The 121,896-nt window shown below is 37.1% G+C and overlaps 4 protein-coding genes across 15 annotated transcripts; 3 read left to right on the forward strand and 1 right to left on the reverse strand.

Moving 5' to 3' along the window:
• Positions 1-8,426: 8,426 nt before the first annotated feature.
• Positions 8,427-89,697, forward strand: LOC124408835 (rap guanine nucleotide exchange factor 2-like). 12 transcript variants are annotated; one of them, XM_046886118.1, is made up of 21 exons: positions 8,429-8,638; positions 10,523-10,650; positions 11,619-11,702; positions 63,844-63,919; positions 75,483-75,581; positions 79,174-79,380; positions 79,576-79,928; positions 80,017-80,478; positions 80,565-80,857; positions 80,967-81,261; positions 81,336-81,558; positions 81,660-81,964; positions 82,051-82,235; positions 82,313-82,524; positions 82,609-82,840; positions 83,019-83,315; positions 83,441-83,758; positions 85,055-85,171; positions 86,894-87,001; positions 87,995-88,168; positions 89,591-89,697. In XM_046886118.1, the coding sequence occupies exons 1-21, from the start codon at positions 8,570-8,572 to the stop codon at positions 89,620-89,622; spliced, it is 4,269 nt and encodes a 1,422-aa protein (XP_046742074.1). In that variant the 5' UTR covers positions 8,429-8,569; the 3' UTR covers positions 89,623-89,697. The 12 variants fall into 12 exon arrangements, with proteins under 12 accessions (XP_046742407.1, XP_046742074.1, XP_046742482.1 ...); XM_046886206.1 differs by having other exon boundaries at positions 8,430-8,638; positions 88,004-88,168; XM_046886451.1 differs by lacking the exon at positions 85,055-85,171 and having other exon boundaries at positions 8,427-8,638.
• A 12,881-nt stretch (positions 89,698-102,578) lies between these two features.
• Positions 102,579-108,546, forward strand: LOC124404428 (zinc transporter ZIP1-like). Its single transcript, XM_046878538.1, has 8 exons — positions 102,579-102,901; positions 105,544-105,761; positions 105,841-106,008; positions 106,108-106,278; positions 106,407-106,565; positions 106,662-106,869; positions 106,956-107,082; positions 108,092-108,546. Exons 1-8 carry the CDS (start codon positions 102,896-102,898, stop codon positions 108,118-108,120), a joined length of 1,086 nt encoding a protein of 361 aa, XP_046734494.1. The 5' UTR covers positions 102,579-102,895; the 3' UTR covers positions 108,121-108,546.
• A 3,793-nt stretch (positions 108,547-112,339) lies between these two features.
• Positions 112,340-118,024, forward strand: LOC124404418. The gene is made up of 4 exons (XM_046878527.1): positions 112,340-112,847; positions 113,628-114,792; positions 117,527-117,739; positions 117,827-118,024. The coding sequence occupies exons 1-3, from the start codon at positions 112,659-112,661 to the stop codon at positions 117,733-117,735; spliced, it is 1,563 nt and encodes a 520-aa protein (XP_046734483.1). The 5' UTR covers positions 112,340-112,658; the 3' UTR covers positions 117,736-117,739; positions 117,827-118,024.
• Positions 118,025-119,757: 1,733 nt separating this feature from the next.
• Positions 119,758-121,062, reverse strand: LOC124406444. Its single transcript, XM_046881856.1, has 3 exons — positions 120,782-121,062; positions 120,243-120,365; positions 119,758-120,182 (listed from the first exon to the last, which is right to left on the reverse strand). Exons 1-3 carry the CDS (start codon positions 120,937-120,939, stop codon positions 120,002-120,004), a joined length of 462 nt encoding a protein of 153 aa, XP_046737812.1. The 5' UTR covers positions 120,940-121,062; the 3' UTR covers positions 119,758-120,001.
• Positions 121,063-121,896: the final 834 nt, after the last annotated feature.

A 121,896-nucleotide genomic window follows, 5' to 3' on the forward strand; every position in this document is an offset into this window, starting at 1 on the left:
ATTCTCATCCGTTTATTATATAACAATGAAGCGTAAATTTTTTTTTTTTTTTTTTACTATGAATTATTCGCTTCCTTCGTCCTAGATTTTTTAGTTACGTGTACAGCATTGTAAAGGAATGTAAACCTCAGTTTTGTATATTGTAAACGAGTATTTAACTATATGGTATTGAACTAGAAATTTTTCTTGTAGTTGGAATTTTTTTTACACTCGCTACAGAAATGATTTATTTCAAAATTTGCTCACTGTAATAGATCCCGGGATTCTAAATAATTTACAAAAATTTAACGATGATGTAGACTATTTTTTAGAACAATTTTTTTGAAATTTAGTGCCAATTAGTGTGTAGCAAAAATCCTTGAAAGTATTGAATTAACCGCGGATAGTGTCAGATTCATATCAAATTATCGTCTGTAGAAATACGTACCGAAAATTTTTTTTTGACTTTGTTGAAGTCGATAAAATTCAGGGTTAAAAAATTTTCAATTTTTATATCACGGCGGAATTTTTTGTTGCATCAATGTAACTAGATGCGCTTCTCAGTGAAATATTCGAGGGATTATTATCACTTGTTGAAATCGATTCCTGATAGATCGGTAAAAAAAATATCTCGAAATCGTTAATAATTGTTTAAAATCCAAGCAAAAATCGCTTAGAATTCAACTGGAAATAATTTGAAATTGCTTAAAATCGTTCGAAATCACTGTTCAGTGATGGTCTAATTGAAAATTGAAATCTGTTAAAATATTATCAAAATCTTCCAATCCGCGCTTTCGAATATGTCTTGTGATTTTTCGTAACCTTAATTTTCGTCGCGTTTTTTTTTCTCTTTTCTTCTTCCCACACTATTTTCACTTATGGCTATTATAATCATACGTCGAATGCTTTCTCAAAACCTAGCAGCATAAAAGGGATGAAAAGTCGGAAGTAAAAGTGCCGAGCAAGCATTCGTTGCGTCCCGCAAGAGAGAGAGAGAAAAAGAGAGAGAGAGAGGAGAAAGTTCCACACTCGCAACATCCGAGTCTTCTCGGTCTCCGCGGGGGTGGAAAATAAGGCCCTCTTCTTCTCACCCCTTCGCCAAGTCGTTAGTGGCTCGCTGTAAGGAGGACCCTCCACCTCTCAGGAACTCTAGGGACGAGATTCTCTCGCCCTCGGCACTCGTCTTTCCTTTTCTCCCTCCTATCTTTCTCTCTTTCTCTCTCTGTACTCCATCACCCTCCTTTTCTTGCTTCCAAATTTTTCCTTTTCACGCAACGGGTGGCGACGTCATGCCTTGGATCAAAAATCGAGCCCTTTCTCTGTCTCTCTCTCACTCTTTCTCTATTCCTTTCTCTTTTTCTCTTCCCGACTCGACTCGGACGTGGATCATGTGCAGCAGAAAGAAAAAGGGGATAAGGAGGGAGGGATTATACGACCGGAAACAAAGGGTTAAATTAATACTCACGGGTGTTCGCGCCAATGCCGCCGCCGCCGCCTCTGGATCATCCGGCTAGACTATCGATGCACGTGTGTTACAAGCGTGATGTATGGAGCCGTTTTGTCCTATTCACTATTGTGTTATATAGGTAGCTAGTCGTTTTATTGTCACAAGGTTTAATAATCAATAGTCGAAAGCAGCTGATAGTACAGACTTTAATTTATTACTCCTCTTTCAAAATATACATGAAAAAATTATCTTATACTTCTGGATCGATTACGTCGACTTTATTTTTCAATTTTTTTTAATCCCCCATGCTACAGTATCGGAGTAGTTTAATATTATTGCAAAACAAAAAAAAAAAAAAAAAAAAAAAAATCACGATAAGTGTTAATCATTTGATATTATAATTAACATAATATTCGAACGGATACTTGAGGTTATTTCTATGGAATTTAATATTATTGCAAGAAAATTTCACGACAAACATTCATTGTTTATCTATTTATAAACATTAATATTCCAACGACTGATTATCACATTTTCCGCGATACTTGGAACCGTATAAAAACGATGAAATAGTTGACTTTACTTTTATCGTGATATTCTTTACTACAATCTTCCTGATCCCTAATTTTTTTTTTCTTTCATTTTTTTTCCCATTTGTTTGTTTGATTCTAACAATAAGTCTGATTCTACTGTCATTTTCTGCTGTCTTTTAGCTTATACCGTATAGATCATATATATTATACTATAATATTTGTATAACGTTCTCGTTTGCAGAACGGAATTCATTTCGTATACCCTGAGGGGATTTGGGCTTGGACTGAATTTTTCAATGACCAAATGAAGGAGTGAATGAATGAATGAAGTAGCGATTTGTACGTGGGCATATGTAATGGTGAATAAAAGGCGTGCTGCTTGTGCCTGTACCTGATCCAGTATTACGTCGCCTCATCTCACAGATCGCATCGCATCTCTACGTATCTCGCTGCATCAGCCAATTCGAAAGTGTGAGAGAAAGAGAGGGAACGAACGAATGAATGAATGGTGATTTTTTATTTCTAAGTCAAACTACACGTTATAGGCTAAAAAGTGTTTTGTTCAGCAATTTTATCACGATTTTTAATAATTTACAGTGTTAGTCGTAACCCTGTCTGCATTATTAATGATGAAAGATGTAAATAAAGAGATAGATAGATAGATAGATAGATAGGTTTATTTATCCATAATAATGCTGGATAAGGATGTCCTTCTATGCTTTACAACAAAAAAAGTAACTAACATACAATGCAAAAAGAGAAATTTACGAAAGTAGTGCTTGGCCGAAAAGCGAGTACAGAAAAGTTGATAAATAAATTAAATTAAATTAACAATGAGTAATACAATACAAAAATATTGCTAAAAATGAAGAATTCATTGAATCGACCAAGTGTACAAATTATTCTAAAAACACGTTCATCGTGCTGATCACAAGGAAATATTTCATCGGATTTGTTTAATATGACACGCAGTTTTGTCACCGCAGTGATGATGAAAATTTTTTTTATCGCATTCTATTTTTGTATACGGGAATTATTAAAGAAGAAACTCTTATTTGTTTTTCCTATGTTTCTTCGGTTCTTCCTAGAAATGTTTTCATACGTTTCAATTATAGAGTATACATACATATATATAATATGGACTTATTTGAAAATCATTTTTAGAAATTATAGTATAAAAATGATCGTTTGTTTTTTTCTTTTTCCCAATACTTGGCACCCAAAATAATGTTCGCAAAAACAAAAAAGCTGCTCTATCTTTCAGCGTTTATATATGTATATACACACACACACACACACACAGTCATTCGTAGTACCTATACTTAAAAATTATATGCACATATATATATATATACTGGGTAGTATAAATATGATAATACATGAATTACACTTGCCTATAATGCTTATACATATATTACGAATTACCTTTTTACATATATGCATTAGTAAAGCGAATCCACACTAACTATTACGTACCTACGGTGTTTCGTATTGTGGGCAAAAACTTGTTATCGAATTGACTTGAGCGTGTATAAAAATCGTCAAATTTGTACGTACCTATTCGTATAAAAAAAGAAATAATAAAAATAAAAAATAAACAGCCACACACACACACACACACACGTACACGTACACGTACACACGGTGTACTCAGAGATACGTAATAGTCCTATGTTTTCAATATTAATAATACCTACACGTGTTATTAATATGTTTATATGTAACATAGGTATGTGTGCGTGTGTGTGTGTGCATTATTAGCCCGCGGCAGCTCTCTCTCTCTTTCTCTCTCTTTCTTGTTTTCTCTCTACCTTTATCCTCACAGAGAGAGAGAGATGCTGGATGAGGAGACAGCCGATGGATCTCGGCCGAGCTTCCGTGACTCGCGCTCTTTGTACCTGCAGGTAGATGGACAGGTATATGTGCATGCATGAGTGAATATAACAGCCGCGGCGTCGCCTCCGAGTAACTCGCGCATAAAGTGATTTTTCCGATCAATCGAGGACACCGTCATTCGATAGTAACAGGTATGGACTATCGGGAATAAAGAGAAAGAGAAGGAGAGAAGGAGAGAAGGAGAAAAGGAGGCGAATGCAGGGGGAATTAAACTCACGGCGTTGCGTCTCGCGTTGACTGACCGTAAACCAGTTTCACGTCGAGTAACCCATCTTATAATGATATGTGTATGTATGGTATACCATACACTTTACCTTACCTCACCTTACCTTACCTTACCTTACCTTGCCTTACCTTGCCTTACCTACACTACACATACCCTGCAGCTCACCATCATCCAGTCTGCAGTGGGTACATACATATTTCAACTTATCGTTTAATGGACGCGCGTATCGTTCCCTGATGAATCGATGAATCTTCGTTACACTTTGTTACACTTGGCAATACTCGATGGAAGATGATTGGAGGGGGGTTTGTTATAGTAGCGGATGAATGAGGTGAGATGAGATGAATCGGGTTTCAGATCGATTACAAACGCGAAGGAAGGCTGAGACGTGAACGTATTTTCATAATTAGAGAAATCCTTTGTGTGTGATCAATTTCTCGGATAATTTTATCGTTGTGTCAATTTTTTTTTTTTTTTTTTTTTTTTGTTTTGTTTTTTTTCTTATTTCTTCTTGCTTTACTTTTCCTTGTAACCTTGCGATTTCAATTATTACCGTGTTAATTGTTTACAAAGTTTTTGAGAAACTAAATTCTTCGCATAAAAATGAATAATGAATTTTAAACAAAATATAGGGGAGGAATTAAAAAATTCTACTTTGATGATAAAAAAAATAAGTAAAAGAATTTTATATAGTTACTTTATTTTTTAGTCAATAACTATGGAATTGCAATGTAACGCGTTATTGTTTTTTTTTTTTTTTTTTTTACTTATAAGCGTGAAATCGATTTATTATTAAATAAATATTATGTATATCAATTATCAAATTCGATCAATTCAATGAGGTCGAGTGGCAATCGCGGTTTTGCAATTTATCATCGCGAATCGCGCGATTATAGAACGCGGAACTTGACGCAGATTTCCGTATCATCATTATCATCATCATCTTCATCGGGGTGGGGTTGAAGTTCGAGATTTAAAAAATTCCGAAAGCCCCTAATTCTGATTTATTTCGCGTAGAAACTTGAAGCAAAATAATCAAACTTCTACAAAACGACAAAGTTCCGAAAATTCAAGTTACGATAAATATTTCGATAAAAAAAAAAAAAAAAAATGTTCCAGATTTAAAAATTTTCTCAGTTTCGGACTTTCGCAACTTTTGAGCTTTCAAGTTTCGCCACCAAAAAAATCGGATCTCGGCACTTTCGAAACTTTTCAAATTCGGAATTTCAACCCCGCCTCATCGTCGTCGTCATCGGTCGTCTCGACGTCAACTTCGTCTCTATATCTCGCATCCAACGAACGCATCGGTGCAGGAACAGCATTCACAAGGCAACCGAACGACGACGAGCCTGCCTCAGGTATGCGGCTACGGTATCGCCTCTGACGTCACTCACTTACCCAAGGTCGGCTGACGAACCGAACGTCCTCCTCCTCCTCCTCGAAGGCGGCTTTAAGATCTAATTGTCCAGATGAAACCCTTTTCGATCACTGCTCAAAATTATTACCCATGAAAGAGAGAATTTATGCTTAATCGGGTTTTATACCGACGAAGAATTGGGTTAATTATGCTTTTGAAAAAGCCGAAAGCCGAGAGCTCTTTACCGAATTTTGAGAAGAATTTTTTTCTCGTATAAATCATGCATTCGTCAAATAACTAATTTCGTATTTTTTTACTATTTCGCGTTACTGCCTTTTTCACTTCAAAAACTGACAAAATGTTAGTTTTTGATGTTTTAAGAGCCCACTCCAAAGGACAGTTCAAAAAAAAAAATTTAAGAGGTCGTTCCACATTTTTTAAAACGTTAGAAATCGTCAAAAATCGTTTTTTGTTTTTTAATTTTTTTTTCTCGGTACGGTATAATTTTATAGATAAAAAAAAATAAGTTTCCGAAAGTTCCAGTTCAAAATTTGAATTTTACAAGGTCGCTCATAATTTTTTTCCAATTTTTTGGTGCATTTCTTTAGATCTTTTCGAGCGACCTTTTAATATTCATATTAAAATTTCATAATTTTTTTTTTCTTCAATTTAGTAAGAAAGAATCGATAACAATACACCACGACATGAATTAAAAATCAAACAAAATACTGAAAATATAATTTTTCTAATTCAACTTTTTGACGAATTTGACATTTTTTAAAATTTGAAACGACCTGTTAAAATTTTTTTTTTAGCTGTCCTTCGGAGAGGGCTCTTAAAACATCAAAAACTAACATTTTGTCACACGAGACTCAAAAAAAAAAAAAAAAAAAAAAAAAAAAACAGTCGGTTTTTTTGCACCACCCTAATATATGTAACACAAAAGTATAAAATAATTTGATAAATTTAAATAATTCCACGTAACGTAAAACGCTCATCTTTTCGTTAAATCTTCCATCGGTCAAGAACTAAACAAACTTATCAGGGGGTGTCACGGTGAGAAAGTTACAAATTATTTTTTCTGAAACACCCTAGTATACACGTATTTAGATTTGGGATATTTTCACGTCGAGAATATCGAGCTCCTTCCATCCGTCGACTCATATTATCCGCGAATAGCTTCCTATCCTACGTATACATGCCCTGAACCAACCCCGGTCTCGCGTTTGATCGATACTTCCAGAGAATCGATCCATTTTCTCTATGACCCCGCGTATTCTATTGTATATACGAGCTGAGTTCGCTGATAGGTATAACGAATACTTTTCCACTCCAATTGGCGACCCACGGAATTTTTTTTTTTACCGGAATTTTCAAAGTTCTTGTGTAAATTGCGGCAAAAAGAAAAAAAAAAACCTCACCGTGTGATCACATTAAAATCTTTCATCATATTTAACCCCGATTTCGAAATATTCTTTCTTACATGCAATTTGTTCGTTAAAATTTGATTTTACAGCAGTATGAAAGAAAAAAAAAAAAGAAGAAAAAAAATAATAATAATCTGATCAAACAGAATGTCGAGATTTTGAAACGGTATTTAAAATAGAAAAAGTTAAAATTATTCGTAGTTTCTTGGTTTCGGTCACAAAGTAAACTATAAACTGTGTAAAGTTTGAAAGAAAACCGAACGTACAACAATAAGAATTTATTCTGTCGACCGACAAAGAAAAATTTCTAATTTGAGCATTCGCGTTTTTTTTTTGTGGGGGGGAAGGGGGGTTAAAATTCAATCAGAAATTGTATGAAACAATAAACCAATTTAGAAATAGAAAAATGAAGAGGATTTTTTATATTTTCAAAAAAAAAAAAAAAAAAAAAAAAAAAAATTTCAACCAATTCTTTGTACTCGAGCGAAATGTTGTTTTATTATTGTCGTATGCAGGTACATGTATGTATAATATGAAACGCATTAAGAAAGTCCCTCCGGACACGTGCCTCGTATAACGCATCACATTAAGAGGGTAACCTGAAACAGCTGTCGTCTTTTCTCTCTTACACATACTCACGATGTGTGTAAGTAGGTTCATGTATGCACACAAGCATACCTTATATACCTGTAATAATAGGTCGTGGTTTCCTCATTTCTGTCTTTCTTTCTTTCTTTCCTTATTTTTCACATTTACCTACTTTTCTTACCTTATTACATTTATTTATGTATATAGCATGTAACACGAAACGTAATATTTATACGACGTCTAACCTACGTACCTTCTGTTTCCTTGTGTTCCAGATGCGGCGACTCCATCTGTCACGTGGATAATCAGCGACGAATTCGGTTTACGGAGTTTCAGCTGGATTCGAGAGGACACGACTGTCTGTGTCTCTCACTTGGTCCGTTTCGTCGTCGTCGTCGTCGTCGTCGACGTATCGCGATTACGCGAATAATAATAATATCGGCCAATCGCGTTGACCGAACGAACGTGAAATTGAAACGTCTGGGTCGAGATCAAACAGAAAATAATCGGTAGATTCTTTAGTTGAATTTATATTCCAATTTATTTATTTAATTTAATTAATTTATTTATTTATTTATTTATTTATTCATTTACTCGTTCATTTATTTTCTACGTCTTTTATTTTCGGAATTTCAAAAGTGCATAATATCGCGGATGAGATAATTTAAATGCGAATAATCGTTCGATCTCGATCATTAATCGAGATGATGGCAAGTTTTTGCAGTGTTTCCGCTTCCTCTACTTGCGTGCCGCGTAACGTTCGCTATAAACTTTCTGTGTGATAATTTTCCCGCGCTTTTTTAATCGTAATATCGCACTGACGAACTTCTTCATCGCGTAAATTAAGAGAAAAACAGAGAAAAACAAACAAAAAGAAAACAGAGTGAACGTTTTCGACTAATAAACACTGAGTGAATTTCGTTCGGCGCAAAGAAAGAAAGAAAAAAAAAAGAAAAAAAACGACAACTGTAACACGCGAATCCGATCGAGAGATCTCAATCGATTATCATTAGTCGGCGTGATTCTTGCCGCGGTTTGAGAAAAATGCCGTTCGATCAATTATAAGGATCGAATGAATGTGATGCAGAAATTGGACGACCGTCGTAGGTGCCTATTATGACTGAGTACCTGGACACCCACTTTGTTCGGGCTCTTTGCCGCGATCCAGACAGACGAACTCTTCAGGTTAGTAAGGAGAAATTAATTTTTCCCTTATACAAGTTGCGTAATAATTAAAGCTGTAAGAAAATCGTAGAAGAATTTTGTTTTAACCGTGCATGGATTAATTGATTAATTAATTAATTAATCAATTACTTATTCATAAGTTAATTATTGCACAATGCAGCGATTATGTTCATAATTGAGGATTGATAAATTTCGAGATAAACATTGTATATAGGTGAATTATATCGAAAGATTTCAGAAACAATTTGTTTATTTCATTATATTGAAGTTGAATAACGTTATCGTAACGATTTATGTCGAGGATAAACCAGTTATTTTGCTTTTTAAATTTTTATTTGATGGAAATTTAGTAAAACGTAATAAAACGGATTCATATTTCTCAATCTTAGTTTCCTAAAAATTATTTTAACGTTATGAAAGTAGTGACTTCCCCCCCCCCCCCCTCCCCCCCCCTCCCAAATGTTTCGTTGCGATAACGTTATTGCTAACGTTATCGCTAACGTCAACCTCGTTTCATTTCTGATTATCGAAAATATATAGATCTGCGTAAAGATTTTTCTCCAATAAGAAGGTTCAGCAGAGCAGCTCTTTTATTGAAATATTCCTTATCTATGTGGAACTAGACCGCGGTTCGTGGCTCAGTGGCCCGAGGAAATTACAAAAGATAACCTCGTCTTCTGCAGGCGAAGTTAGCAGCCGATCCGTGTTTTTAATTTAATTTAATTTTATTTATTTTTTTCTTTTAATTTTTTTATTCTAAATCTCGTTCGAATCCACGCTGCGCTTAGATCGTAGATCGAAATCTCTGTGTAAATTACTTTTACGCAACTGTTATCTAGTTCAATATATACAATACAATTTTATCGACATTTGATTGTTTTAAACCTATTTCTCTTTTACGAAACAAAAATTACACTTCCATTATTACGATCTGATGAAACTGCGTAATGTTTCTTTGTTTTCATCAGTTTTGTTCCTTACTTGAAATATCAATTAGAGAATGTAAGGAATATCGATAGTGGAAAATAGAAAAAAAATAAATAAAAGATTTGATAAGAATATTTGAAATCGAAATTTGACATTTTTTTTTAATTGACAAAACATTGTGTCAAACAGTTTTCAAAGTATGCAGAAAAATGTCGAGGATTGGATAGGAATATTGGACAAGCACTCTTCTTAACACGATGTTCGACTTGACTATATTATATGTATATATATATATATACGTATGTATACATTTGGGGCGACAAACAATCTTGAATCATTGCTGGGAAAGACGTGAAACGCGGTTGTGGGTTGAAATATATCATTTTGCTACACGTGCAAGCTGCTCATCCAGCATCGTGTCCCACTTTTATTACACCAGAATAAAAACATATCGCCACCAGTTTAGGATATATATATATATATATATATATATATGTATTACACGCACACACACAACGCACATCTACAATACACAGACTTCTTTTCATTCCATCGAGAAGATTGCGAATTTACGACGTCGATGTAGTTTTCTCTGCTATCTCCCTTCTTTTCTCCCTGTCGAGGGATCCTTGATCCCCAAAAAATTTCAACCTTGTAACTCCGGCGATCCTGCAGCTTCTTTCATCTGCAAACTGAACGCCGCTGCGACTATATATATATGATATAGTATAAGCTTGAATTTAGTACGTTATTTCATTTTTGAGCATAAAAACGATATTAATTTAGGTCAAGCTCTGAAATTTTCATTTCATCTTTCTGTGCGCATGTTGAAATAATTTCCATTCAAGATCGATTCCTGTGTTTTAATATTGCTGGATTTATTCAAAGCATCAGATTAAAATTGTAAATGAAATCTGTTTTAATATCATTATTTTTCTTTTCCGTCGCGTGTTTCAGGATCTGCAGATTATTTATTACGGATTATTGGGTCTCGAAGCACTTCGACCCTGCAGGGATTCCATACTTCGGGGATTGTGCAAAATTGTTCGCTACGAGAGACACCATGCGAATCACGTGCTTTACTAGTGAGTATAATATTTCACACGTGTGTTATAAATATTCCAAATTCTAGAGTCGATTCGTTTTATTCGTGTGCGAAAATCACTCGGCGAGAATTTTTTAAACCTGCGATTAACGGTTCCAAAACGTACGTTTTGAAAAATTCCCGCCTCGGTAAAAAAAATGAATAAAAAAACTACGCGAAAAGGAGCGGCAAGGAGGGGGGGGGGGGGGGAGCGAAGAAACGTCGACGGGAAACACGTGGTCGTAAATGATCGCGGCAGTCTCACTGCCTCCACCTACAAATTCACCGAGTTAAACAGATCAGCTGATGTCAAGTAGGAATCTGAATTATCGGCTAAAAAGTGAGGTTTTTTTTATCACTGAAACTGTTTTACCGACGGTCGATAATCCTTCTCTCGTCGTGCCCGTTTGGCGCTAAGTTTAAAATTCGCGAGACAGATTCCGCCACTGTAAACGAATTTATTGGAAATCTTATAAATCATCAAAAGGATTTAGTCTTCGCGTCGTTAATCCTTGATTGATTTTCTATTTTTTCTTTTACCTTAATTTTCTCATCTTTGTGACAAAATTAATTATCCGATGAATATAATGCGGCGAACTTGTGCTATTTTTGGAATTTTCAGACCACAGATACCGACTCGTAATATATATATATTACACAAATATCTCGTAAGGCGTGTAAATCCCATTTCCCGAACTGTTATGCAATTAACAATCCTCGCTTTATGCCGGGGCTTCGCTCGCTCGCTTTCTTACGTCAAACAGCGATACGATTCTACGGTATACGTAATAATATACGGTCATATCATTTTCATTTTTTCTTAACCGAAGAAAACAGGGACGGGATAGAAGATAAAAGTTAAAAATAGAAAGATGAATCGTTATAGGTGACACAGTTTATTTATCCTCCTGTATAATATCATAACACGTTATCGTGTATACGCGAATGAATAAATGTCGTTCATTTCAGCACCGGCGAACTTGCCACCAGCTGGTACATCTTGCTCTCCGGTTCCGTCTTCATCGATGGATCTATGTTTCTGCCCCGTTCCAGGTGAGTTCCATGATGATTTTTTTATTTATTTTTATTTTATTTATTGATTTTCACACAAAAACCACGTGGCACGAATCACAATTGAATTGCTTTATACCGTGTACAAAACGAGAGTATATAGTACAGACTGAATGGAAACCAGTTATGTATGTACCCTACGTCAAAAATAATACACAAGTCCGAATGAAATTGGATCCTGCAGTATAAAACAACCTTCGATATAAAAGTCAGAAAACCTTTTCATATTCTAATACCTTTCAACGCTCTGCGTTTGCGTGTAAAAATGATATACCAGCGTGTCTATCGTGTTACACGATTCAAGTTCTATATTACGAGTTCCTACGAAGGTTGAGTATAAATATATGTGACATGGTGAGAGCAGAGAAAAAAAAAAAACGAAAAAAAAAAAGGTTTGAAACGTTATATCGATAAAAATCGCCGACGGATCTGTCGAATGGATTTTTTTTTTTTTTCTTTTTTTCATAATAATTGGAAAACATCTGATGGATTTTATAAAGTTTTTCGTTTATACGTGCGTCTGCTGATTCTTTTTTTCACGCATCTTCTAATCGATTGTATCAAGTTTTTAACCCTATTAAAAAAATTTTACAATATAAAAAGAAAAACATATTCAAACGATGGACGAGCTGTTGTATTTTTAACGTGAAATGTATCTACAAATAAATTCTTCTCGACGGTCTTCACACGCATACATTATAGGTATATTACTGCAATAATCAATATTTGCTAAATACGTTATACGCCTTGCGTTTATATACGTGCTCTATAGTGTGGTGGAGTTAATATTTCCATCCTCTCCTCTTCTCTTCTCTTCTCTTCTCTCCTCTCCTCTCCTCACCTTTCGCCCCGTGGCGCATATAACGCTTGACCGATCTGCAAAGGACGAGAAGAGGGTCCATCGCAGCCTCACTCGTCCGCGTATATGAGCAGCATCCCTCCCTTTCTCTGTTGCCTGATTGCCTGAATGATACAACTGAAAAACGCTATTGGTATATTTATTATACGCGTTTCTACAAAGAATTACCAAAAATAATCGATTATTTAACCGCATAATTGGTTTTTATTTTTTAATCCCATGAACGACGCGATACAATATCAATTTAAATATGAGATTAAAGTATGAATATTATCATCATTGTCTTAATCGCTAAGTAACTAATTGATGTAATAACTTATAGATAAATGAATATTTTCACCTTATATTGAAAAATATTTTTTTATGAAACTATATATATATATAGATTATCAAAAAACTTTTCCCTTGTTAAGACTATACGTACTGAAATTTGAGAAAATTTGGTTTCATATACGCAACGTTTTAAAAAAAATATGAAACAATCGATTAATCGATTCATTTTTACCGATTCAATCGACTCGTGTTCCATCATTTTTTTTCGACTCGATTAATCGATAAATCCATTATTTTTTAGCCCACTCGTTAGTGTGTCCATCACTAGTCTCTACATCCTGGACACTCACATCCTTGCAAAATATTCTCAGCACGCAGTTGTTGGAAGGGTGTGCGGCGATTTCCTCCCTCCTTCCTTCCTTCCTTCCTTCCTTCCTTTCTTAGCCTCCCCCAGGGTCGTATCACTGCAGTTGTAACTCCTGCAAGATATGTATATATCTACGTATATATATATAGCTATATTATAGGCCTGTGCAACCACAATCGCCAATAACGATTATATTTTGACCGAGGTTAATCCAGGCGGAAATTGAACGAACGATCCTCGCTCCCCTGCGGTCGGTGTCTATACCTATACGTATTATACCATGTGTAAAAAAACGACGACTTGGTTTGCGTACGTATACGGCAACCACGTAAGGAGCTCAGCTCTGACGAGAGGTAAAGGGAGGGAGGGAGGGAGGGTCTACGTAAACGTAAATTTTTTAGTTTTTGTCGTTTTTGTTTTATTTTAAGTTTATCTTTTTTTTTTTTTTTTTTTTTTTTTTTTTTTTTTTTTTTTTTTTTATCTATTCTAATCTGCATCAACTTTTTATCCGATATTCAAACACTTTTCCAAAGCTTATTTCAACTCGTCACCGCACAGTCTCATGCTATTTTCTGTAAAATGTAACGAATACAAAATTAGCGGAATTTTGAGAGAGGAAAAATTGACAAAATTTCAGTAAATCTGAAATCGTTTTTTTAGTCATTTATTCTTCTCAAATAATTTTTTTTTTTCTTTTTTCTTTTTTCTTAAAAAGAAAGAAAAAGAATTTCTCGATAGAAAATATTCGCGCGATCTATTATTTTTACGAGTAATTTTGGAAATGAAATATTCCGCAACGATGCGAGTGCATTCCACTCGAATTTCTCTACATTCTATATATTGAAACTTCTTGTCACAGACACGATTACGGTGAAAATACAGCGGCTGGTTTAGAGGGGTGAAATAAAAAGGACGCGGGCAGGATAGACAGGATAATCCGGGTGGGCTGACCTCTCCTTTTCTATTCTCTTCTTCTTCTTTTCTCTTCTCATCTCATCTCATCTCATCTCATCTCATCTCATCTCATCTCCGTTCAGAGGAGCTAAACTTACCGAGGATCTTTTTTTCTACATCAGTTTAACACCTACGCGAAACACGAAGGGCTGAAAAATAATCCATCTGACAAGGCAATCGCTCTCGTGTTGAACGCGTTCAACATAAATCCTACTATATGCTTGTATAAATCTTTTCATTCGATCAGTCCGATCCGTTTTATCATACCTACTTTATTCCTGTATATTTTATTTGATTTTTATTCCCTAATATAGGTAGAATTCTCTTCTTTAATTTTCTTTCGATAATTTTTTTTTTACACCGCTTTAGTACATGCGCATACTTTTTTCCAAATCGTTCTTACGAACAAGAGGATGGAAAGAAAAACAATGAGTCTGCGGGTGAAAAAATTTCTTCTAACTATCGCGGAGGAGTCGGAAAAGTTTATTGTTTTTTCTTTTTCTTTTCTTACACATTTTCTTTTCATTTATTGCTTCTGATATATATATCAACTTTCAAACTTTTTTTTTTTTTTTTTTTTTTTTTTGTTTGGTTTCTTTTGTTTTTGATTACCGCGCGAATATTTCTTCGTTGCATTGATATTCCAGAAGTTATGCGATTCGCGATTTGGATAAATCAATTCGTAATCGCAACGTTTACTTCGACTCTCACTTCGTAATTTCTTCTTCGTCTCGACGTGTAGTACGTATACGTATAATTACTTTACTGACAAATTAATCTCTCGCGAGTGCAACGAGTTTGTGCAATTTTATCTACACGGAAGACGACGCTGCCTTATGCCCCGACGACAACGACGACGACGACGACGACCACGTCGTCGCGTGATTCAACGAATGTGTCACTCGACGATCATATATTCCGTTACAATCCGGACTGCTCTTACTGTTGCTGCTGCTGCTGCTGCTGCTGCTGCCTCATGAATAACAATAATATTAACAACAACAACAACAACAACAACAACAACAGCAACGATATGCGTATGAAAATTAAGATACCGTACAAAAATTTAAATCTTGAATTAGGCAATTTTTTTTTCAAAGAATATCTCAGAAAATCTTTACGATACCGAAATTCGAATGTTCCTTTTTATTTTTAGTTTTTACGTTAGTCTTTTTAATATTCATCAAACAAATGAGAATACTTTATTTTCTATACTTAGATTTTTTTTTTTTTTTTAGAGAGAGAAAAAGACATGTGAATGATAAAAATTCACCTTCACCTTACACCGTAGGTACCTACTCTACCTGAATCATTGTAATAAAGCAACAATTTTTCTTCTTCTTCTTCTTCTTCTTCTTCTTGCGGCTGAACTTGTCGAGGAGATAAGAAAGCGGAAATAAAAATATTACTTATATGTATATACTTAATTGTCAAGTTGCTCTTCTTTATTCATCAATGAAAAGTCACAAGCCATACATATATATATATATATATATATTATATATAAGTGGATTAATATTATTCATGTATATACATATATATATATATATATATATATATATATATATGTGTGAGGGGCGTGGTCAGGTTTCTCGGGTCCCGTTTCTCCCTCTCTCTCTCTCTCTCCCTCTCTCTCCCCCTCAAGTTGAATTTCTCTCTAGATTTAACTCTCTCTCCTCTAATCCGATGGCAGCCGAGTTTAAACGAAGTCGTCGAACAGAGCTCGTCGCCCGCCAGTCAGATACTTACTCCGTAGACACCTCATTCGCTCGTCTCTCTGATCGTGAACGGAACGGAACAGAACAGAACGGAACGACGACGACGTCAAAACGCGTCGCGGCGACACAGTCAACGATTCTATATATATATAGCATATTTACAATCAGTCACAGCATCAATTTTCATCCTTTTAAAACGTCACGTGCGGCAAGAGATTCGCGCGTTTGTTTGTCGATTTTTACGATCATTCGCACGATACGTTGTTAATAATTTTACAATACTTATATATCTACTATGTAACATCGTTTTATTGAGAATCTGACGGATGGATTGAAAAATTCTTTAAAAACGTATTCGTACTTTGATTATATTTTGTTCGATAAACGCGGTTCGTTACTTACTTTTTTTAAAACGTTAAAAGTGAATATCCGGTTCCTGCTTGTGACACAGTGAATATATCCGTTAAACCAGTGCTCAAAAGTGTTTCTTCCTTTTTCTCCAATCGTACAACAAGAAAGTGTGTGCAATACGCAGTTCGTTTGTTTCTTTGTTGATTGTTTTTTAATACCATTTTTCGAATACACACACACACGCATTATACGTAGAGGTATAATTCTTCATATTATAGGCACAGATCTTAAGCTATATAATTATCGTCATCGCTCTTTATTTTACAATATTATTCACGTACGTGTATAATTTATTTGCAAATTTCTGCACAAGTGTAGATACAATAAATGCGATTAGAAACTACGTCTTCGAAAATCGGGGCGCAAAGACTCAGTTTTTTCAATTATCGACGGTTCTAAAACGTCTCGTAAGCGTTACAACAGGATGTTACAAACCTACCGTCGTTTCCACTGATTCACCGGTTGTATCGCATTCCGCTACCTCGATTGCCCCTTGTACCTTTGTCGCAATTAATTTATATATATATATATATGTATATCGAAGTTTTTTATATTAAATAAACCGTAATAAAACGGAATTTAATCGTATCTTGGAAGTTTTTAGACAATTTTTCGGAAATTTAATGTATATATTACTCGTAAACTTGATTAAAAATAATCGTATATAACCGGTATAATACCAATGTACAAGTGAAAAATGTGAGAATTTTTTTTACCCCATTTTGAAAAATTATTCATTCTTTTTCTCAATGAAGAAAATTAGACGATGATAAATTATTTTTTTAATTGATATAAATTAGCTGGCGTTAGCTTTCATTTTCTGTTTTTTTTTTTTTTTTTCTTTCTTCTTTTTTCTCCACATCTTATCCACAAAGGCAAATAAATTATTGCTAACGAAAGTTGATATAGTAGGACAGAAAGGAGAGACAATATGTTGAACATTTCCGGAAGATTGATTACGTATCATGTTATACACGGATGTATATGTATATATATATATATATATATACATTTATGCATGCATATGTAGAGACTTTGCTCGCTGATATTTGCTCGTATATATAAATAAACTCGTTGCAGTATAAGTACGACCTTTTGATATTTGAGCAATGCAGCTATTCTGCAGCTTCTACATTGTACCTACATATAAGTGTAAACGTGTGAATTCATTACGAACACTTTTAGAAAAATTTAAGTTAAATTTAATGTCTCAGCAGGTATACTTCATATTTTGTGTTATTTTTTTTACATTCCTCTTAGTGAATATATGATAGAAATTTTTGTGATTCTGACATTTAAATCGTCGTATCAGTATTTAATTTGTAATTTTTTTATTCAAAAAATTGTTAAAACAATTCAAAATATTTAGTGAACCTGATGGGAGATTTTTTTTTTTTATAATCGTGTACGTATTCACGGCACGTTTTTACTGCAAATATCCACGCGATATGAAATATTTTGGTAAAAAATAACGCTAAAATGCCAATATCAGCAGCATCGGTACGTCAACGTCTCGATATATCAGGATGAAATTAATTATTTTTCAGTTTTACGATTAGAATGAATTTGCAAATGCTTGGCTTTTGAAAAATATAATTATTCTTTAATTAGCTATAATTTTCAAAATTTCAAACAATCATAATCTAAATCATTCGAAGTAAAGTTTTTTCATCGATCGTTGCAGTAACGTTGCTAACTTCAATCGTATCACCACCACCACCACCACCACCACCAGCAGCAGATTTGCTCTTATCAAACTGTACATTAACTTCATTGCTTATATCGATCGATCCGTCATCTAATAAGCAGATTTTTACAATTGCAAAATCCAACATCGCGGAAAGAGAATAAAATTTTCCCATATTCACACGGCGTAAATCTCTCTGTTCGTATTGAGGACGTACGCGAGTATAAAGAGGAATGTCCTGTATACAGAGATAAAATACTTGCTCCTCTTCGTGTTTACCGCCATCTCCAGACGTCTGATATAACATTATTATTGTTATTATTCTTGTTGTTGTTGTTGTTGTTGTTATTTATACGTATAAGGTAAAAACAAACCTCGCATCCACCCATCCTTACGATATATATGCACTTGTATATACCATTCGCTCATGCAGCTTATACCCCACACTGCACACAATTATATGTCATATATATATACTTTACACCACTTGCACAGAGGACCGCTTTGTTAACGTTCCCCCGGGTATAATTCGTGGAGGTATATCTTTATGCCTGACAAGATTACATAGTAACGCGAACGGCTAGCAGCTGTAACGAGAAATTACAAATGAAACGTACGAAACGAAATGATTTCTATATGATTTTTCACTGAAACTGAAACATTTCCTACAATTTTGTGCAAAAAAAAAAAAAAAAAAAAATGCAAAGAAAAATGAAAAGATCGTTTTCGTACGAAATTGTAAAACACTTGTAATTTTTCACAAAAAAAATCAGAAAATCTTGCCGATTTTCGTGAATTTTTTTTTTTTTTTTTTTTTTTTTTCATCTTCTTCATTTGTTTTACGAAGTAATACGAAATGTTGAAAATTTTTGTTAAAAAAAATTCGTCGTCGTAGAGGTTTTTACCAGGGTGTAGGTAGTATTTAATGGTTGCAAAGGGAATTCGAATACTTGTAGTTTCGAATATTTTTAACATCTCGATTGTCGATGTGATCGATATTTAATTGTTGTTGCGTTCACGAGTCACACGGTTTGAATATTCTCGTAACTAGAGAATTTATTTATTGATTTCAATTAAGCCGAGAGATGAACAAAAATCCTTTCTGAAACCACACATACTGTAAATATTTTTCTCGATCTGACTTACTCACTTTTGCATATCGCACGTGGTTCGAAAATCAAAAAACGTTTGCATTTGATGAACCGATGCATAACTCTGTGTAAACGAATTGATTTATTTATATTTTACTTGCGCGTTGTACGGTTTGGTTTTTTAAATAAACAAACCTCGGTTATAAATTGAGAGACACTCTCTCGTCGTTAGTGAGAAAGTCACGTCCTATCGAAGACGTAAATTATTTATTATATACTATTAGGACGAATGATTCGAAGAAGTAAACTTTGCAGAGAATTTAAAAGAAAGTAATGAAACAAAGCAAAGAGTCGATGACTTAATTATAAAAATATATCTATAATTATATATTTTGCATGTAAAATTACGTCTGAAATTTATATCCAACAGATTGTTATACCTGTAAAAGAAAAGTGTTTCGTTTGACTTTGTTTTGTTTATTATACACGCAACGTTTAATACAAAAAAGGGGAAATTTTCAAAGGGAAATTTTGGTGTCAAAAAAATTGTCAAGGAAATCGTAAACCTGCAAGGTTTTAAGAAGGTGATAAATAAAAGTAAAAAAATTTCTTCGGAAAAATGGATCGTTTTTACAACGAGTGCAATTATTATTCACGTCCGTGAATTGTGAGTGACGCAGTGCTGATTATTTCACGGAATAAGTGCGTGCAGCAGAACTGTGTGACTTTGTTTTGTTCTCGCTGTTGTTGTTGTACACATATTATATACCGCAGTGCCGTCGAGAGGGTATTGATCTAACATAAAAATTACCTCACCCTTCTTCTTCTCTCGTCGTCGTCATCGTCGTCGACGTCGTTGTTGTATCTGGAGGAGTTACGCGGAAGGGTGGTAACAGCGGTGTATCTCAAAATATAAAACACCGTAACAACAACAAAAAAAAAACCGGCAAACTGGATGCTACGGACGGTGCCCCGCCACCCCCGCCACCCCCCGACATTACCATCACCCAAGATGAACGGTGAGCACTATCATCGATATGTAACCCATATTCACCCCATTTTCTTTCTACTTATATATATATATATATACCTTTTACCTTTTTCTTTCACCCTTTTTCCTCAGAACTTTTACTGCATAATTAAATGAATAATAATAATAATAATAACATTAATAATTGCATACAAGTCAATGTTTTATAATAAAATAGAGATAAATTTGTGAAATTTGTATTTTGAGAAAAATTCAAATCAATTGAACACGATTTTAAATCAGTTAATTGTGTTTTCATTTAACAACAAGGAAGTATATAAGTAACGTGTATTAGAATTAATGGCGAAAAAACCGTTTGCAGATTATTGTTGTTATTACTATTATTATATAATCGTTTTTACAACATACGCGAATAAGTTTGTCATTTCATTGATTTAACCGAATGTTTGTTATAACACCAGAGATAAATTGTCCGGTGTATACATTAACCTGCCGATCATTATATTGTATATATATATACGTGACTCACGAGTGTCATAGTATACAATATACACATCGTCATCATCGTTGTCATCATCATCACTATATATAATATATATACCGTAATGGACGTAATGATGCCTGACTTAATTGCGTTATGGTGCGTGAGGTTTAAATGGCATTCGAGGGAAAGTCAGTTAGTTCGGCGGACTAAGACTTTGAGGATGAGACGAGATGAATAAGAAAATAAAGAAAAGTTAACAGAAAAAGGAATGTCACGAAAACTATACTGACTACCATTGAAAAGGATGTTGAATCGTAAATTGAACTGATATGAATAAATTTACACATGCATACAGTCGCGTACTTAATACCTATACATATAGTTACGTACAAACACACACGCATAATATTAAAAACCTGACGTAGACGGGTTATTAAATTTGCATGCCGGTGTGTTGTATAAATGCCCAGGGGGTTGCAGATACACGATATGCTTAATCGTCTACGCAGAGCAGAGCAGAGAGAAAGGGAGAGAAAGAGAGAGATAACAACTCGTTATTACAAAACTAGTTGGAGAATCGTCGTAATACTGTAATACATATATATTTTGCCATATACGTAATACATATAGGTACTTATGTATGTATGTATGTATGTATGTACAGTTTTTTTTTTTTTTCTTCCCACTCCTTTCTGGGCAATTTATTTTTACTTGAGATTATTATGATTATTATTATTATTATTATTGTTTTTATTTATTTTTTTAGTCGGTTTCTCCCCGCCAATGAAATATTTTTTTCCCTTCTCTTTTTTTCTTCTCTCTGTTTTAGTTAAAATGGGATTCATCGCAGCGAAGCCGTTGCTTTCGTAATTATACAAGTTATATGAGCTGCCTCGCTATACTTGTACTTTATAGTTATGTTATACGTTTATCCATCCTCGCGAGGTGAAGGGTTATGACGAAAACGAGAGAGAACCGAGACGATATCAGATTAGATGCATCTCTCTTGTGTGCACTGACAATTATATATGTTATATATGGTGTATATTATGTACAAGTATAATATAAAAAAGTGTCGTTGCCCGACAAGAATAACGATGATGATGATGATGATGATGATGATGATGATGATGATGATGATGATGATAAAACTTGGAAAAACGTACAACAAGGCACAGAAGAATCTTTTATGACGTTGAAATTGGCTATACGTTACTCTAACGATGCATGTTTCCGAAGAATCGTTACCTCAAACCTTTGGAATTGTTCGAAATTTAGCCAAGCATGATGAACAAAAGATATCTTTTTTTTTTTTTTTTTTTTTCTTCTTAAATCCAACCCCTGTAGAAAGTCGTTTCAAAAATTTCTCAACTATGATTGATTTTTTCTCCCGATATTCCGTTACACTAACGTACGTTAGTGACTTCAACTTCGTTCATTTCATGACAAAATTTCTTTTCTCTACTCCAGTTTGTAGTTTCGTGTTACTATTTGTCATAACTAATTCTTATTAAGAGAACCAGTCTAATTTACGAATGATTGAAAAGAGTAGACGGGGCGGTGGGGGGGGGGGGGGGGGCATACTTATACCCTCATAAAATACTACCCTTCGCGCAAGGAATACCTTAAACGAACCCTTGAGAACCAATTTGGCGAACGATGCAAGGCACGTTTTCACCGCGAATGGGAAATTGCAGCAGCAGCAGCAAAGGACGATGTTGACCGTGCAGCTTCGGGCTGTGATGCAATTTCAGAATATTCCTTCCCGTTTCTCTCTACTTCAGCCCCTCAATTTAACCGCTCATTTTGGACCCCATTGCAACGACCAAGGCGTGTCATGATGCATCTTGGCTTTAACGCGAGGCGATGTATAATAGCGGGACTGCAGGATGCTCTGCAACGCAGGAATGACTGTACCTACACCACACCTACCACCACCACGTAGATGCTTATACTTGCAGCTCGCCGTCCTCGTCGGAATGCACTCGATAACCTTGGCCGCTGAGCTCGCGCTCCCGTTTCAAAGCTTTTTCTCTCCGTCTTTTATCTCCTTTGCTTTTTTGTTTCGTTTTTATGTTTTTATGTTTTTTGTTTTTCATTCGTACTTTTTCACCGGGTCCAAGGATCGCGAGAAAACACCCGAGTATCTATCTGGATTTAATGTGTTTTGTATCGGTATCGGTCCAATTACGACACGTGTGACGTATTACGCAAGCTAGTAATCGGGGCGGGGCTGAAATTACGAATTCAAAATTTTGCGAGAGTGCCAATTTTACAGTTTTTTGGTGACGTAACTTACAGTGAAGAAATGAAAACTTTGTAGAAACAGCAAAGTTTAGAATGGTCCGAAATCCGATTCATCCGATCCGATTTCATTTAAGTCACTCAAAATTGATTCTCCTAATTATTTGTACTTTATACAAATTATTTATCAACGCATTCGTTACAACCAATCGTAATCTTTTTTTTTTCTTTTCTCTTTTTACATACTTGCATCCGGTTTCTTCTTTATTATCTTACCGGACACAACTTACTTCTTAAAAAAACAAAAAACAAAAAAAAGCTTCCATATGCATTTGTAACGTACAAATCAGGAAAAAACGCATTCTGGTTTCATTCTGGTTTCAAATACATCTGGGAATATCTAATTACGATCACCGAGCGAGCTTTTCCGGGAATGAAATGGCAATCCTACCGTCTTCGTTACTCTTCGAATAGGATATACGAGATTGATCGAACGTTCGGCGCATGACCGCATGACTCGACTACAAAGTGTGAAATCGTACGTGCGTGATATGTTATTCTGATAATGATAATACACGTGGACCGTATAACATATCTTATATAAATAATCGTTGCGCTTTTTCAGAGCTTGCAGTCCTAGTGCATTGTATAAAACGTGCAGTATGTATCATACGAACAGTCAAGTTTTGCAAATCTGATACGCAGCTGGTTATAATAATACTCAATACGTTCTATATCGTATATATATATATTGTATATGTAATATTCTTGAAACGTTTTCAGAAAATTACAGAAAATTGCGGAATCCTCGCGGACAGCAGTTAAATAGTTACAAATACTACAATTGCATCGGGAATTTTTCATTTCACATTTATGTGTCAAAATCACGATATATTACCGGGATGTTAACGATCGTGCAGCGTTACGGAGAGTTTGTTAGGAAAAAAATATATATATAGAAGTTAATATGTGCAGAATTGCGAACGGAACAAGGAAATAATATATTTCATAATATTACGCACGTACTATCGTATCTTAAAGTGACCTCAACACGGTTTTATTGTACAATTTTTTACTGAGGTATTTAAATAAACGATTCAAACAAAATATAAGTGCACGATATTCTTTGAAATTTTTTTTCTTTTTTTTTTTTTCTTCTTCCATCTGCACTACAGATTTTCAAGCTTGAGTAAAATTGAACTGTACTTTAAATGACTCGATGAGACAGAATTGTTGTTTTGTTTGTTTGATTGTTTTTTTTTTTTTGTTTTTTTTTCCTTCTTCTTAATATGTTATTTCTTTTTTTTTTTTTTTTTTGGAAAGAAAGCAACATATTGTATATGGGAATAATTGCAAATCTAAAGAAGATTCCACCTGCAGCAAGAGCCTGGGAAGAAAATAGAAAAGCTGAAAATAAGGAAACGGATATGACATACCTATACCTTCTATAGGCGTGCAACGTAGGGTCATATTATCTATAGATATACTTAATACAAGTCGACGGGGAATCCCATCACGCAACCTGTACTATAATTCTTGTGGTTACCAGCCATGCTATGTCAACCATAGAGTTTATGTTTGAGGTATATATAATAGCATCAAAGGTTGCGCTCTCATCTACGATCATATTCTCCTAACGTTTTCTGTTCGTGTATGTATGTACATACATATATGGAGAAAATATACGCCCTCGATTTGCAAGATGACTAATTATTGATTACGTTTTGATTCAGACAGAGAAAAAAAATAAAAATAAAACAGAAACAAAAAAGAACAATAAAACGTTTCAATTTTAAGTATTCGAAATTTTTATACGTTATAATTTTATTCTACTCAACTTTTATTTACTCTGAATTACGATTAAAGTGCAAATTGAGCTAATAAAATTTTAACCATTATTAAAAACGTTCCTATGATTGTTAATTGTCTTTTTCTTATTTGAAATTAATTTTTATTTTTGTTGTTCTACTTGGAACAGATTCATCGAAATTCCATCAAAAGTCTAGTAAAAAAAAAAAAAATATCTGGTACACGACAGCCTCCTTCTAAAAAATTGTTCTTAAAAAAACAAAAAACAGTTTTTTGGCCAAATTTTCAGGCGGGCCGTTGTGCCCCGACATCCCCTATTTAAAATTAGGTTTCAACCTTCTTTTTTCCCATAACATTGTCGAAGTGCAAGTCATGCATCGTTTCCTCCAGCAGTGATAGCTGACCGTAGATGTCAGCCGCAATTTCCTCGTCCGTCTTTTACGGTTTTTACTACTTCGCCGATCACCCTTTGTCAGAGCATGCGAGTTGAGTAGTAACGTCCGTGTCTGATCAGACTCGCTGCTCGCGACGTACAATTTATGTTATAATTTATAGAAGGATTATAGACACGCTGATTGTCAGAATTAACCGATCACTGACGCACGGAGAGGCTTCGTTTTGATAATGCAACAGCGAATCGAGTCAATTATTCAGGGTAATCGATCCTCTTCGGGCTTGAATTCGCGAGGGCGTTTATTCTGATCCTCCTGCGTCTCCTTATTCCTTTGTTTTAATACTTTTGATAGGTTTGAGGTTTTTAGCTGATGAGCAAGTATTTTTTGTCGTATTTTTTAGTAACGATATATTACAACGCAACGAGATATTAAATGATTTATATATATTTATATATGCGTATCGTATCTATGAAATACTAAATTACGCGATATTCAATGTTTGTATAAATTCACACGATAAATAAAAGGAGTTGAAAAGAGTTTTGCAGGAAAAAAATAATTCGCAATTTACTACCATGGTAATCCATGATAAATTTGTTTAGGTCAAAAGAAAGGTTCTGTGGAAAAATGAGGGTTTTACGTTACGTGTAAGATGTGAGCTCAGTTGATTTTTTTACTTTTATACTTTTTTTTTTTTTTTTTTTTTTTTAATTCATGACGTATCGCGAATAAAATTTTTTTATTATTGCTTACATCAATCGTGATATCAATTTACGTCACTAAGAAGACCGTCACTTGTAATATCGAGCCTCCAGTTGCTGTTTGAAAAGCGTATCCAACTACTTATATTTATTATGAAATTCAAACTCATAAAATAGTTACAATTTAATACGAACTTTTAATTCAAGAGAATAAGATTCCCGGATGATATATCGTTGTTTAAGAATCGTGATCTTTGAGTTGAATATAAATTTAAGTAAAAAAATAATAACCAAAGTGCTACAACGTGATTTTTCACGAATTCGAAAAAGTGTGAAAATAAAGTGAAAAATCAAACGAGCCCGATATTCAACAGGAAAAAAACCTAATACATATATCTATTGGAATAACTATGAAGTGTATAAAAAATTGATGAAACGATTCCTCAGCAAACAATATTATTCATACAAGAGCATTATACACAAGTACCTACAATAGACGAGATGATTGAACTGCTGCTGCACTGCGGCAAAACAATATGCCTAAACAATATCATATACGTATAATAAATAGTCAGAGAGGCGAACACAGTAGGGATTGCAAGAGGGCCTTAAACGCGGTTGCATTGCTTCGTGCGGTTATTGGTCCAGCAAAAAAGGGTGAGAAGGGAAGAAGGAAGGAAGGAAGGAAGGGCGGGAGGGAGGGAGGGAGGGAGGCTGCACGCATATGCCAGCGGACCCTTAATACTTTCATTGTGCGTCGCGTCGCAGCAGGCCCATTGTGCCCTCGCCATAAGTGCCTGCGGCACTCTTGTGGGATTGACACATATACTCCTCGTGTGTACGAGCCTTCATTCGGATTATTGTTCCTCGGCTCTGCACAATCAGCCACCCGTACGATAGTCTTCCTCTTGAATTATATCCCGTTGCCGGAAGTCTCTCTCTCTCTCTCTCTCTCTCTCTCTCTCTCTCTCTCTCACACTCACTCACTCATTCTCTTTCGAACTGAGAGAGAGAGAGAAAATCGTGCAGCCGTTCGATCGCCCGCGCGCGTGCTATTTTATATATATATATATATATTATATTATATTGTTATACCTGTCGGAGTGTTTTCTGTGGTTTCGTATTGTAGGCAAGGTACTTATAACCCTTCGAGTCCGATATCAACTATTTCAGTTCGGAAAGGGAAGAAGAATTTCTTGTCGATTGCGAAACGTTTTAATACCGCTTGGGTTGAAATATCGATGGTTGTTTTTATTTTCTTTGTTTTGATTTATTTACTTATTTATTTATTTGAATTTTTATCTTCTTATTTACTCGTAGCTGAGGAAATCAATGTCCTCGCGAAATTCCGCCTTTGAGAGTTACTTTTTTATTTTTATTTTTTTTTTTTTTTACCGACGAAATACCTTCTCAACTTGTGCAGCCTATAAACTTATCTACAATCTTAACTCAGGAATCTGATGGATTCGAAGCTCTTCGTTTTGTGGATTCGTAATTTTCGGATTTATTATTTTCGGATTATCATTTTACTTTCTTTCCCTGCTTTTTTTTTTTTTATAGTTGTTGTTCTTTTTTACACTTTTTTTTGTTTCTATTTCTCACTTAGATCAAATCCTCTCGCCAAGAATCCCTGCTTTCACGGTGTGTACAAATAAATATATAACAAACACGCAAGACTCGTCGAAATCGTGAGAAGAAAAGAAAAGAGTAGATCGTGACAAAAGTTAGTTGTATACTTTGCGTCACTCGCTGTCTCTCTCTCTCTCTCTCTCTCTCTCTCTCTCTCTCTCTCTCTCTCTCTCTCTCTCTCTCTCTCTCCTCTCTCGCTCTTTCTCTCTCTGTATCGTTTGCCCCGAGGCCTAGAAAGTGTAACACAGTGAATGGGAGGAAAAACGCCGGGGTATCGGGATCAGAAGTAGTAGTAGCAGCAACAGCTACAGCAACAGCAACAGCAGCCAGTGATTCGATGAGAATCGAAACCGCGGGAGTAACGAGAGAACGAGGGTAATATACACAACACGTGAAATGTATAGTAAGGTAAGAGGCTGTGGAAATTATTGCGAGAGAGAGAAGGAGAGAGAAAGACAAAGACAAAAAGAGAAAGAAAAAGAAAAGGAGAGACTGCGCACTTATCCTCTACATTATACGTACGTATACAGAGTAGGTATAGTGTCAGAAGTCTAATGCAACGGAGCTGTTGGCATACAGTGGCTACAATTATACTTTTATACTCACGGAAAAGGAAGATTGTAATTTATGCACGGAGGTTTGAATTGTGATTTTTAATGAATGAATATATATACATATATAATAGATCGAATGGATGAAATCGAATTGAAAAAAAAATCAAATTCCAATGGAGTATCAATAATTAGAAACGTTTGATTCAATGAACCATAAAAATTTTATACGACAAGTAAGTTAGTGTTCGACATCCGAAGAAATATTGATCTGAGCATTTAGGTCTGGAGGATCTTTTTTGTGGGAAATTAAATTTTTAACAAAATTTTACTTAACATTTTTTTCGGTAAAGTTAATCATTTTTGAGAAAGACAGAGAAAACTGTGAAAAAAGTATTTTGGGTAAAAATCAACTTTACTGACGCGTATCATCTCACCAGTGTAAGTTGCACTTATACCGTTCCAGACACTTTTGAAGATCGTACAATTCTGCGTAAATTTATATCAAGAATAATGCGATAGCATAAAATACCGCGGAGTTATAGAATTTTTAGAAAAAAAAATATATATTTTAATTCACATACGTGTATTTTGTATGGAAAATATTTTCACACCGAGGGAAAGTAGGCCTAAAATTAGTATCAAGGGCTATAATTTTCAGGACATTTTTCGTTCGGATCATCCGACAAAATTTGAGTGGGGACTGAAAAAAGAAAAAAAGAAAAATAAAAAAAATCACCCTAATATAACGGTAAAGTTAGTATAAATTTGTATAGAAAATATGAATAATTTTGAACACCTACGTTTAAATTTGTCAAATTCTAGAGTTGTCAGGTTAGAAGAAGAAGAAAAAAAATAACGAATTTAATACAAGAAACACCGATATTATCCGTAATATATGACAATAACCGCAGGTTGATAGCCCACGCTAACCGTAAAATTTTCCATGTTTATTTTATACCTACATGTGTAACTGTACATATGAATGTGGTGGTATGTAATAATAACGAATTAAGATTAATATGTCAAACCCACGCGTGGCTCGGTAAAACGCGATGTTGAGATACCCAAAGCGGTACATTGGTATATACGTACATACGTGATGCTTGTATATACATGTAATATTTATTATATATTATGTAGATATATTGTGGAATGGATAATTCGAATCGAGAAAAAAAAACGAAATTAAATTATTAGGCTGGCCTAATTGCAGCAGACGAATACGACGAGTTCGAATAATTGTCATTCAGCGAGTATATATATATATATATGTGATAGGATTAGAACACAATATTTCACACTTCTTGGACTTCACTTTCATTTTTTGGATAGAAATTTTTCGTTCAATTCTCGTATCAGAAGAATTATTTTGCTCGTAGTTGCGTTTCCTTTATTTCTTATTTTCTTGAAAACAAACTTGGGAAATTCTATACACGGTTACCACTTAGAATTTTGAAAAAAAAAAAAAATAATATGTCTTTGTGTTTCACTCGTGTGATTTTTAGAAAATTTAATTCTCGACTATCCAAAGTGTGAAAGAAATAGACTTTCAATCGCGATGCGAAGAAGATTCTTCCGCAGAATCTACGTCTACGTTTTTGCTAATCACGAATAAATTTCTCATTATTCGTCGTGTGAACATTTTTCGACAAAATTAACCATGCTACGGAAAATTGAATTTCATTGATATTTGCTAAGGTTATAACTTGAAGTAAAGTACCTTGACTTTACTGGCGATGGAAATATTACCTTGCAAAATTCGTCCGCATTTGATCACATAGAGAACGCAGTCGTTTCGTTAGGTACGCTTCGTGAATTTTAACATCCGGTATAACAGAAATGTTTCTGCATTACCGACCACGAGGATCTAGGAAGCAAAATTACCGGTGCCGGTATGTGAGCTTCGGCTGGTCTCGTTCAGCGGCTACCAAAACGCTCTCTAATTTTTATTTTATTCGTTATCAATGTCAGCAGTGTTTCTCATTTTTGTGCATTATTTTTAAAGTCAAATCACTCTAAACAACAGTGCACTGTATTAATTTCAAGGTAAACAGTTGACAATGCGAATTTCCATTTGAAAAAAATTAGACTATTCGCGTTCTGTTTTACCAACTGAGCTGAAAGCTCGCTAAGGCTGCATACTCTCATGATATCGTAGCAGAATTTTCATAAAAAATACATTGTGAATGGGTAAAAAATCTATTTATTATCTTAGATATCTTAGATTTTTTCAATCGTTCGTTTATGATTAAAAGAAAATATAAATAAATAAATAAACAATTAATGTAAAATCTCCGCTGTCTGGATGCAGAGCAAGTATTGAGAAGTTGTCTCTGCACGTCTTCGTGAAAATTTATGCATTCTGTGCAAAAAAGAGGAGAAATAACGTTAAATCTTTAGTGATAAAAACGGATATTGAAAATAATTTATACGTTGGTGTGCAATCTACGATTCGACGAGCACGTCGAGAGACGAACTTATCTTCCAAATTGAGGGTAAAAAAAAAACGTGGCAGGTTGCCATATTTCTATCACAATGCTCGGAATGGCAAACCGTAAATTTTGCGTTTCTGCACGACGATAATTCTTACTTGGAAAATCCACGTGGGCCAAATTTCGCCCACGTAACTACATTTTCGTGTTTGAACATTCAAATTAATTAGCAACTTCATACTTCCGACCTGATTTACGTTACCTATAGAGTGAAATTCTAATCACCAGAGTTCTTCCAATCAAATTATGTACATTCATACTCCTGTATAATACGTAAATTCAGCCCAACCATAATTTACTCGTAATATTATCATTATTGTTTCAAAAATTTAATTAAACACGAACAATCGTCACATGCATTATTATTGTTTTTCTTCTGAATATTATACGAAGTCGGAAACTTTGTTACCCGTGAAGTGACTTTCTTCATCCGATAACAGGCCGAGGCATATCCTGTTCGTTATGCCGTGTCCTATATTGTACGAAACCGAAGCCCCGCCCAAATTTCATCTGAGAATCGCGGCTAATACATTTCGGTTGTGAAATTCGTCGATTTCGTCTCGGCGAGACTCGAGCAAATCCGTACCCTGCAGCCCACTTACTTACCACTTACTTCACGACGACGCTGTCACCGAGTTCGGCTATATCTATCTATAAGGTATTATACTTTTAAGTGCTGCGGAAGATTGAGGAGAAAACTTTGGCCAACATTGGTTATTTTATCTATATATATATATATATATATATATTACGTTACCTACGTATTATAGACAGTCAACTATGTAACGGAAAATATATGTTTAATAAGAAAGTTTCGCGTGCGAATATATGATATATATATATATATATATATTATATATCAGCATGTATGTAGGGTGGCGCAAAAAACCGACTATTTTTTTTTTTCGAGTCTCGTGTGACAAAATGTTAGTTTTTGATGTTTTAAGAGCCCACTTGAAAGGATGGTTCAAAAAAAAATTTTTAAGAGGTCGCTCCAAATTTTTTAAAACGTCAGAAATCGTCGAAAATCGATTTTTTTTTCTCTTGTTACGGTATAATTTTATAGATAAAAGAAAAAATAAGTTTCCGAAAGTTTCAGTTCAAAATTTCAATTTTGAAAGGTCGCTCATAATTTTTTTTAAATTTTTTGGTGCATTTCTTTAGATTTTTTCGAGCGACCTTTTAATATTCATATTAAAATTTCATACATTTTTTTTTCTTCAATTTAGTAAGAAAGAATCGATAACAATACACCATGACATGAATTAAAAATCAAACAAAATACTGAAAATACAATTTTTTCAATTTAATTTTTTGACGATTTTTGACATTTAAAAAAATTTCGAGCGACCTCTTAAATTTTTTTTTTTTTCAAGCTGTCCTTTGGAGTGGGCTCTTATAACATCAAAAACTAACATTTTGTCACACGAGACTAATGCGCCACCCTAATGTATATAGAATCTCGACGAATTGGATGATTGATAAAAAATTCGATACAAATTCTTTACCATTTCTCAAGCTTTGAGATTGTCTAATTATCGTTGAAAATCAATTATACTGTATTCCAAAATAATACGTACCTACAGGGTGTGATGATTATGTTTGAAATTTAAAATCTAAAACTTTTTAAATTCGTTGATTTTCGCCCCTTTTTTGGTCAAACGTCAAGAGAATAAAGCTATATATTATATAGCTACCAAATATCATGAGTTATAATACAGTTCTATAGCGTTATTGCGAAGAGGACGAGGAGGAGGATGTGGAAGATGAGGAGGATGAGGAGGGGGTCTAGACCAGGAGACGCGGGTCGATATTCGACTCCTACGTCAACGTTATGCGTCGAGCATCCCGTTTATACGATGAGTAGAATAAGGAGGCGGAATAAGCTGCAAAAGGGTATGTCATGTCCTCCTCTTCCTCCTCCACCTCCACCTCTTCCGAAAGAGAACCAGCGATGGATGCCCACACGATACATATATATATGTGTGGAAAAACCGTGGGACGAACTCAGAATCACCGAAGGAAAACGCGACGCTGATCTACGGAGAAACTTGCGAGAAGCTCAGGAATTATTATTATTATTATTACTATACACATGGGACAATCATACGATAGCTTTTGGCCAGATTTTTCGGGAAAGAATTTATCGGAAAAACAACAATTTTTTGGGCTTCCGCTCTAATTGCCATTTATATAAATAGAAACACGTTCGTCAATTTTTTTTTGTTTGTTTTTTGTTACGTTTAAGAATCAAACAAATATTGTGTTTGAATTTTTTGCGCTTTCCAGCGTCGAAGATATGAAATTATCTGTCGTGCTTTTTTCTTTTCTCTTCAACCTGATCTTTCCGAATGAAAAAGGAGGTGAAAATTTATGTTTTTTATTTACTTGCTCGGGTAAAAGAGTGGAGATTTTGGAGCATATTATAAATTTTTTGCAAATTGGATGATAAATTATAGATCGTTGTGTTTTTAAATCAATCATTGTTGTATAAATATACCGTGGATATAGAATTGGATATTCGGAAGAATTGGAAAAGTAACGAAAGAAGAAGGGAGATTAAATACCGCAAGATTGCTTCGGATAGTTATACCTATATATATATATATAAACGCTGAGTGTACAACCAACGGCGGAGAAGGAGAGAGAGAAAGAAAAAAAGAAAAACGAAAAGAGGGAGAGACACTTTTTCTTTGTAATCCACGTCTTGTAAAGAACCGCCTTTCGTATACGGCCTTTCAAAATTTTCACGAAGCTTCGAGAGGACGATGCTGACGATGAAAGGAGGAGGAGGAAGAGGAGGAGGAAGAGGAGGAGGAAGATTTGATCTTGAGAAAAATTTCTATTTTTAAATTACACGGAAATGAATAAGATTCAAACCCTTAAAAGGGGGGGGGGGGGGGGGGGGGACAAAGTGGGGCTCTTTAATAAAATAATGCCTAAAATCGGAATAAAATTTTCGGACTAATTATGATTTCCGAATAATTTGTATTTAACAAAAAATTGAAGTGATTTATTTTATCCTTTTTTAATTAAAAAAAATTCATGAGGTCCACTTTGCAAGTTTTAAAATGTTACCACAGATTTTCGAATCCACCTTACGAACGATTTTACAATTTATTGTAAGAAAATTGTTTTTCCGGTACGGGGAGAAAATTCAATCAAACTTTTAACCCTATTCATCCCAATCTCGATATTCTCTCCGGACTTATTACTCATCGAAGTCATCGAGATGACTGCAGCCGAACCGTTTCTACGTACCTGGGTATATAGATGTTGGTTGAGCTGACGTTGAAAAAAGTTAGTCAAGCTGAGTGGATGATATTATTGCGGCAAGACTTTGGAGAGAATTGAGATGAGACTCTCGGCGATGCTGATGAGAACAATATAACACGCCACTCAGCTTTTCTCCTTGGCTTGCCTGCAGCAGCGCAGGAACAATGCTGTCAAAAGACACTTTCGAGTAGCCCTCTATAACACACCTATGTTATATATACATTTATGTACATGCATTGTATACCTTTTGTATGCACTTTTTCAATATAATAATATTAAATAATACGCATAAAGGTACCTGGATTATGGATTATAACGCTCGTGATAGACGCTTGATAATATATTAGGTAACCATAAGAATGACAATCATTATCATCATCATCATCCGCAGCTCTACTGTACGTATATCGTTAAAAACGATTATTGCCAATTTTCTGTATAACTATGTATAACGTGGTTACGGCGTAATCGTTGATTAGGGAAGTTAAGTGGATGAAACTGCCACTTGTGCTTGCACACGAAACGTTAACCGTTGAATAATTTTCGTAGTAGTTTTTTTTTTTTTCTTTCTTACATTTTGCCTTGTTTCTTTTCTTTCCCGTCATTTTTGTTCATCGCCAATCTTTGTATCGACTTTTTTACATCGAGATTACCGCAGTAATAATTATGAGAAAAAACTGACTCGGACTTGTTGATGAAGAGAAAATAAAGTCTCGTTCGCGGTATAAATAACTATATACTATATATAGGTATATAATGCAATCTTTCAGAAAAGCAGAAAAAGAGAGAGAGAGAAGAAAAAGATCAAGTAAAATTGATCTTATACACCGTACAGATTATATATATCGAAAAATATTCAAGAAAAAAATAAATTGATAATCGACAACGTTATTAAGGTAATGAAGAACATTTTCTCACATCATCCGCTGTATCGATCTTCTCTTGTTTTTAGCTTCAAATCGATTAACGATCTGTAAAAATTTTTAATACCTACTTACATGTAAAATTGCTTTAGAAGTCCGAATTGGTATTTTTTTGCGAATTGAAATTGCACATTACGATCGAAAATTACACGGAGCTGCAGTTTTTGTACAAGGAAAAATATCTCTATATAAGTCATACATATATATAGATATATGTGATATGTATACGTGTATATATGTATTATAACCAATAAGACACAATTTTCTGGTCGCTTCGCGGTATCCTTTCATCTCACGATCAAGAACTTTATTTCTCTTCTTCACGCTCGAGTCGTTCCCTGAGATATGTTCCGGGTGTAAATCGCGCCCGCGGCACCTTGGGAGTTCCTATTTTCATATATTATGACACTCGACATTCGTTCACACGTACAATATTTACACACCCGTTAGCGTAATTTTACACTGTGCAGAATTTTTATCCTCGATCGAATCAACGATCGGCAAAAAATGTTTAATATGCATGTATGAGTATTCGCATATCATCTATTATCTAGTATATGGAACATTCCCTGACATCTCGATCAAGATTCTACGTTTATGTCACAGATTAATCGCTTCATGATATTTTTTTTTATTTTTTCTTTTTTTTTTACGAAAGTAGGTGGCGAAAAACGCGATCGCAATTTTTTCAGAATTTTCCGACTCATTGTATCTGATGTACGATTTACAAAAGATTTTCATTTTTCAAGTAATAATTAACATAAAAGCTATTTGTAATATTATGAAACGCAAACGTCTAGGTATTCAGAGAATTATTCAGGGAATTGAGTGTATATTATGACAATGTTAAAAATGCAATCCAATAATCATAATGATGTTTTTTTTTCTTTTTTTTTTTATTGATCTTATTCATCCTACGAAGTTGTGAAATTTCCATCTTCAAATTGGTATAAAAAATTTTGCTACATTTTATAAGATTTTTCGAAATTTCTTTCAGATTTTATAAAGTTTGATTTTAATTTTCTCAAATTTTTAAATCACGCTTCGCATACGCTGGGTCGAATAATGATTGTGAAAAAATTGCGACGACCGTCATTTTTTTTTCGCCACGTATATACTTTCATGAAAAAAATTATAAAACCTGTCTGAGACACGGACTTGGAATCTTTATCGAGATGACATGGAATGTCCCCTATAACATATGTTTATAATCTGAATTTCATCCTGATATGAGAATCTGCTAATTAGAATTTAAATACCAGCTGAACTATTAATGTATTTTATTTTCTTCCCTCAATTTCTGTACAATGTCGGTAATTTTTCTCTTTGCACCGAGTTCCGGTTACCCCCCAATTTGAGGAGCGAAAATGTGAGAACAGGGAATGAAACATGCAGCAGGAAGAATCCGCGACGCTATTCGCTATGGTTATGCCGGCCCCTCTTGTAACCCTGACATTGACGTCATACCCGGGAAAACCTCGGAATCGATTACGACGGCTGAAAACCCTCTCCAAACTCGCCGCCTCTCTCGCTCTCTCCTTTTCTCTCTCCGCTTTTCTCCGAGGCCTGCGTACTCTGTAGCTTATACGCATGTTATTATACTTTTAGTATATACGTCCCGTTTCATCCCTGAATAATGCCTTTTATCTACGCTGAATTTTCGTAAAATCTATCAGGTGACGATGAATTTTTAGAGAAAATCGATTTTTTTTTTATGCTTCTTTTTTATCGCTAAATTTTTTATGACAAACTTCACAGACCTTGCGAGACTGTTTAGGGTTGAGGCGGAGGTTCGTGATTTGGAGGAGATTTTCATTTATTTATGTGAAATCAATTTGGGTGGAGGGGGGGGGGGGGGGGGGGGGGGAAGGGGGCTTACGTTCAAATTTCAAAAACGTCAAAAATAAGGAACAATCGTCAGGGAAAATCTGGAAGTCAAGAGAATCAAGTCAGGGAATCTTTCAATTGGTCAGGAAAAATGAACAGTCGTCCAGAGGAACAAGAAAAAACAATATGTTTAATGTTTATGTATATCAGCTTCTTCCACGTAGAATCAAAATTCTAATAAATATAACGGTAGGAATTTTTAATCAATAAAAATTGAATAAATCGTGAGGATATTTTGAATATCGATCAATAATTCGTTTAGCTTTGTTAATTATTTATTTATTCTTACACTGGCAATGTGTTGTACTTGGCCAATTTTAGTAATGCAGAGTAAGAATCTGAATTTGATGAGGAAATAGTGAGTGAACTTTTTCAAACTCTTTTTAATGGTCGCCATGGTCACCATGGTCACCCTGGTACGTAGATACACAAATGTATTATTATTATTATTATTATTATTATTATTCATACGCGTAGGTACTCGTAATGTAAATCGGCTTGCATCGGTCCGGGATAAATCGACACGCCACTGCGAATCGGGGGATGACTCTGGATGCAGGATGCAGCGATTTCCCTCCCCCGCCTCCCTCGCCTCCCCCACGAAAATCCGGGCAAACATGCGAAACCGCAAACGGCGCGGGATGTCCAGGACCATTAGGCAGATTGGATTGTATACCCATAATTCGCGTATTGTGTTCACCGCGTAGAACGTATTGCCTACCCTATACCCTATTCCCTGCACCATCTACCACCTACCACCTACCACCTACCACCTACCACCTACTACCACCTACGCTTACTTAAACACTCCGCAGCCCAGCGACGCGCTGTCTGCTACACTTTTTTGTGGGTGTAGATGGTTATCCTTCCCCAGCTCGATTTTTTATGGAGTTTCCACGTTTTTATACTGCTATTTTCGGATAGTTTATAATTTGAAAAGTTCCGAAAACGCCTAATTCCGAATTATTTGATGGCGAAACTTTGAGTGAAGAAATGAAAGTTTGAAGAAACAACAAAGTTCGGAAAATTAAAATACACTCATCACAACGTAACTTTCTCAACGAGTGAGTGTAAAAAATAAGAAAAACCCAAAATCTAAGTGACCTGGATTCCGAAAGTAAAAATATTGGAAATACTAAACAAAGAATGATCGAAGCTGTGATATTTCACTAAGTCAGAAATTCAGAGAACTAAAAATCCTCGGTCATCCGAAATTTCAATACATGTACTTCAGATTTTTTAATTATCCCATTTTGCAATTTCGGAACTTTGACTTGTCGAACTTTCAACAATTACCTCCGAAACGAGTTATCAATTTTTGAAAATTCCTATATTCAACGCCTCGCAAGTTGGGAATATTTTACACCATATCTCGTATTCGTTGTATTCTATTATATTTTTTTATTTCTTTTATTAACTTTATTTTTTTCATTCTTCACATCAATACTTATTTCCTGTTCTGCATTATAATAATAGCGTTGCAAAGTATTGTGGTACAGAGTTACATATATATGATTGATGAAGTTGCGATCCATTGAATTAAATCAATACTCCGAACGAGGAAAAACGTAACACAATAATAACCTGCGCCTTTATCTCATTGAACGCGAGATACAACGTAATGAGGCGTGGAGGGAATAACGAAAGAGGGAATTAACAAGAAAAAATTTCAACATTTTTCACTGTTAATATATTAATTTACCTACGATTTTCGGTTGCGGTGATACCGCAAAGTACCTACAATTTGTATATATATGTATATACACTTACATAATATACACATGCATATACATATATATAGTATACATACAAGTAGTCGCGAAAAACGTGATTGCAATTTTATCGCTGAAAAAACGCTCGCGAACTCTTGAATATATATATATGTATATATATTAGGGTGGCGCAAAAAAACCGAATATTTTTTTTTTTGAGCCTCGTGTGACAAAATGTTAGTTTTTGATGTTTCAAGAGCCCACTTCAAAGGACAGCTCAAAAAAAATATCTTAAGAGGTCGCTCCAAATTTTAAAAAATGTAAAAAATCGTCAAAAAATGAAATTAAAAAAATTATATTTTCAGTATTTTGTTTGATTTTTAATTCATGTCGCGGTGTATTGTTATCGATTCTTTCTTACTAAATTAAAGAAAAAAAATTTATGAAATTTTAATACGAATATTAAAAGGTCGCTCGAAAAGATCTGAAGAAATGCACCAAAAAATTGAAAAAAAAAATTATGAGTGACCTTTCAAAATTCAAATTTTGAACTGAAACTTTGGGAAACTTATTTTTTTTTTTGGCTATAAAATTATACCGTAACGAGAAAAAAATTGGAATAAAATCGATTTTCGACGATATCTGACGTTTTAAAAAATGTGGAGCGACCTCTTAAGAATTTTGTTTTGAAAAAATAGTCGGTTTTTTTGCGCCACCCTAGTATACATGTATATATGTATTATATTATACAGGATGCAAATATATACGTACATATTATAATATACGCCTATGATATACCTACACATTCACCGAAATCGCTAATGATTTAATTAAATCCTCGCAATCCTAACTAATTAATTACGCCCCGCCGATATGGCGGCGGCGTGCTTTGCACATTTTCTCCTTCTCTTGTGATATAAATAATATGTATGTATACCTATACCTATACTATACATTTATGTTTATATACCTTCATTTACATCCGCTTCCTTATTTCTTTTCTCACTTCGCGTATAATCATTGTGATATCATACCACAATATATATATATCTGATAATTGAAAGTTGAAAATTTCCTCGCATATTCTATTTTGTTATTATTATTATTATTATTGTTGTTGTTGTTGTTGTGTTGGGTTTGGAATAAAATCGAATTCGAATCATCTTTTTATGTACACAACTATTCATACCGCTCGCCGCAATTTATGCAAAGTTTACTTTTTCTTCTATCATCATTTCGTCTTTCATTCGTAATAAAATACCTGCACGTGTACTGTGTATATATATATATGTATATATATATAATATATATACACAGACCTCATTGAAATATATCGAGTACATGCAATTTGTATACATATATTGTATACTGTATGTATTACATAGACATTTATTTCTACGTCTAGCCAGATGATAATGTAAAAAAAAGAAAGAAAGAAAGTAAAAAAAAAAAAACAGAGAAGCAAGAGAAAAAATCTGATTCGCAAACTGGCGCCAAAGTAGGCGTCGCTGATTGTCAGTGTAACGGTAACCGCCAATAACACGCCGTTACATGTGTTCATATTTTTCCGTATGTATGTGCTGCATAAATAATATTTGATTCATTTTTTCATTTGTTGTTTTTTTTTTATTATTTTATTTTGCAATCATTATACCTATTATCGTCACACTTCGATACACGGTATAATACAATCGTTTGTACTATATGTTGGAAATTCTCGCACGTTTCTTACATCAACTAAGGCAACTGTAGATCAGCAGGGTATAGATATATATGTATGCATATATGGATCACGTATACGTTATAGATATATCGCCTATTACACCGCCGAAATACCTACATAATAGGTCTATGATTATGCGATTTCGCGTTCAACTTCGTATGTATACCTATATGTATATAAGTATATATATATATATATATATATATATATATATATATATATATATATATATATATATATATATATATATATATATATATATATATATATGTGCGTATAATAATAAATCGTATTTTTTCAGGCTGAGTATGTAATATTATTACAGGTCCATAAAACGTGGTGTGTAATCATTGGAAGCGTTATTTACGCAACATTCTTTTTCCAGATGAAAGGAGTGAAAAAAAAAAAAAATTTCTTTTTCGAATATTAAACAAACAACGCAAAAGAGAGTAATCTGTGATAATTCGTAATTATTTTCACAAGTATCCGCGCGCAAAGCGATTTATATATATATATTTTTTTTTTTTTTTGCATTTTCCTTATTTCATCCGCAGCTCTCGAAAGATTCCGGCATAAATTTTTATACCGATTCGATTTTATATATATATATATATATATATATGTATGTATACGATTTCGTTCGTTCTTTTCCTTTCCTTATCGAGATGTAAGGATTCTGTGTAAAACGGAAGTTGAAGAAAATAAACGACCGATGATTAGCGATACCGGTTTTCTTTTTTTTTTTTTTTTTTTTTTTCCGTCACAACTGCTACGCGAATTGTGACGAGAGGCTGTCAGGCGTAATAATTTCTCGCTAAGGCAAAACCGCGAGGATATTACCTTTTACGAGGCTATTTTATTTCTCTTCTTTTTTTTTTTCTTCTCCCACACCGCATCTCGTTCTGATAGGAAACGTGCTTCGCGCCTTCACTCTCGCGCTTCTCCGCCAATCCTTCCTCCTCCTCCTCCTCCTCCTCCTCCTCCTCCTCCTCCTCCTCCTCCTCCTCTTATTAATCCAGGCGGAAGCGAGTTTCGCGTTGCGCAACTCGCGGGGTTAATAAGCGTGTCCCTCGGCACCTGCATACCTACTATACTATATTTAATAATTTCCCATCTAGTTAATATTCACGCATATATATATATATATATATATATATATATATATATATATATATATATATATATATATATATATATATATATATATATATATATATATATATATATATATATATATATATATATATATATATATATGTATGAATATATACGGTGTAGATATATAGTTGTGCACATGTATTATCTGTAGAGTGCAAGTGCCGATCATTTGAGGGTAAAATATTGTTCGCATTATATGTAGATCATACATCTACCATGTAATTAATCATTTACTGTAATTCGTCGCGGAAAATTCCGAAAACTGGGTGAGTCTCTGATCATTAAATTTTTTTTGTACATTTTTTTTTTTTCGCTCGTGTACCTCTGGTTGACGATCTTCCGGCTTAACCTTTCGGTGAAATTGCATTACCCTGCAATTATATTATATATACATATATAATATCTTCCGCGGAGAGATTTTATTCGTGAGAAAAGGCACTTTCTTCTCTCTCTATATATTGGTTTTTTTTTTTTTCATGTTGAGACCGATCAATATGTAGCAAGATTTCAGGTGATCGCATGTAACGATATTATTATTCTGTAATTTAAGTATATTTAGTGGACAACATTTGGACACGATGAGAAAAAATTAAATTCCTGTCACAGTTGCTACATGCATATACGGGAAATTAGGATACAGTAAAATGAGTATGATTGTAAATAATGTTTAAATATTTTTGGGATGAGGGCCGAAAAAAAAATAAATAAATAAGAAAAGAAATGTTACTTACTAGTAACTGTTCAGTGTGATCACGGTTATTGGTATGGACACTAAATTTTTTGTTAATTGCTTATTTCATTACACTTTTTGAGTTCAGTAAAAAAGAATTTAAGATCGTTACTCCCCCCCCCCCCACCTCCCTCCCGTGCCCACATCGAGAAAATGTAATACTTGTGAAAAAAAGAAGATTAACACACACGTACTCGATTTCCTAGAAATTTAGCTACGAGGTTGTGGTATAATCGATTTTTTTTTTTTTTTTTTTTTCTTCATTTGTTACAATAAAAAATGAAAATAGTGATAATATAATAACTGTACTGAAATAACCACTGTTCTATATAATAAAATGTCTAAATTTTTGTGGAAAAAATCCGTTGAACACACCCTCGTTTCACATACTTTGTTGTACCCACATGGCCTGCAGACATGTTAAAAGCGTAATCTTCACCCGTAAGCCGATACCTGACACAGTGCAGCAGCAGCAGCAGCAGCAAGTCTAACTCTCAAATGCATACAAGTGTATGAAAATGTGTCTGTGTATGTGTGTGTGTCTCTGTGTGTGTAAGTAAGTAAGTAAGGCTAGAGACTGGCAGCTTGCTGTTATGGTTTACAAGTTCGTCAAGTGCCTGCAGAACGCAGCCTAGACTGTAGTATCTGGGTATCTACCTTACGTGCATATATATATATATATATATATATACACTCACCAGTCTGGCTGTGCAATACGTATGCGTATATATAGTGCGTTATTATATTTTGTGATGCCATGTGTAGTTTATACTGCTTACCGAAGGAACCTTACGTTGTGCACACATTGCAGTATTCTCTCCATAAACCGGCGCGTCATAAGACAAGATATGTAGGTACGCGTTACGTTATACGTATATGTAACTTGAATGCAAGGATGTGTGTATGAACGTACAACGTACACACGCCCTCATATCTTGCACTAATTTTACAGATGCCATATGATGGGTATCCACGTGTCCGGCGTGTAACCTGAAAGAATTTGATCCGTTCCGTAGGAATTATTAAGTGAAATTCTTGACAGGATATTGATAATCTCACGGTTATCACTGTGCTTTGATGATAATTTGCCAATTTGCGATACGATTGTTATGCGCCGGTAATTACAATTTGCAACTCGCGTGAAACGCCAATTCGGGTGTTCTTGACTGACGAACATTTAACAGGAGAGATATGGATAGACGATGGATGGATGGGTGGATGGATGGATGGATAGATAGATAGATAGATGAAGGCTTTCTTTTTAAATTTGTATGATATTGTATGTACACACACACACGCTCACCCACACCTATATACACATGTATAATATAATCGCATGTAGATTGAAATATATCGCTTTTATCCTGTGTCAATTCGGGGTTATCGAAGGGCAGTATCAATTTAAAGTATCGCCCAGTTCTCGGCTTATCTCTCGCTCGTAATAAAACGAAGACGAGAGAAGAACGTCGCGTCGTCGTCTCTACACACGTGCTTATACGAGTACGTACAACTATATAGGTATACGTGCGTGCATCATACGCGTAATACCCACTGTCTCTGTAAGCATTATACAAGTTTAGGTACTACCTTGCACGTGCAGGTGTGTGTGTGTGTGTGTCGCGTAATGCACATGCAGGAGTAATTATTATATTATTATTATATATTATTATATCGAGAAACGATCATATATGTGGAGGAGCATTGTGCGGCAGGGTAAGATTTTACGTAACTCGATGCTCTCCTGGTCCTGCAACCTAAATAAGACCACCACCACCATCACCATCATGATCATCATTATCATCATCATGATCATCATCTCACTGCAGACACTGCATTATGTTTTTGTGTATGTGTGTGTGTGTGTAACTGTGCGCACTGGCTCAACTTTTTCACCACCAACCAACCACCCATCCACACATACACACACACACATCCACGTTTTCATCTCTCTTCTCTAGGCGTTAGAGCTGGCTAGACATTATAACTATGTAGTACCGGGGCTCGACGCTACGTAGCGCCAGTAGCGATAAAGCGGTCCTCCCCCACCCCCACCCCCTCCTCCACCCCCGCCCCCCTCTTCACTCTACGGTGCTGCTCTCCTCCTCAACTCCGACGACTCTCTCATCGTCAGTACGGCTTTCGACGCCACCACGAAACACCGCGTTTGTTCACGATTTGGAGCCGAATTTAATCGGGGTGTCGGTTACGGTTTTTTTTTTTTTCTTTTTCTTCTTCTTATTTTCCTCAATTCACGCGACGACGCGAATCACCCGTTTCGAATTTGAAATTCGCGGGTTTTTTTTCCATGCAGTTTTTTTTTTTTTTTTTCCTCTTCTTTCTTCATCTCTCTCTTGCTAAATCGTTTCGTACGATCATCGATCATTGATCGATTTTAAGCAACAACACACGTGTATTACACAGTGCAGCGTAAAGCTCGAAAGGTGACTGTGCAAGTGTGTGTTTATGTTAATTGTGCTCTGTGCTGTTACCGAAACGGTTTTTACCCGTTTATACTGTTTTTTGGTTTTTTGATTCTCGTGTCGTGTCGTGTTGTTTTTTTTTTTTTATATATTATTTATTTCTTTTTCTTTTTTAAACCTGTGTCATCGATCATTAATGTTATATTTAATACATACACGTGTGTTACTTGTAATAATATAATTTCTTCTTCGACACACCGTATGGAGAAAAAAAAAAAAAAAAAAAAAAAAAAAAAAAAAATCGACGAGTGACGATCGCGCAACCCTGAGCACGTGGAGTGTAACGAGGATTTTTTTGCTCCGATATCAGTCCCGCCACCCTCGCAAGAAAATGTCATTCGTGCAAAAAAAAAAAATCGATGAAAAGTTTTTTTTTAAATTTCCCTACGCTTTTATTATTTTTTTTTTTTTTCTTCTTTTTACCATTCGTTTTCGACTGTATAACATGCATGATGCGGTGCAGATTACAGAGACGACTCGACTCGACTCCTTCGGTTTATCCTGTTTACAGGTCGTTATGAACGGCTGTCGTGGGGGAAGGGGGGTTGGGATAAAATGTGCAGGATCTAAGGGGAGGAAACGAGACGACAGTTTAGTCTGCGTTACGTATCTTTGTTGACACTCGAGACTTCCGTGTAATATATTTTATACGACTCTGCTGTATGCTTGCTCTCTGTCATTACGTGCATGGTGTACGAAGACATGTGCAATGTGCATAGGCAGAGCCAAAGCGATAACGCTCGAATGATTTTCTTCTGATCCGTTGTTACGTTATACGTAGGTAGCTAGGTAGGTAGGTAGGTAGACTAGAAAGAGATAGATTTGGGTACGAAGTGAACGCTGCAACGCCTCCTTATTGTCAAGGAAATACGAGAAGCCATGCAGAAGGATTAGAAAATTAGGGTGAGAAAATATGCCTGACGATGAGGAGAGGAGAAAGAATTAGTTTGTTGGATAATTATTCCAAGTTTTTAATTTCACTAATTTTACTTTACATCTTTTGTATTTCTTGTGTCATTTTCTTCTTCATCGTCTCTTTCCTCTCATCGTTACGGTAATTTTCAAAATTTTTGGGGATTTTTTTTTTTTTTTCTTTCAACTTTGTAAGTTAAAGAATAGAAATAAAAGTCCACGACGTAAGTATAAAGCAATCACGTTTAAAATATGATCGTTAGGATGAATAGAAAAAAAAAAAAAATACAGAGAAATTCTGCAGACCATCTCATAAATGTCTTATTTGCTCTTGCCTATGTTTTCACCTTTTAATAGTTTCAATTTTCTAACAAATAAAATTGCCTAAAATTTTTATACCACCACGATTACAGTATATGTATAGTCGTCGCGATAATCTAAAACAAAAAAAAAAAAAATCAAAAATCTGTTTCAATAACAATTCAACGAACAATTAAACTAAACTCTCGATGACTTGTTATATTATTTTGTATGTTATATACTCATTTATATATATTTAAATAATAGGTATATAGCTATATCATACCGACGAACGTAATATAATGTATAAGGCATCGTAGGTTCAATCAGAGCGCGGGCGTTCCTTTCGTTGCGGTTCACCATCGCTTATTATACCTACGTAAAATGCGATATGCGTGTGCGTAAATTCACGCTGTATAATAAACGCAACACACATCATAAACTCCCATAAACTCCACACAAATAACACTTATGCGAGTGAAATTTCATCCGAGCTATACATATTCATAATAAGAAAGATGCGATCGTTTTTCTTAACGGCAAGCCGATTAGTGTATATTATATTATATTATATTATATTATTATACGTATACCTACGTACTGCAGTAGTAAATATACATATACATATATATATATATATATATGTATTAGAAGTACATGTATATAGCCGCCCTCTTCTAACTGCCCTGCGTGATCGCTAAAGGCGTTCATCTCGTTTCTCTTCGTCATTATCATTGTTATTATTATTATTATTATTATTATTATTATTATTATCTATGTAATTCAAAGAAGACGAAAATAATTAGGTATAGATATATATATATATATATATTTAACGATTTAGTCAGTTTATTTCAGTCACGATTCAATTACCTATCTTGTTGATTGAATACATTTTGCTCACCCACTCTAACGATGAGTTTTTTCGGTAACTATGGGAAATTTTCAAATTTCAACGATTCGTAATTATATGAGGCGGAAGAAAAGTTTTTTTAGCTGTACATGTAGCATAAAGAAAATTGAATACAAATTTCGAGACGGTTTATCGTTCTTTCACTCTTATCGAACTAGTGGATAGTCGAGAAATGTCTCGTAAAAAAGAAAAACCTAAAACAAAATAAAATATACAAGAAATAAATTTTCTGACAGATTGATATTCTTTGATTTTACGCAGCTGATGTAAAATATTAAGTACATATATATAAAACTTTATGATAAAAAAAATGTTCAACATTTGAAAATAATCATTGGAATGATTAAACGAATTATATAAATTGAATAAAAATTTATAATAAAATATAATTCTATTATATTATACATATTTCAATATAAAATTCAGAGAATTTATACCACGAAAATCGAAGGGAAATTTAAAAAGAAAATAAAAGTTTACACGTTTCTTTTCTCTATGATTAAAACAACACATTATAGGCATACATATTATTACATATATGTATATATAACTGTATACGTGTATACATGTATTGTGGCCTGTCTCATCGCCGCGACTAGACTCGAGGATCGATCGTCGTGACTCCGCTTCTCGCAATCGCATATCACGTGCATTGATAGGGCTACTGCAGGTCTCTGAGTCTCTACATGCATCTCAGCGCCTACTTCTGTGTCATAATCTATATACCTAACTACTACTACACGTTATATGCATACGCGGTAGCGTGAAAAGGTAACACGAGTGGGTGGGAAAATCAAACCGGAAACTGAAAGTAGTCGACGCACGTTGTCGTTATTGCTCTTCCATTACGAAACATCGATCTGACAGCGAAAGAAAAAGTAGATAAAATTTTTTATACATTTATAACGATCGTGAATTCAACTATTACGTAACTGTATACGGGGGATACATTTTTATATATATATATATATATAAATTTCCATCTTAATTTTCTATTTTGGAAATATTTATATCGATTATTTACCGAAGATTTTCTCACGCTGTTTTTTTTTTTTTTTTTCAAAAGAAAAGGAATAAAAAAACGGGAATCTCCGCGGATCTTTTCTTCTCCTTCTTTCTTTCTTGAGCACGAATTATTTTGTTCACTCCGGCGAGAGGTGGCAGGGTGGGGGGGGGGGGGGGGGGGGGGGGGAGCATGCATTAAATTGAGCGTGAAAAATGTGAGAAAAGAAATAAAAATAGGCTCGGTTTTACTAGGCATATTAAACCTGAAATAGGAGAGGGGGGAAAAAAAAAGAAATCATCATCGCATCGGGAAGGAAAAATCGATGAAAAAAAGCAAAGCGCTAGTGAAAAAAAAAAGAAACCAGTAAAGTAAATAAACAAAAAAGAGAAAAAAAAAGAAAAAGCAAAGCGAGAAAATGACAATAATGGAAAACGGCGAAAGTACGGGCAAACTTCCTGCTGCTGCCTCTCGTTCTTCTTGTTTTATGTAGGATATTTACTCGTACATACATAGTCGAGGATTTACGCTCCGTTTCAGTCTATGTACGTACCTTGTATATACCTACTACCTACTGCGTGGTGCAGGGCGGGAATTTTACTGTTTCAACTCGCTACGCTCTTGCCGCATGGCGTGGTTTATAGTTTATTTTTCATCACATAGTTACTTACTCGCGTACTTCTGCAAGTTCTCTAACTATACCGTACATTTAACGCCGCAGTTGCGAGGGGGGCACGTGGGTTTATTGTTAATTAACAATATACCTTGATTATACAACTGTGCCGGGTATAACAATTAATTAATGAGTTCATTATGTATGAGGCATTCTGCCCTGAAACTTTTCACTATTGGTGATTTTGTTTGTTTTTTTTTTTCAACACGGTGTAGAGTGTACAAGAAAAATCGTGCTTCACTCTGAGTCTTGGATTTTTTGGATCATGGCTTTTGATTTAATGCTTCCAAAAACAACGATAACTCCGATCCATTGGCTTGAAATTTTTTTCATACATTATTTGATAGGAAAAGAAAATTTTGGCACGCTGGTGTAGTTTTGGTTTAGAGGCTATATACAGGCGAAAGAGGTAATTGAAAAGTGATAAAAATTGAATTAATCATGAATTTATAAAGGGTACAAATTTAGGTTTAATTGCGTTTTTCTCACGTTTTAATTGTTCTTTTCTTTTCTTGTTAATTTTCATTTCTTGACAAAGGATTTACGAGGAAAATTTGAAAAAAAGCCAATCGATTGGAGCTGTTCGTTAAAAAATGGCTCTTCGTATGTTTAAGCGCCGTAAAATGAAATCCGTGATCCAAAAGATGTAAAACCCGGTAAAAGTTTTTCTTTTCGTACCCTCTACACCAAGCTTCAAGATGAAAAAAAAAAAAAAAAAAAAAAAAAAAACAAGAAATCTGATAATTCTTCAGACGTGTAAATTTGCTCGCGAAATTTACCAACCCCCTGCAATTTGCGCACATTAATTATACCGTGTCGTATTATTGTCGCAACAAAAACCACAAGGCAAACTGCATCGTATTATCAACGGGACTCGTTTGGACAGATGGGTGACTGGACGGTATGGAGGGTGACGTTTCACCTCCTCGTGTGTCGAAACCGCGATGAAAGGAAAGCGAGGGGAAGGGGCGGGGGAAAAGCGATCCTTCGTTTCCGATACAAACTCTCTGACCCCGATGTGTGCGGACCGTACGAACAACATCGGCGTGCACTTTCATTATATTATTTATATACCTACCCTTCGACATAAATGCCTTGTGCACTTCGGCAACCCCTGCAAATGTGGCGAGGGTAGGGGGGGGGGGGGGGGGTCGGGATCGGTGCTCGGTTGCACACTAACCGAAATTAAACGGGGGTTGGTTCTTCTCGTTTATCCGTTTGACCCCCGACACGCACATCCGACGAACGAATTTATATTTAGGTATACACTTTTCCCGATTATTCATGACTCGGCATTTAATTTTATTACGATAACAGGGTGGCGACAAATCGGGATAAACCTGGAATAGTCAGGGAATTTCTTTTATCTGTCTGGAAAATTCCGGGTATTTTATGATGAGCAGGAAATAAAAAAAAACGTAACTTTCTTATAAATCGTTTTCACACGGAAGTAAATTATTTTTTAGAATCAGAGAATCGCGGTAAATCAAATTTCTTCTTTTTTTTTTTTTTTTCATTACTCTGAGTTTACTCGGAGTTTATAAGGTATAATACATCAAATATCGATCAATAAAAAGATAATAATAATAATAATAATGATAATGATATAACGCATAACGGAGTATAAAAAGACGTTGAATATTACTGAATACATAGTGAAGAAGGAGGAAGAGGAGGAGGAGGAGTGAGAACCTCTGCATGGTCGATTCTATTAATGTCGAGCATATGGCCCCCGTGTCGTCCCATCGATACCAAGTTGCCTTGTCCCATTTGCCCCCATAATATTGGACCTCGGATATTGCCCCATTCCCGAAAGCTATGGGGCCTCATAGACACGTTTCTTCCGTCGTGGGTGCGGATACTTGCTCTCCCTTTTACCAGACCTGCTCTCGATCAGTGATTCTAGTCCTCGAGGACTCGAATACCTACATCGAGAGGAGGAAATGTAACGTTTTCTATACAAAAATTCGAGGAAAATTTTGAAGGAAAAAAAAAGAATATCTCTTGTTTTGTAAAAACTTGTAAAAATTTGATCGTTTTCGATTTTATTTCCTTTGATTATCAATCTTTCCTTCGCGTTAATTCTATATTTTATAATTATAAATAAATACATTCGATAATTATATAGGATGATGTATAGAAAGTTGTACAGCAGGCGTAACTGTTTCCTCGCGTTATTACACAGACGGTTATGTAGGTATCTATATGCTTTTAGCTTTCAACTTTATGATACGATTATTACATGAAGGTATAATGTAGTTATCTAGCTAATAGGTGAGCGTATAAGTTAATACATACACGGTATATACGTGGTAAATGAGTTTCAGTGTTCTTCGATGTATATATATTATATATATATACACATGAAATGTATAACTGTTAAATAATTTCGAAAGAAGAGATAGAAAAGGAAACATTAAGGACGAATCCTTTTTATTTTTTACGAAATTTTAAATTGAAACGTGTTATAATATACCATTAAAAGTAAAGAAAAGAAAAAAGAATAAAAAAACAAGGATCGAACGATGAAAACCAAACTTTCACGATATTATACACTTACAATTTATACGAATCGTTGTGTGCATGAATAAAACGATACAGTGATTAAAAAATAATTTTTTAATTAAATCTCGCATCTTTATTGTTACAATATTTCACTATCGCTCGTATTGTATTGTAATAATTATCGTACGGTCAGTAAAATTTCAACTTTGGTTTTAACGAAATTCGCTATGTTTGTTTTTTTTTTTTTTTTTTCTCTCTTTACTTTTTCATTATAAGATTCGGCGTCGAATAAATAATTTGTGTTCAATCGTTCTCTTTTCCTCACATTTCTGTGCAATTCTTTCAAATATTTCAACCAGCGTAACGATGTTCGTAGTTTTTTATTGTTAGAAAAAAAAAAAAAAAAATCGTTCTTCCACAAGTATGTATACGTAATAAACTACTTTTCGTAACGATCGCGATGTCTCTGTTCCTGGGTAGAACTAATACTTATACCTACGTATAAGATCGTTCAGCAACTACCATACTTACGTAATTAAATTCCAACTGATAGGTCGTACAAACACACACACAAACATACTCACACACACACATACACATCAACGTACCTTTTCACAATTACACAAAACGCGATTGGCTCTCTGGGGTCTTTTATGCGCCCCAGAGATCGATCCCGCATGCAAAGTATAAAGTATAAAAGAACATCTATAGTAGGGTATATATATATACGTATTATGTGTTATATATGTAATATTAGACGACTACAGAGTACGCGCATACCGTACATTGTGTAATTAAAATAGTAATTTTTCATATACATATACGTATATATAGGTATGTAAAATGACTCAATAAGCCATTATTTGCGAACGTCTTCTTCACACTGATTGACGTTGCAAAGAAATTCTAACAAAATTATTATTCGCGCAGAGTCGTCGGTATTTCGTATAAAGATCTGCTGTTGAAACGTCGTCGAGATTTGTTATAAAAATGAAACAGGAAAAAAAAAAAAAAAAAAATTGATAAAAAAAAAAAAGAAAAAAAAGAAAACTAACACGGAGAAAAAGAAACTGATTAATTAGTCGGTATAGCTAGTGGAGAACGGAATTTCCTGCAAAAATCGCACGTGGTGTGAAATAAGGTAAAAAAGCAAATAAATAAGAGAATATATAAATATATATATATATATACACACCTACGAATTGTTGACACCCTGGAGTAGAAACGCCGCAGAGGATATGAGATTCCTTCTCTCTCTCTCTCTTTCTCTCTCGCCCTTCGCGAATCGCAACAGGAAACGAATTCAAAAAATGTGCCGAGGGGTTGTATATTGTAATACGTATATATAAATATATATATATTTATTGTATATATGTATAGATGTATTATAATTGTGTTGAAGGGCCAAAAAACAGAAAACATATTACGTATGTTTGTTACACACGAGCCACGAGCCGTGCGACACGACGTGAATACTAATCCGAATTCCGGTAACTACTTTTATCATCTACTCGCTCGGGTCACGGATATATTTTCTGTTTGATATTCTTTTTTTTTACTGCCTTATCTCTACATCATATCTCGTATTTTCATTCCTTATTTGTTCCATTTTTATAATTTTCGTTCCTTTTTTTTTCACGCGTCAATTTTCTTCCGCATCTTTTGTCCAGGATCTCTGCAAAATTAAAGGAAATAAACTGTATTAATTATTATTATTATTATTATTGTCGTTGTTGTTATATTATTATTAACGATTGCTAAGCAGGTGCTTATCGCAATATTTTACCACTTTGAACTAAACGTTTATTATTATAAACATAACATTTTTTTTTATTGAATATTCGATCTTACAAGTTACTTTCATCCTTTTTCTCTTATTCCTTGAGGGTTTTTCTTTAACTTGCATATTTGCAGCCCGACAGTTTCGCGGTTCTACAGTCGTGCCTACTGCGTATTGTGCACGTTGCAATATGTATAAGTCGAGGATCGGATCGAAGAGCCGTGACCGCCGGCTGCCAGCGTTGAAAATACAAGCGTATATTCGGTGAGACGACATGTGTCTAGAATATTGTCTGCGCCGGATGCTGCGAGCTTATGGGATATGGAGAAGAGAAGCCGAGGGTTCGTAGGATTGGGGTATTACTTCGAAAGTGAGAGGGAGAGAGAGATCCTATATCCAATTTCAAATTTCACATTTCACAACGTTATTCTAATACTTGGTGAATAAATAATTGATCGTCAATCTTTAACACCGTGATGCACTTGGCACATCTATCACAAAAAAAAAAAAAAAATATCCTGAAATTAATGGGGTGGGATAGATTTTTATTAGAAAAATAAAAACATAAATAATAATGAATGAGAAAGGTAAAAAACCGTCATAAAACTTTTCACGTTTTTGGTCATTTTGTCATTTTGCGACTTTGCTATTTCGATAATTGCTAATACATATATATATATATATATATATATATATATATATATAGGTATGTAAACCTTAAACTTTATACCTTTTACGAAAAATTTGCAATATAGGTGAAAATTATTCAATGACAACCTGCGACAAGAAATCTGTCAAATATAAATGATAAAAATTCTTTTACGTGTGTGTCGTTACTTTCATCACCTTCTCTGTAACACAAACTGTGAACTAAAGAATTTCCGAGAGGTAGGATCTCTTCTCTTCTCTCTTAATGTCAGTGCCGCTGCCAGCGTGGTAGTAAAATTCCATTCATCTGCCCCGAGCAAAGTATCCGCTTGTTCAGGAATTCGACCGCCGACGACATTAGACCGAAATACTTTACCTGCCGAATTTTTTTCGTTATACACAGAATTAACCCTCAGCGTTTGTATAATATTGTAATAATAATTTTCGCGCAGCCTCTGAGCTTTCAGCTTTTAATATGCTATAAGCGTGCGGGGGGGGGGGCTGCGAGGTTAGGTCGAAAGTTGAAAATTAGCAGGGTAGAAATACTCGGGGAAGGGGGAGGGGGAGGTTGGTTGGTGGTTGAGCTTTGTCATTACTTTTTTGTCGCTTTTTTTTCTGTATTATTATTATTATTATTAACATTATTATTTTTAATTTGAATTTTACTTTTTTTCTTTCTCTTGTTCATTCCTGCGCTTTTCGACGGTCGCCGTTGAAAACAAAATTTTCTCGTTTCATCGTCGTAAGGGGGGACGTGCTCTGTATTATAAGCTGTCGAGTGAGTGGGTCGAGTCCTGAATTAATTAACGTCTGACTGATGAATTAGATTATACACGTTCAGACGGTCAAAGTTAAATCGCACAATATTATTGTTACGAAATATGTACATAAGCTTACAGCTGTGAAATGTAGATTAAATTGAAATAATAAAATTCGATCGACTTGGTATGTTTATTAAATAAGTCTTGTATTACGTGATGAACAAACTCTCTGATATATATTCGAAGAGTCAAGGATCCATTTTCTTATACACTCATCTCGGATTAATTTTTTCCAATTAGCCGGTCAGAAGTTGTAAGGTCAATGTCAAAGTTTATCTCTATCATTATCGTCATCATCATCATCATCATCTTCATCATCATAGGTATTATAAATACGGCAAGCTCTCCCGAACAAGGGATGTAAATTGTTGTTAATTACTCGGGGGAGCAAAACAGGATTTTCAGCCGGATGGGCGTATAATTCGTTAGGCATAAAATAATTGATGGTTTTATTTATGTACGTTCCTATATAATGCGTGTATGTATAACCCATATAGGTATATATATAGCATATGTACATGGGGATTCTACACGCAGTAATACTGAAAACGGATTATACATATATATCCTTGGGCATGTAAAATCACAAGCCGGAAATTTTGCGTATGCATACAATTTATCATGAATTCTCATCGCAGTTGTTTGTTGTTGAATCTGCGTAGCTTTCGGTTTACAAAGGTTAAACATTGCACGTTGTTGTATAAACAAAATATCGTTCGTTTAACGTTGGTATACGATTCGTAGTATACCTAATGCACGATGAAATAACAGAACACGGCAAAATTGTTCCAGTTGAAAAATTTAAGGGTTTATGTAGAGAGAAAATGACCAGGGAAACAATAAAAATAAAATAAACGCGTTGCATTTAATCATCGTTGAAAAACGTTAGTGCGATCCCTTGAAGCTTTTCTATCGATTTTTCTTATTCTTCTAATCGCAAATCGATCCCTCCGATTTGATTTTTTTTGCAACATTTTATAGTGAGTTAAAAACTAAGCGACATGTTTTTTTTTTTTTTTTTTTTCTTTTTCATCTGCCATTAAACACTTTAAGGGGGTATGAAACCACTCTTCAAAGTAAGGCATAGTCAAGAGGCGATTAATTTGGTGAGTTTAACTCACGAGAACACAATTATTTTTTTCTTTCTAAACAATCCAAATGGAAAAAGTTTTCTTATACAACGAGAAATGAAAAATATAATTTTCTCAATTTAAAGAAAAAGAAAAAGGAAAGATAAATAAACTCTCAAATCTCTCCTCGACATGCCGCCTTAATTGGAGGTTGATTTCATCCCTTCGTTAAAGTATTTAACGGCAAATTAGTAAAAAAAAAAAATAAATATCTGTCGCTTAATTTTTAGTCCACTTTTTAACATCTTACAATTAGAAAAGAAATCAAATCTGCGTGAAATCTACGTGATATCGAGATAATTTCGTTTTTAGTCCCCCGACATGACACGGAGAAGATATGTCTTTCCTTAATTCTTCCTTCCATCTCCCTACCTGCATTACATTCACTCCTCCGGGTTAGTTATAGAAACGCCTGCAAGCAGGTGAACCGGGATTATACCTGCGCGCAGTCGTCACGGTTCCCGCAGGTTCACCAATCATGGGAACAGGTATGCAACAAGGAGCCTCGCCCGCCCACTTTTTCCCTTAATTCAAGCCGGCCGAGGTCAAGGCGACCCTTAAAATATTTCCAGTTACCCAGAGGGTTCAAGGGTTAGACAGTCGTCGAAATTCCGGTTAGTTTTTCGTCGGAATTCAAACCTGATTATAAATATCAAATTCCAGATGATGTACGGGGGAGGGGGGGGGGGGGGGGGGGGGGGTCGAAATTGAAAAAGAAGAAAAATTAATAAACTTTATTACAATTATACATAGGTACATACATACATATATATATATATATATATTTACACGCTGAGGATGCGGAGCAACGGTCACAAGCGCCTCGCATGAATGACCGAGCTTGGATAATTAAATTCTCGTCTAGCGATAGTAATACAAACACACGCACACGTCGTGTTGTATAGGCGTCGTTATTACAGTGCATATTGAATGGTCAGTGGCATGCAGATAATGGAGCTCGCAACTTGTTGTCGCTGTTCCTGCTTGGTACTAATCCGTGACGATGACACGAATGCGTAGCTTTTACGCCTCGCGGCTATACGCCCCTAATCGTCAATTCTATGTACATACCTACGGATATGTAGAATTGCGCAGCTTATAGACTCGCGGTGTTTAAAATTCCACGTCTATACAGATCAGTATTATCGAAATTTATATTCCCTCGATGCTTATTTTCAAGAAACGCGCCGCGGAAGAAGCGAAGAAAAATTATACATATATTAAAATGAAATTGATAATTAGAACGAAAAGGAAGTCAACTGTTGCAGAAAAATTATTTCGGTATAATATTGGAAAAAAAAAATATCGAAATGATGTTTTTTTTTTTGTTTTTTTTTCCATTTTGATAGTATGCGCAGCGCGTTGACTCGGGCAGAGGGGTGGGGGGGGGGGGGGGGAGTTGCGATTAAAACATCTCTTGTATAATATTAATATACGGTTGGTATATTATATAATCTGGATTTATAGTTCTCTCTGCCGCATCGTACATGGGGAATATATATACATATATATAATATACATATATGTATATTCTTTTCTTTATTTCTTCCTTTTCCTTTTTCTTTCCCACCGTAAGTACATACATGCCTCGTATCACCCCGTGGCTCCGAGTTGAGCTGATAAGACGCGATATGAATTGTAGACGTTTGCAACCGTTTCGGTTTCGGATTTCGTCTACCGGTCTCCAGCTTCTCGCTTTGCCGCGTCCGTTTTGTTTGTTTTTCTTTTCTTGCCTTTTTTTTCCTTTTTATTTTTCTCAACCCCCCTCCCGCCCTCTACCCTTCTATCAACACTCTTTAGACGATGACGAAATAACACCCCCTCCCCCCCCCCCCCCCCTCTCCGCCCCGCGTTATCGCGACACCTTGCTGCGGGTTATATTATATTTTCTACTATATATACTATATACTTTATCATATAGGTATATATTATACAGATTTGGCATCCCGAGAACTCCTCCGGCTCATATATGCGATCAGTCGTCACTCGTCCTACGTGCTATTGCATACACAGTGCACAGATATGAAATATTTTCTTCTCTTGTATACTAATGGTGATTTTATTTTTTTCTTCTCCGCATATATATATATATATATATGAAGAACGATAATTTCAAGATCAAATTGATTTTCGATTTGTTTTTTTTTTTTTTCCTTATGTGTGTATATTTATATACACGTATAGTGAAAAATGTGCGCTCTGAAACTTTGCAGTCAAATGTTGTGAATATAATCAGAAGAATTGCGTCGAGATAATATTACAATATGTTACACATACATTAAATGTGAGAAAGAATATTATAACAATTGTAAAGAGAGAGTGAACAGACGCTATAAGTAATAATAATAATAATAATAATAATAATAATTATAATTATAATAAAGAATCAAATTTCGTTCAAGAAAATGAACCCAAAATATTGATGATAATAATAATAATAATAAGAAGAATAATATTGAACAATGGGGGGTAATTGGCGAGGGGAATATCGGGCGGCGAGAGGAAGGTGAGCTAGGAGGTGGAGGTGGTGGTGGTTTTCACCCTCGCGTCACATCCAGAGATGCGAAAACACACGTGCCAGCAACCCCCCGTTAATTCTAACTCTGGCGCTGCTGCTGCTGCTGCTGCTGCGGCCGGGGGAGTCAGGGGACCGGTGCGGAGGTGGAACAGCTTCCACGGGGGTGGACCTGCGGCCCACGGAGGTGCCGAACCCTTCAGAGCCTTGCCGAGGGCCATTCAAGCCCTCAGAAGCGAGAGCGTCGACAGGACGAGTCACAGGGCGCAACCGCCGCCCCCGCCCTCCTTTCCCAGGAGGAGGTTTTCCGTTTGGTGAGAGATTCAACGCTCGTCGCAGAGAAGAGCTTACCTTATACGCGGGGGGCATTTCACGTGAAGTTAGCGGGCCATGCGGTACATTAGAGGTGGCCGTTGAGCTTGAAATAATCGATGCATCGATTAATCTCGGGCTCAAAAAAGTATAATTCAACAAGAGTTGATTGAATCGGGGAAAGTTAATAGATTAATCGATTGTTTCGTATTTTTTTTTTTTGAAATTGTGATTATGAAACCAAAATTTCGTAAATTTCAGTTCGTAGAGTTTGTTAAAAGTAATAGATTATTTTTGGTTTTTTCGTAGCTAGCAGCCAAATGTTCTAATTTTGATTCGCGTAAGGTAGTGAGACTGGTTTTTTTTTCCAAAAAGTCTTTAACACGTTTGGCTGCTAACTTTGGCTTCAGCTTCGGTTTTGATCAGTTTTTAGTACGATGTTCTTACCAAGCCAAAAGGGTCTCGAGAATTTTTTCAGATTTTCTTGAGGCCTGTTGTGAAATTTTTGAAAAATCGTAAAACCAGTGCTGAAAACGCCATTTTTATAACGTGAATCTGAAAATATTTACACTTAATCTATGATTCAAAATGTGACTTTTGAGCATCAGGCGATAATCGGATCTCAATATGTAGCATTTTTTCACAAGTTCTCAGCTCTTCCATGTCGGGATTTTTTTTTTGTTTCTGTTTTTTTTTTCAATATCTCGATCTAAATAGATTGCAGAATCACACTATTTTCATGATACCGTGATCTATTTAAATCGGAGAACAGAAAAAAAGAAAAGTCCAACTCCGATATGGAAAAACTGAAAACTTGCGAAAAAGTAGTAAATATTGAGATCCCGTTTACCGTGTGATTCTTGAAAATCACATTTCAAATCATAGAAATTGAGTAAAGTTTTTCAGATGATGTTTAAAAACGGCGCTTTGGTTTGTCGATTTTTTTCAAATTTCACCGGTGGGTAAAAAAATTTGAAAAAAATTCTGAAATCCTTTTCGATCGGTGAGATTAGAATCGAAGAGGGTGAGATAATGAAATTAAATTTCTTATGCGGCTAATTTGACACGGAATGCCCCACGTACTTTTCCCGAATGATTTCTCTTCTCTTTGATTTCACTTTCCTTTCCTTTTTTTTTACCACAACCGAAAAATATCATTCTTCAGGTGTAAAAAAATGGATTGAAATTAATTTTCTGTTGCTGTATAGCCAGAAAATTTAGTCTGAGGTGTTACTATTTATTTAATTATTTATTTATTTATTTTTAGGTTCTTTTTTTAACCTTACTATGGCTACTGGTACTTGTATATTAATATTTTGATTTCAGCTATTGCGATATAATTCGATACTGGTATTAAGGACTTATTTGACGGAAAATATGGAGTCAACTAAACAAATAGCTGCAATTTTTCGATAACAATAAAATTTAGTATTTTTAACAACTGTAATCACACCCATTTGTTACTTGTATCACATTTTCTTGTAACAATGTTTGTACAGTTGGTGTAATGGGTTGGAATAATGGTCGAAACTGACCCCTGATTTGGGAAACTGATATTTGGAATAGATTTGTTTCTTTCTTTTTGACAGGGTGAATCTGGAAATGTCGAGAATATTTATTTTAAACGCTGAGCAGATTTTGAAGCAACGCTGAACTAAAATATGTGTTCAGGGGGGCGAGAAATTATCACGTTTATGTTATGAAACCTCGGAGTGCGAAAATGTCAAAGAGATTTTCGGTGGATTTTTAACTCATTTTTTTGGGTGGGTGGCAGGGGATGGGGGTCGTAAACATTTTCACAAACTGTCCTCGAGGGCGTTAATGGAAAGCTAAAGAGCGAGAGAGAGAGAGAGAGAGAGAGAGAGAATATGCATAATAAAGTGTTTGTCGAGTCGTGCAGCATCGAACCGATTTTCCTTTCTCTTTTCCTTTCTTTTATTTTCTTATCCCTTGGAATCTGAAGGGGAGAAGAAAAATATTTTCTTCCCTATCGTATAACGCGGCAGAAGGTTTAGTATATTCTCGCGATTCGAATGTTTTATAAGGTATTCGCGAATTCAATCGTAGCGTGATATTTCGATTCGGGGTATATTATGTAATATTCGAAGGACTGAATGGTTGATTTATTTAATAGAATATAAATATATACAACCGCTTATTTATACGTTGCAATTTTTCATTCGCTAATAATTGTTTTAGGTAATTGGGAAATATCTTTTCTCGAGTCATCTTCATCTTTCCTGCAGTAAAGAAAGGCATAAATATCGGAGATTTAAAAATGGTTGTTTTTATTCATCTCCTAGCTTCTTTTCCTGATCAGTTTCATCATTTACTTTTATTATTTAAATTTCTCGGAACAGCGTAGTTGTATAATAATTAGAAATGTTCAATTAGTGAGAAATATTACACGCTGAAAAAAAAAGGATAAAACTTTAATATTTTTTATACATATACAAATACATATATAGATATAAATCTGGGGCTTCATTCCTAAAACATTAATCGTCGCTTGATCTGATTCTAATTAATGATTTTTTTTCTTTCTTTCTTTCTTTCTCTGTTCACTTGTTTTAATTACTTGAGAGGTTGGGGTCGCAAAATATTCTTCGTTAAAGAAATGATTTGAAGAAAACAATTTAAAAAAAAAAATGCAAGAGAAGAAAAAGAGGGGAAAAAAAAATACTCCAATCATATTTTCGCAGAACAATCGACTACCGAGAACGAATCTTTTGGATTAGCAGAGACAAAGAGAAGAGAAAAAAAATATTACAAAATTCCTGGAATTTATCCGAACGATTCGTCCAACAGAGAATAATATACGCGAAAAATGCGTTGATGAAAATATCTTGTTTTTACCCCGAAGTCCACCGCCAACCGCTGAACTAGTTCCAATTTAATTCAACTCCCCCCTCCCCCCACCATTATTTATTCTTTCCTTTTACATAATGTACGCAACATTTTTTTTTTTTTCTCCTCTTCTCTTTATTCAATTCAATTTCCGAGTGTAGTTCTGCGAATTTGTTAGAAAACTTTTCCTCCGTTACAACACCGAACTCTGTCTTCTCTCTCACATTCTCGTATAGAATATTGCTTGCGAGTAAGTACAAGGCGACGGTTTATTTTATCGCGTAGAGCAGCTAAAACCCCCGTTAAATGCACTGCTGCTTGGCCAAGAACCGAGAACAGAGACTCGCCTCAGCTCTCTTGGATGCTAACAGTGTTTAAGCAGTGTATATATATATATATATATATATATAAGGTGTGTATAAGTTATACAGCTCGAGGAATATCCGTAGAGATGGAATGGAAGGTGTGTATAAGGTGTACAGTGTACACTGTATACGACGCTGGAGCGTAAAGCGGAGGTCGGGACAATGAAAACGGTTTAGTTGAGGCAACAGTTATTAGCTTAGCTCAGCAACGCTGCTGCTGCTGCTGCTGTTGCTGTTGCTGTTGCTGTTCGTTTAACAATTAGCCGTTAATTATGAACAGAGAGGAGGAATAGCAAGGACTGCAGGCAAGGACGCAATGCCGATCGCCTTTACGGATTTCTCCGACTTTTTAGTACCTAGATAGTTGCAATTTCTCCTCTGAAGTCCACAACGACGTCGCGGCGTGGAAAGCCGATCGTTTAATACGTAACTGTTGCGGAACTACAATTAAACGCTCGCGATTCATGCCAGCCGATGTTGGTGGCTTCGGAAGTTTGCTTGATAATTTTTTGCATCAGTTATGATAATCGAGATGAATTTTTAACACGTTTTTTGAAGCTTTGTTTTATGACTGGGGATCAAAACGTTTCAAATATGTGAAAATGAAATAACGAAAGTTGAAATCTTGATTTACGAAAGTGTCACTGATTAGAATGACTTAGACTAATCAGTAACACTTTCGAAATATCAAGATCGCGAACAATTCATTCTTCATTATTTTATTTTCGCATGTTTCAAATTTCCTGATATATCGGTCATTCGAAATATTGATCCTTCCAAATTTTTTTACCCGCACCTCATTTTTTAGTTCTCACACGGTTCGTTCACAAATTACGATCCCGTTTTTTTTTTCTTTTCTTTACTTTTCTTTTCTTTTTACCTACCAAATGAACAGTCAACGAAATAAATTCCCAGTCACCTGTAAATCGTACATTCTTATCTTTTTACGGAATAGAATGAGAAAAAAACAAATGGAATCCTACCGTGACGAGTGATTTTCATCATCCGATCGGCAGCGGTGAAAAAAACGCGATAAAATTCCGAGCACGCGAAAAGATGCGAATTGCAAAGAAGAAAAAACATGCAAATTGGAAAAAAAAAAATATATTTATTCAACCCCACCGTGCAGGCAACTTGTGATCGCGGCGCTGTACGCTTGGTTGCATCGCGCAAGGCGCTCCGTCTGCTAACTGCTAACCGAATCAAACGTGCATAAGTATATAGACTGCACTGCACTGCACTGCACGCTGCTGCTGTTGCTGCATTTTGATGCTGCAGGCGTTACAGGCTATATATATATCCCCCCCCCCCGCCCTCTGAAAAGTTTCACTTTGATGTTGAAACAAAATTCTCCCCCCTTTTTTCTGTTTTATTTTATCCGTTTTTTTTTTTTTTTGCTTCTGGTTGTTGTTATTTTTTCATCAAACAAAACTCCGGATCGAAAAGTTGTTAAATTTTTATGTACCAAAAAGAGGAAAAAGAGAAGAGAAAATAGTAGGCATAAAAAGTGGAGGAGAGAAGCACTTTCGTCGGGTTAAAGCCGCGCACGGTGTGATCGTTGTCCGTGAAATCGAATCACGTGCAGAGATGCAAAATAGGAAGAGTAACGGTTTTTAACTACAAACGTTGACAAATCTCTCTTTGTGACACCTGCCAATCGTCCCGATACATAATATAGGTATATGTATACATATAGGTGTACATATGTACAGGTATATGTATATATAGGCGCACAGGTATGCGGAATTAGGGGAATCGAATTACGCGAACGGAGTTGTCGATTACCTGCACTCGTGAGACGAAATTCGGTTATTTTAGTCGGATTTCAATATTTCACGTAGATTTACATCATTCGTACACCTGCTCTGTTCTGACCTTTCAGTCGCAGTTCAGCAGGAATACCTTCAGCAAGAAATAAGCTCGTTTTAACGTTTCTTTTTTCTCTTCCTTTTTTTCCTTCACCTTGTTTTGTTTTTCGCTTTCGCTTGACTCGTTATAAATCTTTATAAAATCTTGGCAAACTGTACGTCCCGCTACAAACAGCCGGATTATAAGCTTCAAACCTGTTATACCGAAGAGAGCACTTGACCTTTCTCTCGTTTTATTAAAAATCTCGCGCGTAACGTTCAGTTCAAATTATACGCACTTGCAAGGTTGGAGGAGGAACGGAGAAAAACGTAGGCGTTGGATTTTCAAAGAAGCTTTGCCAGTGATTGAGCTTTCGTTGCAAAAATTTTCTACCTCTTGTTACGAGGCTACCCGTGTCTCGCTCTTTACGTCACACCTCAAATATTATTATCCTTTGGTTTTAGCATAGACGGTATTCATATGTGAAAAAAAGAAGAAAACGTGCGCAGATTTTAATAAAAAGTGCAGGAACAGAAGGACACATCAGGGTTTTTGTTTAAAAAAAAAATACTCATGTCGACTATATATTTTTTTACTATAAATGTTCTAATTCTGCATATTACGAAGTATGTTTTACCAAAAAGAGATTTTGCAATCGAATGCAGATCCAGCGACAATTGCAAAAAGTGAAATGTGAAATAATAGGGAACGATGAGTAGTAGACCTATATCTCTGAGTAAAGTAAGTCGACCAGTAAGATCTCTTATCCCTGTATGTGCGTGTTTTTTTTTTTTTTTTTTTTCTTTTTTTTCACGCGGAGGGTGTAAGATAAACAATTACCTCAATCTCGTTTTACCGTCGTCAGTGAAATACACGTGTCTCACACCCTGTGTACATACCAACCGCTGCCATGTAACCGTTTATCAGACATTTTTCAGCCTGTGTGCGGTGACTTCGTGCGTATCAAATAACTTTACGACCTCGTCCACCTTCTGTGTTTCAGCTTTGGTAAGCGGACGGGAGGAAGCGCCCGGAGGCCGAACGAATGCTTCGTCCTGGAACCCTCCGAGATGATTGTCGTGAGTATTAAAATTCACTTTCTTATTTAGGAGATTGTGGGGCGAAGTGGGCCCCTTAAGAAAATAATGTCTGAAATCAAAATGAAATTTTTAGTCTTTATATAAACAATTATTTTTAAATATTATCTAGCTTTCTCGAGAAAAAGTCTGCGTGAAATCAAGTTGAGAAAACTTAAAGTATCAAAAATTTTAAGGTGCTCACTTTGCCCTATCATCCTCTATATACATCTGAAATTCCGTTGCTTCGCTGCTATCGTTCCTTGTTGATGAAAATTGATTTTTAAACGTATAAAGTGACTTCAAATCTTTAACCCTAATAGGTCAGCGGGGGTGAATTTCACCCCAAAAATTCTTCAAACCCCTCGTAGAGTCCTTAATTTGTGAGAACGGATCTCTGGCGCCATTCTTCGTGTGAAATAAAGGCCTCTTTTCGATATTTTTGGCACTTTATTTAAATTTACCCATGTTTTACAATATTTAAAAAATGCAATTTTGGCTATAGGAAAACTGCGAGAACTTTTTCTGCGATCCTTAAACAATACCTAGATCCCGAGGGAAAACGAGAAGAAAAACACTTAACATTTCGAGTTTCCACCAGCGTCCCGTCGATTCTCACAACCCTTTCAGCCACCCGGACAAGCCTTGTTTATTATTTAAATTGTACTCTGGCCATACAGCAGCCGGCTTGCTTCACGGAGTATCGAACGCCTTTTCAATATGTACTCTGTAATATCTTCTCGATGAATAGCCATAGAGTTAGGTTATCGACTGACAAGACTGCAGAGACGGTCGAATGACTCGAGGTTCGTGCCGACAAGCAGCCGCAGCTTACGTTCCAAGAGACAATAATCTGATCCGCACAGACCTGCAAGCACGAAAGTCCTTAGACAGTTAATCGATACTTTCCAAACTCCCCGGGTATTATGCAGATTTTGAAGGAAATTCTTCCTCGTAACGTGATATATACATATGGGACATTCCACACCAATTCGACCTGGGTTTTACCCTTAAGCTCTCAGATTTGGCGCGTGATTTTTTCTACGCTTGTTCTCACTTCGAAAGGTACTCGGCTTTTTTTATTTGTTTATTTTCGCTCTTTCTTTAACTCAACTTGAATTTTCTACAATTTTTAGAAGACGATAGCGAGAGGTTAATGAATTACTTTCGGAGGAGGAATTATTCTACCGGGTGATTTATCGAAATTCTCTATTTCTGTACACTGATTATTTGATATTTTAAAATTCGTATCTCGAAAATGTCGGTCTTTTTATCTTCTTATTTTTGAACCATTGACTCAAGAGAAGAAAAGTCTCGTTCGTGTGATTGTACGTCGTAGGTATACGGATAACGTGACGATTCATATTAATTATATACCTATATGCGTAAGATTAATTTTCAATGACAATGAGTATGATGGATTATAAGGGTTCGGGTATAGAATTCGGTGCAGGTGGGGAAAGAGAAAAGGTGCGTGCAGTATGAAAAAGCTTTTTCGTCATTCCTTTTTTTAACCGCGCCGCGGTGAATAATATACATACATACACGGGAACGAAACTTTTCCTCCACCCTTTCCATTAGCATCTATATTACTTTTGGCCATGTTGGTGAAAAGCCTGGACATGCTTGCCTCTCAGTTCGCTCCGAGTGTCCAACAATATTATATACATATATATATATATACCCACCTACACCTACGCCTTATAGACACGTCCCTCTGCATACCTAATACTGGAAAGGAAATATCCTTGTTCCTTGATCCTTTGTCCCCTGTATAATCCGATTGAATTAATGAATAAAACCTGCGCAACGATCACGTCGAAAAATTCTACAGCAATTCTCGCGTCGAATTTCATTTTTTGTCACTCCATTGAGTATGACTTATTTTTTGTCAAAACGAAATTAGAAAAAAAGGACATAATAATAGTAATAATAATAATTAGCCAAAGTCAATGAATTTGATTTGAAACCGAACGAAGTATCATTTCTGAGCATTGTTCTTCGAAAGCTGAATAAGTTTCTAATTCAATCTCAAGTCATACGGAGTTTAATTTATTTTACTACGAAACTTTTAGCCGACATGTTTTACGAAATTTCTCCTTCGCAGCAAAGGTGAGAGTTTAATTTTTTTACTACCCTTTGAAATTTTAATATTCTGGTAAATAACCAAATATCATTCGGTATCCATGTGTATATACTATACTAAATTATGCACAGCTTCGTTACCCTCGTTCCTTCTCTTCGACTCCAAATTACGACCCTTGAGCTCCTGCTGCAAAGGACCTACGTAATTTTCGTCGACCTAACGGGAGGGGGTGAAGTAGAATGGTGAAATGAAAGCAGAGTTAGGCTCGTCTTACACAGCTATCTGCCCTAGTCCTGCCGTAGCTGCAGCCCTCTGCAGAAATGAATTAATTCTACACCCGTTTAACAGCCGCACGTATTTTTTCTTGATAAAAAAAGAAAAAAGAAAAGAAAATTTTTTTTTCACTGTAGATTAAAGAAATTCCGCGAAAGAATTTCACACTCGATTCTAGCGACTGAACGTGATTAGGCGGTTGACGATTAGTCGACATTTTTTGTGTGAATTTTACTTGTTTAAAATGACTTTAAGAAGATTAGTGCATGGGTATAGATAAGTCGATCGATTCTTACGACTTGACTTTTAATTTACCGAATTGTTTGATTTCATTTTAGCTAATATTCGAATATTTTAAACTTCAATCACAGCAGTGTTTTATTAAATTTATATACATATAATCTATAATAACTACGATAGATTGTCATATTATGCAAATGACATAAAATTGTTTTTCGCTAACGGACGAAGTGGTGAAATTTATGAAAAAATACAAGCTTTTGACACCCCTAATATTTTTCGAACGGTGCTATATTTTTTGTCTGGTCGTGCAGTTTATTTTAAGAACTGCCGAGGTCTATTCTAGCCAGAGTCTCCCGGTGAACATGTGCAACGCGATCGCTCCAAGGGTTTTAGGATTTCAGAACTTTTCAGGGTTTTTGTCCATTCCTTCTTCTTCTTCTTCTTCTTTTTCTCTGCAAGGCCTTTTCATTCTTGGAACTTGGCATAATTACCGCCACACGCCTTACGTTCGAAACGATTTCTTAAGTCACGAGTTCTTTTCTCGATGTACCTAATATTTTCCAAGGCACGTCGGACGTGTTCTGCAAAAATGAAACGGAATTCGTAAAGAAGATTTTCGTAGACCTTAGTACAAGGCAGAAGCAGTTGACATCGCGAAATTCTGTGCATCGTGATTCCAAGTCTCGCGTTCGCATGATGCTAAAAGAAACTTAAATACCTGAAACAGTGAGAATTATACTTGTTAGCATTGGGAGAATTATTTCGTTTATTCCGATTGTCGGATCTTCACTTAGTTTGAATTTAAACCGAATGTGAAACATATGTGTGCCGTGATGTTTGAAAACACTTGATAACAAACACGTCAGCACAAAATGTTGCGTCAATTCCGTGTGACCAGTAAATTGTTATATCATATCCGTCTGATCCATTAATCGTGGAAAAAAACTGTCGAGCTGTAATCATTTCCGTAATTTGTTTTCGACCTAAACACGCTGATCGCATGAATCGTTTATTATTCAAGATTCACTCTCAGTCAATTATTCCAGCTACATAATTGAAATTTGATTTTTAAAATTCCGACCATTACTGGTCTATATAAATTACCGAATGACGAAGAAAGCTCTTGAGGTCTAAAAGCGTAGCATCTTCATCACCCGTTTTATCTCGTTCTTAATGTATACGCATATTTTCATCGGATGAAATACCGTGAATACTTCCGGTCTGTGACGTCGGGTTAGCCGGAAGTATGCGTCATTTTTTCCCCACTTTCTTTGTTTCTCAATCTTTTTCTTTCTCTCTTTCTCTCTCACAAGTTTCTTGTCTTGAATGAATTGCTTGCCGTGGGTTACAGCTTCCGAGAGTACAACGATTCACGCGTGTCCACATCCTTTGCCTATCCCACATATTATATCTTTTCTAAGAAATACAGATTTATCATTTTATATATACGCGATATCGCGATGTCAATTATTACACTGCACGTAAGTTAGACGTTTCAGAGATCGGTTGTTCCCCGCTTCGCAGGATTGCAATTTCTTTGCAAAAATTTATTATAATCAGTTTATTCTTAGTGATTTCGTCAATTAACTTTATACTCTCTGTTACTACTTCGTTTCGTTCATTTCCATTTTCCCTCTTTCTTCTTTTCGTTCTTTCTTGCTTTATTCAATTATTCGTCATTCATCCGCATTTCTAAATTACACACACATCGCGTGCACCGAAGTAGTTACATACTTACATGACATGTGTGATGCGCCGGACGGCGAGTGCAACTGCAGTTGTCGTTGAATATAATTGCAACTGCTGCAGTCATCTCCGGTCGTTTATACATCTTTACAGCCTATATATACATACATACATGAAAGGCTGATATAAATCACTCCAGTCGAGAGTCATTTTCGACAGTTTTTCACGACTCGTTGCGTCTCGACATGAAATCATTATACAGAGCGTCAAATTTTCTCTTATATGGAAAAGAAGAAGATGAAGAAGATGAAGAAGAATAAGAAGAGAAAAAAGAGGAGAAATGGATAAATAAAAAATTCGGCTCGTCACTTCCAACGCCGCGATGCGATGTCACCGGACTTTCTGACTTTCTACTTGTGGTTTATAAAGCTTATTGCATCCTCTCATTTTCATCCAGACTGCAGTGTACGAGTCTCTTAAAAACATCTTTTTCCACCGGCTGCATAACATCCGATTCGCAAGTGTAGGAATACATATATACATATATATATATGTATGTTTAATTTTTTTCGTCTATGGGCGTAATGACGGACTCGACCCGCGCGCATACGGCTAGTTGAAAAGACCCCGTGTGAAGTACAATACATACCTACACGCAACACATGCATTCACATACTCGTAGTAGCTCGATGCTTTCTTGCCTCCTTCTTCTCGGTGTGTTTTACGGACCTGACGCCAATGTGGTCGCCATGGATGGTCCAAAAATAAAGCTGAAATATGTTCCTGCAGTGCCTGCATACATATATATATATATATATATATATATAAACCTATATGTGTATATATACTAACGCGTATAAACTATCCTCTGTCCCGCATATCCCGTAACTACTGTGCATACGAGACGGGGATCAGCCGAAGCTTATCCCTCGTAGCCTTGCTACCCCTGATCCAGGAAGACTGAAGATGCCCGTTTTCCGCCATTTCTCTACTGCGCGTGGAATACAGATTTGGTAGTTTTACGTTGTTTGTATGCCTATTCGTTTTATTCAGTGTCAACTCCTACCGATCTTATACGGTCAAGCTTTGTGCAAGAATTTTTCGTCTAATGCGTCGAGTGTGTTATATACGTGTATATATATTTATATATATATATATATATATATGTATACATACGTAGGTACTATCGAATAATAAGCGTAGCATTGCGTACGTAGCGCGGAAGAAAGATGAAGAATCTCTCGCTACGAAGAGAGAAGAATATATATATAGAGAGAGAGAGAGAAGGAGAAGGAGAAAGGTGATTGCACCAAAGGTTTCTGACCGTCTATATGCAACGCAACTGCACTCTCTATCTATCTTCGTCTCTCTTTCTCTTTTCCCCTTTCTCGTTCTCCACATACACGTGCTCTCGCGATAGTTTGAGAAAGAAAGAGAGACAGAGAGAGAGGAACCGAGTGCTAGCGGAAGGAGAGCGATAAGATGAAGATGAAGATGAAGATGGAAAGAGAGAGAGAGAGAGGGAAGGAGGACCGTCTTCTCGGTCCCATGCTGAGCTAGTCCCCATCCCTCTCTCTCTCTCTCTCTCTCTCTCTCTCTCTCTCTCTCTTTCTCTCGCTTTCTTCCTATCTCCCTCTTCCGAATTCTGTCTCCTACGATGTCCCAGCAGCCGGTCCGCAACGATGCTCCAGAGGATGTGGAGGCAGTATCCGTACAATGCGTTGGCGGTCCAGACGCGCCGAGTAGAACTGAAACGACACTCGATAGTTCGCGACGACAAACGTTCGAATGATCGACGAATCAATTGAACTTGTAATATATATGCATATACACATATATACACACATACAATATACACGTTGAGAAAATTGAGAGAAAAACTTGCGATGCAACGCGGCAGAAACGTGTTTATGAACGGTGTTTGTACTACAGAGAACTGTTATCGGAGAACTCTCTCCGTATAGAGAAGAAAGAATCACGTTATGACCACCACTAAGCGTGTCAACTATGCGGTCGTCGCGAATCATTTCATCATCAATCCCCGTCGTCGTCGTCGTCGTCGTCGTCAAACATGTGTATTATAAGTATTTATGTATGTTGTTAGTTAGTGTCGTAGAGATATGGAGGATCGTACTCGTAGCTGTGACGCATGCAAAGGTTCATCATCAGAGACGTACGCCCTTTACGCTGAAGCTCAAACTGTAGGGTGACAGCACGCGGTCACTACTTCGATTCACTTGTCATCGATGAAACAGCGTCTATATTAAATATATGTATATGTGCGTGTGTGTTTGTGTGTTTGTGTGTATGCATCTAGCCACAGTGAGTGAGTGCTCGGAACAGTTGGTTACATATCTCGTGATACTCTTTACGACTTTACATGTGTAGTATATATACTATAACGTTTATCGTTCTTGAAATGGAATGTAGACGACGAACGTACGAGGATTCTTATTATACGCTACACACCCAATTCTTGGATTCTAGTCTTGTTGTACTGTAACTTTGTTGAATACGCTTCTTGTATTGAACGATAAGATGAAGAAATAGAGTGGGAAGGGGATGGGGGAGGGGGAGGGAGAGGGAATCTTATTCAAGCCGATGGTCTTGAGTTTATAATGTGACTAGATTTTTTGAATGTAAAGATTTTGTTGGGATATTTTCCCACTTTTGGATAATCTTCATTCATTAACGTTAAATGAAAATTAATTTCAATGTTAAATCTTGACATTGCTTCAACAATCGAGAATATTATATATAGCCACGGGCATTGTTGAACAATGATGTGTAATTCAGAGAGAGAGAGAGAAAAAAAAAAATCTTATTATCTTGTACGAATAAGGAAAGTTTCTATGTTAAACCTTGGCGAGACGATCGTTTACTTTTGGGATAAGCTTGATTCTCTTGGCGGGTCTTGAAACGGTTTTTTTTTTTTTTTTTCTTCATTAAAACTAAACCATCTTTACCAGCAACTATCACGTTTTTCAAAAAAACTTTAATCTGCTCGGGCTATCGAAAGTGACTTCTCCATTTTAACTCTCAAAGCACACCAAATTAATCATTATAACTATACATATACTATCTAAAACGATACTCGTATATCAATGAAAAATTATGTAAAAGCAACGAATATTAATTTCTCTAATACATACATACATATATATATACGTTATCAATTCGTCAATTCAATAGATGCAGGTTGATCTCCTTCGTAGCAATTGTTTCCTCGTATAATCTGACAGTATCCAGACTATCTTTCCGCATCAATATTTCGACAGCATTGCCATACATACAGAGAGGTATTCCTCGGTATATAGGAAACATCCTTATCTTATCTCTATAACGCCGGTGGCGGGTAAAAGGCGGGGGGTGGGGCAGAGGGAGGAGGGGGGGGGGGGGGCAGCTGTGTACGTGAGACATGGAATAGCATCAGTCCGAATTCTCTGTGCTTCGGTCGGAACTCTCAGCAAAGTCAGTACCAGAGTCGCGGTCGCTCGGTGAAGGCGTCTCTGGTTTTCCACGCACGCATGCATGCATGCGCATCAAGCTTTTGTGAAAAACGTGCGAAAGTGTGATTAGAAAAATCAGTGTTTGTTAATGTCTGATGTGATGAAAAATTGATGATGACAAAAAAAAAAGTAAACGAAAAAAAAGTGAGACGGGATCAATATAGTGAGTTCAAGTGTGGTCGGAAAGATTATAATTATTACGAGAGCATCGAGTAAGGACGGAATAATTAAACTGCAGAAAGATGATGCACGATGATGCAGTTATGTGGTTATACAAACCGCGAAACCGATGATCTCGATTAGCGCATTTTTATCGTCCCAGTAATACAACAATGACTCCACCACCACCACCACCACCACCACCACCTCGATGACGATGATCGTCGCTACAAATGATCGATTAAACCGGCGGAACACTGGCGCCAGTCCATATATCACAACTCTATATCAACTTTGAACGAAGATCTTTTATATCTATTCGTTTGGTTTAGCTTTAAGAGATTAAAAAGATTCCGAGTATATATATTATAAATTAATACTATACTCTCGTCGCCAGCGACTGACAAAGACTTGAAATAACAGTCGCAGGAATACGACGAATGATTGCAACCATCGATAAAACGTGTTGAGTGAATAAGAAGCGAGTGCATCGACGCGATATTATCGCGACAATGGACAATAATTATAACACGAGATGCATCGTCAAACGCGATGCAGGGGATGAACCAGTTTCTTTCAACGATTGTTATTCTTAGCCTGATACTTCGGATTGTTTTTTTTACTTTCCTCTCTTTCTTTTTATTTTTCTTTTTTTTTTTTAATTCATTATAAACTCACATCGCGCGCGTACGCGGACTGATATTTCTGGCAAATTTTATCGGTGGAAAAAAAAAAATAAAAATGTTGAAGTACGTTTGCAGACCTGCTCGACCTCGCGTTGTCATGAGGAAGAAAAAAGGACGACGTTCCATGTCCAGGAGCTGGCCTGGCACTCCAGGCACCCTCTCTGCTATCTCTGGTGATTCTGAGGTAAAGAATTTGTACATCTCCCTATCCCCCCCCCCCCTCCCCCCCTTTTTATGCAACGAAACTTGGCGAAAACTAAATAATCAACGCGGAAGGTATTCCATCGGCACGTATTTCTCATGCAGAATTCAAACCATTCGTCACTTTGTAATACCTGCACCTTGTCTGCAACTTTCTTGACGATGATCGTCTCGCCTCTTGCATAGAACGTACGTATGTATATACGTATGTACCATGTACGTGTACTTATACATACCATGAGTGACAATGAATTTGTTAACGATGACGGTTGGATTCTGGCCGTACAATCCTTTGAACAGCTGTTATCTCTGTATATGTATTGTCTGGTGATAAAAATTAAGTAGGTATACCTACCTACGTTCGTACGGCGAGCTGATCGTTTTCGTTTTATGAATCGAAAAAAATAAATGTCGGTACAATATCCGTACAACAGTTGCATTATATGTGAATTAAAGTAGTAGGAATTTTTTTTTATTTTATTTTTATGATAATATGTATATTATATATAGAAGTTATGAACTCTTTATACTTACGTATGTTGCGTATGACGCGTAATACCAGTTACCCTTTTAGCATTAACTACATTATAATTTCAAGTTCAATTTTTTTATCGCGGAAATTTCCATGGAAATATTTTCCGAATATAATAAACGTACTACATATATTATCTTTTTATTCGAGTTGTAAAATCTTCCGAGTAGGACGATTATAGTGATATTCTGAATAAACCTATTATACTCTCTCTGCGAAATCCTGTTAGAGATAACTTCGTAGCTTGTATTACATTGTGGGGGAGAGGACGCTATAAAAATAGCAAACTTGTTACGACGAATACAAATTCTCTGAAATATCCAAGAAATTGTTGCGGTTCTTGGATTTCGTGGTCTCCTTATATCGTTTGCTTTACAAGGTGAAATTTTCCCATGGTATTCGAGAGCAGTCTGGAATAATATATATATATATATATTATTATAGACTTATCTCTGCGTATAATTATATGCACGACGTTTCGAGTGACAATAATAACGTCTGGCTCGTTTTCAATTACGCGTTATAATATATTTACTTTGCCGAATTATTCGTTATTTCAACAAAATGCAAAATGACAAACTGCGATGTGGGTGTTATTATACACGATTGTTGTTTTTCTTGTGGTTGTTGTTGTCGTTGTTTGTTGGGCAGGCATAAAACTGCGGTTCTGCTGCATCGGCGCGCAGTTTGAGACACAGAAGAGACATGTGCAAAGAATTTGCACGTAACGTTAGTTCGTATATGGATACGCATACTCGGGCGTTATCGCGTATCTAATTTTGTAAGCAAGTGTCAGATTCAACCGACTCAATTAAAATAAACAAAAACAATCAATCGGGTATAATTGCAGATTGTCATTACGTGACAATTTGTGTACAGAGTCGCGTATGCGCAGGTATTTGTAACACATTATGATATAAAGATATCCGAGGTTTACTAAACTACGAATAATAATCATGATGATGATGATGATGATGATGATGATCCAATATTTTGTCACTGCAATTTTCACACGCAAAAAACAAATTAGAATCAATTTCCAGATCGGTTCAAAGAGATTTGAACAAAAAAAACCACATTACTGAGGATAAATTTTCAATCAGAATCTTCGTTGACGTATAGAAACAGTCAGATGCTTTGATTGGTAGTTGGCGAATGTATCTACCGGAAGTCCGGCCCACGAGTTCCGGTTCCGGTTCAACACTAGGCTTATATGCTACACGTGCTGGTGCTGCTGCTTCTGTCGCACTGCTGCTGCTGCTCTCGTTGTTCTTTATTACTTCTCTCATCTCGTAACAACGAATGTCTCTGTTTAAAAAACCTCCCCTCCGTCTCTGCGTTCAGGAAAACCCCGCTGTTCTAGCCTGCTTGGCTGGGTAGATGTTCCTGAAATGTATATGCAACAATGCGCAAGAATGGATATGACGTATATGATATACCGCATATTTTTGTCAAGGAAGAGGGGAAAAAAAAAGTAAAATTAAGTAAAAACCGAATACATTGACGTATATCCTGCATTATTGTTTCGCAAAAAATCTCTAAAACTCGATAACAGTTTTATCCTGCCTGACGTATGTGCGATTTTTCTCAACAATTACCACATTGTTGGTGGTCTACACCAGACACACGGTGTTGAACATATATATATATATATATATAACCACGCTTTTACAGTAACGAAGAATTATTCCGGTCTTTGGTACGCTTTTATAAAAAATTGTATACAATACATGCTTTTGAGGTGTAGTCGAGGCTGAAAGCTTCAGGCTCTTCGAAGGACGAATGCCCCCTTGATATTCTAATCTTATCTCGAACCTTCCGTTTTATTATATTTTTTCCGGTAAATTTTGCAGTTTGTTCTTCTCGCCACAGTTGTGCAACAATGTTACGTGAGTTATTTATCATTGTTATTTCAGGGTGATTTTTTTTTAGTTTTAACATACGCACAGCGGTGCGATAATTGCGGTGTATCGATTCTTTGCGCAAATTATTGTTTATTCTTACAACGGTAAACACGAATTGTTGCAATTTTGTTTATCATTCATTCGCAAAAATTTTTATTACATATGTAGGTGTGCTTAAGCTCCGTTTAAAAATTCGAAAAATTGTGCGTTAAAACTTGACCTAGAATCTGTGAACGTTGGAAATTTGGCCAAGGGTGTTAATTTCGATATTATCTTTCTCCTTGCAGATCGACTACCCCGAAGTACACGGTGGAGGCGGCAGAATCCACAGACCGCCGCATCCAATCACCGACCATCGCCAAGTCAACTTGGACTTCGATGATACGGTAATATTTTTGTTTACCTTTCTCTGTTTTGCTTTTTCCATTCGCTGATGATTCGTTTGCCAATTCGCATTCTTATTATTCGCATACCTTCACGCCATCGCCTCGTCATTACCTCGGATAATTATCATTATAAGAGAACTTCGCCGGCTGTCTTGTTATATTTTATTACTATTTTGAAGATAAAAAACTTCTTTTTTCTTCCCATTTCTTTCTATGTCAATTTATCTCCTCGAAGAATATATATATATATAGCTAATCAATCGTTTTTTTTTTTGCTACCAATTGAATAATTGATTTTTCCTCACAATCGGTTTCTGTTTCTTACTTCTATGAACGACGTAATACAATATCGATTTATGTGATTAAAGTATGAATTACTATCATTTTCTTACCCACTAAGTACCTGTTTGAAAGATGAATGAATATTTTCACCTGAAATTGAAAAATATTTTGAATGAAACTTTAAATTATTCTAAAAGATTTTCATTATTAAGCCTAGATACTGACATTTAAGAAATTTTGGTTTCGTATGCACCGTTAAAAAAAAAATAGGAAAAATCGATTAATTTTTACCGATTCAATCGATTCGTGTCCGATTACTTTCTTGGACTCGATTCGATCGATGTATTTATAATTTTTAGTTTTAGTGGCGATCGTTACAGTGAATTGAAATTCAAGTTTTTCACCGTTTTACGGCCGGTTGGAAAACTGCCCGTTGCGAAATAAAAGAAATAAAATTAATCCTAGGATTCATTCAAATGCCGCGACGACGTGCGTGATACTAGTAATCCCACTTTTTCATAGCCTATCGCATCAGTCCACGACATATAACGTATACGTGACGAATGAGTTTCGCACAAGCAGAATTCTCGGTTTTCAATATTATATCTACTCGAATGTAAACCTATAAATAAACCATTCTTATTGCTGTCATTCTTTTGAATGAGAATTATATCACTCTATGTATGGCTAATGAATTCCGGGAATAATTGTGGTGACCGAATGAAATCGCAAGCGATTCCTATTAATCCACAATCAATGGCGACTATGTCGATAATATTTGCGCCACTTTCTAATAATATATAAAAATTACACTTTTTTTTTTTATTTTCGACATCGAACGTTATATATATATATATAGCTGATCAGTAATATCTGTGTGTGCACTGCACTTTAAATACAATTTTCACGGTGTCACCGCAAGTTTCCGGTATCCGGAAACTCCGGGTGCACGTCGAGTTTTCTCGTTCGTTGCAGTATACGATACAATTGACAATAATTGTTGTTCAATTTGTTTCTGTTTTTCATGAATGAACGAACGAATGAACGAACGAATTAACGAAAGAACGAATGACTGAATAAATACTCTTATGTCGCAGGCAGTCGCCCCTCTGCATCAGTCGGTCCCTGTACAGTCTATGTATGAATGTATGTATGTACCTTGTACATACATACCATCATACCATCGAGACAGAGCGTTATTAGGCTAATTTCCCGTGTGGATCTTTATGCCGAAAACAAACAAACACATGGATGTGCGTATACCTATTTATGTGGGCATTTAATGGGGGACCCGAGGTGGTTTACTTAGTTACGAGAAACTGTACAGACAGACATACCTATACATATAGGTAGACGACTTATCTGCACCATAGAGAATCCGAACCGAGGGAAATGGGAATACGATGTCGTATAAAGTCGTGTAGGTATATTACGGAGTGAATAGATAGAGAGAGAGAGAGAGAGAGAGGGTATACCATACATGCATGCATGATGCATGCATGCCTACTAGATACAACGCCGGACAGCGAGCAGCGAGTAAACGTGGAGGAGCGGCGTAAAGCCACAGGTGACCCTCTTTGCCCCCTTCGCCTCGTTCCCTTGCGCCGTCCCTGGATCGGTTTGGTCGGTCACGTGACCCGTTCTCTTGCCTCCCTCCCTTAACCCCCCCCCCCCCCCCCCCCGCCACGCTTTGCCTCACCGCGCCTCCCCGCCGCGCCTTTTGCCGCTCACAGTTTCCTCGCCTACCTCAGCGACGTACAGTTGCTCAGGCCTGAACCAAACGAATCCAAACCAAACTAAAAGCTAAACGAAACGAAACGAAACGAAACGAAACGAACCAACACCAACAATCAGGAAATGTCTCCTGGTGGCTTGTTCGGTGCTCGTGCTCGTGCTGCTGGTGCTGGTGCTGGTGCTGCTGCTCTCGCTGCTGCAACAGCCTACGCGATAATATGCGTTTATTTACAAACAAATAAGTCGCGTTGCTGGTGAATAAATGTTTCTACCGCTTGAGTTTGACGAGGCTCGTTGTATGTAATATCCGTGTCTCGTCCTCCTTCTCGTCGTTTTTTTTTTTTTTTTTTTTTTTTTCTTAAATCTTCTTCATGCCCCTTCTGTTAAATTTCTACCTGTACAAGTGAATCGATAGTATTATTGTGCATGTTTGTTGTGCTGCGTGTAGTGCGTTATACTCTCGGGAAACATGGACACCTTCGGGATGTATCAAGTGAGTCTCTTACAATCTTTACTCTCTCTCCCTCGCACACAACCGTGCGCGATACCTCACGCATACACACACTAACATACACACACACACACACACAGGCATTCCACGCGAGTCTTGTCACAATGAATGATTTTACACAAAAATAAAGAGTAACTTGTTAAATTTCATTTATTTACTCATATCCGAACGTTTTATGGACACATATTTCTGCCAACATGGCCTTGGGCTCTGCGCGAAGGTGGGAACCTCATCTCCTCTCCTTCGCCGTTACTTTATCTCTCTCTTTCTTTCTCTCCTGGTCTTATGTATCACCGATTGAATCCTGTGCGATGGGCACGGTAAAATCCGCTGTCGAGTCCTGCTCAGATCGCTGAATTTTTTTTATACTTACCTATGCAGAGAGAGAAAATGGAAGAGGAATAAAAATGTCAAACATCGGAAGGATATAAGCCTCGTGCCTACCGCACGAACGTCGTTCGCTGCTAGTATTCTATTCACGAATTACCGTAACAGAGCTAATGCCGTTCTTTTTAGGTTGTATTCCTGATTTTTCGTTCTGACAGCGGCAGCGGCAGACTCGATGATGATTGTAAGAACAGTCTGTTTTGTTTCAAAGTGATGTCATCGGCCGTTCTAACCTATACTTGAGAATGGATTTAACACGCCCATTATGGGAATTTTCTAGATCTCGTACATTCGTCGCCCTCAATTTTCTAATCCACTCGTTACCCTTTAAACTATCAAACATCCTCGATCATAGTTCTCGTTTTATTGCAATGTGAAAATTGGCGTTTATGCGTTACACATTGTCGTCGGTGTTCTAATATTTGGCATTACGATGATGGTGATGATGATCACGTGATCCGCATATTTATTCATCTTCTATTAGTGTTTATACCTGTGAAAAATGAATTATTCTTTTGTTTCCTCGATTCCTTTCAAAGATTTGAAGTTTTTCTTTTTTTATATTCTCAAATTCTAACTTTTCGATACTTGAAATCATGTTCAAATCGCATTTAGAGTCAAACGTTATATTCCGAATCGTTGATGATTGACAACAATCTTGTTTCTTTAATGTTACAGTTTTCGCAGGGCCTGACTGGCAGGCCAGAATTAATGCAAAAGTCAAACAGAAGCAGCCATTCCAGTGATACGAGCTCTGCTTACAGCGGCTCTGACACAATGACGTCCGTTCAAAGCTCCTTGGATGCCGACGAGGTCGATCTGTCTGGACTTGTCGAGTCCATAGTAGACAGCGACGAGGAAGAAGACCTTGCCGAAAGCATGGATGTAAGCATTGTTTTCTCACAATGAGATTTATTTTCTACACTAAATTTTTCTAACATGTATTTCGTCAATCCTTCTTTCCGTACGGTGTGATATCTCTGATATACTTGGGCCCATCCACTTGAGGAGGAATCGAATTCTATCGTATATTTGGTCGAAATTAATTTTCATCCCTGTTAATCTATTGATCACTTACAGAGCCTGACTGTCCGTGACACGATAAGAGACTGTTTGGAGAAAGATCCTGTGGACCGAACTGCGGATGACATAGACATACTTCTGGAATTTACCCAACACTTGAAAGCCTTTACGAATATGACCTTAGCTGTGCGAAGAGCATTGTGTGCCGTAATGGTGTTCGCCGTCGTCGAGAGAGCTGGAATGATCGTTCTGAACGATGGTGAAGAATTGGACAGCTGGAGCGTGCTAATAAATGGAGCAGTTGAAGTTGAGCACAGTAATGGCCAAATCGAGCAGCTCCAGATGGGGGACAGTTTTGGTGTTCAACCAACTAAAGAGCGCCTCTTGCATCGAGGGGTAATGAAAACGAAGTTAGTGTTGAATCGAAACTTGATGAACTGCAATTTTGAATACAATCAACGATGAATGGCATTCAATGATCAATTTTCAATCTTTCAGGTGTGATGATTGTCAGTTTGTGTGCGTAACGCAGGACGATTACTGCAAAATCCAGAGTCAGGGTGTCGAGAATACAAAACGGCACGAAGAAAATGGTCGAGTAATATTAGTCACCGAATTACGAAGCGCGTCAGATGGAACCGGGCGTAAGAGTCACGTCGTTATTCGTGGGACTCCGGAACGTTTGATGCTACAATTAATAAAAGAAACTAGCACTACAGATCCCACCTACGTTGACGATTTTTTGTTGACGCATAGAACTTTTATTGACAATCCACTGTTGGTAGCTAATCAACTTTTAGAATGGTTCACTGAACCACAAGTGAGGGATCGTGTAACGAGAGTTGTGTTATTTTGGGTGAATAACCATTTCACGGATTTTGAAACTGACCCAGCAATGATGGAGTTTCTGGAGACGTTTGAGATCGGATTGGAAAAAGAAAAGATGCACGGCCAGTTGAGGTGAGTTCGTCTTTGTTTTCGTTATTGATAATATGGATCTGAGTTTAATTATTTGAATAATGATTAATAAATGATTGCTCGAACAGATTGCTGAATATTGCGTGTGCGGCAAAAGCGAGAACGCGAAATGTTACATTGACAAGACCGAGCAGAGACGAAGTCCTGCATTTCAGCATACTCGGTGGTTATGAGAGAAATTTTGGAATTTTCATCTCTAAAGTTGACAAACGATCAAAGGCTGAAGACGTCGGACTGAAGAGAGGGGATCAAATTCTTGAAGTAAACAGACAAAGCTTCGAGCACGTCAGTCACGCAAAAGCCCTTGAAATTCTCAGAGGATCAACGCATCTTAGTATTACAGTAAAGTCCAATCTTCTTGGTGAGTTTCAGTTGAATATTTATCTTGTATACGTTGGAACTGTCGTGAATTTTGGAAAAGCTCTCAACCTCAGAAGAATTGATGAATTAAACCTTTTTTCGGACTTCAGCATTCAAGGAAATGCTACAGACACCCGACAACTCACCGAGACCAAGGGGAAGGGTGAGCAAATCGGAAATTACGAGATTACAAACCGACCTCAGATTATCGGCGCATACGGATCCATTAACACCAGTAAATCCCATTAATCCTTTGGTCTGCAACGTACCGTTAATGACCGACACTAACATCTCGCCGTGTAAAGACGCTAAGAAGGAACACAAGGGTTTCATGACGCTAGCGCCGAAAAAGAAGCTGCAAAGGGCACTGGAGAAGATAAGAATATTGCCAAAGAATACTATCAAGTATGTTTTACCGTCTATAACGGCGTTCGTACATAACAGAGTTCGCAAGTAATGAGCTACCTCGATTTTTTCAGCGATGGCGTACACGTTGATGACCCACTAGGGCCCCCCCATACCCCACCAGGTACGGGACTCACCCAAACTTCGAACCTCTATCATTCCAGAAGCAACCCAGACCTCACTGCGATGTATTACGAAGATCGTGCACCAGATTATCCTGAACACGTTCTCAAGGTTTACAAAGCTGACCAGACTTGTAAATATTTATTAGTAAACAAAGAGACGACAGCCCATGAGGTAAGGATTGGTTTACAAATTGAGCCATATGATTGAAAATTACCTATTATTGTTGCACCACATTCCAGTAAAATGAATACAAAAAAAAAATTCTCTCATAGGTTGTAATGCTGGCTCTGCGAGAATTTGGTATAACGGATAGCAGTTCGAATTTTTCACTGACAGAGGTGAGCGTCAGGGAAGGCAGTATGATAAGGAATCGTCAGTTGCCTGATAATCTGCAAAATCTAGCAGAAACTATAGGTCTTAGTTCTCGTTACTACCTAAAAACAAAGGGTGTATCCGAGATTCTCGTTGCCGATGATCAGGCGCCCGAACTTATCCGCGAATCGCAAGTTCACTTTCTTCATCTAAATGCTGTTGAAGTTGCGATTCAGTTGACGCTGCAAGATTTCAGCATATTTAGGTAGACTAATTAAACATCACTTTTCTCAATCGAGCATGGTTTCATTATAATTTTCCGAGTGATATGCAAAAGTTTTGTCTTATCAGGAAAATCGAGTCGACCGAATATGTCGATGATTTATTTGAGCTGAGGAGTAGGTATGGCACGCCAATGCTCACGGACTTTGCCGAGCTCGTCAATAGAGAAATGTTCTGGGTTGTGACAGAAATTTGTTCGGAGCACAATCTTGTCAGACGAAGCAAAATCATTAAACAATTTATCAAAATTGCTCGTAAGTTTGGTTTTTATCGAACGATAACCGCGCGAAACAACATCCATGAAAATAAACACGAGTTACGTATTCTACAGGGCAATGTAAAGAATGCAAAAATTTCAACTCAATGTTCGCAATCGTTTCTGGATTGGGTCATGCGGCTGTTGGTCGTCTTCGAGCAACGTGGGAGAAACTGCCTACTAAATATCAAAGGTTATTCAATGATCTGGAAAAGCTCATGGATCCGAGTCGAAACATGAGCCAGTACAGGCAGCTGATAGCATCGGAACAAACTCAACCGCCTATCGTAAGAATTGATAGATATCAGTCTGGAACGTTCTCTGTTTGAATATCGTGAAATTTTTGCAATACTCATTTCTTTTTCTTCCAGATTCCTTTTTACCCGGTTGTTAAGAAAGACTTGACTTTTATTCATCTGGGTAATGACTCCAGGGTTGAAGGGCTAATCAATTTTGAAAAGCTCAGAATGATTGCCAAGGAGGTACGAGCACTAACGAAAATGTGCTCCTCGCAGTACGATTTACAAACCATGACAGACATCGGAGGACAAGCATTGAGTTCAGCAATGGTATCGATGAATCAAATGAACTCCGCGAATCAAGGTACGTTCGTTTCCCTCAAGATCTATGCCACATTACAGCAGTTCGACATCCCTTAGGGGGACCATTTCAGAGCAAATCAGCTTCACTTTACCCTATAATTAGCAAGAACCATCTCATTCATGTAAGACTTCGGCAATGTTTCGAATTTCATGAATTGAAATACCCATAACTCATATAGGGGGACAAACGGCAACCGTGAAGAGACGGAAGAAGTCAACGGCAGCCCCGAATCCCAAAAAAATGTTCGAAGAGGCTCAGATGGTTCGCAGAGTAAAAGCTTACCTAGCCAACATGGAAGTGATTACAGATGAAGAGCGTTTACACGCGCTTTCCGCCGAGTGCGAACCCCACGCAGGTGCGGTGGCGATTGCTGCAGCCGTGCCGTTGGCCAAAAGAGCTATGAGACACCCGTCACCCACGCTCTCGACAACGAGCAGCGCAAGTAGTACAAGCGAAGGTCGGAAAAGCATACAAGGTGAGCTATTCTTTACGGTTCGCGTGCGATCGTACAAATAGAGAAAAGAAAAAGAAAATTGTATAAACTGTAAATTGGGAGGTCATTAATTCCTCGAAACTATCTCATTTTACAATTACTCGCAGGCACCAAATTTGGGGCAGCATCGCCGCAAGCACAGAGAAAAATACTTGCTTTGTCGGACCCACATAAGACGAGACCGCACCAACCAAAACACTGCCCACCTCCACTTCCTATACCTGGCCTAGCTCTGCATGCAGGTGGCTTAGAACCCAGTCCCGGAGCACCGAGAAGAGTCGGATCAGCGACGAGGGTTCCGATGCACGAGAGATCGCATAGCGATACACCTTCTGGACTGCCGCCTCCTGTTGATCTGAGTGCAGAAAGCAGCAGTGTTACTAGTCTGAGTAACCTGCAACCGCTGAGAAAAACACTAACGAGTGGTGAGTTATTTTTTGTTTTTTCATTCCTTATTTCTATCTAGTTTTTAATTTTAATTCTTGTGTGCTTACCTGCTCTTAGAGCAAGTTTTTCGTTTTGTTAATAATGATAATAATGTTTAATCATCTTGAAAGAAATTGGTGGTCAGTTGTACAAGGCAGTGGATTATTTAAGAGTCAATTTAATACGAGGTATAGGTAAATAATTTTTTGTGGTATTATGCACTTGACAAATATTATTCGACTTCTTACGGCTGGTGTTTTGAATATGTTTTTGCTTACTTTGACACTACGGAATTAAATTCGTAACAGAGGGGCTTTCGACCATCTTATCATCTCAAGTCACACATCTGACACTCATTGCACCATAGTATATCATGCCAATTGTTCAGATACCATAAAGCGTGCAACAAATTATCATACATCAAATTTTACGAAATCTCGTTTTCATTTTAATCGGGCAGACGGAAACGTCTTCAGAAACAAAAGTGATGTGTATTTTCAAAGTAATTGGCAACGTTTACAAATGTTATCTTTTACATCTGATAATCTTAATTGGAATTAAATTTTATAAATAATGTGAATGGTTGACATTCATCAATTGATGAGTTATGATTGCAACTGTCATTTTATTATTTATCTTGACCCCAAGGTGATAAAGTGAAGCAAATTCACGTTAAACTGGTCAAAATGTCGATCAATATCCATCAAAAATATGTTTTCAACTTTATCTTATGCGGTATATTTTAATTAACTATCAGAAGCATCTAATTATCATCATACCTCACTCTTTCATTGCAGTCTAGTTGATAATATTTCTGATCGCGTTGGTGGTTGAATTAGACAATCTGGTAACTATCAGCATGCAAACAAAGCTTTAGAAGTATAGAATTTTATGTTCTGATTTATCTATCTAGCCATTCACTGCTCGCAATATGTACGTTGCGTTATAATCTTAGTTAATAATTATGAAAACAAAAAAATTAGCACTCTTGCATCAGATAATTTGAAAAGCAAAGCAGCTTTTGCAATAAATCTATCACATGCATCTTGGCGACATAGCTTGTTATCATTAAAGTCTTAACTTTGCTTAAAGAAATAATGTGATCTGCATATATAAGATTGTCACCAAAAAAAGTCAAAGAGATACATAGAGCTCGAGGTATGAACCGTTGTTGAATCTTGGCTTATTCTGAATGTACCGATATTTAAATTTACTGAGCCACAAAGTAGGTATATAGAGAATCTAGATTTCCCGCTAGAAACGGTAGTGATAGACATGTGTTGGGGAATCGACAGGTTCTGTGACAAGCAGTGACAGTGGTCACAGTACTCAATTGGACAGTCACAGTGGCAGCAGTGTTGAAGCCGGTGGCAGCCCGCCTCCTTCGCAGAGACGACACTCAGCTATGCAAGGTATGTCGTATATCTTAGGAGGTAATCTCATCATCATCTTAGGCAAGCATAGCTTTTGTTTTTTTTTTCCCCTGGTATCCAGTAGAATGTGTCGGTGAATTCTCGTTTTTAGTCTTGTAGTACGTGTTGATGAAACTATTCATCGCAATAGCGCTTTATTCGTAAACCGTGTAAATAATGGAAGCATTGTTTTTTTTTTTAAATTCACCCAAAAATTCGACTGTGAATAAATTCTTTTTCCAAAACAGAAAATGAAAGGCAATTTACACAAACAATGTTATACAATATTGAAAAGATTCCTAAAAGGTTCAAAAAATCCATCGAAATTTGATTCAGTTTATGTTTACTTTATCGAGCGTTATAGTCGTACCAAAGATGTATCAAATATATTTTCAATAGTGAATATTATCGACGACAAAGATAGTATTTGATGATATAAGATCCTTTCTAGATGTTCTATGGCGTTGCAATTTTTGTCAGCGCAAGAACCTTATAAAGGAAATGAAAAACATGGTGGAAAAGAAACTAAATCGTACATACTATTTTTGTGCAAATATCTAACTTGAAGCTGGCTGAGCTTGCTCGTATTCTAGCTTTGACAGTGGATCCATATCTATATTGGGTAAAACATTGACCATGTCAGAGATTATAAAAGCAATTTCGCTAAGTGGTAGTATATAAAAACAGTCAATAGGCGCTAAAGGGTAGTCACCGATGCCGCATCGGTCTGGTTGTCTTTCGATACATTTATTAAGAATGTCGCATGTCCCTCCGCTTCTCCCAGAACGTTATGAATATAATTATTTAAGTATGTGACGCGTTTGAAAAACAAGAAAGAACAAAAACTACAATGTATTATTGCCCTGCGGTAATTTGTCCAAAATCTATTGGTTATTGCTTGTTTCATTTTCTTATGCAAAATACAATCACTTACAAGCTTCTTGAAGAATACTTTTCAGTTGTAGCTATAGTTTTTATTTCATTTCATCTGTACCTGTATATAGTGATCAAGTTATTATCACACCTTGCATAAATCTGTTGCGCATCGCTGTCTGTACAGAGCTTGGTTCTCGTTACAGCAAATAAAAAGCAGATACACAAAATATATGACTGAAATAGTAATCAAATAAATCTTGTAAAAATGTGCAATGGATAGCTTTATATCCATATATTCTAATACCTATTTGCTTTTACGCATAAAAAATATATTTCTGTTATCTACATGCGTATAGAGTGATTACTATTGAAGTGAGTGATACAAGTATGATATATCCATTCCGCTATAGAGTATTAGATTTATTAAACCTGTAATCTTTTAGTACCGTAATGTATACAGTGATGATTGAGTCAATTGAAATGATATACAAAGCCGTGTGTTTGTACATGTCTCTATGTACGCAGTGATTGAAACCATATTTTAACCATTTTGCGGTAGTAATTCGTCTTTATCGTCATAAAGTCAAACTTTATGTACTTGTAGGACAATTGTGTTGAACTATTTTACATGTATAGGAGAGTAGAACACGCAAAATTATAATAACGTACTTGTGTTAACGATCGATTTCGTCATTGTTAGTCTGTGTTGCAAGTAGTCGTACACCTGTAAAAGTAGAAGTTTAAAAAAGAAAAGTAAGAAAGAAAAAAGAAATCGTAGGTGTTGTCAGTGGGTGGATTGGTTGGTTTCTTTGCCTTGTAATGTTGTATGTGTGGTGTATGGTGCAGGGTCTGTAATGAGGGGGGGACTACCTCCGTTCCCACACGCAGTCGCTGTGCTGCCTCCACTTCCTGCCACCTACAACCACTACTATCACCACCCCCAACCTCCTCAAGGTGAGTTTTCTTACCGCAGTACAATGTGTAGCATCTCGTACGGCAGAAGTGTACTGCAATTTGGGATGATGTGTTGAGCTTTTCTAAAATACAGTTACTACTGTCGCTGCCAACGTTATGCTTTGCTTACTTAACACTATATTTAAATAATTTTTTTTATTTAACACCTGTATTAATACTAACGTGTGCGTATTTTGTGTGTGTGTGTATGTGTATCGGTATGGGGTAATATAACCATTTCTGTGTTACTTGACGCTAGATTAGACATACTTCCTTTAATGTACCTGTGCAAAGTTATTTGCGTATTCAGTAGTGTATCATTTCTTTTATTCTCGCAGTGTAACGTTAATAGGTGTCAGCTGTCACGTCTGCTTATGTGTCACAGATGTATTATTTAATCTTTAATTGCTTGTGGATAATGTGATTTGGTATATCAATGATTTCAGTGTCATAGAGTAATTTATGCGTATTCTCACTTGGAACACACTTTAGCTGTATGTCCTTGGACGGTGTAAAAAGTTTAAGAAATCTTTCAATTGCTAGCGATTCTATATCAACTTATATTAGCTAGCACGTGACATTGAAGTCAGCTTTTCAGTACAATCTCTGAGGTGTTTCAGTTTTTACACAGTCCAGGATTCGCGGTTCTCTTAATCAACTTTTGGTTTTTCGTCTACGAGACATTGAGGTATAAATAATCTTGAGAAATACTTTCTGACGATACCTCAATTCGTAATTTTGTTATATAAATTGTTTCATACCCAGGAATGTTGAAATATTATTTTGTAAAATCAATTTGCACTTAACCATTGTGAGATCTGAGTCGGAGATAGAATCTTCGAAACCAATTGATGTAACAATAACTGTTACGATGTTAATGTAAAAGAATGATCAAATGGAATAAAATTTCAACTCTTGTTTCTTTTTACTATTTTATAATTTGTTATTTTATCATTTCTGAAATTTCGCGAGTATGGTGTACTGGATAAATAGGGCTTACAGGTATAGGAGTTGGTGTTGGCTTGCCTCCTGGAGGAATGATGATGCGAGGTGGCCCAACCCGCCAACCACCTGCCTATAAAGTAGCAGCGCAGATGGCTAGGCTCCACAGATTGGGCAGAGCCCATAGCCACGAGGGGGTCACGTATCACACCGACCACGATGATGGTACTTAAATTCTACAAACACGTATTTTTAAATAAAGGTCGTGAAGACTTTCACCTCAGGTTATTGGCTGTTTCACCAATGTATGGATGTCTGTATCAGTTAAGTAACGCGTTGGTGTACGAACATGATTTCTTTTTACCTCTTTCCATTCAATAACCGAGATGCAATCTTATGACCCTTAAGTACAAATACGTTTTTCCATTTTTCCCATAATTTATCGTTATTCTTTTGTGACCGATTCGATGCCATCGAACAGAGCAATAACATCATTGTATTTCCTGCACATCGAACTATGATTTATCTAAAATTTACTTTGATATTCATGTACTTTAAAAGTATTTGTAGAGGAGACATGTTATTGCTCTGTTGGCACAATTTGAAATATATTTCCATACGTCGAACAAATAGATTTTTTTTTTCTTAACTTGTTTTTTTTTTTGTCAATATTCTCTGATTGTTAGTTCTTTTTTCCTCACGATGCAATGTGCCACTTGTATATTTAATTACTTTCACAAACTCCGAGTAAGCTGCGTTAATAAATAAATAGATAAATAATTAAATGAATATACAAACACACACATATGTATGTATAATATATTGCAATATACATGAACTCATCTTTAGATGTAAATAACTTGTAAAATGAGTGTTTTGCACTTGATGTGATATGCGTACGTACTTTCTGTGTTATGCTGTGCACATTATTTAATCTTGAAGCACCGTGCCTGTTTGTTTCAGCTCTACCATTTATTCTTACTTGCTTGCATTTTGTTGTACAATAACTCCGTATTTTATATATATACATTATATTGCACATTTTTAAATTTAATCCCGTTTATTTATTTCATTTTATTTTGCTTCTCGACTTTTACGATATTTATCACAAAGCTTTGTTGAATCGCTTTTTTTTCACATTCGCAAAACGAGGATTCGATACTCCTAGGTTTATTCGTTCATCAAGTTAAAGTCTTCATTGAAATTCCAGCCGAAGAAAAATTGGGAAAAAATTTTACGAGATCTTCCGAGATTAACATTTTCTCTTACTATACATATGTGTTTTATTTTTCCTTACTTTTTGATCTACGAATAATTCACTACTTTGAACAAACTTTGGCACGTATGGTATTTATATACATGAGTTTTTTTTTTTGTTTTTGTTTTTGTGAATTTTTACAAATGCCAATAAAAAATTATGTTAGTTGCTGCGGTATTTGATGGGTGAGTAGAGTTAACGCGCATCCTTGAAAGACAAAAAAATAAATAAATAAATATACAGCATTAAAAAGAAACCACTGAAAACTTTTCCGTGTTAAAAAAATTATATATATACAGTATACATGTAGCATTTGATTGTTACGAAAATAAGAATTAAAGATGGATACATGGAACGTCATAATGTAATAGAAATTTATATTGTTACAGATGACGAGGATGCTCAAGTTTCGGCGGTGTAATCTTCGGTAAGATTAGAACTAGCCGATTTTATTTTTACGTTAGGTAATTTCTTGTTGGAAGAAAAAGAAAGACAAGGAAAAAAAAAACGAACCGACATGTAATGAAAAGAAAATAATAATAGTAACAAGAACCATAGTAAATTAAATTCTACCATGAATTTATTGATCCGAAACTTTCAAGTGCTGGAACATTTTTCATTTCTTTTTTTTTCTTTTTTTTTTTTTTTGCCAATTGTTTTGTTTTGTTTTTATTTTCGTTTTAACAGTATGTAATAGAGTAAATGCCAACAAAAGATAACAGGTTCTTCCTTTCGAAGTATAAAACAGTCGATGGGTAAGAAATTCGACTAATTGAAAAAGGAATAATAACCAAGAAGCTGATTTGACGAACAAAACATATATTATGTATAATTGTAAATATACACAAATATATACTATATGTGTATTGGATGTCTGACCGATCTTGCGGATAACATTGATCAGTTATTTATTCAGATCTTTAGCTAAAAAGTTTCTACACAAGACTGCGAGAGTACATATGAATAAATATTCGGTTATAACGCAAATATATATAAATATATATTTTGAAAAAGTGAATGTTGAAGGACGTGAAATATAATTTGATCCGTCTTCTTTTATGCATGTAGTGAATATTGAATATTGAAAATGCGTTTAATTTTTACTAATTTTCATTGTTTGCTGTTGGAAAAATTTTGCAATGAAATATTCACGTTTACGAATATTTTACTAGAAGATATTACACCGTCGGCTAAAGACAGTTCATGTCAAGAACACGTTGTAGAGTAATAATAATATTATTATTGAATTATTAGTAATAATAATAACGATTAATAATAATAATAATAATAATAATATATTGCATTTTATAACGAGGTAACTTTTGCGTTAGCTTGGATAGAATTTATCTTTTAGTTGAAAAAGTAGTAGAAATAAACGATTCGCATTCATTTTTAATAAATCATTCACTTTCTGCGATGTATTATAATCAATTGTTTTCTCAAAGTATAGAAATATCGAGCGTTATAGCGTGGATCGTGAATATATATTTTAACGAACTTTTAGTATTTTTTTTTTTAAACTTTCTTTTAATTCTTGTCTTGTTTTGTTTTGTTTATGATTTTCTATCAAGATATAGGTAAATACCTTATAAAATCTCGATTTACGAAAAGATCTGAATCTGACATTGAAATTATTTTTTAAAGAAGAAAGACTATTTTGAATATACAATACAATATATGTATACTATTTATATACGCTCGAAAACAAATTTTTTTCCTCTAAAGGCAAAACGTGGAACATCAATAACATTTTACGTTATAACTGAGAAACTATTATTATTATTATTACAAAGAGAATGGATAACTGAAACAAAAGCGTCTGATCTACACAGTAAAGACGTAGATGAAAGAAAACTGTGAATGACCAACGCATTGACTATGAATAAGACAGTAAGGAAAACGAAATGAAAAAGGAATGAATAATCGACAAAGAAAAAAAAATTTATCTCAAATCGATATTGAATATTATGCATACATGTAGAAAACTGATTTGATTTTTGTATTTAAAAATAGTAATAATGATAAACTATATAATATAATATAATAAAATATAATATATGTGTAATAAGTTGAGCCCAAAGATGTTAAATATCGTTTATTGCTGATCGCTGCTGTACACAACGCGGCTTCTGTATTATATAATTTTAAGTTAGCTTTTAAATTTTGTAATAAGTCCAGTTTACTGTAAATATAGTACAATAATAATGATAATAATTATAGTATTAGTGTATTAATAGTAATAATAATAATAGCGATTGATTCCTATTGACCGGGGGAACATAAATTAGATTTATCATTAGTTCAAATTCGTATCTAAAACTGTTAATTATAATAACGTGAACAAATCTTTTTCGGTGCGTACCTCTATGTTATTAAAATAATATTGTAATTCGAGTTATGGATTATGCGTGACAAAACGAACAATTTCTATATCACATTGTTTATATGCAGCATACACACATGTGCAGTAGTAATCCACCGAAGTAAGACGGTACGGGTATCTTTATATGTAGAAATGAACCGTAAATCTAGAGTGAGCGTAAACATATATTTTCTACATGTTATAAAATATTTAGGAAGAAATACATACGAAACAAATGTCCGTTGCGTAGGAAAGAAGAGAAAAAAAAAAAATATTGCAGCATATTTACTGTTATTTATGTATTATCTATTAATGTATGTATGTATGTATGCGTATGCATTTCTCTCTCGCGTCCATTGATTCCGTTTTGTCATGGGTAATCTTTACGCAAAAGTAAACAAAGCAAGACTCAGTCTCTTGCGTGGATTACAGAAAATAATAAAGAAACAACAAAAAGTGTAATGTATTACTTTAAACTGCAATTTTCTATAAACTAATATATATTATTATTATTTAATTATGACGATGATAATAATAATAATTATATATTACGTAGCTGTAATAACGATGATACCTGTATGTATATGTATTATTAATGGGCTGTTGTGGTCAATTGGTAAAAGAAGAGCCTAAATTTTCCGACTTAACATCTCTCCGCAATCTCTCTGCCACGAGCTTAGTATAGTGCAATGCAGAAAGATGAAACCAAACTGTTTGAAAGAAGATGACCGCACAGTGTCCACGAAGTCAAATGAACGTTACAAGAGAGAAAAAAAATACTTGAAATTTTTCCAATATCACTAGACAGGTTCGTTAATGCGAGTATCGTCGGCTTGTGTTTATCCGAATAGTCAACTGCCTTTCTCAAGCTCGCCTTCAATTTTATTAATCAAAAGTGAATAATAATGAGCTCGGAATTTTACTGAAAATACATTTTATACATATGTGTATATTGTTTTTCGTTTTCACTTTTATCTGTCATTCGCTCAAGAAAAAAAAAAAAAAAAAAAAAAATTTTTTTTACTCCAAGAAATATATTACTTTAATGAATTCAAATAACTCAGACGAACTCGATTTCTTAATTTTCATTATTTTCATTTTTCTACCGTCTCGTTTCTTGCACGAAAAATAATTATCACAGCATTTTGAATGTACCGTTATATTTGACTTCCTGGTCACCTTGTCATAGTCTTATTTCGCTGCAATGATAACTGATGATATATATGAATAGTACCACAATATTAAATTGAATGTGAAAAACACTGTTTCGACTATTTAGTGAAGAAATTGCAGCATCAACAACACTTGTACATATCTTATCTTTTTAAATATCTTGATGCTCCTTTAAAAGAGAGAAAAATTACTTGCTGAAATTCGAAATAACGGCAAGAAATCAAACCACGACACAATATCCGTACGATTATTATAGGTATAGTGGCTTTGAAAATAATTTTTCTTCATTTAACACCACCACCAAAAAAAAAAAAAAAAAAAAAAAAAAATTGAGACTATATATGTATATTCAGTCGCGATTACGCATTTATTACGGTATATGTGTGTGTAATAATTCTATCAGTTCAATAACCGTGCGATCGTTTGCATAAATTTTTATTTATTGTCATTACTATTATGTATTATTTTCAACGCGTTCGTCGCTCATCTTTGGATAAATTGATTTATGTATAATTTATTCGAACAATTGACTTGACTCAGGAAATAAGATGATTCTTGTTTGCATAAAACTAATCTTGACTCACCGGGGAGATCTTTGCGAAATTCAACAGGATTGATGTGGGCAAGTCTGACCTACCCGGTAGCTTAGTTTCATTGAACTGAAGTTTAACCGTATAGTACTGATGGTAGAAAAAAAAAAAAAACGTACAGTCTTTACAATGTTAGCAAACAGTGCAAGAAGTCTCAAAGAAAAATCTTCACGTCCATATGCATATTCAAAGCTTCGCCCGTATAATAATAATAATAATAATAATAATAATAAATAGTATTTATGATAATTCTTTGAATACATATACTACGGTACATACATATATATATATATATTTTTGTTTTTTTTTTCTCCACCTTTTTTTCCTTTAATTTATATAATTGTCTCTGTTATTTTAATTATTTATAACATAATAAGCATGCGACAAGAAAAACTTTTGTATTTAATTTGTTTAATAAAACTTCAAAGTCATAGTACAATAATACTTTGACGATTTGTTTTTTTTTTTTCATTTTGTACGTTGTATGTATCCTCATTTCTTATTGTATTTTTCTTTTTTTTTTTAAGTCGATCCTAAGTTGCCCCCCCCTCCCGGGGGGGGGGGGGGGGGACGTTTACGCTCGTACTTATATATCGCTGGACTAAGCTAGCCACTTGGGCGTACAGTTTTTCCCCGGGTGGCGACAGACCAGAAAAATCGGGAAAAGTCGGGGATTTTTGTCTATCGGGAAAAGTTGTTTTTATCAATTATTTTGAAACGTCAACTGTGCTTCGTAAATTGATTTAATTTCTGATTATTTGTGCAAAACGAAGCAATACAATGTGTGTCTGAATCCATACTTGTATATTGAAATTGCACAATTTCTGGAGCTTTTTGTCACAAAATGTACCAACATTATCTAATTTTTTTCTAAAAAAAATGGGGGGAATTCAAATTTTTTGACAGGAAAAGTGAGGGAATTTTGATTTGAGCAAAATTATTTTGAGCTACCCTGTTGTTTGATATATGATGTCCGATTCCAAATACAAACGTATATAAATATGGGTGGCGTTGAGGCGAAAAGCAATTAACTATAAATTAGCGGTCATCTGAAGGTTCTTAAGTGTTTCTTATTTAAAAATTCATCTACGAGCCAATTTAATCTAAATCCCACCTTAATCGGTAACTTTCAGCATATTGTATACACTTGACTTCTGACAAGTTCTATTTATCGTATAATATACAACTATAATATATATATATTATTACAATAATTACATAACTTACATACACTACGTATACTAATTCATTGTATACTACATGTGGACCTATATATGTGTGCGTATGTACAATATATATATATATATATATATATACATATACATATACCTATACTCACACCAAGTCACCTAAAGAAATGCATATATACGTCTATGTATTTTTACTATTTTGTATAAATAATACCGTTGTTTTCTATATTTATGTACTTACATATATACATATATTATATACATAAATGATATACCTATATATTAATTATAAATCGATACACTAACTAACATTGAAAGACAACCAAAAAATGGAAAAGAGAAAGAGAAAGAGAACGAGAAAGAAGAGAGAGACAAAAAAAAGAGAAATTCTAATTAGCCTACATTAGCGACGTTGTATGAAAACGTATCTATTATACTAGCTATACCGATAATGATCTGTAATAGCGTATATATAGCAATATATTCATCCTGCATATATATACGCGTGTCAACGTTTGGTTAATAATGTGACACTAACAAGTCCTAACGTTCCAATCTACGATGTTGTATCTGTCAATGTACCTATGTGAAATTCCAAACAATACATACATATTACATATACATATATATATATACATATATGTATAAAATATAGTATTCCACGAAAGAAGTAATTGTCGCAAGCATTACGTATATTGCATGGCATGCACTCAACAAAATTGTATATTCAATTTTTCAGCGACAGCGGGAAATAAAAAACAAAAAAAAAAAAAATCAGGGAATTACATAACGACGAAGAATTACATTTTTCGAATGAGAATATCGTGAATCACTGTGGGGTAAGAACTATATACATTCACCACATTATTACGGTACAATTAATAACGGAAATTAAACGCTTATCCCTCAACGACTAACTCGATAAAATAATTGAAATAAAATATATACAGCTACTCGGGATTACTTGTATAAAATAACTTAATTTTTTCTCGTCTGTAGATTGGGTTCTTTTTTTTTTTCTTTCTTCTATTTCTTTTCTCTTTTTGCCGTAGGCTAGCCGCTCGTTAATCGCGCGTTGACGAACGGACGAACTTTGCGCGCCGTTATCGTAACCCAGCATCGGTTAGCAAGACGATAACGAAACGGATGATTATGTATATGCAGTATTTTTAACGAAATTTATCGATCTCATATCGATAGGTAGGTATGTATATTATATTTTATAAAAGTCTGGTGCAAAATATCAAACTCAAGTATTCTTTTCCTCTCGGTTTCAAAGTGGATGGATGCAGGACGGGTGATTTATCAGGAATTCGGTTCAATCGATCTACAATCGTCCGTCTGCAAATTATTATAATCTATATTATACATATAATTCCACCGCGGCTAATCATTTTTCAATATAAATAACTGCCAGAAGGCTTGCTTGCTTGTAGGTTGCACGTGCCGAAGCAACGAGGCGACGAGAAGAGCTTAACGCATTTAGGGGGTTTCGATTTCGCTACTTGCGAACTGCCAGTTTATAATAATCCGCGCAACGAGCTCTCGTTGTGCTACAAATCCGCGCCGTTATCGGCCGCTTTGTTCACGGTGGTATATCGTGCAGCTGGCATCAAGATACCCGCTATACGAAACAACGCTCGTCCCACATGCCAGATTATAAACGAGATATCGATCGGCCATTGATTGTCAGATCAGTTGAACTCGGAGCTCTTGAAACGACAGCCGTTACACGAACTCGAATATAATATGGTCAATAGACCAAACTCTTGGGTACCATCTTTGGATTAAATAACTTTTGAGAGAAATATTAATTTTACCTTGAAACCTTGAACATAGATCATCCCTTATCCTCTTTCAATTTTGACCTCTGCAGTTGATCTTCAAATTGAAAAAACATCCTTCGTTGCGATTTCGAGTCGATCATTAGTCTGATTTTAATTGTTGAGATTTCTAATGTTTGGGAAGAAAAATTCGACCATCATACAAACGAAGAAATTTCTTTGCGAAATATGTCGCTGGTCCTTTATCAGATTATCAATTTCTTCCGAAAAATTACCTTTGCTATGAAATAAATTAGACGTTGTTGTAATTAGACATTTTCAATTTGAGGAGACACTTAGATTTAATGAGAGGTTGAAAAAAGTGTCGGGAAAATTTTTACTAGTTATTAAATGGCGTGTATTATTTGCAGTATGAGTTGCGTTCGAAGTAGTTGGAAGTAATTAACTTTTTAACTGGGTGATTGCGAGCTCGTGCAAAAGTTGCAATACAAAAATTCCCCGGCGCGTACATACATATATAGAATATGTAACTGTAATTAATTGGGGAAGTACCTTTCTTCGATGACGAATCGCTGAACGATTCTTCGTACATTTTTGAGGTCACTCAAATAGCTTACGCTAACGTATATAAAGTAATTAACATATAATGTGTGCCAGCACAATGAAGTCGATAAAAATAATTAATTCGTTGCGAAACCCGGATGGAATATTTTTAAATTCATACGTTGATGTTAAAAAAATCCGTATATAAGAATAGCTGCATAAAGTGCGTAACGTTAATTCTGCTGTCGTTGCAGGTAGACGGAATATCACGATATACGTATAAGGCCATAAATTGAAAAGTCGGGGATTGTAAAAACTCGCAGTGTTAACGCAGCGGCAATAAAATAAAATAACATTGTTGATATCAGGTGGATGTCAATAGCGAGTAAAACTTCATCTCATCAGCGAAAGCGAAAGATGTCTAGTTATTCGCGAAATGACTAACCGCGTGAAAGACAATGAATCCTTATTGCATGTATATGTAACATTACCCCCTGTCATATCTTTTGCATCTACATATTAGCGCAACATTGTACCTGCATATCTCCACTGCATTCTTGAACTCGCGCGTGTCTAGAATTGAAAGCGATTCGCACGTGCAGAGTGAGGGAGCCATTCGTTGCTGACGCTAACGCCGCGATAAGACCTGCCCGAGATAAAAGAATGAAGGTGGAAAGATGCCTGAAGATCCCATTCTTTTTACAAAGGATCCTGTAAATTTGCGAATGCACAAAGCACGGTCAGAAAATCGTCCCGCTAGTAAAGCTCGCATATTTTAGGATGACAGTAGCAGAAGTAAGTTCGTCACGATCAGAAAAATGAAAATTACAAATTGCGATAAATTATACGTCTTTATTACTCAAATCGACATCAAATGAATTGCAATAAAATAAATAATTCCTGGATTCAGAAGACGTGTAAACGACCTCCATCGATACCTGTTTTAAATTCGGGTATCTAACAATAAATCAGAAGATCGGTGCGATTCTGTATAATAGATGTCTATGTATAGGATGATATCATCGTTTTCACTCGTGGCTTCGGATCAGCATATAGACTATATTCGGGTTGCAGTACATTTACTATGTTACTCGATTAGTCATTCTATCAGGAATGGTTGTGAAAGAGTGCCCGTAACCTGCATCTGTATTCTGGGAATAGAAAGAGCGTGAATCCTGAACGTTTTCTACATTTGAAACTTGTTTCTTAGTACCGCGCAGCATTTTATTTGTTTATTTTCAGTTTCGACATTCCCCTTGCGATTTGACTCGAGGAGTACTCAAGAAGCAGGTTTCAGGTTTGCGAACCGGGGACCCAGAAGGAATTTTCGTACCGACGGTCAAGGTCCGCAAATTCCCTTTGCGAGATCCCGGCTCCCGGTGAAACAGGATCCCTTAAAAATAAGAAACGGAATCCAGACCGGTTCCGAAGGGCGCTCACCGTGCCAACAAAAGCAATAAATGGAAAGCCCTCGATTCGCAGTCGCGAGTTTCGCGTTATTTACCATGCACATTCGTTTGCACTTACACTTAGTCCGTTTCGCAACTCAACGGATTGGAAAATATAATCCCTGGCGTAAAGAATAAAAACAAATTATAGAAGAAAAACATTCAGCGAGATTACCTGCGAAATGTTTTTATACCATACGTCACCAGGACTTATTGTTCGTTGTATTTTTAAAATTGATTGCGCTTCTCATACGCGCAAAACTTGTTTTCCGTCAGGGGAATTCCAGGTAATTGATAATTGAACGTTTACAAGTGATATTTCGCGGAAACGTGAGATGAAATGTATCACAGAGTACATAACTGGTTTGACTGTTAGCAGTAAATATGCAAAATTATGATTGCCTCTGTAAATCCGAATAATACAATAATATTACCGTCATAATTATTACTGCGGTAAAAAATTAATTCGCAAATCTGATGAATACTACTGAGAAATGTTATAACATTCAGTAATTTCCTTTGTTTTATTCTGCCACAGGCCTGAAGAGAGACTTCAATACCAACAGCTGCTTATGGAGAGTGAAAAAATCCGCCGATTGCAATCAATAAAAAACATAAGGAATTGCGCACCTCACAATCATTCCAAGTATTGTACAAACTTTCTATAAATTTCCATTGCATACTGAGAATACCTACGATTCCACCATAAACATGACGAACCACCGCAAATTTTTTTTCTCATTCTACACACTTACATGAGCCAAGAATTGACTGACCGAAATTCCATGTATATTACCATCTTCAAAATTTGCGGCTCTATGGCCGCACGATATTTCGCACTTTGGGAAGAGATTCGATGAGTGGCAAAAAATTTTATCCTCGTAGATTCTATTCGCTGATAGAGAGATAAAATTATTACGTTTTGCAGCATAGATTGAATCTTGCAACATGTACAACCTGAGTACCATTCAATCGTAGGAAATACGTAGGCACACATCTTCATTTCATAACGAGATAAGGGGCACCGGTTGGTCTTGACGATCGTATCTAAAAATATTAGTGAGGAAACTCTTTCAAGTGGTTTTCAAGCTTGCTGTTCAGATTACACAGCACCCAAGTCTACACGCATAATTATTGTTATGTAATTAATCGGTTCTATGTGCCCATCACTCCGCAATAGAAAGGCTTACATGTAATTACAATATATTCTGCAAGGAAACGATGCAAGTTGTGTTGGGCAAAATACGTCCGGTTTTTCTGTTGCATCCACTTTTGGAAAATTCCCTGTACAGATGCCGTGGTCTGTTGACGTACGTATTTTGAGATTATTACTGTCTGGAATATTTCTAGGTATGACAAATTGTATTTTCCATCCATTAGAAGCCAACTAACAGAAGTGCCAATTTTATGGAACGCAACGGTTATACGAATCATTTTTTTATTTTTTTTTTTTTTTTACTAAATTTGCGTTGCATTTAAAACCTTTTTGTATTCTGATACTATTTTGTCCGCATTAGTTGCGGCCCGCAGAATTGTATAGAAAAAAATTTAGTAAGACAAAGGTATAATGAAATATCAGTGAAAGATTGAAAACCATTCGTAGTAAAAATATTTTCATCGCACAAGTAATTGGCATACTTTGAAAACTGGATTACACCAGCGAAACTGGACTGCAAAGTGAATTCTGCATATTCATGAGAGGAAAAAAATTATCACGAATCTTGGTATCGTAGCAATATGTAATTGTGTGTGTGTGTCTTGTTTTTTATTTTTATCAGACGCTCTGCAATCTTTGCGTCGCATAACATGAGTCATTCAGACTTTTGAAAGTAATGTGGACTGGCAGTGCAGGGTCGTGCGAAAAACGAAACGGGATTGTCGAGACGTTACGTCAAGGAATAAGGATCCCTCGATTACTGACGTCGTTCCATCCATTAAAGCTCGTACCGCATGCGGGGGTCTTTGCTCTTGACGTGCGTGTCTTGCATAGATCTCGATGGTCTCCGTCTCGCCTGCATTCGACGAGGAACAAGGGGTGCATAATTTTCACCTGCGTATAGGTGTGATGCACACGTCACGTGCGTGTGTGTATGTCCAACAAGTAGAATCGTGGCGTATTTACGTCGGGCGTCGTGACTCGCGTACGTTATCCAAGCGTTACATGGTTTATGGTTACCACGGTAAATTCTCATCCAGAAAAACCCGGCAGACGTGAACGTGACGCATAAGACTAACGCTCAGAGCCGGAGATGTCAGAAACAAATTGCAAAGAACTTAAGAAGTTACCCTCGTGCAGTGCAGTCTTGCTAAATTTAACTCCGTCACCACGTACAACAATTGGTACTGCATTTATTGCAGTTGTAACACTGCATTTGCATTCGAAAATTATTTACAGACACGCTGATGAATGTCTGATGCACTCTACACACGTGTATTACATACCTCTGGAGGAATTGGATCTGCTCATTACTGCCGTCATGCCTTGGATTATATCATACCTGTGCAAACACCTGCAGCATAATAGCGAAACATCATGTGCGCCGGGATATTAAGAATGATTATTGTCACGGTAAAATGAAACCTCGTGACCAAAATTGTTTATTCATAACTATAGCCTGGGCTCAACTACGGATCCTGGTGCTGTTTCGCGGTATTTCCTTTCGATGAATCGACAGCGAAATGCGAGTATAAGTTTCGGGGCCACGTTCCAAGGATTTGGCCATTCACCAACTACGGAGATCACGCTCGCTGCGGTGGATTATTTTTTGGTCATAATCGTATCTCGACCAACACTTTTTCTGCTAAGTAAAAGCCCTGCAATTTGCTTACGATCGGTTGAACCGCTGCGTTGATACGATTACCCGAAACTGTCAAGGATTTTCTACTGACATTACTACTAGCGATAAATGACACTGAATCATGCGATTTGGTGATGGCAACTCGTTAATTTTTATGCTACCATAACCGGTTTGTGATTATTAATACCGTATAAAAATAGGCTTGGAGAGGGACTGAATATTTTTTATACTCGACCGATTTGTTTGCTTTATTTTGAAAACTGAGTCTACTCGGTAAAGAATATTATTACACTAAAGTGACCGTATGTGCGCATTTTTTTTAACCGACAAAGTCACGTGACTCTGGTCTGCTCGAGGAGTTTGAAACATTTCCATTTTTGTCGAACTATAGGCAGTCCACAATAGAGTGTTGTGACAAATAAGCGATTGTTAGAATAGTTGAATCAGACCCGATTCTACAATTCATTCAGAGACATTCACCGTCGAGTCGAATCGGCTAACAACCACGTGACAGCTAGCACAGGTCATTGGTGAACATAAAAGCGAAGGTGGGAGCTAGAACATTGGGAATGAGGTATGCGTGTAAGGAACTCACGAACAACACTCGGCTTTCCGTCGTACATGCGTATTACACAGCCATGCTCGATAGTATGAAAAGCCACGAGTGGCTGACCGTGTTTGGTTACTCAATCGGACCGGCACCGTTCAAATCCAACTCACGGAGAGAATTCTGCCGATCTCGACTGCAAAGCTCGTCAGCATTTTTGGCTCTTGGCTGGTATTGTACAAACTGCGAACGTCGCGTCGACGTCGCTTCACCGTCATAAATATGCAAGAGTGACGGTACAGGTATATTCGACGCATAAGCCCAGTGCACGATTCTCCTCTCGAAGCCGAAACATCGTGGAGACGAGTTGCAGCAGAGTTAACGTAATTTTGCATATACGATTAGGCACCCGTTACACCATTCCACCCTATCATCGACCTTGAAAAGCACGCGCTATTCTCCGTGGTTGTTGGATAACCAGAGGAAATGATTAATCGTTCCGCGATGATGAAAGGTCGACCATCAGAACGCGACCTCTGAGGACGACTCATCGAGCGATTAGCAACGCCAAAGGTATTTCTCGCAGTGACGCATAGACGTTAGTCCCTATCGATGCAGAGATCGTAATTACCTATAAGCTGTGAAACTGCATCCTGGTTCCGAAGGTGCCGGTGGAAGCTGAGGAAATCTGGACGCGGCACTACGTGCCAGTCGTGGAAAGAAAGAATAATCACCCACGCGGAGTGCAGGTGCATGGACAATGGGCAGATCGGACTTTCCCGGAGGAAACTTGTCCGTCCAATCGACGACGTGCACCGACGGCGATACCAGGTGTTCCCGACCGGGGACTTCGCGAAATTCCCGCTCGGAGACGTGCATAGGAGACTTCTCTCTCGCTCTCTCCCCTTCCTTCATCTCCTACTCCTTCTCTTTTACCTCTCGCTCCTCTCTGTCGACTCGCCGCCCTCGGACCGGATTGTGTGGGTAGGTATAACGCGATAGTCAACCTCCGAGGACGCAGGAACTCGTCCGCCAAGGAGAACCGAATCGACCTCTTGCCGTTCACCGCAAGATATCCGGCCCCAAGCTATCGTTCCTCTGGGCGCCGGCTTCTGCAGTACGTTTTTTTACTCAGACAGAAACGAGGTATTTTTTACTTCACGCTTGTTGGCCTGCACACGTGCTTTTACGACTTAGTCTTCCTGGCTTGGTACACTAGCGTAGGCAACGAACACTGCCACACGACATCGAGAGTCTAGATGTGGGTAAGTCGAGTAGGAATTTCACCCCGGGAATCAATCCGGTTTTCACCTGCATTTCGAGTTTTGTGGTGATCGTGATCGTGATCGTGATCGTGATCGTGAATGGTGCGGGACAGTGCGACTATGTTGAGGATGGAAACTGTGTCACCCGGTCCCTTACCCGGATGATTCTAACGCCGTGGGTGACTGATAAACCCAGGTTGCAGAAGTCGTCGAATCGGGAAATTCGGCGAAAAAGACGTCAGCGGAAGCGAAATAAGTCTTTTAACTGTGCGGTGAATAACGAATGGAAATTTTATGCACCCAGTTTTTTCCTAGTAGTGATAAAATTCAAACCGAAACGATTCAGCTCTGCTATACCAATAGAATTTACCTCGTCGTTTGTACCATGAAATTGGTCTATCGCAGCTTCCAATATACATCTTTGCAATGATTTTACACCTTTGTGCTTCGCGAATTTATTTCTAGTGAGTAAAAGAATGAAGAGACGAAAATTACCTTTCAAAAGCAGCAAAGTGTTTATCGCGTTATGATATCGCAGAGTAAATTGAACGCGTCAGAAATGAAGAGACAACAGAATAATACCTACAAATAATTATAAGCGTGCCGGCGTGTGACGTTGGCGGTGATTTTTCCCCTTCGTTTACCTGGTAAACTATATACAAAGATATAATATAACAATGCTATAGAAATTTTATTATTATCAGTTTAATGAACCGTCTAGGTACTTACTGCAGTGAGGTGCGCAAATGGGTAGACTAGAACGTATTTACACAGAGACAGAGACAGAGAGAGAGAGAGACTCCAGCTTTCCTACATCGGTATAAATAAAAACCGCAATGTTTCCTTATCGTTTACGATGTTATATTCCTACCGTTGCCGAGTATTTATTCAAATGTTTCAAATCACTCGCAGTTTTCCTCCAAGTTTATCGACGATATTATTTTCCACTTACTTCCTCAAGTACAGGCTTAAAGAAAAAATAATTATTTCGCGTAAAAACGTCTCCAACTCTTGAGATTTCTCCAAACGAAAGTCACCGCGAATTTTCTACTTTTCGGGAGTGTGAATCATTGAAAAATATTTAAACTCGGTAAGTATTCGAATTTTAAACTGATGACTACAACGATTGAATCGAAAGTTTTCGTAACGAATAATGCAAAATAAAAGTTGGGCCATTTTTGTTTTTCTAACCATCAACGAGACTCAAGTGGCATTATAACCATACCTTCGATCAAAGGCCGAAAAACAATTAACAATCATTTTTACTTGGAATCGTTAATACTGGAGTTACAACTGCATTAGCATGACTGACATAAAGGCGAACATCGGGCAAGGAGAAATTTATAGCAAAATATTGTTCGTTCGCTTGAAAACTTACCACCGTGAGGTGAGAAATCTACGATAAAAACGTTGATAATTTGGCCCGGAGTGTCAATGCCCGTTGTTGAATTATAACGTAGAAAATATCATCGGATGGTGTCGGAACTCGTGAAAACGTTAACGATTTCCTCGATTCGGTAAACTTTCATCTCAGCTATGCAGTAAAAAATCATTTTAAAATTAGAAAAAAATTGCGAGACTTTAAACGTCTAGCTATAGCTATAGATATAGATCTTTTCGCAGCGCAGTCGCGTGAAAGTAATTTTCCGGGGTGAAATTAAAGCTGCCTGGAGAAAAGAATTTGACAAATTTCGACAATTTTTTGCCTCCAAGTTTAAGAAACGTGTTGCGTGAAAGCATGCGTATACTCGGCATACGCCGTAACGTAATTTATCACGCAACGGCGCTCAGCAACGAAGGCCATTTAAGCCTTTACTACTTAGTGGGGGAGAAATTCTTTCCCGCCGCTGCAGCGAGAACGCCGAGCGTTAACGGCGCGTTATCACCGCTTGTAAGCGATTAGACAGATACGAAATCGGGGTATATATACCGGTCAAAAAGGGCCCTCGTCACTAGTCGTTTTTTTCTTCATCGCTGCTGAGCCGCTCCGCTTTATAGACATCAACGACAGGTGAGAGAAAGAGAGATACACATTCATGTGTCGCTAAGTATAGACTTAACGACAGGCCGGTACGGTTTTTCGTATCGTCTTTAACGCGGCCCTCGAGATATATGGAAAAGAACTGTTCACGATCGATGATTAATACTATAATTTTTCCGAACCGGTCTTACAATGGTCGGAAAATCCATTGGATTCGACGATCAAAACTTGCACGCAATCATCAGTGGCCATCGGTCATTGATTTTTAATGACTGAAAAGGCCTGCGGCATCCTGATTAATAAAAGGAAAATCCCCGTTGTTGAAGTGACCCAAATTACTCCCCTTTTCCCGTGTAAGCACCCCAACGCCTGAAAGTAGCCTTGATACATCCACCGTCGTAAGATTCTATATCAATGTATACAATCAGATCTCGTGCTATCAACTTTGTGTCTTTGTAGGAGATTAAACAGTACACGTACACGCGGTATTGCCGCTGCCGAAGATTGATTGTCACCGGTTAAATTAAGCCTCGAGTACCACTTGTTGCAAAGGTGCATGTATCGGACTTACACCTATGATACAAGTTGACCGATTACTTTACGCAATTTCCTGGAGGAAAGTAAACTGGCTTAAAATAATTTCCATTCATTTTATCTCCAGCTATCACCATCCGAGATGTCTTCAGAGGATATAACGACCCTGGCGTCCGCCGTTTTGCACGATGAGGACGAGACGACCGTGGATGACGAGGGCAGCTCGATCCTCGTCGCAAAATCAGTGACGATGGTTTGTCTCTGCCTGGTCAGTATTTGCATAGGACTCATCCCCGTCCAGGTGGCAAGATGGTTCAAATGGACATCGAACGAGATAAGTCCGAGGTAAATCAGTGCTAGCGAGAAGTCGACGATCCTCGTCCTCTCGTCGTCAGATCTAACGGAGATCGTTTCCCCCCCTCAGATCTGCGAAGATCATTGACTGTCTGCTGGGTTTCGGAGGCGGCGTTCTTCTCAGCACAACTTTCCTCCACATTTTACCGGAGGTTGCCGAAGGGGTTGAAAAACTGGTGGATAATGGCTCGCTGCCCTCCCTCTCGGTATCGTTGGCGGAGCTGCTCATGTGCTCAGGGTAAGTACGACCGCGATTTAAGAAGTGAAGTGAAGCGAAGTGCAAGCAGCGTTTCGAGAGACCCTCTTAATACGCCCCGTTCGTTCCCCTCCTACGCAGATTCTTCCTCATGTACCTGGTCGAGGAAGTGGTCCACGTATACCTCGGCAGGGACGACAAGAGGCGGAAAAGGTTATCGGAGAATTCAAAGACGATCAAAGATGTCAATAACAGTACCAACGACCTGGTCATCGAGAACGGAGCTTCTTCCAGTCCGCAACCCCATCCTGGGTAAGATGCTGCAATTATCATCAGGATAAATTACATCCTTGAACATGGCACTCAAGGTTCTTTCAAAGTGCGCAGTACTTCATCCGAGTAGCGCAATTTGTACCGGAAATGATGAAGTCTCGTTCCAGATACGGCCATGGCCACAGCCACATTCCCCTTCCGGCCGACGACGACGATGATTACGTGGTCAGTTCTCTGAGAGGGTTGCTAGTCGTTCTTGGTCTCTCGGTCCACGAACTTTTCGAGGGATTGGCCATCGGCTTGTCGAGCACTGCGAGTGACGTCTGGTGAGCGATTCGAATTACGCTGTCTCACAATCATAGACAATCATGGATCCACGTGGGATTCCGGACAGTCTCTAATACCCGTATTTCCATCTTCAGGTACCTCTTCGGCGCGGTAGCAGCGCACAAGTTCGTCATCGCCTTCTGCATCGGCATCGAGCTCGTCACGGCAAGGACCCGGTTTCCCCTGATGATCGTTTACATTTGTACTTACGCTGTCGTGTCCCCGATCGGAGTCGGAATCGGGATGATCATGACCGGGGGTGAAAGCGCTGCGGACAGCGGACCCGTAGCTGTGATTCTGCAGGTAATTAGTCCAGGACTTAGAATGAGAATTCGATAACGGCGGATTCACGATCGAATTACATACAATTCGTCTATAATCCTTTGCAGGGACTCGCCACAGGGACGCTACTTTACGTTGTGTTCTTTGAAATCCTGAGGAAGCAGCGTCACGGAATAATCCAATACTTGTCGGTGCTCATCGGGTTTCTTCTCATGGTCACGATCCAGTTTTCATGTGAGTATATCATCTGGCACTTATCATCATCGCTCATCCGATTTCAAAGAGGAATCGTTCTTCTTCTCGGTCAGTAGTTGTATCTGCACAAATTTTTTATGAAGAAACTTGAAGCTTGAAAAGCGGAAAACTTGTGATACTGCACGCGGACTTATAGTCATAAACGTATCGTTTTACCGTGAAATCGAGAACCGGTTCTGCAGAGGAAATATGATACTTTCCGCTCGTATCACGTGACCCGCATCACTGCGTTTCGTTGGTCAGAAATATATGAATCTAAAATGTGTATATACCATACGCAAATCTACACTGCCGGGAAGAAAAACTTTGTTAATTTTAACAATTTTCCAAGCAACATAGTTTGGTAGCGCCTCTGACATTTCGATAGTGAATTATTACAAAATAATAATGAATTATAATTAAAAGAGAAAGTAATGCTTATCGAGTAAAATTACTGTTTTCTACTAACGAACGTGATGGAATTAAAAATTTAATCGCAGCACTAAAAATGTGATAATTAATACCAAAAATTGAAAAAAAAAATAATTGGCATTTGCACAAATTATTTCCATCACGTACGTACTTATGAAAAATTCAAAACTCATCCTTGCACACTCACAATTTTCATGTGCTGAATTTCTCTCTTTCGGTATTTCCCCCATGCATGCATTAATTCGAAAGATACGCATCGATATCTCGCATCGTATATATAAACATATTAAAATTCCGGGCACAACTCGTTCGTCGTTTTTCGCACGAGCCATTGCGATTTGGGTTGGAGTACCGTCGGTCGATTCAATTTGAACTACGTGCTGGCTCAACACGTACGGTAACACACCTCACCTAGATTCTGAATGATTAAAAATCCCTCCTACTAACTATACACAAACTCAAAACAATTTTCATCCCTTCCTGTGCGCACAACACTTTCAGACTCTTTATCTAAACAGACATACTAATCCCGTTGTTTCTCTGCTTCTTTTCATACCCGTTTCTGGTGGATTTACAGTGGGCAACGAACACTCGCACTCTCACTAACGAAGTACTAACAACTCGGCATTAACCTTCGGTGCTACACAGACAATTAAAAGAGTAGAATAAACCAAAAATAATTTTACACCTGCACCTGAATCTGCCTGGATGAACGAGGAGGACGTAAGGACGTCGTGATCGCCGATCACAGCTCTGCAAGTGATGCAGCTCTCTTACAAGGCTCTGTACTGCATGTTTTGATCGCCAACGAAAGGCGACGAAAAGTAGGTGATAGGATAACAGACTCATCATAAGGGATGATGCATGTAAATAGGATAGGCTTAAGGACGGACGATTCATATTGGGAGTAGATAGAATACCTATATAGTATAATAATTGCGTTAGAATTGAGACGAGGACAATTCTATATTGATATTTGTAGAAATGAAATTGCTCCATTTTTTATACCATATATTAAATACGATATTTTTTACTTTTGTTTTTACACTAACGAACTAACCAATCCTTTTCCTTTTTCTCTTGCTTGAAATACTAACCGCACTAGTGACATACGTGTACCAATCATTGGCACATTCAGACCCAATTATTGACGCTTTTATTTCCCAAGATTATAAATTGATGGCACAAATGGTGAATTTCTTGACGACTAAAATCAATCGCTACAGGATTTAACGCTACACAATTATTTTTTAGTAATTTTATAACTAAGGATCAAACAGATAGAAACAAAAACAGTCAATAAATGGGACAGGGTCGATAACTGGTACACTTACCTCAACTCCGTCGCATGGTTTTAACATAATAATGATACGATACGTATCCATATACACTCGCGTGCATCACCAGATCGCCAATTAGTTAATTATCGGTGCTGTTTCATTCACATCCCCCATTACATCACATTTACTCAAATTCATGAATAATAAATTACTGTGCCAACAACTCGGCGTTTCTTGCTGCGAAGTGTAGGCGACACACTTAACCCCGCCCTTGTATTAACCAGATGTTCCACGTAATTGTATATTAATAAATAATTACCCGGTGTGCTCGTTGTAAATGAATGCATTAGATTTACGCAATATCTGTCGTATACAGAATTTTCCGTAAAATTTTTCATGTCCCACTTTTTCCAAATTATTATTTATCCTTGTGATTAAAGACGCGCCACGGTTTTAACGTCTGTTTGATACTGAGAATGACAGCAACAAGCAAGTACTGTCTATAAACGTCTTTTATTTGACAAAAAAAAAGGTTTGTTTCGAAGTTGTCAAAGTTGCTTTTCCATTTTTGCTACCCACAATACGCGGTCTGTTTGCCCTGAGACTAAAAGCAGTTTCTGCAATCTACAGATCTCTACCTACGGCGTATGCACATACTTACTTACACACACTCATTTCACTTGATCACTGCTGACCCAGATATCATTTGTTCACCGGTCAAGGCGTGCCTGTAGGTATTAACTCGTACACATGCTCGCCTGTGCAATAATGAATACTAGGGTGACAGTGCGATCGTTCGCGCATATAGTGTAAAGTCACTTTACCTGACAATGCTTCGAGTATAATGGCATTATCATGTCTGCATCAGCATTATAACCGAAGACGATAATACGTGCGCAAGTTTTCTTGCCAGCCTTTTTACACGTCCCGGAAAACCGATACTGTACATATCGGCAATGAATTATTTCACGCCCGTGACATTATATCGAAGAGCGTGAAATTATATTTCTGGCGTAAAATTCCGCGCAAAAATTCCTCACGGCCGACATTGAACAACTTCCGTCAAAAAACGGTTCAACCTTCAAACCTGGTTCAAGATCGTTAGACAGGGCTTGTTTTTCAACAAAGAATTATCGACTGGTACCCAACGATGCGCACTTTCCCGATCACCACGCGTGTGGCAGTATACATCGCGGAGGGTGAAAATTTTCTTCATCCCTTCATCTCGCGTTTGCGAAAATCTCTTCTCGCCTTTCTCCGTTTCTCCGTTCCGCGAAGAGAGCCAGCTGTGGTATCCCCTTCCGGTTCGCGGGGTGCGGTGTGAGAAAAGAGCTCGTGAAAAAGGAAGGAGGCGGAAAAATATATCAGCATTCACCGGAGGCCGAGGACGGCGTATACGCGAAAAGCGGCTCGAGGAGGGCATGCGCGAAAAGGTGAGAGGGAGAGAGCGGAGAGCTAAAAGCAAGGAGAACTCATGAACACCGCGTTTCCACGCAGCCAGGAGAGCACCGGCACCGGCAGTGGGGGAGGGACAATGGTAACCGAGCGTGAGCGACCATCGGAAGCTACCTACATCTGCTTAGAAAGCTCAGTGGCTCGTCAACCAGCGAGCGTTTCTCCCGATCCGTGTATCCGGTGCACCGGGCGTGTAACGCGATTTGCAGAATTGGAAATGACCGTGTAACAAGTTGACACGCGGTCGCAGAAGCTCCGGCCGTGCGGCACGGCTCTGCCCCACCGAGCCTCTTGCTTCCGCCGCCCCCCGGGGACGGAAGACAAAACCGTATAAATCATCCGGCGATAGTCTGTGCCGTCAGAGATTTTGGGAAACTCCATGATCCAGTGACAGTGCGCGATGCGTGCAGCCCGAAGTTGGACATCGACTTTCTAAACCAGCACGCGACACTCGCAATTCTCTCGGAAGTTTTTCTCATTCTTCTTTTAAATCGAGTTGGTGAAAAGTTACCTGGTGAAAGGAATCGCGTACCGAAAATCATCGGAAGTTCTGGCCAGGGGTTTGGTCTCTTGGCGTTCTCCTGTAGACTATATAGTTTGTTTCAAGTTTTCTTACACTTTATTAACGAGAACACCGTAAATTGTTCCGAACGTTTTTTTTCAGTTTTGATTAAATAATTCGTATCAGCAAACTACCTGCCACCCTGCCGCCGCGATATCACTTGAAAAATTCAGGTGACTGGGATTTAAGACCCGAGATATGTTATTTGCTCGTGATTATGTCCCGCTAGATGTAACTGTTCAATTTGAATCGTCGCCACGAGGCCGCAGAACGTACTTGCCGGGTGCTCGTCCTGTTTACCATTATTCATATTCGGTTTTACGGTCATCGACTCCGAACGTCGGACCACGAGGCTTGGGCGAGCCTCTTGTCTTAAGTCTGTTGCACGTTATACCCACGTGAGAAGGAACACCGTGTCGTATATACGATTTCGAAAGAATGCCGGCGGAATTCGTTCCGCCGTATGTCGCTTCTCATCCGGGAACAATAAGACGCTGAACGCACTAAACCGCGTTGCTTAACACGGACGGTTTCAATGCCGCAACGTGCCAGCCGTGAGAACCCATAGATTACGATGACAATCTAACGGAGAGACGGGAAACCGCTGTGAAAACGCGATTGTTGTGGCAAATGTGCTTTTCCGCATGCCTGTTCCACCTAGTTCCGATCATTTCTACTCCCAATGTTATATACACACGCGGTTCTTGCCGTGCGAACGCAAGTGCGAAATAAGCAGACGATAAAGAAGCACCGCCAGTAGGTAAACTGAATATTAAACGAGTACACTGTTGTCAGAAGATGACAGAGTGAAATGCGGCCCATCTGGCCATCAGGCTATGTATGTACAATATACACACATACATGACTCAAGTCCTCGACCTGGCAGGTGGTTTGCCGCGCAGTTGACGCGCCTAATATCCGCAAATTACTGACACGTACAGTACCAACAGAGATGATGATTTGCTATACCGTTATCGAAGAGTGGCACGCGTCGTAAAAAAAATGTGCAAGAAAGAACCCGAAGATACGGATTCGGTGTGATTAGAGGATGATGGATAATTTAGAGGGGAGGTAAAGGGAGGATAGCAATAATAATAATAACAACAACTATGATGATAAAAATAATAGAGTAATAAGGAAGAGAAGAATACAAGAAAAGGGGATATTATGAAGAGCTACGTGACGGTGCAATATCGCTCTGCTTCTCAGATCTGGGTCACGTTCGCGAGCCTTGGAGGCAAATTGGCGCTGCATGGAGGATAGATAAAAGAAAAGAATTGTAGAAAAAGGAGGGACGAAAGGCGTTTTTTGGCGACCGTCGACACTTGTACCATGGTTGGTGTGATATGGGCGGAGCTTGGTGCTGGTATAACTACCTGGTACCACGGTTACTATCAGAATGTACCTAGACGGCGATGAGGGTATAGCGTGGTACCAACCTAGGGGTGCGAGTCAAAGTTCCGAGTTGTCAAACATCCGAAAGACTAAGATTCCGAATGGCCAAAAGCTCGAATGGTCAGAATCGAAAGGCTTCTCGGCGTGTTGTGGAGGAGTTGCATTAATCGTTCGGACTTTTGACCATTCGGAACTTCGACCTGCACCCTTGGTACGCCTGGCACACGTTCGCCAAAAAACGTCTGAGGAGGAAAAACGTTTTTGTTCGCTTAAATTATTAAAAAAAAAAAATCAATTTTAACCGATCCTACAGAATCTTCGACGTGGAAAAGTGTTATCCGGATGACAATACGTGCTGGACGATGAAGTGATCCTATTCACTGAAACGTGAGAAGGACGTATACGACAATTTATATTCGCAAGTAAACCATAGAAAAAACAAATCAACGAGAATGGAGGCGATGGAACCAATAATTGATACTGCTGGAAAGACAGCTGCTGTGAACAACGGAGCCGTTGGCATTTTGCTGGCGAAGATCGGGGCGATGCTGGTCCTTGGAATCGGATCTCTCAGCGTAGGATCCCTACCCCTCTGCATCAACAGATGCAGATTAAGTCGGGGCAGTGCGAGCACCGCTGAAGTAAATATAGAATACGATATCCGCACAGATTGAGTAAAGATATGGATTATGGATAGTTTGTTATTGTTTTTTATTTTAATTTTTTTTTTGGGGCAAAGATCGTATCAGCTTCGTGTGAAAGGTTGCAAAGGAAAGACCGCGCGATCGATCGTAAAATCGTTTTCAGATTTTTCGCACATTCTACACGTCTCTTACGAACTCATGGCACGTTATGCTCATTTCAATTTGGAATTCTATAACTTCGGTCTCTGATGGCTGAGCTTTAAAATCCTTCCTCCGGAGGAACCGTGAAATTATCTTAAAATTTATTCTGCAGACACGTATCGCGTAAACTGTACACCATTTGGCTGAGAAAATGTCGTTACGTTCGTTTTAATGGCGTACAGCGTCAAAGTTATTGCTTAATTAAAACCACTGTATTTATTTACACCTAAATATACTGTGGACCGGATAAACATACTCTTGGTACATAATTTAATTTTTCTTTTTTTTTTGCTAATGATCGAGTGATTACTTTTCCGCTAAATTAGAGTGTAGGTTCGTAAGGGTCCAAAGTAATTAACGTAATGAAAAATCGTCGTCGTATTCTCTCCGGTCTTCCGTACAAGGTAAAAGTTTTCCAACCGCACCCGAACACGTATACTTGGTATAATCTGTTGTTATTTAAATTTTCTAAAGATTGTACGAATCAATTGACTACCAACGAACCCTCGACAAGCTGTAAAAATGGAAGTAGATGATAACGGCACGATAACGTAGGTTAATCGAATCTTGAAACAGGGTTTGCTGACGTCGCTGCTCCTGTGTTTCGGTGGCGGTGTCCTGCTCTTCACGTCGTTTGTCCACCTGGCACCGGAAGTGCGTCAGAGCGTGGAGAAGCTGCAGGAGAGCGGCGAGCTGATGAAGTTGGGGGGCGGCTTGGGTCTGGCCGAACTGTTGCTCTGCGGTGGTTTCTTCTTCGTCTACCTAGTGGAAGAGGCGGTGCACGCGGCGCTGGACCGGAAACCAGAACCGACGGAGGCTGCGCTGCACCGCAGCGTCTCGCTGCGAAGATGCAACCGAAGCTCGAGCGGGAGTCGAAGAAGCCGAGAGGCGGGGAGGAGCGGGGATAAATCTCTGACTCCGGACGCCCGGATATCCCCAATGACTCAGGACCGCGCCTACGAGTCCGACTCTGACAACCCCGGCATCTTCGCCACCCGGAACTCGAGACTCCACCAGGATGACCCGGGCTATGAAAAGAACGGCAACCTCGCGGGGAAGGTAAACGGGGGCTCGACGTGCCCTTGCGACGCATCGGCAAACCCGACGAGGAACAGCTTCGGGAACACGATTCCACTGACGCAGAACGAGCGTAGTTATCTGTCGCAGAACCTGCAGGTCCCTCGGGGGTTGGACGGCGCGGAAATCGACGGTAAGGCAAATCCGCTCTGCGGAAACTCCTCGGCATCGTCCGCGTCGACGTCCTCGCCCCCGGCCTCGACGCTCCCTCCGAACGCCTCCGTCCGGGGACTGCTGACCGTGATAGCGCTGTCGTTTCACGCGATATTCGAGGGCCTCACCGTCGGCCTCGAGCCCTCCATGCCTTCCGTGATATACCTGACCGCCGCCATCGCCACCCACAAATTGGTGATCGGATTCTGCGTGGGGATGGAGATGGTAGCGGCTGGGGCGAACGCCAGGATAGTCCTCGGCTATCTCGTCGTCTTCTCCGTCGTCACACCCATCGGCATCGGGATCGGACTCATCATCGGACGCCTCGAGGACCCCAGTGAAGGACTCGGACCCCTCCCAACCCTCCTGCAGGGTTTCGCCGCCGGCACTCTTCTTTACATTGTATTTTTCGAAGTACTCGCGAGGGAGAGGGCCAACGAGAAAAGCGGATTGCTCCAGCTCGCCGCCATCCTCGTTGGCTTTATGTTCATGCTGGGACTCCAGTACGCCAGTGAGTTAGAGATAGTGAAAAACTCTTTGATGGTGTTTACGGTGAAAACCCTTAATCTCATTTCCGTTTTCCTCATGCATTGTTTCTCGAATTTCCTCTTTTGCAACAGTTTTTCTTTTTTTTTTTTTCTTCTTCTTCTTTCCACCTCTCCTCATCCCTATTTTTATTTTCATTTTCTCACCTGTTCTCGCCAATCTTCAGAGCGCCGCATCAATGTAGTATACATACGTGTTTACGTTAAAATCAATCTCTTCAAAGGGTCGCGGAAAGTCTCAGGTGCAGGGTCAGTAGGTATTTCGGGCGAAGGTCGGACGAGCAACTCCGTACCGGGCTAACCCGCCGGTACAGATTCCCACCCCTGCCTTCTCTCACCCCCTTTACATCCCGCTTTCCCACTGCTATGCTACCCGCATATAGGTAACTAATTTTGCGCACCTTGCACGGCACTCGTCGATATGCATATACATAAATCCCACACGTGTTTCGGCAAATCATGGATCACCACTTCTGCACGCTGTATTAAAGGAGGATATTACTGTGCATGCATATGAAATGTGTACCCGCGTGTTTTAAATTCCTCCGATAACTTGAAGTTACTGTCCTGTGATTCGTAGCAATTTGGAACCAGCGCGTCCCTACTAAAAATGACTATGTGATAGATCATAAGATGTTATGACCGAAATCAACACATAATTTATTACATGATTTATCTTGTGAGTTTGAAAAAACTGTGAAAATTACGTAATAAATTACAAAAGTACGAATCGTCAAATGTACTAGATCAAAAGTCATACACAGTTGACTATTGGATTTTTGATCTAGTATATTTGATGATTCGTGCTTTTGTAATTTATTGTGTGATTTTTTTAATACAGTTTTCTCGAATTTACCAGATAAATCACGTAATAAAATACATGATGATTTCGGTCTTAACATCTTCTCACTTTCCAGATTTACTCGGTGGAGTGAAAACCGAGCTAATATCGAAAATATCGAAAAAATATTTAGACAATTGTAAAGCTCTTTAAATTCTCTCGAATGAAATTTTACCCCTGTCAAGAAAATTTGTAAATAAATTTTAGAGAAGTATAGAAAGCAATCAAAATGCTTGCATCAGTCTTGAAGGTTTAATGTTGACCGAGTCAAGTGCCTGTCGCTGCCTTTTATCCGCGAAATTAGGGAACGCAGTGTCAGCGAAGAGTATAATGAGAATCTAATCACTTCATTGATATTAATCTATATATAGATCAAATATTGCAGGACTGTATATACGTGTAAATCCATATATATAATACTACATGGCGTGTGGGCAGATAGTATCGCGAGCTGTAGTTGTAGGTATATCTATATTTAGAGACGTAGGGTATCGCGGATATTTCAACTTGTCAGGGTTCAGCGATTTCGTGATTTTCTTATCGCTGCAAATCGACTCGGGTAAATATTCGCCAGCGGGCTTCAGCGGTGAACACATAATGTAATATACCCCATTGTGCTTGTTGGGAAGCGAAACGCATTTACACATACCTTACACGACATTTGCAAATGCCTACCTATATGCCAGAACAAAGCGAACATATTGCACGCATCGGGTGATTTAACACCGGACGCTAACGACTCACCGAGCTCAATCAATTCGCGATAACCTGAGTAATTGTAACGATAACTTGACACCACCCTGAATGCTCGAAGTAGACCATCTACTGGGCGATACTTAATAGAGCAACTGTAGAAACAACAATTACACTCGACACCGTAAACCGGAAAAGGTAATCAGAGAAATTACAACTTGGATTTAATGCGGTGCGGAGTTAAACGCAGGTATTCACGATCCACCTTTTAATAGCCCTGTTTTCTCGCGGCGTACATGCGATTGGCTGAGTATTCGAGACTTGTGAGTTATTAGAGACGGGATTTATACGACAGACAGTAAAACTAATTGTAAGTCTTTCAAGAAAAAGGCGATTCTCCTATGTTTGTTGAGAAATTAGAAAGAAAATAAACAGAAAATAGTGGGTAAAAAAATGCAGTCGACTTTTTTTCACGGAGGCAATTACCGGTCAGCGATCGTTGATCGGTTGATCTACACGACGATATTATACCTGTAGAAACGCAGGCACGGTTCATTGAACGATTTGTACAGCCTCACGGAATCCGGTACCCGGCACATCGAGGCTCGGGTTAAATACGCGGTGAAAGTTGATCGGCGGTCACCTGCAGGTGTTGTAGACGATACTTGCGAAATTTAAAGTCTCGTAGTGATTTTTGACTTCTCGAGTATAAGTGAGACTGAACAAGATCGATTATGCAATGGCGATTCCCTGTAAGGTGTGGTACGCACGTGACGCCTCGTGATTCTCAAATTACTTGGATACATACAAAAAGGTTTTCATATCTCTCTATGCCCGAGCAGCTCCTCTCGTTGGGTATTTATTTATTTCTTCATACGAGAGGCGGATGTTGTTACGAGCTAGAACCTAGTCAAGGATTAGGAAACCTCGAAATCGGTATTGCAAAAATCCGTCAGCCGTATCGTTGTTACCACGATATTACTGTGAACATCCGGTTGGAATATTCGTCATGTATCATAGACGACAACACAATGCTGTGTCCTCCTGTATTGTAGAAATTGATCGTACAGCTATTGGATAAATTCATCGATTCATTCAACACATGCTAATCGTTCATTAGTTTTTATCGTTGCGTAATTTATTGTTCAATGTCAATTTTATTCCAGCTTCACACTCCCACGAACATGGTCATGGTCATAGCCATTCCCACGATGAGGAAACGGTGAACGGCGACGACGATCATATGCAGAATCACGATCATCGGCATCACCCCGATGACTTGATAGCCTCGACGATATCGAACGTCACGGAGAAGATATTGGACGTGATATCTACAACTCTGTCCTCGACTATGGTCACGGAAAAGAGCACATAACGCAGTGAGTTGATACACGGCCGATATTGGCATTTTTTAAAAATTCCCAGCTGAATTGCAATGTTCCGGTCTCACCTTCGATTCTCCGCAGAGAAATCGGTGAAAAAAAAAACGCACATAGATCTGAGGAACCTGAAATGTTCGGGCATCGCCCATCGAGAGTGATGGTCACTCTGCCAGCCAGGATTTGCCTCGTCGAGACCAGTCAGTGGTTTATGACCACGGACCGGAAGTACCTGGGGAAGGTTGTCTAATCACAGCCTCAACAGTCATCCGGAGTTTCACGTGAGAATCAACGCCGAGAGAATTATTATCGTTATAAGGAATGGAATTCGGCGATGCGGAACGAACGACGTTCACCTGCAACAGGAAACGTAATGACCGCGCATTTTTACCTTTTTTTAAATTCTCAAGTTCGTGAAATTACGCTCGTCATTCGCAACTTGCGGTACACGATGACACGAAAAGGTGGATCGATTCTACTTGTTGAATTAATGCCTTCTCCGGCGAGGCTCGTTATATCGTTGCTTGAAAATAGAAACGAATCTGACAATTATTCTCTCTATTTCTAATTCGAATCAATAACACCTGCCTAGCTTCTTGCTCTAGAGTTCATCGATTTGTCGGCACATCAAAATGCACTGCAGCGCTATCCCGAGGAAATATTCCTTAAACGCGGTGATTCTTTAATGCTGTGAGACCATGTATACCTACTTTCATTTACTTTGAAAGAATATTTCCTGTATAAGTTTGAAGATTTTTTTCGATACTCGTTTTATTAGTCTTGAAAATATTTTTATGATTCAATGGTCGCCAACATCAAATAATATTATTCCGTAAATTCGATATAAAACGTTTCAGTTTGAGGAAATCATTTTATACTTAATAAAAGTAGGAAACGATATTTGCGAATAAAGTAAAATTTAATTATTATATTAAATCAAACATGCAATCCGAGAGATTCTTTCCTCAATTCGCACTTTGGTACGGAATAGTAAACTTGCTGATTGCAATTCTAATATTTACACTAAAATCTAGCATAGTAACCAGACTTTCTTGAGTTCCGATACTTGTCATAAAACAGAATGACGTATTTCCGGGTGCTTGAAGTGTACGGTGAGCTCTCACAATTAGCTATTAGTTTCATGAGAATAAAAAGATATTTCAAATATTATATCATTGTGTAGTAAGCTAAAAGCAAATGGTGATGAAAAATACTTTCTCTGTAAATATCTTATACATATTATATGATTAAACGGAGAGCGGTTCTATTTTTTTACTATACGCGTTTTCAGAATAGTGAGATCTGATAATACTGTAATTCATTTGCATCGCTTATGAACTTGTTTCAAATCACGTAGATATGATATGCACGAGTTAAATTAGTAATAAGTATACACGAAATACTTGATCGACAAGGTCGATGTGGATTTAGGAATGTCGGTTGTCAAGTGAGGTTTTATGCCTATGGCATGTCAAGTAAGGATGTAAAAGTCGGCCATTAGTGATAAAAATACCTATTAGTTACTCTTACGCACGACACGAGAAGCAATAATTCATAGACTCGATTTGGGTTGATATAAATGTACATAGAATTATACTATCCATAGAGCCAAAAGTATTCCTTCGCATTCCACTATGACTGACAAGTGAAACGGGAAATAGAATGAAGTAATAGACACGATATGCATTGAGAAATGTGAAATTACCGTGTTGGAAAGTTGAAGTATATTAATTGGTTATTTATCGAGATGAGATATAAGATTTAACATGGCTATAGAATAAGAATGTTACAAACAAATACGTGTCACTTTACCTTTAAGTATTTTCATTTGATTGTGTCTATTTTTTACTATAAAAAATATATGTAAATTATATTTGAATAAAAATTTGAAAAGACAACAAAAACTTAAAAATAAAAAAGGAAGCTGGATATATTTTTTATCTATTTAAAAAATAATACATACGATTAAAATACATGGGAGGATGGGACAGGGTAATATAATGATTAGTCATCATTTGAGGAAATAAACTTAGTTTATATTTAAATATGATTCAGCGAAACGTTGTAATCATTTAAAAGATCATTCGCATCATTTAGCAAACTATATATGTCAAACTTTCTACAAGATTCCGTACAATTTTATTTCAAATATATAATAAACAAGTGTATTGTTTGTCCGTATTACTTTTTGGTTAGTTTTCTTCGAATACAGTGTCTATGACATATTTGGACAATGTTTTAAATCATGTGTACTATGTTTTCCTACTTTTTAGCCACCACCTGCGAGTCGACAAACTCCAGGTAGCTGGTTCCGATCTTAATAAATGCGATTCCAGAACCGATACCAGCAATAGTGTGGAGGGAAGAATTTGGTGGAAGGATCGATCGCAGGATAGACCATACCAGAACCGACCCAAAACTCAGCAGCACAGCTCCAGCAGCGCTAAGTCAAAAATGGAACATTAGGTTCTGTAAAATTCTTATCGAAGGCTGATGAACTAACCTGTAAGCAATTTTGTTTGCAGGTGGAGCATTTTTCAAGTGTTCCCTGGTGTAAATGTAGGATCCAGTGCCCAGAAACGTGCTACCGAGTAGCAGGTTTGTTATATCCGTTGTTGGGAATATTCTGAAACAGAAAACAGTAATATGGAGTTTGGACTTTTCTACGTATAAATCATTTGAGGTTAGAAAGAAGTGAACGAGTCGGTTATAAAATCTCGATCGAACGATGACTGAAACTTGTGCATTCTCGGATTAGGTTATGTTTGCAGGGATGATGAAACTCCGAATCAGCCAGGGGAATCTGTCGTCACTTTGGGCAGAACTGTGACGTTGAATCGTGTATTGACAGGCACGTGACTGACGATTATAGAGCGAATGAATGTTTAGTGAAACTTATATGTCATGTAGAGCAATAGACACGGCTGTTTGAGCGGTTCAAAGGGCGACGTATTACATAATTTGATGCCGGTTATGAGACGCGACGAGGGCGAAACTGGGCGAAGTGAAATTTCACGAGGGGGGGGGGTTTGTCTCAATTACCTGACGATTAATCGTGGATTCATTACGTTGATTGACAGACCAGTGTACGAAACGGCACCCAGTGCCGGGGCGTAAAACTTGGCAAGGCTGCATTTGGTTACCGGCTGCAGACCGAATTTCTCGAGCACCGAACCTTTCGAACTCCCTGTGGCAGCCATTTTACTGATTCGCCGACAAGGTCCCACTGCCTACTAAAGTACTAACTAACCAACTAACCAACCTCCTTGCCTTGCGTCGAATGACGACTGCGCACTGTCCAGAGAACAGACACTGGCCGAAGATGAAAACCTGGTGTGGTGAACGTGGGTGAACGCGATCGGACTCTCGAGGTTCACACCAAGTACTGAATTAAGGTTACGAATTCTTCAGACCGACGATGAGGAGGCGATGACATTTCTGTGTGAAGAGGAAATCAAGTCGGAACTGAATGTGCAAACGAACCACAAAAATTTTGGATAGCATATTTGCTCTGTAGTGAAATCCACGATTCTTGTGGTTATGTGTATTTATTTGTAAGGTATACGGTGCAAATAGCGCAGTCGATCGAATTCGATCAGATCTGATGCACGTGTGTAAAGTAATTTCCGTACCTGTGCATGATACGAGATGTATGAAATTGTATTGTTACTATTGCATTAAATCTGGTTTGTAATGGATGAATGAATGAATCATTCTCTCTGTGTTTTCTTGATGATTTCTCAACTGTTGGTTCTACGTTATTTGAAATGCTTATTTTGCAATACTTGGGCGCCGATATGGTCGGGAGAGGGTCATACAAACCGATTCTTAAACAAACAAATGTTTTGCTCGGGGAAATAGCATGAGGCCGACCCTTTTCAGATCATTTTCTGTATTGCGACGCTGCTAAATAAGGCTGTAGTCAATTTAACGTAATTTTGCGGAAGGAATCGACTGAATACATGACGAACTCACTGCAAACAACGAATCATGTCGGACCGCCGGGAAACTCATGATTTTCGTCGGTATTTCTCTGCTGCTGGTCCTACGCATTTTTTGATTTGTTTTCTGAATTCCTAGGGGTCGAATTACTCTGGCAGTGGTCATACAAATCGATTCGGAGACGAGAAATTTTCAGCTCCGAAAATGACCAAAAA

Source organism: Diprion similis, chromosome 1, assembly GCF_021155765.1.
Source record: "Diprion similis isolate iyDipSimi1 chromosome 1, iyDipSimi1.1, whole genome shotgun sequence".
In the NCBI taxonomy this organism is placed as follows: domain Eukaryota; kingdom Metazoa; phylum Arthropoda; class Insecta; order Hymenoptera; family Diprionidae; genus Diprion; species Diprion similis.

What these genes read in the sequence shown, in the direction of transcription:
- LOC124408835 (XM_046886118.1), top strand. Translation starts at nt 8,570, where the DNA reads ATGACTGAGTACCTGGACACCCACTTTGTTCGGGCTCTTTGCCGCGAT. An exon ending in GCGAATCACGTGCTTTACTA is followed by an intron (nt 10,651 to 11,618) that starts GTGAGTATAATA and finishes CGTTCATTTCAG; the next exon opens with CACCGGCGAACTTGCCACCA. An exon ending in AATGAACTCCGCGAATCAAG is followed by an intron (nt 82,841 to 83,018) that starts GTACGTTCGTTT and finishes TAACTCATATAG; the next exon opens with GGGGACAAACGGCAACCGTG.
- LOC124404428 (XM_046878538.1), top strand. An exon ending in GAGCTGCTCATGTGCTCAGG is followed by an intron (nt 106,009 to 106,107) that starts GTAAGTACGACC and finishes CCTCCTACGCAG; the next exon opens with ATTCTTCCTCATGTACCTGG. An exon ending in AGTCCGCAACCCCATCCTGG is followed by an intron (nt 106,279 to 106,406) that starts GTAAGATGCTGC and finishes GTCTCGTTCCAG; the next exon opens with ATACGGCCATGGCCACAGCC.
- LOC124404418 (XM_046878527.1), top strand. Translation starts at nt 112,659, where the DNA reads ATGGAGGCGATGGAACCAATAATTGATACTGCTGGAAAGACAGCTGCT. An exon ending in GCAGTGCGAGCACCGCTGAA is followed by an intron (nt 112,848 to 113,627) that starts GTAAATATAGAA and finishes ATCTTGAAACAG; the next exon opens with GGTTTGCTGACGTCGCTGCT. An exon ending in GCTGGGACTCCAGTACGCCA is followed by an intron (nt 114,793 to 117,526) that starts GTGAGTTAGAGA and finishes ATTTTATTCCAG; the next exon opens with CTTCACACTCCCACGAACAT.
- LOC124406444 (XM_046881856.1), bottom strand. Translation starts at nt 120,939, where the DNA reads ATGGCTGCCACAGGGAGTTCGAAAGGTTCGGTGCTCGAGAAATTCGGT. An exon ending in AATCCACGATTAATCGTCAG is followed by an intron (nt 120,366 to 120,781) that starts GTAATTGAGACA and finishes TTTCTGTTTCAG; the next exon opens with AATATTCCCAACAACGGATA. An exon ending in GCAAACAAAATTGCTTACAG is followed by an intron (nt 120,183 to 120,242) that starts GTTAGTTCATCA and finishes TTTTTGACTTAG; the next exon opens with CGCTGCTGGAGCTGTGCTGC.